At 43.1% G+C, this 144,179-nt stretch overlaps 1 protein-coding gene, 1 long non-coding RNA gene and 1 pseudogene across 7 annotated transcripts; 1 reads left to right on the top strand and 2 right to left on the bottom strand.

Annotated features, from left to right (window-relative positions):
• Positions 1-5,265: 5,265 nt before the first annotated feature.
• LOC134390219 (large ribosomal subunit protein uL15-like) lies at positions 5,266-7,923 on the bottom strand (annotated as a pseudogene).
• Positions 7,924-46,869: 38,946 nt separating this feature from the next.
• Positions 46,870-50,846, bottom strand: LOC134391386 (uncharacterized). Its single transcript, XR_010024946.1, has 3 exons — positions 50,744-50,846; positions 47,700-47,768; positions 46,870-47,196 (listed from the first exon to the last, which is right to left on the bottom strand). It is a non-coding gene; the product is annotated as an uncharacterized LOC134391386 (long non-coding RNA).
• A 5,342-nt stretch (positions 50,847-56,188) lies between these two features.
• ATF3 (activating transcription factor 3) lies at positions 56,189-109,583 on the top strand. Of its 6 annotated transcripts, XM_063114311.1 has the most exons (6): positions 56,189-56,292; positions 72,968-73,185; positions 82,836-82,914; positions 99,375-99,618; positions 104,154-104,261; positions 105,840-107,246. In XM_063114311.1, the coding sequence occupies exons 4-6, from the start codon at positions 99,379-99,381 to the stop codon at positions 106,035-106,037; spliced, it is 546 nt and encodes a 181-aa protein (XP_062970381.1). In that variant the 5' UTR covers positions 56,189-56,292; positions 72,968-73,185; positions 82,836-82,914; positions 99,375-99,378; the 3' UTR covers positions 106,038-107,246. The 6 variants fall into 6 exon arrangements, with proteins under 6 accessions (XP_062970381.1, XP_062970380.1, XP_062970379.1 ...); XM_063114310.1 differs by lacking the exon at positions 82,836-82,914; XM_063114309.1 differs by lacking the exons at positions 72,968-73,185; positions 82,836-82,914.
• The last annotated feature ends 34,596 nt before the right edge of the window (positions 109,584-144,179 follow it).

Below are 144,179 nucleotides of genomic sequence, written 5' to 3'. Positions count from 1 at the left end.
AAATAAACTTCAAGCACCAGCTTTGGGGAGAAAATAACACAAGGTCAGCAGGCGGTCTGTGGAATGGGGAGGGGTAAGGTTAATGGTGACTGGGGAGGGGGGAGGGCTAAAGGATGAATTGTGCGTGTATATGAACTTCTCTCTCACGTGTGGCCGCCTTCTTAGTCCTGCTTCCTCTGTAAAACATGGAGAGCCTGTGGGACACCTGCGACATACAGTGAGTGAGAGTTCTGAGTCTCTATACTGTAGTTTTACTGTACACTTAAAGGAGAAGGAAAAAATGTAAAGCAATCAGGAAGTGCCACATTGTCAATGAAAGTGAGAATTTCCCAGTTTCAGTCTCTGCTTAGGGAATCTAGACTCTACCTGGGGACAGTGGCCAATTTTAACAAAGTGTAACATTCATCTCATTCACAGCAACCTACATACCTGAACCATGAGCCTAGACCTGCCAAAAATAATGGTGCCAAAAGAAATCGTTCTTTGTGTCCATTTCCAGAGTGCTCACCATCATCGCACAATTACACCATTTGTATTTGAGTCTTTGATATAAATTGTTGGTAAGTCTGAAGAAGAGAAACACACACCTAACCAGTCCCTTCTCCAGAGGCCAGTTGAGATGACTATGTTAAGATGCCTAAGAAGACTATGTTGTTTTTGTGTTGTTTTGCCTCCCATGGATTTGTCACCCCTTTTCCCCTAGGTGATGGAGCCGCCAATGATTACTCGAAGCCCATCTCTTCTGAGCAGTGAGAAGCCCCCAAAAGGGGTTAATCTCCTTGAACCCTCAAGAGTGGGGCATTCCTTCCACTTGGGAAATTAACCACGAATTGGGGTTCTCTTCCCACATTTATTCTCCAGACCAGGAAGTTACAGGAAGAGAACATAGGTGGGGTTTTTGCTAAGTATAGTTTAACAAGTTTAACAATAGAAGCTGGTAACATTCAGTAAGGTGACATTCTATACTGCAATTTGCAACAAAAGCTTGATTTTAACAAACATTCTCTTCTTACAGCAATTTCCCAGTATCTTTACATATCAATCAGTAACCTATCTGTCTTTGAGCCAGGAACCTTGCTGTGTTACAATTCTTTATCTTACAACAGAGACTATATAGCCAGGGGAAAATTTCCTGTCGTTTGCAAGGTCAATATTTGAAACTGCAAGGCTTTGGAAAACCAGGCCCTGTGAAGTACATTTGCTTTATACATACTTCACATTTTTGCTCCTGGACATTAGGCCTTTTATTATATCTGTCCCTTTATGTTATAGACTAAAACTCCCAACTAACCCCAGAGAACTTCCCAAAGTTAGTTACCAAGCCAGAGTGAATGGAAATGTCATGTTGTGGATTCTTCACACCTCATCAACCTGGCCTCTTCATTGAAGTGATCATGATTTTCCAGATAGCAGCTGTTATCACATCCATTTCATGAATATTACAGATTGGATGGACGACAGGATTCTTTGCTATTCTTTGGTGAATATCTCATACCAATTCTACAGTTTCCAAGCCCTCAGGACTTTCCTGCAAATTTGTATTTATTAGTAATTTTTAATCAGAGAAGATGTAAAAATACTGCATTAAACTCAAGGATAGTAATTCCAGAATACTGTAAGTAAAAGGAACTCCCATCAGTCCTCTAAATTACTGTCCAGACCAGCAGTTCTCAGAATCAGTGGACATTTTCTCTCTGCTTCCCATTGTTTTATTCTGGGGAAAATAACAGCCCTTTGTAGAACTTTATAAAGCTACTTCCTTAGACATACAAATAGTCAACAGGTACATAAAAAAATGTTCAACATAACTAAGCATCAGGGAAATACAAATTAAAATCACATTGAGATATCATGTCACCCCAGTTAGACTGACTATTTAGACTGACTATTATCAAAAAGACAGAGAATAACAAATGCTGGCAAAGATGCAGAGAAAGGAGAACCCTCTAAACTGTTGGTAGGAATGTAAATTAGTACGACTTTTCTAGAAAACAGTATGGAGGTTTCTCAAACAACTGCAGATAGAACTACCATATGATCCAGCAATCCCACTGCTGGGTATATTGTCAAAGGGATACCTGTGCTCCCATGTTCATCATAGCTCTATTTATGGTAGCCAAGATATGGAACCAACCTAAATGTCCATTGACGAATGACTGGATAAGGAAAATGTGGTATATATACACAATGGAATACTACTCTGCCATGAAAAGAATGAAATTCTGTCATTTGCAGCAACATGGATGAGCTTAGAGAAAATTATGTTTAGTGAAATAAGCCAGGCACAGAAAGAGAAATACTGAATGTCCTCACTCATAAGTGTGAGGAAAGGAAAAAAAAAAAGAAAGGAAGAAAGAACCACAATAGTATGTTAAACTTTCAGAAGGAGAGAACAGACATACGGTTACTAGAGGTGGGAAAGGGAGAGGGGGAAGGGGGTTAGGGAGAAATTGGGTAATGGTCACAAAGAATAATTATGATTTGTAATGATGAACATGTTAATAATTCTGATTTGATCATTACATATTGTACATAAATACCAATAGTCAACACTGTACCCCATAAATATTTCAATTAAAAAATAAATTTAAAATAAAGTAAAATAGACTGGTTAGCAAAATCAATCAATCAATCAATCAATCAATCAAGCCACTTCTTTATAACCATGCTTTCTTTAAGCGTTGGAAGGCTCATTTCCCCAGAATCTTTAGACTTTTCCTAGTGGAGTAAACAAGGTAAGAGTGCCCGCCCTCACCCCCTGCCCCAAGCTCACTAATCAAGCCCACAGCCCTGAAAGTCTTTTAAACTTCAAAGGAATCTTAGGCGTCACTTAGTCTAATCTCAATATTAAAAACAAAGAGGCTCTTAAGAAAAGGGTCTGATATCAAGTGGTATTAAGAAAAATAAAATTCATCCAGCTCCTTTAAAACTACAACTGTGATGATGGAGACTACATGGCAGAAGAAGATCTCAAGTCATATGCATCTTTTAGGGACACTGCCCCTGGTCTCATGACAAAGATGACACAAGATGACAGAGCATCTGAGAAGGCAGTTTTCATCTGCCTTACAGTTTGTGGGTGAAAGAGTGGGTTGACTCTGATGACTATTGTGAGCTCTTCCTCCTACTCTAAAAAGGTGAGTGGCCCAAGCCTTGCCTGGTCTTGAAATGCCCTTTTACATCAATATCATAGACTGTGAAAATTTATTTTTTATTTTGGTGGAAAATGTTTTTCCTAACCAGTGGTGTGATCATGACACAGAAGTATATGAGTATTTCCACTTCCAGCTCAAAGAAATAGCGTGGGAGAAACAAAAAACAAACAGAAAAGAAACACAGGTGTGTCACAAGATTTGTCCTCAACCCAGTTTCTCTTCATTTCCTATACCTCCTTTCTGGTGATCTCAAGTACGCCTACTGTTTTAATTAACACCTCTGTGCAGATGTCTTTTAGATCTTTATCCTCAGTCCAATTTATCTAGAGTTGTAGTTTCATATTTTCAACTGTCTGCTGGATCATTTCATTTCGATAATCCACCTAGTCTTTCAAACGCACTGAACAAATCATCTTATCCGCCAACCCAGCTCCTCCTCCTAATTTTCCTACTAAATGTAAAAGAAAACTTGCCACTAACATTGAAACAAGGTTCAAAACTGAATCTTTACTCCTCCATTTCTCTCAGTTCCATAGCTGATGAGTTGACAAAGTAGAGTCAACAAGCATTTGTTGAATGCCTTGTATATGCTGGACTCTGGGGACGTAGTATGGAAAAAATACAGGAGAGAGAGAGTGAGAGAGGACAAAGGAGAGAGGAGAGAAGAGAGAAAAGGAGAAGGAAACAAGGTCTTAACTCCTGATGAGCTTACCGTCTAATGAGAGAAAGAGACATTCAGCAAACAATTTCACAAAGAAGTTTAAAATCACAACTGTGAACAGTGCTTGAAAGAAATTTACATGGTGGTCTGAAAACTTTCTTTTAAGGGAAGGGCAGAATAACTATTTATTCACTTGATGCATATTTATTGAGTGCTTTTTAAAGACCGAGCACTATTCTAGGTTCCAAAGTCTTTCAATCCCACCTCTACAGTGTCTCTCAAGTATACTCCAGCACAGTTCAGGTTCTTCCTATCTTTCCAGAGCTTTCTCACAGGCTTTCCATCCTCTGTCTCTCCATACTTCAACTTAGATCATATGCCACTATCAGACAAATATTCCTGTAACAGAGCTCTAAAGTTGCTTGTTTTGATATGCTTGAAGATTCCCTAATAACAACTAATATAATAAAAACTCTGCAGTTAGGAATTTAAGACCCCCATCCTGAGGCCTGACCTCCAATCTTTCCTTCTGGCCTTACCTCTGAATCCCCTTTCATGTATACTAGTCTTGCAGCCAAATGAGATTGCTCAGTGTTCACAAACATGTTCCATACTTTCTTACCCAAAGGCATTCCCTCTACTGGGAATATCATGTGGTCTATCTCTATTCACTAAAAACCTTCTTTTCTCTTTCAAAGTTCAGCTTAATTGCTTTATACTTTTAGAGATTTGTGCTTTATTCTGCCTAACAGCTTGCACAGATGGCAAGAACTGAGTTCTACTCATATTTATGGTACGTCCCCCCACCATTCCACATACAACTTGCAAAGGGATCATCTCATTACAGATGCTCAATAAGTACTTACTAAATAAATACTGCCAGAAACAGTTTTCTAGTCATTTCACATGCATACATTATTTCTTTTAAAAGCAGGGATGATGTTTATTTCTTTTGCCTTTGTTTTCTCCATATCTCTTAGTATAAAACTGTAAATGGAGGAGAAGTACGAATGTTAGCAGAATGAACAAGTGTCAAGTTATGCTTTTCAAAGGGAAACACAATATTAAATTAAAATCCATAGCCATTTTCTACAGTTTAAGATTAATACCATGTTTGGACATTAGAAAAAGCTGTAGCTGGTACATTAATATCCATAAAATTCTTTAGCTACTTTTTCTTTCATGTTTTCTAAAGAACTATTGCTACTCCATAAGAAATCCATCACTTTTTATGTGCTTATTTTGTAATTCTACCTTTTTTGAACTTCATTATTTGTTCTTTAAAAAAATTATCTTACGTTTTCCTGGTAGATAATCACTATATGTAAAAATAATTTTGTCTCTACTATTTATTTATTTATTTATTTATAAAGCATTTGTTAGCATTTAATGAAGCTCCCTCCATGTGGCTTCAAGCCACCAGGACACAGCCCCTCCCAACCCCCACCCTCAATACACATACTTAATCTTCTCCTCAGCTGTTCTGCTGAAGAATCTAGCTGTCATGAAGACAGGCTGTTTGGAAGCTTTCCCTTCCTCACAACTTTGTAGTAGCCTGACTGCATCACATCAATGACTGGAGCCACTCCAGTCCTGTTTTTGGCAGCATTTACCTGTGTTTGTTCACTGACCAAAGTCCACAGTTTATCAAAGTTGACAGCTGGCAGAATCTCTGGTTCCTCTTTAAGTGGTAATGCATCATAGAACTTTCCCAAAGTAAGCCAGGTGATATTTGTTGATGTTGATCCTGTGGCGATGCATGCCACCAGCACTACCCCAGCCTCCTAGATGCCTCCAGTGCTTGCTGATGCAGCTGTGGACATGGCTCATGGGGCCCCAAAGTTTCTGGGTTTTCCTAGGTCTAGATGGTATGTCAGTGGCTGGAAGAAAGACTCTACTTTAAAATAGTTATAGTGTTTCTTTCTTTTTCTTATCTTATTGCATTGGTCCGAACTTCCAGATCATTATTTTAAAAATAGGAAGAATAGGCCTCTTGCTTTTGGTGGGTTTTTTTTCCTACCAATAATTATCATGTTAACTATTGGTTTAAAATGGATACTTTTAAGAGATATTTATCTATTCTAAATCACTATGTCTCATCTTTCTTTTTTATATTAAAATATTACTTGTAACTATATCGAATTTTTCTCTCAGACAGAGCTATATTATTTAAGTGAAGAAGAGATTTGCTCACTGTTTAGTGATAAGATCGATAACAGAGTGCCAAGCCAAATAACTTAAATCATGAGTCATTGGGCCTGTCTTTACTGATGAAATTATCAAGAGAATGAATGTACATTAGCCTTTGCACCATTTAGACATGAACTCTCTGGGATAAAGGTGACAAAATATGAAAAGTTTGAATTCTCATGAATTCTTCTATCCTTTCATTCATTTATCATTCATTCATTCAAAAAATACTGAATGTTGCTATGTGCCAGAAAATATTCTGGTGCTGGGTAGAGGAACAAACAAGACCAAGTCCCTATTCTCATACAGCTTTCATTCTAGAGAGGACAAACAAATAACAAGTTAACAAATAAGTGAGCAAGATATTTTTAGAGATTCATAAGTGTTACAAAGATAATAAAATAAGGTGATATATTAGAGAATGACTGATGAAGATGGGCTATTTGGACCAAGGTAGTCAGAGGAGTTTCCTCCAAGTAATGTTATTTGAAGAGAGAGACCTAAGTGACAAGAAGAAGCTAGCTACATAAAGATGACAGGGAAAATACTGCAGGAAGAGGAAACAGCAAACGCAAAGATACTAAGGTGAGAATGATCTTGGCATTTTGTAAGAACAAGAATGCTGTGGAGCAGTGAATGAAAGGAGGACAATAGGATATGAGGTTGGAGTGGTAGGAGGACCAGATGAGAAGAATCTGGAATACATGTACTCATGAAAATCGTTTCTATGGATGAGGAAAGTAATACATTTGCGAAGATGAAATACATTTAGAAGATTTACATTTACAAGATTTACAATGCGAATTATAAACCCTTATAAAATTAACTTAATATTTTAAATAGATGGGCAAAAAGCCTAAATAAAGCAAATAAGCTCTCTACTACATTCTATTCCAAATCAACATTGTCATTTACTTGTGTTTTGTCACCCTGAATGGCAACAAAGATCTTAGATAATATGCATTCCTAGGGGCAAATTTTCTTCCTGAGAGATCATGAGCCAAGATCTTTTCAGAAGTTTAGTCAGTTCAGAGATACATATCATCCCTACCAATTAGCCACGGGCTTTTCAAAGCTGAGTAATCACATCATCTATACTAGTTGCCACCTTCATGGTAAGTTAAACAAAACCACATGACTTAGTTCCTTTCTTTGCACTCTTATTTGGAGAGGAAAACCAGCAAATGAAACACTTTTGGCCACCACAAAAGTTATCCAAAAATAAACTATGTAACAAATGAGCTTGGTGACTCAAGGGTGGTCACTCTCCATGTGTCTTGATTTAGACAATGGAGTTATTTTTGGTTTGTCATAACTCATTGGTTGCTGTGGTCTTAGACCAGGCCCAGAACACTAGTCAAAGCAGTGCTTCGTCACAGCACAGAAACTTGTGGCAAAAAACCTAACAACTTTCTGTCCCTTTGTGAAAGAAGAACAGTGAATTCCACTGTGGTTAGATCCTACTGCAAAGACCTCCAAAGAGCTGCTCAAGCCTTTGTTATACGGAGTTTTAAAATTTCATAAAGTGATTGTGTTTTGGGAAAGAGCAACTCACCAATGTGGTCTTTTGGGTTGTGATGGTTTTCATGGTGAGTACAATTGGAAAAAAGCCTCTCTCAAATACTACCAGGAGTTCACCACTCCTTAGGCAAGCAAAGCACTTAGCATAGGACCTGGAATTAAAATAACCCCTTGTCAAGCTCTTTTACCTGCCTGTAATCTTGCCGACTGGGCCAATTGTCAAGCTAGGGCTGGGTCTGGAGCTTACAGACCCCTCAAGCCCATTCCAGACTGGGTCACAAGCCCTTTACACACAGGTCTATGAGCTAGGTAACCGGCAAAAAGGTCCAAGAGCATGGCCTCACAGGGCGGACACCTGAGGCAGTCAACGCCAGCCAGGTGGGCAGTGCTGTACATGTGCACTAACTCCACCCACACACTACTTGCTTACAAAGAATGCGCTGCACCACCCCCAACTGGACCTAAGGTGAGGGGACCTGATTAAATTATTCTATTTTCCCAACACCCCTCTATAAAAGTCACCTGTTTATTTTTATTTTATACATTTATCTAGCCCCCAAAAAGGATTCTTTAAAAGTCTCTAGAAAGTTCCCAAAGAGTAGTCCACAGATTTAGGCCAGTCTGTTTTCACTGGTCTCCAGCAAAATGAGAAAAAAAGTATTTTTTTTTAATTTAGTAAACACGCAGACATGCATGTGAGACAGGTTCAACGTTATCATTTATCACTTCTTGTGGATCACCTTTACTCTGATATCTTTGTCCTTCCTACCAGATTTTTCATCAAGCTGACATGTTCTTTCTTTATAGTAAAGAATGTTGTTAGTATATGGTAGCAGTTGCTGTCTTAAATGTTTTTACTTAGCAAAATTAAAGGGTGGCATCTCAATGCCAATCCAATTTTTTAAAATTTTACGGAGCCCTGAACCCTAAATCTGGAAAACTCTACTCTTGATGTTTACACCTTCTAGTTGTCTGGCCTTCCTGTTCCCCACTATAGAATATGGGATGGGCAAATGCTCACTCTCAAGTTTCTTCACCAATTTACATCCTTCTTCTAAGAAGTATCTTACAACTGAAAGTTGGAGACCTGAAAGAGAGGGAAGGAGTGTGGTAAGGAAGCAGGAATAACTATTGGCTATTAATACTAATATCACTAGTATTTATATTAGTATGATAGAGGGACCAAAAATAAGGCCAAATAAAACACACAGATTTTCAGTGTGATAAGTATGGAAGATAAGGATATATTTCTAATGAGTATATCAACTTGTGAATAATTTATTTAGTAATAATATGATCATATTTTCAATAGTAAATTATTCTGTTCCTTCAACGTCTGCTGTCCTTACATTGCAAACATAAATGGTGCTTTAAGCATTTAAGAAATATTTAATACCACAGAGCAAATGTACATTTTCCATAATTAAGTCAGTCTACATTACTGCTTAGATTATGCTTCATGATACAATTATAAATAAGAATGTAAAATAACAAAGTAACTATATTTGTCCTAGCAGAACTTCTTGGATGCTGAGATGTAGGACTTGTATTCAGCTAAGCCACTGATTTGCTGTATCTCATTGGGAAATTGCTTAAGCTGCCTCTGTTCCCTGTTTATAAATTTGAGATAGTAAAATTTGTCACTACTGTCCCATTGTCAAGGGTGTTGATGAAAACAGATTATTAGAAACAATGACCTTATACACTGGGGTGGGGGGGTGGGGAGTAGTTACCTGTGTATCTGAAGGCCATACAACTACCATACTATGTCTATAATAAATAGGGAAAGAAAAATTTGGGTTTTCAAATGATAGAATGTATTGTATCAGTTTGTAATGATATTAATAACAGCTTCCACTTATTCAGCATTTATCTAAGTGCCTTATGAACACTGTCTGATATACTACTTATAATAATCTTTTAGAAAGGTACTATTAATACCTTCAACTTACAGTTCAGGAAAATGGGGTTTTTTGAGATAATTCCTCATCAGTAACAAATGCCAGACTCAGAGGCCTCTTGGGAGACAGATGGCTGGGCCCACCTGTTCCAGTGCAGCAGTTTGACACCCTCTGAATTTCTCTATGTGTAGACTTGGGTAGTATGTGTTTCCCCCTCCAATACCTAATAAGGCAATATTTTCCTTTTTATTCCTCTAGTTCCTTATATACAGAATTCATAATTTCCCTTTGTCTTTTGTCATTTGACTTTCATTTCCTGTTTCTGCTTTTCTGGGTTTTCTGCTTTTATCACTTTGGGCCTTTACTTCTGCCCTTCTTCATCCCTCTTCTTGGTGGATTTGACCTAAGTTCCAGTTTTGGTCCCATTTCCTTCATGTTTCAGTTCCTTACATAGTCTGTGTTTAGCAAGAGAAGTTACCTTTTATGGTTTCCATCTTTTTTTTTCACTGAAGATTTTCTAGTTTTCCTATTTCGCTTATGCTTATTTGAAACCATTTTCCTTTGGAGCCCTCTAGGTTAGACATCAAAAAGAATTTTCTCATTTAAGTGCTGTAATATATTAGGACATTTTATTGAAAAGGATTACAAAGTGCCTACAGCTTTTTTGTTCATTTTTTGTTTTCACACACACAAAAAAGGATAACAGGGACAGAAAGAAGAGGGATGGAGGGGTTTGAATGTTATCTTGCTGAGCTGCAGAGAGAGAGAGAGAGAGAGAGAGAGACATTGGTGGCCTCCACTGATGGCCTTCTGGTTGGAGAATTCTGGACTATTTGTATGACTTGGTATAACAGAACTCATAAAATATCTAATGTTGTGATAATAATTTCTGTTTATTAGGTAAATTTCATTTTGTTTTATTTAGAAATAAGGACATTATTCTACCCAGTGTGCTTTTAATCCTTATTATTAGGAATCCGGGTTCTAAATGGCTCGATAAACTGACCATGGCAGCACAGTACATGGAAACAAGTACTGTATTGAGAGCTGGAGACCTATGTCTAGTCCTGATTTTACTAGTTACCAGCTGTGCAACCTCTGGCAAGTTATCTCTCTTCTCTGAGTCTGTTTCCTTACTGGCACAATGAGTTAAAAGGATTAGGTGATCTACCACTAAACTTCCCACACATTACATTCTCAGTACAACACATTTTCCCCCTTTCCTATAAAAACTTGGAAAATTCTCTTTACTGAAAGGAAGCTCTCTGGAACAAAGGAGACCATCAGTAACTCTAGCCTTGCCCTAGTTAGATTTCGGGAACTAATACTTCCAAGTTCATCGCATATGTGCATATCAGCTACTTTCTAGAGAAAGTAAAATTCTGTTGTAATGTCCTGTCATAATTGTGACTATATCAAAATCAAATACCTTGTTTAGAGGTTATCTGAATTAAATTTACAGAAAGAAATGCATTTTGGGCTTTTTGCTGTTAAGCTGCAGTTTTATTGCTTAACTTGAAATATTAGATGCCAAAAGTCTGCTTGTCTCTAAAAGCACGTATGACTCCAAAACTGAGCTCTGTGGCTGAAAAGATTATGCAGATGTTAGGCAAAATGTTCAGAAGAAACTGGGCACCTTACGAGAGATTCTGACTCCACATCTAAAAAGACAGTGTTATTTTCTAAAAGGTGTACCTAAGGAAGAAGACCTGATTGCCCATATTTCTAGGTAACAGTCTTCACAGTATTTTTAAGTTGGAGGGTCTTGATGGTCACGTAGTTTAACCTTCCACTTGGCACAGGAGTTACCTCCCCAACATTTCTGCCAATTAAATTTAATTCCTGCAACTTAATGCACAGGATTTTAAAATACTGTTCTATATTTAAAATACTTTAAAATACAGTTCCAACTTTTAAAATACTGTTGTGTAATGTTCTGTGACAGGGAGCTTATTACCACATAATAAAGATCATACCATTGAAAGACAGCTTTACTCACTGGCAAATTCTTTTGTAAACACCCCTTGGGCTAGGTTTGATTGAAGACATTCTCAGCTACAAATTGTAGCATATATTTACTCTTTGTTGCAGGCCAGCCCCTTACATCTGTGGGGTCCAGAGCAAGAGTACAAATGGAAGACCACATGCCATACGTCGAAATATGTAAAAGTTATAGAACCAGTGAATGAATAAACTGTTAAACAAAGCACGGTCCACATTTCTACCTTGACAAATACACCTTCATAACACCCAAGTTGGAAAACAGATGAAAGCTGTAGTTTTTATATGAGCAAAACATCAAAGACAACAGAATTTCCTTATTATTGGATATATCTGGATATTCTACAGATGAACTGAAAATGTTAGATGAGTAATAAAGACACATATAATTCATAAATACTATATAACTGATTTCATCTCAGTGAAATCATCAGGTATGTTGTTAGCATCAAGATTTTCACATAATTTATGTTCTATTGGTAGTAATGATATTAAGGATTAAAATGGAATGTGATTATACTAAATGAGTACTTATTTTCAAGAAAAAGGTTATTTTCTCTTAAAATATTCAAAATCATTTCTTATACTTTAATATCATTTTCTTCACAGATGAAGAAAACAGTAAAACAACTTGTACTACAAATACTGATTCTCTTAGATCTTCAAAGTCTCTCTTGTTTCCTTTCTCCTAAAAGGGATATAAGAACTAAATTAGAAGAAGCATTCCCAGGGTCCCAGGCAAGAACTGAGGGCAGCCCCCCGCCCCACCTAGAAGCAGGCAAGCATGTTGAAAACACCACTTCTGTGTGGGTGGCCCACCACATCTACCACAACAGCCATGGCTCCCACAAAAGTGGCTCACTGCCACAGCAGTAGCCACAGCTACTGTGTAGGTAGCCTGTAGACACTTGACTGCATTGACACAAGAAGAGTCACCAGGGGAGACCAGAAAAAGAAGAGAAAGTCCCTGTCCTCAAAGCCCACTCCAGAGTAATGGAAGGAGCAACTGCTCTGGATGACCAGATGACCAGACATGAACATAGAGAAAGTAGAAATATGAAAATTCAAGAAAATATGACACCACCAAAATAATACAGTAATTCTCAAATACCAGGCCCTATCAAGCAGGAAAGCCTTGAAATGACTGAAAAGGAATTCTGAACAACAATCTTAAGGAAACTCACTGAGATACAAGAAGATTCAGTTAGACAACATAACGAAATGAAGAAAAAAATTCAGGACATGAAGGAGGAAATTTACAAAGAGATTATTACCTTAAAAAAGAATGTAGCAGAACTCATGGAACTGAAAGATTCACTCAATGAAATAAAAAACACAATCAACAGCTTAAGCAGCAGGCTAGAACAAGCAGAAGAAAATTTCTGATCTTGAGGATAGTCTTTTCAAAATAATCCAGGTGGACAAAAAAAGGAAAAAAGAATTTTTTAAAATGAAGAAAATCTAAGAGAGCTAGCAGACAACCTTAAGTGCACAAACATTCAAATCATGGGTGTTCCAGAAGGGGAGGAGAAAGGAAAAGGCATGGAAAACCTAGTCAATGAAATAATATTGGAAAACTCCCAGGTATAGGGAGAAACACAGACCTTCAGATCCAGGAGGCTCAAAGATCCCCAAACAGATTCAACCCAAAAAGATCCTCTCCAAGACATGTTACACTCAAACTAGCAAAGCTCAAAGACAAAGAGAGAATCCTAAAAGCAGAAAGAGAAAAGCATCAAGTCACCAAGAAGGGAGTGTCTATCAGACTAACAGCAGACTTCTCAACAGAAACTCTAAAGGCCAGAAGAAAATGGGTCAATATATTCAAAATACTATAAGAAAAAAACTGCAGGCCAAGAATACTATACTCAGCAAGTTGATCCTTTGGAAATGAAGGAGAAATAGTGTTTTCCAGACAAACAAAAACTGTAGGAGTTTACCACCACACAACCAGCCCTGCAAGAAACTGTCAAAGGAGTTCTGCATCTGGAATCCGAAAAACAATAGTCACTACAAGAAAGAACAAAACCCACTGGTAGAACAAAAATGCAAACAAGGAAGAGAAAGAAACTAAATCTTATCACCACAAAAAACCATAATGACAATGAAACAAAAGGAAACAAACTCTTAGTCTCTTTGGAAGATTACAGGGAAATAATTCATTTTTTCTAAAACTAGTAAGTAAAAGGAAAGAGTCAAGCATTTATCCTGTCTTTCCTATATGAATTTTTCCTTGGGGTAACCATAAATAACTGAGGAGGGAACATTTCTGTCTAGCGAAGTAACCCAGCTAGTAAATAAAGAGGGAATAAAGTAATTAGAATATGGTATTTTGCAAACATTGGATCTAGCAAATGATCATCAATATCTGCTAACATCACAGAGAGATGGGTCAGACATTATGGGCCTCCTGCAGAAAGAACATATACTTCTGAAGCCAAATCTAACCTGAGTGAGACCAAGCCTCAGGACCCAGCAACCAATCATCAGGAAATGGAAAGGATGGCAGAGCATGTTAAATGACACTACTGGGACAGAGCCAGCAACTCCAGACTTTGGGAAACTTTATGCGGCAAAGGGGAAAAAATTAGATGAAGGGGGAACCTATAGGTTAAAAGAAACAAGAGACAGCAGACATAGCAACCAAAGTGACAAGCAGAACTTGTTTGGATCCTGTTGTAAACAAATCAATTGTAAGAAAGAAAGAGGGAGGGGGAGAGAATTGGAGAAATTTAAACGTGTTTAATGTTTGATTATTTTTTAAAGTACAAAAAAAGACTCTAGGTTATAAATATTTTGTAACTTCCATTTTATTTTTTTTTATAAATAAATTATTCCTTATTTTCTAATAGTTTTTATCATGGAAAAGTGATGACATGTATCTAATGATTTGTCTGACTTTACTGAAATGATCATACCTATTCTCCTTTTAATCTGTCATCAATTTTTTGATGATTTTTTTTTGAAGGAGCCCACCAAGTCCTAATTTTTTTTTTTTTTTTTTTAACAGACTGCTGAATTTGTTTTAGAAATATTTTCATTTGGGACTTTTTGCATTTATGTTCATAAGATTTGTCTATAATTTTCTTTTTCTTGTACATTCCTTATCTGTTAATCAAGGTTAGATTAGACTTATCAGTAGATCAGCCTTATCAGTAGATCTACCTTTTTTATTCTCTGTAGCAATTTGTTTAAGATAGGGCATGACAAAATTTGAAAATATAATAAGACTCACCATTAAAAAAAAAGAAAAGAAAATCAGGGCTCTATAAGCCATGCTAAAGAATTCAAGAATTACCCTGAATAAATGATCCTATATTGAGCAACTTCAAAAAAAAAGGAACTAGGTTAGTATCTGCCCTGGAACTTTTTTTTAAAGTGCACAAGAATATAAGATGAAAAACAAAAAATATTTTTCTTTATTTCTAACCCCCAGTAATACTTACCAGAGTTAACCACTGTAAATATTTTCTATGTAGATGTCAAGAATTTTTGTAGACATATGCAAGGATCTTTCTTTTTTTTTTTTAAACAAAAATATCCCCATAAGGACTGGCCCATGGCTCACTTGGGAGAGTACGGTGCTGGTAACACCAAGGCTATGGGTTCGGATCCTATATAGGGATGGCCAGTTCACTCACTAGCTGAGCGTGGTGCTGACAACACCAAGCCAGGGGTTAAGATCCCGTTACCAGTTATCTTTAAAAAAAAAAAAAAAAAAAAAATCCCCATAAATGGGATTGTGCCATGCATGCTCATCTGTTTCTGTCTTTTTTAAAAAAATGATTTACCATGAAGAATTTCTATGTAGCCACACATAAAACAGGCTTATATCCTGAAGTTCTGAAATTATGTATCATTATTTAGCACCAGATCTGGTGTATATTAGGTTCTCAAAAAATGTTACTTTCCTTCTCTCTTTAACAAAAGAGTCACATAGATTTGTATTGTGATTCTGGAGGATTCTATCACGCACATGTATATGTACATATAGAAAGTCACAGAATCACAGAATTTGAGTGGATGCCTCTTATAGATTGCTTGATTCAAGTGGTAAACCATTTTCCAGTATCAAATCTTTGCTTTTGGTTTGGTGCTCCTTTAATCCTTTTCTGTTTCTATTATAATTCCAATTTTATCTACTGTTTATCTTAAAATTTAAAGTAGAACACGTAATGGTGTTAAATGATAATAATAAATCAGGTTGTAGATACTGCTCAGAAGAGACAAGCTTGTAATTTTTCCTTTAGAGAAGGAAGTTCAAACCAAAGAAAATATGTGGTTTATTTTAAAAATATAAGTTGTGGCAAGAAACTCAAAAGTATGATTTCTGGGAAGGATTCAGGGTCTAGAGTGGGAAGAAGCCTTACTTTTTATGCTGTCTGAATTTGCACATATGTTCATTTTTCAATTTGTAAAACCAGCATGTATGTATGTGTGTGTATATACATACAATGTTTGCAATGTCTGGAGTCCTTGTGTTTACCTGGGGGTCTGTCCCTCAAAGCCTAAAATGCTGGATAAACACCAAGAATCCAGTAGAATGATTTAATATTGAAAAGAAAACAGAAGCTGGGAGTCCCTTGTGGAGGATAAAGGGAATTATGGTAGGAACCTGGAATACCATGAAGCATAGACAGTGATTTTTACATTGCAGTTGTTCTAAAAAACATTGGTTTGTTTGCATATAAGGTAGAGAGGCAGGGAAAAAATACGAAAAGTGAAATTACTCAATATAATCTGGCTGAAAAAGTTAGAGAATAACTGATTGAGCCAAGATGATAGTGATGGAGAATAAGCTCTTTTGTCCTGAAGAGAGTAACTTGTCTTCCAACTAAACATATGATGATCCAAGAAAGCCGCGTAAGATGAGGTTAGACAATTCATCACATGACCCAAAGTCACCCAGCTCAGCCTCTCATTTGAAAAACAGAAATTCTGAAAAACTCATGTTTGCATCATGATTTAGTGAAGCCACAATAGAGCAAGGCAAAAAAAGGCATAAGACTTAAATTTTGGTGATTCAAGAACTCTGTTGTTTAAAAGTCATTCAAAGCTAGAATAATAGAATTGGAAAGAATCTTAAAGGTCACTGAGTCTCCTCATTTTACAGATGAAGAAACAACAGGGACCCAAGCACTAGTCTATGTTTCACAGCTACTCAGAGGAGCATCAGTACTAGAATCCAGGTCTCCCAAATCAGTGCTCGGGTTGTACTAATGCACAGTACTTACTTCTAGTCATCTGATGTTTGTCCCATCCGATGCCAGTGGCCTCTTTTAAAAATGACTATATCAGGCCGGCCCGTGGCTCACTCGGTAGAGTGCGGTGCTGATAACACCAAGGCCACGGGTTCGGATCCTATATAGGGGTGGCCGGTTTGCTCACTGGCTGAGCGTGGTGCTGACAACACCAAGCCAAGGGTTGAGATCCCCTTACCGGTCATCTTTTTTAAAAAAATAATAAAAAAAATAAATAAAAAATAAAAATAAAAATGACTATATTTATCTTTTCCTTCTACTAACTGTATGAAATTGTAAATCCAGTACCAAGGAATCATATATTTTAGCCTGGGAAAAAAATGTTTAATGTCCATTTAAATTATGTAAAGACACTCCCTTTATAAAATGTGTGGGAGAGTTATGGCTGTCTCTCAAATCCTTCTGATCCAAGACGACAGGAGTGGAAGAGAAGGTGGGTGTGGAAAGGCATTATTGCATTGCCACATTCACATCACATACACACACACCAAGCACATAGACAAAAACAGACCATGTCTATTCAAGGGTATGAAATAGAGATTATAGGAGAAAGGATGAGAATAGAGAGCCTCATTTCATTCAGTTCAAAATGAGGCAGGACAGAATAGGGACATGCCCCAAGGAGGCTGCTCATGAATATTTAGGCTGGATGGGCATTATCCACCTTCCTGTTCTGCAGTTAATGAACTCATAATGAGCTGATGACAGCTTAATCACCCTACCAATCAGCAAGCTGTACCTGGAACTTCCGCAGTTTTTGAACATAAACTTAAAACCACAAAAAACCACATGCCTGCATGCTAGGAGGATCTCCTCACTGTGCATGTCCAAAAAACCTAAGAAACTTGGGGGCACATGACAGGAAGCTGATGCAACCTCATATCAGCCTGCTAGGTCTTAATTACCCTAGATCCTCCCCAACAGCTGAATATTCCTTCCCTTAGTTAGGACAGAGGGACACCTCCATCCCAGAACAACATATAAACCCTCCCCTTAAGAACCTACAGTGAGTTCCTCACAAAGACATCCATGTACCTTTCTGAATGTACTTTTGCTTTGCAATAAAGCCCTATTGCTTGAATGTTTCAACAGCCTGTCCTTCTTCCCTTCGCTGAGCAGGTGCTTACTGTGATGTGGACCCCTCTCGGTCTATGAAAGATTTTTCTTCATGGTTTGACCAAGAACTTAGAACTACTGTCCAGTAACAAAAATGCTGGTGATAATAATTCACCTTTTACCGCTACTTGCTAATCATTCAAATTTACTCAACAAGAATTTATTGGGTGCTTTCTGTGTTTCCTTAGCACTAAGGATTCAAACATGAAAAGACAATTTCTCACTTCAGGACTCAGTCTACGGGAGGAAATTTGTAAGTAGAGGCAGCAAGCAGACTTGGTGTCACATCTAACGTTACAGTTAACTGGACAGTTGATTTTTAGGAAACAGAGATTTTAAAAAAGCATTGTACTTAACCAGGTTTCCACTTTCTAAAATGTTTAAGAATATTTTATTTCTATTGTACTCACAAAATGAATTTAACACTGAGAAACTAAAGTCAGTTGAACAAGAAATATTATCAGTTTTTGCCATAACTAGATGACATAAATATTTACAAGAGAGCCTTTAGCTAGTTTAACTGAAATGTTAGTATGTGCTTTTAAATACTGATAGTATTGTGGAAGGCAATGAGTCACAGTTCTTGGCTATTACTATCCTATGGCTATAGATTTATTTTCACATACAAGTTAACTAGCTTCTCTATTGATTTAAGTGTTATTTTTATATAGTACAGAGCTTCAGAACTTCTAGACGCAGAAAATACAAGATTCAAAAAACTTAAAATTACATTATTATTATACAGACTTTTCTAAATTCAAAATAGTTTGCTTAATTTGGAAAAAAATTTATGAAGAAAAAACTCTTCAACATCTGTGACATATTCTCACTTACAAAAACTATTTCTAAATTAATGACAGTTCTATTTACAGGAATACATCAGTCAGTATTTCAGAGATTATTGTTTATAAATCATATCAAGTTTGAGAAAAACATTTTTCTATTTTTAAAAAGAGCTAAAGAATTAACGGTAGTCATGAAAAATAAAAGAACTAGTTATATATATTTTTGCATGAATGCTAAATATAGATTTAATTGTGAAGTAATATTCTTTCATTGAATCTTCATTTAATATATGGCCATCTATTTCAGGTCACAATAAAAATGTTACCATAGACTCTACTAGACTATCATGGCATTTTCTAGTCTTTGATAGCATGTATTTCTAGACTTTATTAAAGACAATAGAAATTCTAGCACAGTAAGAATAGGACAATAACTGGCAGGCAGGCAGTTTATTACTTTGAAAAATAACCCTTTTAATACGGCTCCTGGCAAAGAGCAGTTAATACCGTACAAACAGAAGGTTTTGAATTTTAGGATGTCAAAAAGCCTTAGCTATCTGTGTGTGAATAAACATATTCTTCCAAGCACAAAAGAGCAAATGGCACAAAATTTTATCTTCCTAAAAGTTAGTTCAAAAGATATTTAAGGGCCACAGCAAGGAAGTGCCATCTCTGAAGCACAGCAGCCCTCACCAGACACAGAATCTGCTGGCACCTTGATCTTGGACTTCTCGGCCTCCAGAACTTGAACTGTGAGAAAATTCAAAAATTTTACTGGAAGTGGAGGTCAAGATGGCGGAAGAGGAGAGCTGCCTGCTACTTTTCCGCACGAGTAGAAGCAGCCTGAGGCCCGCGCCAGATGCAGCTGTAGCAGAATCGGCGCAAAGGAACGGCTTTGAAAGGGTGTCTATACCCTGCAGAGAACTGGGAATCTTCCCCCAACCCGTGCGCAACCCGCCGGTGCGCCACGGCCCGCGTCCCAGCCGCAGCTGCAGACGTGGAAACATTGAGGCCTGAGCCGGCGTGTGTCACTCCGGGCTGCAATGGTGACCATGGCTTCTGAGCCCCTGCCCCCACCCGCCGTCCCTGGAGCTGGAAGCGAATCAACCGGCAGCCGAGACAGGGAGACGTCCACCAGGAGAGGCAGAAGCTCCACAGAGACCACACGCCCTGCGGGCCGCCACTGCCTGATCCAACAGGTAGGCTTGCCTCCGCCCGGCTTCATTCCCAGGCTACCCCAGTGCACACAGAGCGGGGAGTCGTCCGGCAGGGGAGGCGGGAACTCCACAGGGTCCACACTGCTGCCGTGCAATCCAGCAGCAGGAAGGCTTCACCGCTGCCACCCGGCTCCATCCCAAGCCCGGTCTAGTGCGCACAGAGCAGGGAGACATCCTGCAGGGGAAGGGGAAGCTCTGCAGAGACCACACGCTCTGCGGTGCCTCAGCGCATCCCAGCAGCCGGGGCCAAAGCACAGGGAACAGGGAGTCACTGAGGTAACCATACCAAATTGGCAACCACAGCAACATCTTAGTCAGTCAATAGTGTCGAACCTGTGGACTGTGACCCCCTGCCACAATGAATAAACATCAAAGAAAAGATACCAGAAATACAAAAAATCAAGAAAGTACACCACCAAAAGATAATAAATCTCAAGCTCTAGATCCTATAGAACAAGAAGCCCTCGAAATGACTGACAAGGAATTTCGAGTGATAATTCTAAGGAAACTGAATGAGATACAAGAAAACTCAGCTAGACATCATGATGAAATGAGGAAAAGTATACAGGATCTGAAAGAGGAAATGTACAAGGAAATCAATGCCCTGAAAAAAAAATGTAGCAGAACTTGCCAAACTGAAGAAGTTATTCAGTGAAATAAAAAACACAACGGAGAGTTTAACCAACAGGCTTGTGGAAGTTGAAGAGAGAACCTCTGAACTTGAAGATGGGCTATTTGAAATAACACAAGCAGACAAAAAAAAAAAAAAAGAAAAAAGAATCAAAGGCATTGAAGAAAATCTGAGAGAGATATCAGACAACCTTAAGCGCTCAAATATCCGAGTCATGGGTATTCCAGAAGGGGAGGAAAAAGGAGATTGCATTGAAAACAAAATAGTGGCAGAAAACTTCCCAGGTATAGGAAAAATCACAGATCTTCAGATCCAGGAAGCTCAACGATCTCCAAATGTATTCAACCCAAAAAGGTCTTCTCCAAGACATGTTATAGTCAAATTGGCAAAACTCAAAGAATCTTAAAAGCTGCAAGAGAGAAGCGTCAAATCACCTATAAGGGAGCCCCAATCAGGCTAACATCAGACTTTTCATCACAAACCCTAAAAGCCAGAAAGGAATGGGATGATATATTCAAAATACTAAAAGACAGAGATTGGCAGCCAAGAATACTCTACCCTGCAAGGCTATCCTTCCGAAATGAAGGGCAAATAGAATATTTCTCAGACAAACAAAAACTGCGGGAGTTCACCACCACACGACCACCCTTACAAGAAATCCTCAAGGGAGTACTGGGTTTGGTTCCTGAAAAATAACTACCACTGCCATAAAAACCTAAGAAAAATCAAAACCCACTAGTATAATAAAAATGGCATTCATGAGAGAAAACAATCAAACAAAAACGCTATCTACAACCTAAGGAACCAACAAACACAGAAAACGAACAGTAAATCAGAAAGCAAGGAACAAAAGACACCTAAGACAACCAAACAACAATCAACAAAATGCTAGGAATAAATCAACACTATTCAATAACAACTCTTAATGTAAAAAGCTTAAATTCCCCAATCAAAAGACACAGACTGGCTGACTGGATCAAAAAGGAGGACCCAACTATATGCTGCCTTCGAGAGACCCACCTCACCCATAAAGACTCACATAGACTAAGAGTGAAAGGATGGAAAAAGATTTACCATGCAGACAGAAAAGAAAAACGAGCTGGAGTAGCTATTCTTATACCTGACAAAATAGACTTTAAACTAAAAACCATAAAAAGAGACAATAAGGGACACTACTTAATGATAAAAGGACTGATCCATCAAGAAGACATAACAATCATAAATATGTACGCACCCAATATTGGAGTAGCCAGATTTATAAAACAAACTCTATTAGACCTAAAGAAGGAAATAGACACTAATACCATAATAGCAGGGGACCTGAACACCCCACTGTCAATATTGGACAGATCAGCTAGGCAAAGAATCAGCAGAGAAACACAAGATCTAAACAACACTTGAGACCAATTGGAATTGGCAGATATCTACAGAACATTCCATCCAACAACCTCAGAATATTCATTCTTCTCATCAGCACATGGATCACTCTCCAGGATAGATCACATATTAGGTCACAAATCAAGTCTTAACAAATTCAAAAAAATTGGAATTATCCCATGTATTATCTCAGACCATAATGGATTAAAACTAGAAATCAATAACAAACGAAATTCTGGAAACTATACAAACACATGGAAATTAAACAGCATTCTACTTAATGACATATGGCCCAAGAAGAAATCAAGCAGGAAATCAAATAATTTATTGAAACTAATGAAAATAATGATACATCATACCAAAACCTGTGGGATACTGCAAAAGCAGTATTAAGGGGGAAATTTATTGCATTAAATGCTCACCTCAGAAGAATGGAAAGATGGCAAGTGAACAACCTAACACTTCACCTTAAAGAACTAGAAAAACAAGAACAATCCAAACCTAAAGTTAGCAGACGGAAAGAAATCATTAAGATCAGAGCAGAACTGAATGAAATTGAAACCCAAAAAACAATACAAAAGATCAATGAATCAAAAAGTTGGTGTTTTGAAAAGATAAATAAAATTGACAAATCATTAGCATGGCTAACAAAAAAAAGAAGAGAGAAGATTCAAATAACAAAAATTAGAAATGAAAAAGGTGATATTACAACTGATTCATCTGAAATCAAGGAATCATTCAAGACTACTATAAATAACTATACGCCAACAAGCTTGAAAATCTGGGGAGGAAATGGATAAATTTCTGGACACACACAAGCTCCCAAAACTGAGCCATGAAGACAGAAAATCTGAACAGACCAGTAACAATAAAGGAGATTGAAGCTGTTATCAGAAAGCTCCCAACAAAGAAAAGCCCAGGACCAGATGGATTCACAGGAGAATTTTACCAAACATTCAAAGAGAAATTGACACCGATTCTTTACAAACTATTCCAAAAGATAGAAACAGACGCAAATCTCCCGAACTCTTTCTATGAAGCAAACATCATCCTGATACCAAAACCAGGTAAAGATATAACCAAAAAAGAAAACTACAGGCCGATATCCTTGATGAATATAGACGCAAAAATCCTCACTAAAATACTATCAAACAGAATACAGCAATACATACGTAAAATTATTCACCACGATCAAGTGGCATTCAACCCAGGGATGCAAGGTTGGTTCAACATACGCAAATCAATAAATGTGATACACCATATTAATAAAGTCAAACACAAGGACCACATGTTCATCTCTATAGATGCTGAAAAAGCATTTGATAAAATTCAGCACTCATTCATGACAAAGACCCTCTATAAGTTAGGTATAGAGGGAAAGTATCTCAACATAATTAAAGCCATATATGACAAACCCACCACCAATATCATCCTGAATGGTGAAAAGCTGAAAGCTTTTCCTTTAAGAATAGGAACTAGACAAGGATGCCCACTCTCACCACTCCTATTCAACATAGTGTTGGAAGTACTAGCCAGAGCAATCAGAGAAGAGAAGGAAATAAAGGGCATCCAGATTGGAAAAGATGAAGTCAAACTGTCCCTGTTTGCGGATGACATGATCCTATATATCGAACAGCCTAAAGCCTCTACAAAAAATCTCTTGGAGGTGATAAATGATTTCAGCACAGTAGCAGGATACAAAATCAACACACAAAAATCAGTAGCATTTCTTTTCTCCAATAGTGAACATGCAAAAAGAGAAATCAAGAAAGCCTGCCCATTTGCAATAGCCACCAAAAAAATAAAATACTTAGGAATTGAGTTAACCAAGGAGGTGAAAAATCTCTATAATGAGAACTACAAACCACTGCTGAGAGAAATCAGAGAGGATACAAGAAGATGGAAAGATATCCCATGCTCTTGGATTGGAAGAATCAACATAGTGAAAATGTCCATACTACCCAAAGTGATATACAAATTCAATGCAATTCCCATCAAAATTCCAATGTCATTTTTCTCAGAAATGGAAAGAACTATCCAGACATTTATATGGAATAACAAAAGACCACGCATAGCCAGGGCAACGCTGAGCAAAAAAAATAAAGCTGGAGGCATAACACTACCTGACTTTAAACTATACTACAAAGCTATAATAACCAAAACAGTATGGTACTGGCATAAAAACAGACACACTGATCAATGGAACAGAATAGAGAACCCAGAAATCAACCCACACACCTACAGCTATCTGATCTTTGACAAAGGCACCAAGCCTATACACTGGGGAAGAGACTGCCTCTTTAGCAAATGGTGCTGGGAGAACTGCATATCAATATGCAGGAGAATGAAACTAGACCCATACCTCTCACCATACACTAAAGTCAACTCAAAATGGATTAAAGAATTAAATATACACCCTGAAACAATAAAACTTCTTAAATAAAACATAGGAGAGACACTTCAGGAAATAGGACTGGACACAGACTTCATGAATACAACCCCAAAAGCACAGGCAACCAAAGGAAAAATAAACAAATGGGATTATATCAAACTAAAGAGCTTCTGCACAGCAAAAGAAACAATTAACAGAGTTAAAAGACAACCAATAGAGTGGGAGAAAATATTTGCAAAATATATATCTGACAAAGGATTAATATCCAGAATATACAAGGAACTCAAACAACTTTACAAGAAAAACACAAGCAACCCAATTAAAAAATGGGCAAAAGAGCTAAGTAGGCATTTCTCTAAGGAAGATATACAAATGGCCAACAGACATATGAAAAAATGCTCAACATCACTCAGCATCCGGGAAATGCAAATCAAAACTACACTGAGATACCATCTCACCCCAGTTAGGATGGCTAAAACCCAAAAGACTCTAATGATAAATGCTGGCGAGGTTGCGGAGAAAAAGGAACTCTTATACATTGTTGGTGGGACTGCAAAATGGTGCATCCTCTATGGAAAATGGTATGGAGGTTCCTCAAACAATTGCAGACAGATCTGCCATATGACCCAGCTATCCCACTGCTGGGAATATACCCAGAGGAATGGAAATCATCAAGTCAAAGGTATACCTGTTCCCCAATGTTCACTGCAGCACTCTTTACAATAGCCAAGAGTTGGAACCAGCCCAAATGTCCATCATCGGATGAGTGGATACGGAAAATGTGGTATATCTACACAATGGAATACTACTCAGCTATAAAAACGAATGAAATACTGCCACTTGCAACAACATGGATGGACCTTGAGAGAATTATATTAAGTGAAACAAGTCAGGCACAGAAAGAGAAATACCACATGTTCTCACTTATTGGTGGGAGCTAAAAATAAATAAATAAATTCACACACACACACACACACACACACACACACACACACACACACACACAAACCGGGGGCAGGCGGGGGAAGAAGACATAACAACTACAATTCCTTGAAGTTGATACAACAAGCAAACAGAAAGGACATTGTCGGGAGGGAGGGGGGAGAGGGAGGAGGGAGGGAGGTATCGGTAATGGGCCACAATAATAAACCACATTGTATATCGATAAAATAAAATTAAGTAAAAAAAAAAAAAAACCCAAACGATATTTAAAAATATATTTCTTTCCAGTGCTTATTCAATAACTAGTGAACTACAGGTTAAACAATGGCGAATACTCAATGGGTTAGAAAAATTACACTTGATTTTCCAAGACTTATTAATGGAAAGTATATCAACTGAAGGATAAGGGGTTGACCTTCCCCGAATTGTACAGTGGATTCTCATCAGTGGTTAGGGGGAAAATATGTGAGAGAATTAAAATTCTGGTTAGTTATTCAAATTTTATAGGGTATAACTAAATGAAATCTTACTTATTAATATAAGTTAATTATTACTTATGAATATAAGCCTGGTTGTAGGAAATAAATGCTATGGAAGATTGTTTGAAGGACATGATATGCTTAATGTTACATATGGAAGGGACAGAATCATCAGAAAGTATTCTATCTAAATTGTACTGAGTTGGATTAACAGGAGGGAAAATTCAGTCTAAAAGTACTAAAACATTATTGGAAATGTAACACATTAGAGGTAATAGTACTTATCAAAATTTCTCTTAGAAGGAATACTCTGATGATCCATTTGGGGTGGGGTGCGGCATAAGACTCCAAATGAACATGCTCCAGTAACCAGACAGCTGCTAAACTGTCTCCTAAGGCAGGCATGTGTAGTTTGGAGCTCTTGTTTTGCTTAGTGGGGGCCAATGTGGGGCAAGAGGTAGGTTTTTTAGGATAACAGAGCACCTAATCTGCTACCAGTCATCCTCCTAGCCTCTCATGAAGCCCAATGAGGATGCGAATTAAAAATAACCTGACCAGCTATTCCCATGCCCTTGGTCAACCTCTGAGATCACTACTTAGTCCTTAGAGAATTACCTTTACTTAATAATGCTTTGGGGCCATAAGAAACACTCTCAGAAACAGTTAAATGAAACACAATATTCTACTGTAGGAATAAAGTTAAGAGCAATGGATCCTTTTCATAAAATCCATGTCTTTTTGAAAACAACTGCTTTGTTTTTATTTAAGAATATTATGCAACCTGCAACCGAGCATATTTTCCCCTTTGTTTTGGATGCTAGGAAACTTGAGAAAGATTTGCCATCCAATTCTTGAAATTGTATAGGCTCAGAATATGCATTTCTCTTCCACTTATCTCTAGCTTCCATTTTCTTACCTAATTGTTTTTCTTTCACCTGTACTTCTTCAACTTTTTATTTCCATCTTCATATTACAAATATTTTTTAGTTGCCTCTATTCTTTTATAGCAGTAGTTGGAGCTCCTGGTTCCAGCATCCCATGCCTTCTTCCTCTTTCTTGGTTTAGTCCCTCATTTTGATAGAGCATCTCCCCCAGTAGCTTCCTGAAAAAAATCAAAGGAGAAATATTTTTTGACACCTTGCTTATTTGAAATTGACTTTATTCTACCTTTACATTTGATAGTTTCACTGTGCATACACAGAAAATTTTTTTTTCTGTGTTAATTGGGCAAGAAAAAGTGGCATTCTTTGTTTCATTATGTTCATAATTTAGCCACTCTAATGCCATAGTTCTGGCCAATTACTTAGCAAATCAGGAAATCAGAGCAGACAAATAACTTCGAACCATTATTTACTGATCCTTACTACTATGTAACATATCCAATTATACTATAAAAGTAAACTTTTATATTCTCACTTTATTTTTTCCAAAAGTTACCTATTTTCTCTATGTTGTTTGTACAACTTCCTTACTCTTCTCCCTTTTTTATTGTGGATGTTTTGACAAAATGATTTTCATTGTAGTTTATGGGACAATATTACTCTTTTTCAGTGGTTTGCTTTCTCAATTTATTCATTTTTTCATCGTTCATTCAATAAACATCTCTCCTTTCCTCAATTTCCCCATCATGTTTCCTTTCTCCTCTTCATCTCCACTCTTCTTTCTTTCCTCCCTCTGAGAAGATTCACTATATGAAAACCTGTATTTACCCAAAAGGTAAATTAGAAGAGTAATTATTGCCCTTGAGCCAACAGGCCAGATCCACCCACCTGCATCTTCATTCTACAAGATAATTCTTCTCTCCTCTACTATGGACAGTTGTGATATTCTATTTTAAGGTAACTTCTGAAGATTTTAAGGGTAAAAAGCAAGTAAAGAAAAAAAAAGCAAGTAAAGAAAAAAGCATTATGAGAATAATGGGAGCAGAGTGTAGTAAGAGTCATTTAATTAACACCTCAAAACACAGGGTGCCTCTCTGCCTCGGGGCCATTGTTGTTCCCTTTTCTTCTCTCTTGACCTGTGTGTAAGTGCTACTTCTCCCTATTTGTTTTGCCTTCTTTCTCCCTTCACCACTTACATGGCCACAACATGGATTTGGAATATTCTATATTTTTATATTTGCTACATTTTCTATTCTTTACTCTTAGTTTTCTAATCTGGTGAATTTAACCATTTATTAATTTCACAACCAAACAAAACCAAAGCATGAAAGTGCTTTTCATTGCTACATGGTTTCACCTTTTCTGTGAAACAGTAGACATGAACAGGAAATGAGTGCTTTAGGATCTGCTTAAAACGGCAAACTCCTCAAGTATAATTTAAATGATTTAATTAAGTGTTAAGTGACTATTTACAAAGGTGAGAGTAGGGCTAAAGGAAAACCACCTAGGGATGGTGAAGAAGCCAGGGAGAAGTTAAAGCAAGAAGGCTTTGCACTCCCAGTTGTGATGAAGCCAGGGGAGAGAGCTATTATCAGAAGCCAGAGAGAGCTACAGCTGTGTAGGTAGGCCTATCCAACAGGAGCTGTGGTCTTAGGTAGAAGAAGATAGCCACTGCCAAACTGAGGTTGATAGGGAGAGAGCTGGGAAATAAAAAACCCTAACCTCTCCTTTTGGAGCAAGTGGGCCCAGGTGTTAAATCCTTAGAGGTCAGACTCCCAGGCCTAGGGCAAGGCAGAATAAGGTGGGGAAGAGTAGATCTGGAGAAGAACCAGTACAGGGTGTTAGGAAAAACTGCAACGTAAGACTACCACCCCCACCATCTGCAGGACAAGATCACCTCCAAATATAAGATCATACAAGATAACTTCATTGTCTCTGGTACTGAGAAGGAGCAGCCAGTGTAACAGAAGAAACACCAGTATAGTGCAGGGTCCTCTTATTATGGCATCACAATTTTTCTTTTTGCCTCTGTTATCTCCCACATCCAATCTAGCCTAAATTTTACTTCCAGACTTATCTTCTAAAACATGTCTTTCATCATTCCACTTCACTCACAAAAGCTACCTGTGGCTACAAATTACCTAAAACTCAACTTAGTGGAACATTAAGGTTTTTCAGAATCTGATTCCAGCATCTATCTTAGACCTATTCTCTCCCAAACATCAATTGATTCATTAATTATGTCAAAAACATTTATGAACCATGCACAGTTCTGTGCATTGGCGATATAGCCGTAAACAAGACAAAGGTCCTGCTTTCATAGCACTTATATTCTAGTGAAGGAAGATGACAAAAACCAAAACCAAATGACTACATAATGTCAGGTAGTGACGCATGCTGTGAAGGCAAGAAAAGCAGTAAAAAAAAAAAAGAGAATGAAAAATGCCAATCATGTGGACAGGGCAATCCTTCCTGAGATTATATGTGAGTTGAGTCTTAAAGTGAGAGTGTCAGTCATACTATATCTGTGGGAAGATCATTCCAGGCAAAGGAAAAAGGAAGTGCAAAGGCTCTGAGATGTGAAGAAGCCTTGCATGTGGTAGGAACACAAGGATAGTATGGTTAGAGCACAGTAAACAAAGAGAAAAGTCACAGGAGATGAGTTCAGACAAACAGGCCATAAAAGACCTTGTGAAGCAGGATAAGGATTTAAGATTTCATTTTTAACTTGATGGGAAGCCAACAGAGAGTTTTGAACAAGAAGTGACATGATTTATACATTTTTTAAAAATCTCTCTAAATGCTGACAACTGACAGAAGCGAGGCGAGATTAGAAGCAGGTTATCACAGAAATCGAGACCAGAGATAATGCTGTCTTGGATTGGGATGGAAGCAGTGGAGATGATGAGAAAAGATAGGATTCTGGATATGTTTTGAAGCAGAATTGATAAGGCTTGCCAATGAATGGCATATGAGGTATGAGGGGAAAAAAGGACTTTAGGATGACGGACTCCTAGATTTTTCATCTAACCAACTGGTGACCACTAGTGCCAATTACTAAGATTGAATTGACTGTGGGGTAGTAGGTTTGTGGGAAGGAATCAAGAGTTCTGTTTTGGACATGTTAAATTTGAGATGTTTATTAAATATCCAAGTGGAGATGCCAAGTAAAAGTCTGGAGCTCATGGAAGAAATGCTAAAGACTTAAATTTGGAAATTACCAATGTAGTAATGGCATTTAAAGCACATGACTAATGAAATCTAAAAAATAAAATTAGGAGAGGTTCAAAGAATCAGTCTTGGCCACATTTTGAGGCCGAGAATAAGTGTCTTAGCAAACAGACTTGAGAAGCAGCTGTCAGTGTGGTAGGAGGAAAATGAGGAGAATACGGTGTTCAGGATGCCTAGTGATGAAACTTCTTCAAAAATGAGTAATCATCTGTATCAAATGCTGTGAGAGATCCAAAAAGATGAAGACTAAGATCAGACCTTTGAATTTGGCAACATGGTTCTGACCTCATCAAGAGCAATTTCAGTGAAGTGATGGGGACAAAAGCCCATTTACAGTGGTTTGATAAGGTATATGAAGGTAAGGAAGTAGGAGACAACTTCACAAGAGAAATGGAAAGACAGGTGGGAGCAATGAGGACCGGAAGTCTAGGGACAGTTTTATTTAAGGTGATATTTAAAACATATTTAAGCTCTCTCTCTGCTCTCTCTCCTCTGCCATTTCACAATGTGATATCCTGCCATCACTGTCACCACCATCGAGATCCTCAGCAGATGTGTACCCTGGACTTTGGACTTCCTAGCCTCTGACACTTTGTTTTGCAGCCAGCCTGAAGCCACGGACTTGCCAGGAGGCACATACTGTCCAGACCCTGAGACAACAGCAAAGATGGGAACAGAAATCAGAAGCAGCCTTTGTGAGAATTTGTACCTGACTCCTTGCACAGAGGCCTCACAGCTCACTTCTCCCTCCCTCCTGCTTTTCATTTCCTACATTTCATTCCCTCGGGACCTTCTTTAAAAACCCCTCAGTAAATGTGAGTCAGAGACATGGATTTGGCCTGTCCATTCTCCTTCAGATTTACCATATGGATGGGTTAGCCTAACATCTCTCCTCAGGTTACTGGTATTCTTGAATAAAACCTGACTTTCATTCTCACCAAAAAACAAACAACAACAAAAAACCTCCCCCAAACCATATTTAAGATATATTAGAATGTCAAGAAAAAAATGAATAATGCAGGAGAGGAGAAAAATATAAAAACAAAGAGCTGGAAGAGTTGATAAGATTCAGTGAGAAAGTGCAAAGTTTGGCCTTAGAGGGAGCCTGCACTGTTCATTCATTACTTTCAGGAAGGAAGGCATAGCTTATGGGTGTAAACACAAGGCAATTATCAGATTTTCTAGTGGGAAGAAGATGTCATATTGTGTCTCCTTAGATGATTAACTATACTTTCTTGTTTCCATTTCTTTTTTTCAGAGCAGTCTAAATTCAACAAATAAAAGAAGTGATGCAAACAGAACTTTTTGGGTTGGGCTTTGGATAAAAACAAAAAACCCACAAAACTTTTAAATTGGGCATTATTATATCTCCCTGTCAAGCCAAATCCAGAGTCTTGTAAAACAGGTATTAGAGTAAGTTTGGGGAAGAAGACATAACAACTACAATTCCTTGAAGTTGATACGACAAGCAAACAGAAACGACATTGTTGGGAGGGAGGGGGGCGAGGGAGGAGGGAGGGAGGTTTCAGTAATGGGCCACAATAATCAACCACATTGTATATCGACAAAATAAAATTAAGAAAAAAAATAAATAAATAAAAAATTTAAAAAATAAAATTGTTAATTCCAAAAAAAATAAAAATAAAAAATAAACTAAGTTTGGCCTGAGAATGCCTTCATGCTTAAGTTCTTACTTAATGACCTGTAATCTAACTTAGTACCTAAACTAACTAAAAGCCTAACTTAGAATATTTTTTTAACAAATAGCTGAGTCTCAGCCAATCACAGTAGCCAAGCTTCAGTTAATTGCATATGACCAACTGATGAAACCAAGTTCAAATAAAGCAAATGCCAAGCGGTAACCAATCAAGCTGTCTCTATCTCACTTCTGTTTTCTGTCCATAAATGCTGTCTAACCATGTTGCAGCCTAAAGTTCTCTGAACCTGCTCTGATTTTGAGGGCTGCCCCATTCATGAGTTGTTCTTTGCTAAAATAAACTGTTAAATTTAATTTGTCTGAAGTTGTTTTTTTGTTTTGTTTTGTTTTGTTTTGTTTTGTGTTAACAGACCGGCATCAGAAGTGGGATTTGAAGTTGACCTCCAGTGACCCCCTTGAGCACTGAATGACCAAGCAAAGGTATCCACCAGGGTTCACTGTGCCCATCAATCTCTCACAGCAATGGGAATCATGGGTGAGTGAATTATCTCTTGGATTCCAAGCTCCATGAACTTGTGTTTTGAGCTCTCCAAGTTTATTTCAGTATTTGTGATCCAGACCAAGTTTGGAAGTTGTGACAGAAGCAGGACTGGGTCCTGTAGGAAACCTCAGGTGTCTGGGTCAGACAGAAACTGGACTGGACTCAGGAGTTAGATAACATTACTAGAAGCCAAGGAATCATGGGTTCATCTGGATCCAAGGAGTCTAGAATTCCTTCATCTGGAACTCCAGCCAATTTCATGTGTAAGAACTATAGACCCAGAGCCTGTGATTTTCTAGAGAAATGGGTGAACCTTACCAAAGGGAACTTAGAGTTACAGTGGCCTCTCTGAAGAAATTCCTTTGGCAAACAGACACGTCTTTATAGCTACAATACATATAGGCACCAAGAGGACCTCCTTGTATATCTTTTAAGCCAAAATTGAGGGATTCCAAGCTAAAGAAACTTGTGCCCTATCTGTTTTTATTGTAAACAGCCAAGCCACTGGAAAAGAAACTGTCCACTTTTACACCAGCCATATGATGGACTCACTCCCTTTGGCCTAGATTGTTTCCCCACTAGAAGCAGCCCCCAGAAGTTTCACTCTAGGACAAGAATCACCAATCTCTCAGAGAGAGAGAGAGAGAGAGAGAAAACATTTTTTTGGTGGGGGTTTCAAATCAAGTCCAAAAGGTCCCCATGTCTAAACCTGTATATATGATTCTTGGACCATTTTCAGGAAAACATTTGCAAGAATTAGTCTTCTCTGATTTTTCTGTTTGATCATGCTTCTCCCTCCCATGGGAGCCTCTCAGTCAACTAGAACCTCTCTTCTCAAACCCCTGCTGACTGTATGCTCTGCCACCTCCGTCTACCTTTCTTGTTATGGTCTTTGTTATACCTCAAAACCCTTGGAAAAAAATAAACAAAACAACTGATTGGTCTGTAATTCAATCTTAAAAACAAACAAACAAAGATGAACCACTCTCTAGTCAGAAATGATTAGATGTATCCATGCTAAGTCCAGGCATACGAAATACACTCAATATTTACCCACTCAGGGGCCGGCCCGTGGCTCACTCGGGAGAGTGTGGTGCTGATAACACCAAGGCCACAGGTTCGGATCCTATATAGGGATGGCCGGTTCCCTCACTGGGTGAGTGTGGTGCTGACAACACCAAGCCAAGGGTTAAGATCCCCTTACCAGTCATCTTTATAAAAAAAAAAAAAAAAATTACCCACTCAGTAATCTAGTTAAAAAACACAAGCTGGGTTAGGAAGCTGCCTGTTTTTAGTTATTTTAAGATCTTTTTGTAAGAAAAATTTACATCTGTAACGGAAATCTCCATTTGTAAGGGTGTCTACCTCTCTGCACTTAGAAGAGAGGCAGAACTAAGTCAATAGAAACTCTTGCAATGGAGAAGACATTGGCTTCAATTTACAAACAAGTCTTAACTTTGTTTAAGGTGCTTTTCCTGATCATCTTGTCTTAACAGAGCTTCCTACTTATGCCTTTCTTTGTCTCAAGAAATAATGGTATTAGTCCTGAAGTCTAAGTTCTGTGGCTTTGAGATGTAAATTTTCTACCTTGTTTTATGTAAAAGCCATCTCTTTGGAAATCCAAGTTTAGGGTAGATAATTTTTTGATGGTTATTAAAAATGGGATGAATAAAATACATTGGTGGGGTTAAAACAAAGGTCTTAATACAACACTATAGAATGTTGGATGGGCCAAAGGGAGCTCCTCCTGGTCCCCCAACATTACAGGGCCTCACACCAGTCTGCTTTATTTACTCCAGTTTGGAGAAATTTAAATAGCTGAAAGGCTATTTAAATAGCTGAAAGATTATAATGAGTAATCTCCCTAAGGATTGCATGGGGCAATAATCAGGCAGGTCAGTCATGAAAAGGACAAGGGTCCCTTGACTCACCTGCTGGAATAACTTAAATGGTCAGGGGGAGAAGAAAACAGATATCTACAGAGTAAATAATTTCCGGAAAAGATGAATGGGCCCTTAAAAGAACAGAGAATGGTTTATGACAAAGTCTGTCTGGGTGTGGTAGAGTTCAGGCCTCCTCTCCTGCGATAGGAGTTAATCTTTAGAGGATTGATGACAATTGAGTTCCTATTGTAGAATCTGTCTTCAGGCAGTTGTACGGGAATTCAGAAAGCTTCTGTGTTTTGCTGTTTTTCAAGTGCCTTCAGCTCAAAATAATCAATATACCAAAAATATGTATGCCAATATATGTATCTGGGGGTGGCATTTCCTGAATTTCTTCAATGGCTAGTTCTGTTTAGTGAGCAATTCAAGCATAATTTTTAAGAATGAGTAAATTAGGTAAATGTAAATGTCATAAAAGTTTATAAATAAACTTGTCATAGTTTCAAAAATCTTTTTCAAATATTAAAATCTTATAATGTTGTGTTAAATTAAGTAATACTTATGAAACATCTGAATCATTTCCAAGTAAGTTAAAATACAGAAACATGAATTGCTGAATGTAAATTTAAAGTATATATACTTCAGCATCTTGTTTTTATATGGTAGAGAGAAGCTAAACATATTTGGGTCTGTTAGTAAACATTAAAAAATTGCACTTTTCTAGAAATTATGAAATGTGCATTCATAAAACTTTGGTATATGACAGATAATTCAAAGTCACTTTACTTCCTGGGTTTTCACTAGAAACTAAGGTTACTGAGAGTTAGAAATTCTAATTAATACATAGTAATTAAAACTAGAAATAGTAAAACAACTCTGTATGCTAGGAAAGTAAGAAATGTTTTTCGTAAGTGCAGCTATGAGGTATTGAAAATGTGTTGATGTGTTTTTAAGGAAAAAAGCATAATTTTTGTCCTAAAGTAGAACTGAGGCAGGGCAGAATAGGGACACACCCTAGGGAAGCTGCTCATAAATATTGGGACTGGATCGGCCAGCCCCTGTGCACTAGAAGGAACAGAAGCAGCAGACAACTGCCACTAGGAGCTTCCGCCCAGGATGGAAAAGGACAAGATCGGGCATGCCTGCGTTTCTCCCTTGCAGAGAAGCCAGTGCACTTCTTTGGCACGTACCATCACTTTATAATAAATAGCCCTATTATGCTGTTTTTCTGTCCCTCTCTTTTCCTTTTGCTGGTCCCGTGAAAGATTTTTCTTTCATGGATAGACCAAGAACGTGGTACTGCTTCCTGGTAACAGAATGTTTGTTCCGAAATGAGAAAAAGTATAGAACAAATAACTGAAGGAATATAAGAAGATGTAGAAAATGTACAAGATTTTTAGAAGATGAATCTTGTGAAAAGAATTTTATGTGGGATCAAGCTGGCTAAGATTAAAAGGGGATTATCTATATGTTTTTCTAAAAATTGAGCGTTAATATCAAAAGTACACTGATGCAAAACTAGAATTTGGTCCTCTGTACATAACAGTTTTCTTGGAGTAATTGGCCTTTCCTCTTAATAGGAAATTTTCTTTACTGTGAGAAACATCCTCACCCGTCCAAGGCCAAAGGATGGACACGGAGATATGACGTACAGCGAAGCAAGACTTTAATTACAGCTTTGTAAGATTTGGGTGTCTGACGGGCAGGCACATGGAAAAGGGCTGTAGCAAGGAATTCATTCCCTACTGTGCAAGTCCCTGCCCCGGCCTCTCCATTGGTCGGGGTGCACAATCTTCCCAGATGATGTCTAAGAGTACACCAATTTACTACCTCCTTGTAGGAAATTTCTTTGTCCAAGGGCTCAGGACAAGTCCGTGAAAAAGGCTCCCCGTGAAAAAGGCTCCCGGAAACCCTGTGAAAGGAGAAACATTAGGAAATGAAGAGAACAATAAAGGGCTATTAACTCATTACCATCCCAAGGAGAACTTTATCCATTTGAAGTAAACAATTAAGGGCTGGTAACTCATTCTGAGGTCAAGGAGAACTTTATCTATTCAGCGACCCCCCAGGAATGGGCTGGACCAGTCAGACAATTTTCGGGCTGGGCCTGAATTATTTCTGAAAAATGAATCACTTAGATTATTTCTTACATTTACCTTTTAGGTAATTTGTCTAGGGAACAAAGAAAACATCTTATCTTATTAGGTTTTTGATCACTTAAGAAAACAGAATTCTCTCTATTAAAAGGTTTTTCTACAACCATGTAACTTTCTGTATTTGCCTTTTTAGTTTTTAATTACCACTCTGCTTAAATGAATGACTATTATTCACAGTGATCCGTGATCCTATTTTGATCAAATGTTTCAAGCCTTTGATATTTTTGACAAACTTCCCAACATCAAATTCTAAATTGTCTTTTACTTAACTTCAAATTAACTTTGGGATTTTCCAGATGGGCCCTTGGAACATCTTAAAAGGATACCTCTCCTTATAAAGACATATTAAATTAATTGGGCTTATTTGATACATTAAATTATATGAGAAACATTGTCAAATTAAGTAATACTAAACCTTCTCTGAGTTATATTTGTATGGATGTGTTATTGTGTTTCAGAAATTGCATGAAATTCATAGAAGATTAATAGTCCCAGTATAATGCTATCAGTCATCATTCTAGTTATCTTAAAATAATAGTACATAACAGAAATAACCACATTTCCTTGTCAATTGCATTATCATTGTAATGACCTCTCATCAGATCTTTAACCATGGCCATTTTAAGTCTTGTCATTTACAGATGGTTTTTTACTTTGGTACTTTCCCAAGCAACTATGAGACTAAAGTGTTTTGTCTTCAAGAAGATTCATGAAAAGGACTCTGACAAATACCAGTTTCTAATAACTTTAAGATCATTCCATTGGACTGAGTAAGAATTCTCAGAACTCTAATGAAGAAACTGGTTCATAAAACTGCTAACCCAACATCAAGCAGAACAAAATTAATTAAATTCCAACAAAATGCTTTGGCATATTTTCATGCTAAGTCAGCCAGTACTGCAATTATTAAGATATGTAATTTGAATGAACTCCTTACGACTGATCCAAGTCAAACAACCTATGGTAACTTATTATGCACCTGAATTGGAGACACAAAATTGGTATTTAAGAGGACGTAAATCCAAAGTTAAGCATTGACTCATGGACAACCCGGATAGCTACATGTTCCTTCCTGAGCCCTTAATGCTTCCATTATTAAAAGTTCTGCACTCCATAACTCATCATGGATTAGACAAAATGATACAAATTATGGAAAACTATTGTGGTGACTGTTCTAAATTCCTTCTGTAACTATTCAAATGGCCCATCAGGTAACGGAAGTATACTGCCTGAAGATTTGATTGTCTTCCCAGGATTATGGGTTTGGAACTGAGTCCTCTCTCCCAGAATTATAGGTTTAGGACCCATAATCATGGTAAGACAATCAAAACTTCAGGTGGTACATGTCTGCTACCTGATGGCCCTTTGAACATTTACGGAAAGATTTCATTCAACTATCACCTTCAATGAAATATGAACATGTTCTTGCAGTATGTCCAATCTATGTTCTCTGGTTGGATAGAAGCTTTTCATAAAGGAAGGCCAATACTGTAACAGTAGCTAAAGGACTGGTAAAAAATGTGTTTCCTTTGTGGGCATTCCTGGAGAAATCTTCAGCTATAGAGGTACCCATTTTACTGAAAAAGTTAGAAAGCAATTAAATAAGGCATTATGAACACAACAACATTACTATTGTCCCTATAACCCTGTCTTCTGGAAAGTTCGAATAGACAAATGGCATCTTGAAACTGGGGCCAGCCCATGGCTCACTTAGGAGAATGTGGTGCTGATAACACCAAGGCCACGGGTTTGGATCCCTATATAGGGATGGCCAGTTAGCTTGCTTGGGAGAGCGTGGTGCCAACACCACCAAGTCAAGGGTTAAGATCCCCTTACCGGTCATCTTTTTAAAAAAACAAACAAACTGAAACTGGCCAAGTTAACAATCAATTGGACTCTCTTGGCTAAAGGCATTAATATTGGCCTTGATGGCAATCAGATCCATCCCCAGTGGAAAATGCAAGTTCTGACATAGTCATTGGAAGGCCTATGCCACTAATAATACAACCTCCTGCTCTCTCAAACTCTGATATAATTAAATGCTGCAAGGCTTCAATGCATTGTGCCAAAGTTTACTTTCACCAGGTAAAGAAAAAATGTTTATAATGCACCAACTGAGGAAAATCAAATCATTCAATATCCAGAACCCAGAGACTGGGTCTTTTGGGAACAACATCAGAGAAAGACTGCCCTTGAACTCCACTGGAAGGGATCATACCAAGGTCTTCTCTGAAGCAAAACTTCAGGGCTTTGAATCTTGAATCTACATCTCTCAACTAAAGAGTTCCTTCAGACTCCCGGAATTGTACTCCTTCTATAGATCTTAAGGATAAATTGCCCAAGGAAGTTTTTTCTCCAGAAACAAGACAGCATCGCAGAGATGACAAAATTTCCCAAGATCACAAATCAAGGCTTCTTTACCATCATGAAAGACTTATCTGTTTCCTTTTTTCCCTATCTCCTACTGTCCTAATCCTTTCCCTTTCCTTGCAGAAAAATCCATGAAACCATAATCTGTGCATGGCTTTAGAGGGCTTATGCTCCACCAAAAAAACAGAGCAATAGTTGGGTTTATGAAGCTAGTTTATACTCAAGAAAAATTCCAATGGGGTTCCTGGTGGCTCACTCTCAGCAGTAATGGGTTATCAGAAGTTCAGAATTTTAATCCGTAAATTGAGAAAAAATCTTGGACTTTGTGGCTAACCAGACCTCCCAGGGGGTCAGATGGGTAGAGGTTACCCTCCAAAAGGCGGATAAAATTTGTGTCCCACAAAAACACTTAATGGAACATTAAATGAGTTACAGAGTACAGATCTCCTTTTTGCTTAAGTTAGGGGCTTGTGTGTGGTATTGAACAAAAATGAATGTTGTACCTCTCCCCTGATTTTGCTACTAAGAAACGTTAACTAAAAAGGTGGCTGTTGGGCCGGCCTGTGGCTCACTCGGGAGAGTGTGGTGCTGGTAACACCAAGGCCACGGGTTCGGATCCCACATAGGGATGGCCAGTTAGCTCACTGGGTGAGCGTGGTGCTGACAACACCAAGTCAAGGGTTAAGATCCCCTTACCGGTCATCTTTTAAAAAATAAAAATAAAAAGGTGGCTGTTACCACTGTTTCTTTAGCCACTGCCACCAAGTACATTAAAGAAATTTCTTAAGGGAAAGGAAGACATAATGTTTATGGGAGTGGCCAGTAGTTGTTTTCCAGGTTTCCTAAGTGTTCTATGGCCAGCTTGGCTTTTCCAAGGCTTTCTAGTCTTTATGTTCTTCTAGTGGGTCTCCAGGTTACTATGACTTGTGTTAATAGGCTGATGACAAAATGGGATACCTCTTTAAATCAGACAGCAAACTATGGCCCTTAACTGCCATCCCACCCCAAACAAGGACTATGACAAATTAGACTCAAATACTGTTGAATGCCTACATTGCCTCAACTTGTGTTGTGTAACAAACTCGACAAGAAAGACCAGACACTCAGGGAGGTCGGAGAGTCAGAAGGTTTATTACATGCGGGACCCAGGTGAACTCTCGTTCTGAAATCCTGGGGCCCCGAACATGAGTTTGACAGGGTCTTCGTAGGCAAGTTTGGTGGGATCCATAAACTTATATATTAGACAAGCAGCTGCAGGCTTCAGCTCCTTCTCACCCACATGACTTCGGCGAGCAGACAAGATTACAGAGACAAGCAGGGCAGGCAAGCAAGATTACAAAAGCAGAAATGCCAGCAGGCAGTTGATTATTAACTAGTCTGAGTTCTGGGGGCCCTGGGAGATAAGCACATTTAGTTACAGAGGCATTTTACAAGTTAGTTAGAATTTAATTTTTGAATTCTCTCATCACTTGGAGTTGGTAGAGTTGGATTGATTTGGTTCAAAGGGGCTCCTGCTAAGGAGCACACTTAGGTCTTCTGGTATCGTCCTTCTGATAATCATGATAAGTCACCCTGGTGCACCATATCCTCTCAAATCTTAAATGTTTGTATGCAGCCATTCATCCAGTGTTAAATGGTAAACATAAAGAATTTTTCAACTGATATGACATTGTGACTTGTGAATTCCACACTGAGACCAAATAAGTCCATTTACAATGGTGACAGATAGTGGCACCGATGCCCAAGGTTTTGGTCAATCTCTCAAAAATTGAGAAGCTGACCAAAAGGAGAGAATTAAATTTAACTAAATTTGGGCTGGCCCGTGGCTCACTCGGGAGAGTGCGGTGCTGATCACACCAAGGCCACGGGTTCAGATCCTATATAGGGATGGCCGGTTCGCTCACTGGCTGAGCGTGGTGCTGACAACACCAAGCCGAGGGTTAAGATCCTCTTACCGGTCATCTTTAAAATAAATAAATAAATAAATAAATAAACTAAATTTGGCCTGAGGATGCCTTCATACTTGAGTCCCTAGGTAAGGAACTGTGCTATAGATTGGATATGCACCCAAGGCTCATTGAGGTTTCACCCCACTGTGACTATTGGAAAGGTGGGAAAGCCTATTATGGTAATTGAAAAATGGGGCCTTGAAGAGTGATTAGATTGCAAGAGTCATGACCTAGTGAATGGATTAATCCATTTATGGTTTAATTGCCGTCATGGGCGTGGTTCTGACCACTTTAAAAAGAGATCATTTGAGACGCTCCCTCTCTCTGATCAAGCCATCCACCATGTGACACCCTGCATCACCAAATAGAGCCACCACCACGAAGGCCCTCACCAGATGTGTTCCCTGGACTTTGGACTTCCCAGCATCCGAAACTGTAAGCAATAAATTTTGTTTCTTTTCTTTATAAATTACCCAGTTTCAGGTATTTATGTTACAAGCAACAGAAATAGATTAATACAAACTGCAACCTAACATAGTACATAAATTAGCTGAAAGCTCAATTTAAGAGTATACTTTTGTAACAAATAGCTGATCTCAGCCAATCACAACAGCTAAGCTTTAGTCAATTGCAGGTGGCCAGCGGATCAGACCATGTTCAAATAAGGCAAATGCCAAGGTGTAACCAATCAAGCTATCTCTATACCCCACTTCTGTTTTCTGTCCATAAATGCTGCCTGACCACACTGCAAGCCATAGTTCTCCGAACCTGTTCTGGTTTTGAGGGCTGCTCAATTCACAAAAATTGTTCTTCACTCAAATAAACTCTGCTAAATTCAATTTGTCCAAAGTTTTTTTTTTTTTTTTTTTTTTAACACAGGTAAGAGGCTCTATAAACTCTAGACACCAGAAGCAACCATTTATTGAATGTTTGCTATGAGCTAGAAACTGTGCCAACCATTTCAATCTCAATCTCTTCCTCATAGCAGTTTTAATGGGACATGCAATTTTTTATTGTAATTTCAGATATAAGCACTGATGTTCAGAGAAATTAATTTGCCTGAAGTTTCACAAATGAATGACCAAGTTAGTATTCAAATTTAGATCCAACTCTAAAATGTAGGTTTTTAACCTAGTTTTAAATTTTAATGTAGTAATGCCTATACTCAAAATGTTTACAGGAGGAAATCCAAGTCATCTGCAGAACCCTTTCTGCTCAGCTTGAAACCATTCCATTTCATTCAATTAACACATATTCAGGCTTCTTTTCTATGGAAGAGATAGGAATAAACAGAAGATGATACGATCCTTGTCCTTAAGCTACTTATTTCAAGAGGGCAGAAACAATATTCCACTTTTAATTGCATAGAAAAGACTAGCAAGAGAAAATGCCGTAAGGACTTAGTCATAGCAGAATATTTGGGGAGATAGGATGTAGGGAGGAGAAAGGTAAATGCACATCAAAAAGATGGAATAAAACAAATAAAATCAATCTTTTAAGTTTTGTTTGTAACACTTCTACTCAATCATTTTAGAGTAATATATTCAAAATCTTAGGTTTGTTCCAGTATATTTTCCTTCCCACTAATTAAAGTTATAATCAAGTCTACAACAATGGCCCAAGGCCAGTGGAAAAGGCAAGTTTTTAAAAAGTTTTTATTTCACTAATTTTATTTAAATTTTTATTTTTAGGAATGGGATTGACTGCAAAGGGGTACAAGGTGACAGAAATGTTTTGTCTTGACTGTGGTAATGGTTATATGACTGTGTTTGTCAGAATTCACAGAACTTTACACCTAAAAGGATGAATTTTACTGAATGTAAATTATGCCCGACTAAACCTGACTTTAAAAAGTCTGAAATTTTAACCACCCAGCTAAAAATTAAATTAAATTAAAAAATATAATTTAGATGTAAAACAAATTTTATTTTCTTGAATGATGGAGGCTTGCAGTTGTTTGTATCTATTTATAAGGTTAATAATCCAATTTATATTTTATAAGCCAATATATCAATATCAATAATTTAAAATAGGATATAAGAAAAGTGTTATGAGATTTTTTTTTAAATAAAAATTTGGACTGAAAAATATTTATTACAAATAGTTTATAAATATGCCTCACAATGTTGCTGAGGTAATGCTATATTTAATGATGTCTCAGACAAAAAAAATAACACCCTAAGGCTGTTAAGAACTGCAATGATTTAAACTTCCAGAATATTACCATAATGCTGCTTATATTATGTGCCAACAACTCTATATTGAATAGTTAAGGACAAATAATTACCAGCTAGCTTCATTACTTGATAGGTTCACTTGCTTCCTAAAACATAACTGTAGTTTAGCTTCTCAAAAGGCAAAAGAAATTATCATTTTCAACCAAACTGGATTTTATTTATTTATTTTTTTAAAAGATGACCGGTAAGGGGATCTCAACCCTTGACTTGGTGTTGTCAGCACCACGCTCAGCCAGTGAGCTAACCTGCCATCCCTACATAGGATCCGAACCTGTGACCTTGGTGTTATCAGCACCACACTCTCCTGAGTGAGCCATGGGCCGGCCTCAAACTGAATTTTAAAAATAAAGACTATTAAGAACACAGGAAGAGGTAATTAAATGATGTCTCCTCTTTATTAAAGTTTCAATAGAAGGAAATACACCTAAGAAATCATTTACAAAGGACTCACCCTCATAACTGTTTTAGAGACCAAAGTCACTTGCCGGCCACTGTAATCTGGCTTGTAAAAACAGTACCAATTTACACATAAAAGTTTTCAACTTAGATTTTTATGCATACCTACTTTACTACCCTCTGTTTTTATTCCACCAGACATACCAAAGACAACCAAGTCAATTTAAATTAGGCGGTGTAATGTAATTCTAAACAAATGTACTACGTAACAGAACGAGCTCTCTATCTGTGGAAGATATCATTTGCCCATCAAAAAATACCTGCATGATTTTTTTTTTTCTAATGTATTAGCGTGCAGTGTATTTTCATTTGTGGCTTTAATACCCCTCAATGTTGTGCTTGGGAAATTAACTTTTAGAAAGATGAAAAATGCCTTAAATGATAATAGGTGACAATTATCTCTAACAATTGCTCTCCCCATAATGAATCCCATCTTCCAAAATCCATCCTAAAATTTGCATTTTTAAAAGTTAGGCTTACCCATATCTTTTGAATATTGATAAAACCTGATTTTAGGGCTGGCCAATTAACTCAGTTGGTTAGAGTGCAGCCTTATAACACCAAGGTCATGGGTTTGGGTTCCCATACAGGCCAGATGCAAAAAAATAATCTGATTTTGTCTATCCATGTGTTTTTTAAATGCTCCCTGATGTTTTTATCTTTATCAATATACAATGGAAAACAGCATTAAAAATCTGAAAGAAAGAGAAAGTATTCAAAGCTTCACTTCATTGGGAATGACTATGTTCTAGATATTAAAGGATAACTTACTAAGAACAAATGCTCTGATGCTCCTTGTGAAAAAAATGCTGAAGAGAGTAGTAGTATGACATTCATGACACCTATATAACATGTTCCAGGCCAATTAGGTAAAAATTGCTCTAAGAATTTTTATTCTTTCCAAAATAAATATATTTAATAATTTCCAAGTGAATACATTTAATAAACAATATTTGTTAAAAGTACATAGATAATGGAAGTATTTTGAAAAAGGCAATCTCTGGGATGTGGATTCACAAGTCTGAACTCAACCAAGTAAAGTCCCTGCAGTGACAGTTACTTCTGCTGATGGGGGAGGGGGTTGAGAGGTTAGAGTTCTAAAATGACAGTGACAGTGAGGCAGGAGTGAGTCTACAGTAGGCAATGAGAAGGACAGTCCTACGGAGGCAGTTGAGAGAACGGAATCCCAGAGGCTGTACTATCAGGGCTCAGGAACCTTCAAAGAAGTCAGCGGAGAACAAGGAATTAGATAAGATTTGCTAGTGTGGAAGGAATGTGTTCAAAGGGTTATGTGAATGAAAAATCAGAACGCCTGGAGTGTAATTAGAAAGCTGGGAAGTTATTCTAAAGAAGGAAATGGCTATGTTGTGTGTGCTACTGGGGAAGGGAATCTGAGTTGGTTACTGATAGATAAATACTTGCACTAATTAACTGTTTTCTTCAGTAGGAGTGGGGTGAGTTTTGACAGACATTCCAGATGAGGGATAAAAGACCCAGGGTTAAAACTACATTGTAAATCCTAAAGTGGATGGGAGAAAAACATTAAGAAATAATTTTAAGACCAAGGGATTAAAAAATCAGATAGATTTGTGTGATGGATAATTTTGTGTCAAACTTCAATGGACCACGAAGTGGCCAGATACTTGGTCAAACACTATTCTGGGTATTTCTGTAAGGATATTTTGGGTTGAAATTAACATTTAAATTAGTAGATTGAGTAAAGCAGGGTGCCCCCTATAATGTAGGTGGGCTTTATCTAATCAGTTGAAGGCCTGGATAGAATGAAAAGTTTGATCCTACCCAGAATAGGAGAGAATTCTTTCTGCCTGACGTCCTTTGAACTGGGACACTGGCTTTGAACTCATACTGGAACTACACCATCAGCTCTCCTGAGTCTCCAGCTTGCCAACTCACCCTGGAGATCTTGGGACTTGCCAGCCTCCATAATTGAGTGAGTTGATTCCTTATATACATCTTATTAGTTCTATTTCTGTGCAGAAGCTTAATACAATCTGGGTTTAAATCATAGCTCTGTTTCTTAATAGCTGTGTGCTCTTAACCAAGTCCCTTAACTTAGCCTATAAAATGGAAATAAATACAGGGTGAGTATACCTTATCCAAAATGCTTGGAACCGGAAGTGTCCCGGATTTTGAATTTTTTTCAGATTTTGGAATATTTGAGCATCTCTAATGCAAATTTCTGGAATCTTTTTGAGTATCATGTAAGTGCTCAAAAAGCTTCAGATTTCAGAGCACTTCAGATTCCAGATTAGGAATGCCCAATTTATATTCCACTCTGCACAGGATTGTAAAAAGGATTAATTGAAACAATTACATAAAGTATTGAGCACAAAGCCTGGCACAAAGTGCTCAATGAATAAACATTGTTATTGTTATTATAGGAGTCTCTATTTTGAGAAAAAAATCTAGGTGAAACAGATGTATTCTTCGTGAGTAGGACGGTAGTATCAGAGTAGGAATTGTCAAAGTTTACTCTTGCCAACAATGAAGCGTCCCTCATTTCCTCTTTCTTTCTAGTCTTCTCTATTTCCAAGAAAGCTACTTTCTGTGTTTTATCACCCTCATGTAACTCTTTGTATGGGAAAATTCACCTGGACTGCTTTCGAAAACCCTAATTAAAATCTTGTGAAAAATCTTCCAAATACACACCATTATGCTCTTGACTAATGAAACATAGTAGATGTAAAAATATGGGCTTTCTGTTTTAGGATTTTGCAGAGGCACTAGGTTATCACTGAAAATATTAGTAATCATTGTGACATACTATATATTTTCAAAACTAAATATGATAGTAACTTATGCTGTCATTAGCCTTTCTTAAAATTGTGTGTAGCGTCAATTCCAGTTTCCTGAGAGTTCTGGCTAGTAAAGCTTCACTGTAAAGTCTCCCTCTCTTTGGCAATGGTAACATCTACAGAAGAGAATAAATACAATCTCTTCATTTTATATGCTTAAATCTCAGGGCAGGCTATGAGATATCGCCATGCTTCTGCATACCAATCCCATTTCAAAGAATTGTAATTTGAAATTCTACTTCAAATAGAAACACTCCATTTAGCAACCAGTCTGAACTATCTATAGAAACAGCAAAGGTACTGAAATTTTTGTTTTTAAATATAAAGTGTAGACTAGCCAACTCCTCTATGACAAGAACCTGACTAATAATGCCAATGTGTGGATTACAGTTCTGACCTATAGAGATGAACAAAGTTTCACCATCTTGCATTTAAAAGTACACTGTACTATTTAGATCCCAAAATAATTCAGAGTTTGGTTATTGGTTTTATTTTCCTTCATTCCTTCCACATGGATGGTGGGGTGCAGGGGGGTATTAGTGTGGGCATTTAAAAGAATGAACCTATGTCCCCTATAGCAGCAAGACAGGTCAGCAATGCAGTTCCTCTCAACTGTAAAATAAACCTCTCTTCCCAAATTTACTCATATTTATTCAATGAAACAAAACCCTACAAAAAAACCGAAGCTCTTACTATATGCTAGCACTATTCCAGATGTGAGAGATTCAAAGATAAAGACACTAGTCCATACTCTCAAAAGTTTAGTCTAATGAGAGAAACAAATATGTAAGCAAACAATCCCGACACAGTGACCAATAAATGAACAACAGATGTATGTCCAAAGAAAGCAGGTACAACATGAGGGCAGGGAAAGCTTTGTAGAAATGCTCACATGCTGCTGATAGGATGCAGGTGGCCACTCCCAAGGTTAAGTATTTTGAAAGCAAAAACTCAGTTTCCAGACTAAAAATTTTAATATCGGAACCTGAGAACTTTTATGTTAAGGTTTTTATACATTATATATACACACAGCAATAACCCACAGAAAGGGAAATTAGCTCAGTTTGAGGATATGAGTCATCATCATTCACACCTGCTCAATTTAAGACCCTCCCAAAATAGGTATTACATTGAGGAAAATGTGGTTACAATCGTACAAAATTAGGACAAAGAGAACTCTGCTGCTGTATGAACAATATAAAACAGTATGCATACTTCTGGCTGTATTTAATTGCTACGAATACTAGTATTAGATTGTAAATGTCAGTCTTTAAAAACTGTTTTAAGGTGGATACTGAATGGGGCATAACCCCCTAAAAAGCTTGAAGATACCATAGTCATTCATTCCAAATTTTCAAAAACTTCCAGTTCACAACAGCCCATGTGGTACCTATGGGGAAAAAATGACAATTATACTTGCAGATTTGTCATTCATTCATGTCGTAATCCCACAAACTACCTTTATTCCACAACTAACTTTCCATTTTTTCCTAAGAAAAGGGCATATAAAAATTTTTTTAAAAGGTTATATAGACTTTAAAAACTTGAAGTAGAAATTTTCAACAACCCAACCATTAGAAAATGTTCTCACAGTACCATTTAACATTTCTCGTTTATCATTATATTTAATATCGTGCAATTTCTAACACCATCTAATGAGATCACAGCCGTTATGAACACCTCTGGAGGCTGTGAAACCTGAAGATGCCACAACAGAAAGCAGGTCACTGTGACATGGCAAACCACTCTGCAAAGTCAAAACTGCAGATCCCTTTACACTGACAGAGCTTCTTTCCAGAAGCCCCATCCCACCTGTATTATGTGTTTGTGTTACTATAACAGAAATACCTGACACTTGGTAACTTATAAAAAACAGAGGTTTATTTGGCTTACGATTCTGGGACAGCTGCATCTGGCACAGGCCTCAGGCTGCTTCTACTCATAGCGGAAAGCGGCAGGCAGCTGGTGAGTACAAGCAGATCACATGGTGAGAGGAAGCAAGAGAGAGAGGGGAGGTGCCAGGGTCTTTTAAACAACCAGCTCTCATGGGAACTAACAGCAGAACTCACTCACCACCCATCTTCCCCCAGGGAAACCATTAATCCATTCATGAGGGATCTGCCCCCACCACTCAAACAGCTTCCAGCACTGCCACATTGGGGATCAGATGTCCACAGGAGTCTTGGTGGGGACAACACATCCAAACTCTATCATTCCACCCATGGCCCCCCAAAACTCATGTCACTCTCATATACAAAATACAATCATTCCACCCGAACAGTCCCAAAAGTCTTTGCTTGTTCCTGCACCAACTTAAAAGTCCAAAGTCTCCCCTGTGACCAAAAGCAAAAGTCTTTCCAGCTGTGAACCTGTAAAAACAAAACCAGATTTATCTACTGCCAAGATACAATGGTGGAACATACAATGGGTACACGTTCCCATTCCAGAAGGGAGAAATAGGCCAGAAGGAAGGAGAAACAGCCCCCAAACAAGTCTGAAACCCAGCCGGGCAGACTTTATGTCTTAAAGCTCCAAAATAATCTTCTTTGACTCCAAGTCCTGCATCCTGGGCACTATGTGGCATCTGGATACCCAAAGCCTTGGGCAGCCTCACTCCCACAGCTCTGTCAGGCACAGCCCAGTGGGCTGCACTGGTGCCTGCAGCTTTTCCGGGCCTGCGTTGCACATTGCCACTGGTCCTGCAGTTCTGTGGTCCTGGCGGCAGCCCCGCTGCCTTGGCTCTACTAGACGTTTCCCTGGTGGGGGCTCTGACCCCACTTTCCCACTCAGCATTGCTCTAGGAGATGGCCTCTGAGGTGCCTCCGCGTGCGGCAGGTCTCGGCCTGGGCCCCCAGGCTTTTCCATACATCCTCTGGAATCTGGGTGGAGGCACCCAAGCCTTCCTAGCTCTGGCATTCTGCGAGCCTGCAGACCTAACACTGCGTGGATTCTGCCAAGGCTGCTAGCTTGTATTTTCCAAAGCTGCACATCCAGCCACACCTGGGACCAATTTACCCACAGCCAAAGCAGACAAAACAGCTGGGGTGCTGTTGCTAGAAGCAGCTTCCCAAGGTGGTCCTGGTCAGTGAGCATGTGGAGGGCTCCTCAAGCCTGTTCCCCAAGACCATTCTGTCTCCCTAGGTCTTTGGGCCTGAAATGGAAGAACTGGCCCCAGAGGCTTCTGCCATGCCTTCAGGGCCTTTTTCTCCTTCTCTTCATAATCCTTTTCTTTTGCACTAATCTTCTTAGCTAATGGTCACAGGGCTGCATCATTCCATGCTCTCTGCTTCTCTACCACATGGCCAGGCTGCAAATTTTCCAAATCTTTACACTCTGCTTCCCTTTTAAATTCTGGCTTTACATCATGCCTTTTCTGCCATAACTCAGCAGAGGCTGTTAAAAGTAACATGCAGCTTCCTTAATGCTTTGCTGCTTAGAAATTTCTTCTTCCAAACATTCTGGTTCACAACTCTTAAGTCCCACCTTCCACTAAGTCCAAGGGCATGGACACAATGTAGCCAAGTTCCTTACTATGGTGTAGCAAGGTTTATCTTTTGTCCAGTTCCCAATAAGTTCCTTGTTTCTGAGACCTCATCATCAGCATGGCCTTTACTGTCCACATTTCTATCAACATTCTGGTCACAACGATTTAACCACTGAACTCTAAAACATTCCAAATATTCTCTCATCTCTTTGTCATCTTCTAAGTCCTCCAAACGTTGATTACCCAGTTCCAAACCTGCTCCCACATTTTTGGGTATCTGTATAGCAACACCCCACTCCTTGGTACCAATTTTCTATATTAGTCCGTTTGTGTTGCTATAACAGAAATACCTGACACTCGGTAATTTATAAAGAACAGAGGTTTATTTGGCTTACGATTCTGGGACAACAGCATCTGGCACAGGCCCCAGGCTGCTTCTACTCATGTGGAAAGCAGCAGGCTACTGGTGGGTACAAGCAGATCACATGGTGAGAGGAAGCAAAAGAGAGAGAGGGGAGGTGCCAGGGTCTTTTAAAGAACCAGCTTTAGTGGGAACTAACCAAGCAGAACTCAACTCACTACCCCTTGTCCCCCAGGGAGAGTATTAATCCATTCATGAGGGATCCACCCCCATGACTCAAACAGCTTCCAGCACTGCAACATTGGGGATTAGATTTCCACATGATTTTTGGCTGGGACAACACATCCAAACTCTAGCACCATCCATGGCAGAGTGTCAATTTCGCAAGCTGTCCAGCACTGCTTCCTTTAAATACGAAGCTTTTATCTGCTTCACTCTGATACTGGTGGGGCTCAGGATGGAACCCCTGGGTTCTGTGGTATCACCGTTTGCTCCTCACACGGTGACCTTAACGCCTCTGTGCTTGACCTGACCCTAGACAGGCCATTGCCTTTAACACCAAGGTGGGCATCGTCCCTCCTACTGCCACCCGACTTCAGACGCAGTGGCTCAGGAAGTCCAGGCCGCCCTCTCCCCAGACCCCCCCCCCCTGCAGAAGCTGAATGACCTCCCCATGGCCAGTCACTGTGGGCTGGGCCCAGCCTCCGACGCCTAGACGGGCTCTGTCCACTCGACCGGCCCTCGCCAAGCCCCACTCCTGTTCTGACTTTCACCCAAACTGCACCCCGTCCACCAGAGAACTTTCCAGAACCCTGCCCCCTTGGGAAAGCCCTGAGCTGCCGTCCAGGAGGGGACTCTGAGTCACTTATCGAGAGCCTACTCTGTGCCGGGCCGAGGGAAGGGCTGGACTTACAGGCTGGGGAGGACCCCCACTTCCCGCCCCGGGAGCGCCCGCGCTCCAGCATCTCCAGTCGCCCCTTGGGCCCCCCCTCCCCTCGGACTGGGCCCCGTCCTCGGGGAAGACCCGAGGCGGGACAGGAAGGGACGAGGAGAACCGCACCCCGCCCCGCCTCGTCCCCGGACCCCCTTTACCTCACACGACCCCACAGAGGCCGCAGGAGCTAAAATTAGAAACGGCGCGGCGCACGCTCACGTGCCCGCCCGGGCAGGGCGGGGGCCAGGGGCGCGGTCCGGGTGAGTCACCGGCCCCGCCCCCGCCCGCCAAAAACGCGCTGACGTCAGCCGCTTCCCCGAAGGGTGACGTAAGCGCGCCGCGGGGAGCCCGTAGGCCGCCGGTAGAATGTTTACAGAGTTTCGATGCCTTAAAGGGACTAGGCCAGGGATTGTGAGAGAAGCGGGGAAACAACTTCACTCACCCACCGGCAGATCAGAACCCATCTTATCCCCTTGGTACCGAACAGTGTTGACTGCTGAGATGGTGATGAGGACAGGGGAGCAACTGAGCCTGCCTGAGGCCCCTTGAAGTCCCAGAATCTCCTCCTGGAAGCTCTCCTTGATTAGCCAGAAGGACGTCTCAATTGCCCTCTGATAGTGACCCAGAAGTCAGGAGGAACGTCCTATGGCCCTTGACTCCCTACCCCTCCTGCAGCCTCTCAGCACATGCTTACGCCTCTGGTGGTAGACAGAGGCTGTGGTTTAAATATTTATGTAATCCATTAACTTGGGCCAGCTAGACTCATTTATCACTGTTTTGACTGGGTCTAAACAGTCATTAGTCATGTGACCTGAAACAAATTACTTAACCTCTCTGGGTGTTAAAGTCGTGGACTGGTGTCTAAAGTCTCCTCCTGTGCTCATAGTGGGTTCCTGAGGGCAGGATCCCTGTCCAACACATGATTGTTCAGCACTGTCACAGCCTCATAGGGAACTAGCAATTTACTGAGGTTTACTTTGTACTTTTCATTATCCTCCCTCCCTCTCTCATTTAATCCTCATATCACCTCTGGGAGGTAGATGTTACTGTCCCCACTTACTGATGAGGGAGGAAATTGAGAAACGTGTGTGTATGTTTCCCTAGGTCACACACTAACGGATGGCAAGCTGGAAGTCGTTTCCAGTCAGTCGGACTCTAAAGTCCGTGTTTTTGGTGATAAATGTGGGCTGTGAAATGTATGTCTTATTCTTGGTATGTGAGTCCCTGAAAACCAGTTTTTTCTCTTTTAACACAATCCCAGTGCCTCTGAACAAGTACCTCACTCCATGACAGAAGATCTCCAGAGGAGGGGGCAGGTCTCAGGACTCGTACGAGGGTAGGGCAAGAGGGGAGGCATCACACTCAGATGCCCACCCTGCATTGCAGGACCCTGGGAATGAGTGCCTCCTTCACTTTTGCACCCTAGCACTTCACCTGGCCCATCCTATTCCCAGCCCTCCCAGGCCTATCCTTGACTCTGTTTCCTTTCTGGAAACTAGAGAATCCCAGTGGCCAGATTTGCCCAAGTGCAAAAGCAATACCCTGTTTCTCCTCTATCATAATCCCCTCTCAACTATAAAACAAAAGAAAATTTCCTATTAGAACAGCATGTTTGCGCCAAAAACAAATTAGAGACAACAATAGCTTCTTGAAGTTTTGAGCAAAATAATGGTTACTGAGTATTGGAAATGGAGCCAAGTGGGTGAGCTGCTGTCACTGTTATCTTCTGATAGCCATTATTAGTCTTTGGCTAGGTATCACAGTCCCATCCTCAGGCTGCACATGCTGGCTGCGCCAGAAGCACCTTCCTCCCCCAGCTTGCCCCCCCCCCCCGGAGACATTTAGAACTGACTTCTCGCCACTCCCTGGTCTCCAGCCACCACCAAGCTCTCCACTTTGTGTCCCGCTGCTGAAGGAAGCACTGCCCACTGCTCTGCCTGTTCTGCCAGGTGTTCTGGTGCCTGTGGCTAAACATCTGTGTGTGCTCCGCAGGAGTTGGAGAAAACCACCTGCAGCCTCAGGAATTGGGGGGTGGGTTTGTGAGGGACAGCAGCTTCTTCCTCTGTATTGGGGCTGGACACACAGATATGGGAGCTTAGAGCAGTATGCTACCTCCAGGCCAACCAGGCAAAAAGACCCTGTTTTATAACTAAGGGAACTGGGGTCCAGGTGAGGTGATCTGCCAGGGGTCCCATGGCCTATTAGTGGTAGAGAGTCTGAGGCACCCAACTTCGAGCTCAGTTCTTTTTCTGTGGATCACCCACACACCCCTGTTATAAGACTCAGGTGGACAATGGCGTGAACATGTGTAAACATGTCATAAATGTGACGGAAGGGAAGACAAATAATGACATGAAGTAAATATAGACGTGAAACCATAGGGAAGAATTGAAGAGCATCATTTCTGAGGCCCTCTGGCTATTCCCTGTTCCCCTTTCTTTCTCTGTCCCGCCCAGTTTCAAGACAGGTGAGGGGGTTGTTCCTCCTCGGATCTGGAAATCATTTCCCAGTGGAATGACACCGTGAGGTGGATTGCCATTTTTAAACCTTCAGTCATAATGACCTGTGTGTCATTTCAGGTTTTGATTTTTTATCTCCCAGCCTTCACTCCCCTATCATTTCCCTATCCTAAAGCCCCATTAAATGTCATTAAGGGCCATAAATGTAACTGGCCACTAATGTGGAAGGATTGTGATCTCTGGCAAACAGCCCCAGCAAGCAGAAGAGCAGGAATCCTGGGCCTATTCCCAACCGTGCCAGTGACTCACTGTGTGACACAAAACAAAGCACTGCTTTTGTGGAGAGAGATTCGTGGAGTGGTGGGACACACAGGGCCTGCTCCCTGACAGGTGGAAGGGTCTGGAAAACACCACTCAACCGGCCCTCAGCATAGTGGAAGCTCAGGGGTCCCTGGTTGAATCCAATTCCATAGTAACCCATCAGCAATGGCCCGTGGGCCAGCCATGTGCTCTGTCCCCTTGAGCTCCTGTGTCCGATGGAGCCACTAAGATGGTTTGGGCTGGATTATGGCACTTGCCCTTCACAGTATCATAGGTTAGGAATGCACCCTGATTATTTCTAACTCTACTTTAATAACTTGTTCTAGATCTGCCCTCCAGGAATTCATTTGAAACTTTCTTTTATCTATTTATATTTTAGCCTGTATGGCCTTTTCAGGCAACAAGTAGATTTACCATTTATTTAAAAGCATGTAAGTGTTAAAACACAGAAAGTGCTACATAAGGGTTTGTTATAATAACAACAACAATAATTTGATGATTATAATATGGTGTATATAATAGATATAATTACATTATAATTTGGTGATAATTATTAGTTCAGATGGCCTCACAGGCTTATTTTCAGTCACTCACTATCTTTCTCTTTATCTCCCCGCACACCTCTCTCCCTCCCCCACTAAAAAATATTTATGAATGGAGTGAGGTGCTGCAATGGGTGTAACTCTACTCAAAAACTTATGTGACAGATTCAGTGTCACCAAGGACTTACCATCTAAGATCAACATATGTTAGGTGCTTGACTTAGCTTGGGCTGCTATAACAAAATACCATACACTGGGTAGTGTAAACAACAGACATTTGTTTCTTGCAGTTTAGAGCCTGCAGATTCAGTGTCTGGTAAGAGACAAGCTCCTGGGGTTGCAGATGGTCTCCTTCTTGCCGTGTCCTTCCATCGCCTTTCCTCAGTGCTTGCCCATGGAGGGAGAGAGCTCTCTTATCTCTTTCTCTTTTTATAAGGGCACTAATCCCATCATGAGGGTACCACCCTCATGACATAATCTAAATAGAATTACCTCCCAAAGGCTGCACCTCCAAATACCATCACACTAGAGGTTAGATCTTCAACATACGATTGGTGGGGAGAAGGGGGCACAAACATTCAGCCCATAACAGTGCTCAGTAAATACTGGATGGATGGATGGATGGATGGATGGATGGATGGATGGATGGAATAAGAAAAGAGAAACCCATGTGGTAATTGGGTAGAAACCACATAGACGTATTAGGAATGGCTACATTGGGGCCTGGAGGGCAAATGTGAGAATATGATTGGCGTGGAGGGAGAAGGAAATGTCCCAACTTTACAGAAGTTGTGTGTATGTGAGCTCTCCTCAGATTGGCCTTGGGGCTCATCCTGGTGGACTAGCTGCTTCCCAGGCTGCTGAATGATGCATAGAGAAGGCACCGCTACCAGGTACTGTGGGGTGGCAGGAGAGGAGGTGAGCATGGGTCCAGAAGAAGACCAGGCCCTGTGGCCATCTTCTTTTTTGATCATAACCACAGTAGAATGAAGTTTTAGAAGCCAAGTGATTCAGTAGGTGAGTGAATAAATACATCCAGACAATTGAATGTTATTCACTGCTATCAAGCTATCAAGCTCATTTCTTTTTTAAAAAAAGACATGGAAGAAGCTTAACTACATATTACTAAGTGAAAGAAGCCAATCTGAAAAGGCTACATACTGTATTATTCCAACTATACGACATTCTGGAAGAGGCAAACTATGGAGACAGTAAAAAGATCAGTGGCTACCAGGGCTTGAGGGGTGGGAGAGATGAATAGGCAGATCACAGAGGATGTTTAGGGCATGAAACTATTCTGTATGATACTATAATGGTGGAGACATGTCATCGAAATTTTGCCCAAACCCATACATCACCAAGAGTGAGCCCCAATGTGAACCATGGACTTTAGGAGACAGTGATGTGTCAATTGGGTTAATTGATTTTAGCAAATGTACCAGTCTGGTAGGGGATGTTGGTAGTGAGGGAGACTATGCAAGTGTGGGGACGGGGGTATGTGGGAAATCTCTGTGTTTTCTTCTCTCCATATTTGCTCTGAATCTAAAATAGCTCTACAAAATAAAGTCTATTGTTAGAAAAAAAAAAAGGTGAGGTGGGTGGTAACACCTGTAGAGTTCATTCCATTGTGGAGTTTCACACAGACTTGGGCTGGAATCTGAGCCCCACTACCAATCAGCTCTGTAACCTTGGAAAAGTTACTTAACCCCCCCTAATCTCAGTTTCTCAACTCCACGGGGTTTGTAATTCCTTCCTTAGAGAGTTTCAAGAATTAAATTCAGAACTCTTATGTAAACAGTCTAACTTAGCACCTGGAATATATGGCATGATAAACATATACAAACCTCTCCCCCATTTCCTCCCTAATGACTGTGACTATTATATACTCTGATGTCTGCTAATTTTAAAGTCAGGCCTGCGGAGGAAATCTTCCTTGGATGAAAGTGCCTCTTCTACTAGGAAGGGTATCTATGGGGGGGGTGTGGGGGTTGAGATGGAGGACAGTGTGTCCTCAGATGCTCAGTCAGAGGCCTAGCCACAGAAGGCCAGATGTGTACTTGAGCCCCAGAGTCGGTGTCAAGCCCCTCACTCAGCTTTCTGCCGTGAAAAGGTCAGGATGATAGAAGGCTGTCATATTTAGATGATGGCTCGCAGGGAAGCCTCGGTGGGTTAGTCACCTATGATATGACATCATATTGCCACTCAATATAGTAACAGCTGTTGGTTGCTTTGGGGGGCGGGGGTGGAGTCAGCTTTAGTTGACCAACCATGCCTTGAGGATAAATTGGATGGGATCAGCTGGGAAGACATGACAAGAGGAGAAATCCTCCTCTAAATAGGATGTTCCACAGTTTCCTAAGGATTTTCAGCACTTCACCCCAAAATGTGAGTGTTGTCTTTTCTTTGTCTTTGGGATCAAGTGTGGGAAATGTCACAGGAGAAAGGTATTTGGTCAGGAAGCCTCTAGCTGGGGGAATACCCACCAGGGCCAGGCTGGGTGATGCCACCCTGAAAAGGGGTGGGAAAGTGAGAAGTTCAGTGCAGATGTCTACATGGCACCCAGAGAAGTGGTCTGAGGACTGGGGACTGAAAAGGCTAGAGTCAGGGTGCTGCAGAATCCTGAGGTTGGATTGGACTTTGTAACTACCCCTCCACAGGTTATGTAACTGTGGGACCAGATGAGCACCCCAATGAGGCAGTTATGTCATCCCAGCCTCATCCTGGTGAAGGCGTGGTTTGAGGATACCAGTGATCAGTGCTGTAATCAATGTGGGGTATTGATTACTCATCTCATAATGGGAAGCCACTGGATCTGGTTAACCCTTTCCTTCCAGAGTGTTCTCCTTCTTGGCATTCCTACTTCCTCTGGGGCCCTCGTGCTTTGGGAACAGAATGCTTTGTATCAGCAGTATCAGGTGGATAGGTGAACTGAATGTGAGCTGGTTATGGGGAGAGAAGACTCTTCTTGTGTCTAAACTGGAATAAGTCCAGAGTGAGGAAGTAAAGAGATTAGAGAGGAAAAGCCCTGGAGCAGGGGTCAGGAGACCTTCTTGGGCTGCTGGTTCTGCTATTTACAAGCTGTGTGACCTTGCTCAAGTCATTGTCTCTCTTTAGATTTTGATTACTTGTCTCATCTATAAAAATAGGTGCACTTGGGGTCCTTCCAAACTCAGCTGGTACTCTCTAGTCCTTTAAGTGTGTATTCGTTGTTCTGTTGTTGGCAGAGTAGAGAAGACATGGGGTTTGTGTCTGGCTCTGCCACTTGCTGTGTGACCTTGGACAAGGACACCCCTTCTCTGAACCTCAGTTTTCCCATTTAAAAAATATGGGGTTTTATGAGACATCAGTGAAATAATATACCTTTGAGCCTTTTCTGAGGCACTGTGTAAATGCATTTAAGTGACATCCTGAGTTTGGACAAGGAAGGTGGGGTAAGGTGAGCTGAGAGGTGGACTGTTGAGGTTACTGGCAGGTTGCACTGTGACCAGGACTGGTGGGGGTGGGGGTCATGAAAACCTCCAGCATCCTGCTCGGTTCCTGTTCCTTTCTCAGCAGCTGAAGAAGGGGAAACAATTGAAAGGTTGTAAATGATGCTGAAAACAGCCCGGGAAGGTGGCAGCAGGATCTGAGGGGTTGAGCCACCCAACTGAGCACGGCGTCAAAGCAAAGAGGGCCATAGGGAGCCCAGCCAGAGTCTGTAGTCCCCCTGCAAATGCACAGCCTCCCACTGCCTGTCGATGCCCAGGGAGAGCAGTCCTGGACTGTGTACCTCCCAGGCTGCTCGGCACCATGTCCTATGCATGTAAAAACACCTCGTGAGGGAGTCCTGAAAATAACAGGTAACAACTGAGTAGTGACCAGAGCAACCTGTCTCAACTTCCCCCTAGGGAAAAATCCCCCTAGATTCTCTATAGAAACTCTTAAAATTACTATTTATTCTTCACATAAATAGGTTAACTTAGGGTTCGTGTTTTTTACTTCAACTGTCCCTTTCACGTTTCAGTGAAAACGAAATTAGCCACTCCTTTGAAGCTGTTCTTGGAGCTATAAGCATGATTTCTTTTCCTTCCTGCTAAGGGGGTTTCTTTTTTTTTTTTTTGAAGCCCCAGTGCTGAGGCACTTCAAGGTTGGCAGGAGGTGCGGCTGCCATAGGAGCAGCACGCTGTCCTCCTGCTGACTCATCTGACATTAACATAATTATGTTTCAGGAGTCAAAGTGATTCTCAAACTATGAGTAATGCATGGTATTAGAGAGAATGTTTACAAGGCAGCGGGCATTTCAGCACACTGAAGTAACCAGCTGCTGCTAACAACTGCAGTGAGTGAAAGAATAAGAAAAAAGCTCTCAGGAAAAACAACACCTCTGTGTCGGCTCTGCTTCTTTGCAAAGGACTCAGGTGTCATGAAAAGCAGGTGAACTCAGAGTTCCCTGAGGACCAATCCAGATCTGACATTGTTGTTATCTGAATACCTTGATGTCTGATCTTTTTATAAGAAGAAATATTCTTACTGTCTTATTTCTCATTTATCCAATTCTAGAGAAAGATGGATTTAAAGACTTCAGAAAATTATTTTTTTATAATATTACTGGTATTAATAATTATAATAGTAGTCTAAGGTTGTGCAGAGAAATGTGCTGCTGCTTCTAATGCAGGAACAAGGATACAAATAATTTCCTCCAATTTTAAAGTGAGTGGCGAATGCCTTCTTAAAACACCTTTGCCTAATCATTAAAAGAAAAGATTTGAGGGCTGTTGAGTGTTGTGTGCCAAGTATTTAGACCTCAGGAGAAAAGAGCTGGCTCCAGTCCTATTCCAGACCTGAGTGCCTTGCCTCCGTTTCCCTGTCTCATATTGGGAACGTAAAGGGGAATATTAATAATACTTTCTCTGCCTGCCTCAGAGGAAGAGCCTTGAGCCCTGGGAGGGAGGGACAGGATCTGCCCACCACTGTAGCCCCAATGTCTAACTTGGAGCCTGCATATAGTAAATGTTCAGTAAATATTTGCAGAATTAATGAATGAGATAAGAGGTATGAATGCCGGAACTCTGTTCTTCTGGTTAGTTCGTCTTCTTGCCTTCAGTCTTCCCTCCGCAGGGCCTAAGGGATCAGCAAGTGGGGTCACACTTAGAGGTATGTCTACTGAAGGCATGAGCATTAATAAGGAAAAATAACTGCTCACATCCTTGGGGACTAACTGCTAAAATCAGATGAAAGTAGAACACTCAACTCAGGAGGCTTCTTTAGAAAAGGCTCATTTAAAAACATGACAGTGACTTTAATTAGCTTGTATTTTGGAGGTAAATCAGGAGAACTGTCAGACTTAACTTCACCTGCTGATTCTCGGCCTGAAATCATCAATGCAGGTGTAATAACAATAAAGTCAACTCGGCATCTGAGCGTTGTGATGGCAGGTGAAGGAGAAGTAGCTGGTTCCACTTTTATACCTTTCAGATGCACATTGAAAGGTATAAAAGAAAAAGAGAAATTAGGAAAAATTAATCCTGCCATTTTTTTCTGGGAAAAACATCCACTCAATTTTATATGTGAGGACATATTTCTAAATTTTGACAAGAGCTTATGAATATAGTTGTAACTTTTTTACAAAATCCTTTTTCTCTCTGCAACAGATAACTATGTTCTCTTGCTCTTTCCTTCCCTGCTTTGGCTTCTCTGCCTTTGTCTCCCTTTCCTCTTTCCCTCTCCCCTCCATCCCAAAGTTTACTCTTCCTTCCGTTCTTGTTCCTATTCTGCTTTCCTCCCAAGCATGCCTTCTCAGCTTGTAAGCTTTGTTCTAGCATCTAGCAAGGTGTCATTTACATGGTGAGCGGTCGATAAGGCTTTTAAAAATGTAAAAAGAAAAAGTCATGAACTAGCTGTAAGTTCACTTCTAAATAAATTATTCATAAATAAATTGATCATTATTTTCAAACTACCAAGCTTAATCACACACAAAAGTATTCCTGTTCACTTAAGAATGTCTTTAATGAAGCAGTAAGAGTTAGTTTTACTAAATCTCATCCCTTGAGTACATGCCCTTTTATGTTCCACATCTGCCTTATGGAAAAGGGAGGGCCCTGGGAAAGAGACACACACTGAGAACGTTGACCAGCCCTCGACTGAGAGGCTCAGGCATGTTTTTGTGGACTACCTGGATTGACTGATCTCTTCCCCTCAACCTACTAATAATATTGTCAGGCTTACTTCAAGCAGTAAATATAAGCCAGTACGTTCATGGCTCATTAATCCAAAACGGTTGTTAAAGAGAGTTGGGATCTGTGATCCCATCCCAAACATCTGAAGATGATGCCTGGAAAAAAAATTTAGTGTGCCCTTTCAGTGACTGTCACGTGGTGTTTCTGTCCTAGGCAGACTCCAGTGGGGTAAATCCAGGCTTGGGGTATCTCTAATGTCTGAACCTCCACTACTCTCTTTATCCCAAGTTGCATGTCCAAGACCGTAGTAATTTCACTCCTCTACCCCGTTGTTCCTATAGGTATGTTAATGTTTGTCAGACGGGGATCCTTAGTTAGTTTTGGATGACACGGTCACTATTCCCTAAGGCATCTCAAGTAAAAAACTCCTCACTTTTAATCCTGGTTTATTTATCTTATAAATATTTATAAATAATTTAATGGTAATTTAATAGTGTTATTAAGTTAGTAGCAGGTTGTTGAAAGATCCAGGTGTTTAACATATATTCTAAAATAAACACCAGAGGGCTGGCCAGTTAGTTCAGTGGGTTAGAATGCGGTGTTATAGCACTAAGTTCGAGGGTTTGGATCCCCATACCAGCCAGCTGCCAAAAAAAAAAAAAAAAAACACAAAATAAGCATCATCTGTGTAGAACCCTCATAAAATAAACTCATTCTATTTTTTTCCCCATAGTACTCTTTTCTTTATTTCCTCCCCCCTTTCTTCCGTCCCTCTTCCCCCCTCTTCCTTTATCTTTCCTTCCCTTCCTTCCTTCTTTTCTCTTTCTTTTTTTTGTGTGTGTATTTCATATTGTTGCTTTTGGTACATGTCTGTCTAAAAGGTACATCTGGGAGGAGATAAAGGAAACTGAGTAAGAAGCCTAGGACTAGAGAGACTTTCTCCACCATAGGCACTTTTTGACTGTTTGAATTTTTAATCATGTCACATATATTGGTTCCCAATTTTTTTTTAAAAAAGTTAACCAAAACAATGTTTTGTACCCTTTTTGTTTTAAAATTTTTTAAAAGTGTTTTATTTTTTCCCAATTCTAATGCCAGCCTGTTTCCTTCTTACCAAGGTGAAAGATAGAAAAGATCGCCAAGGGAAATAGGGAGAAGGGAAGGGAGAAAGTCAGCAGACGCTGAAACCCTGTGTCCACGGCAGGGAGATGCTGAGGGGTTAGCAGTGCTGGATCAAGGAATTTTTTTGGCCTTTATTTTCAAACTCAAGTTATAAACATCTTACCACATCATTAAGTATTCTTCTACAACATCATTTTTAGTGGTTTTACAGGAGTCTTAATTTATTATCTTAGAACTATAATTTATTTAACTAATGCTCTATGTTAGACATTTGGGTACTATCTGATTTGTCAATATTACAAATAGTACTTCAATAAACATTCTCGTAGCTAAATCTTAGTACATAGCCATCCTTATTTACTTTAAATATATTTTTTCAAAGGAGAATAAGTATATTTCTCAAAGGTAAATAAATCAAAGAGTATATGAATCATAGGGCCTCGGTATACATTGCTCTTGATCATTTTAATTTCAATTTCTGTAAACATGAAGAAATTTCCCCCATGTTCATTAACAAGTTTTATTTTCTGTTTATGAATTTTCTGTTCAGAGTCTTTGCCCATACATGTGTTAGTATCTTAATATTTGCAATGATTTAGAATGTTTTATACATACATAAAATAGACAAAGACCTCCTTGCCTGATATTTTTTTCAGTAATAATCATTCTCTGGCTTGATATTTGCACTTTAATGTTGGTTGTACTCATATATTTTTTGACACACAGGTTTCTAAGATTTAAAGTAATCCTATCAATGTTTTCCTTTCTGAAGAATGACCTTTCTCATATAGAACTTTGATAATTATTTCATATTTTCTTCTAATAAAAAAAGCCCTCTAAAGGTAAAATTTACATATTTAACATATTTATAGTGAAATACACAAATCTTAAGTGGATTATTCAGTGAGTTTTGACAAATGACAAGTGCATACACCTATCAAGATATAGAAATTGAGAGAGCATGGGTTTCTTTTTTGAGGTGATAATTGCACATGTGTATGAATATAGTAATAAACACTGAATTGTACACTCTAAATGGGTGAATTGTATGGTGTATGAATTATATCTAAATAAAGCTGTTAAAAAAGACAAATTAATATCACCCCAGAAAGTTCCTTAATGTCTCTTCCCTGTCAAACCTCACTCCCACTCTACCCCAAGGCAACCACAGGTTTTAGTTTTTCGTCATAGATTAGTTTTGCCTGTTTTAGATATTTATATAAATGGCATTATACAGCATCAACTCTTTTGTGTAAGGTTTCTTTCACTCAGCATAATGTTTTTGAAATTCATCTGTGTTGGTGTGCTTCAGGTGTGTTTTTGTTGGTAAAAGAAGGATTTCATTATATGTGAAACATGACAGTTTGTTTACTGATTCCTCTATTGATGAACACTTGGGCTGTTTCTAGTTTTGTCGCCATTATGAATGAAGAAGCTATGTACATTCTTATAAAAGTCCTTTTGTAGACATATGCTTTCATTTCTCTTGGTTAAATATCTATGGGTGGTGTTGGCTAATATACCCTCTGCCAGAAAAGTAAAATGGCATTAAAGACCAAGATACACAAAATGGTGCCTGAGAAAGTTTCCCAGAAAACCCCCACCCAGAAAAATCCCCTAGCTGCCTTATCACCTTCCCGCGCACGCAATTTTTCCCGCCTATGAGAAAGTCCCAGCTCAGCTTAAACCCTGCTCGCTTCCCTCCCCTTCCTTCTTAGCCAATAGGAACAGTCCAGCTCAGCCTAACTGGATATAAAATGCCCACCCCGACTCTCCCTGCTGCTGCTTCCACTTTCCAGAGGGCAGCCCGCTTGTTCATTTTGCCTGCCTAATACACTTTGGTTGAGTCCCTGTCTCCTGGTGTGTCTTATTTTGCACTCGGGCCGAGGTTTTTCCTTTCAGGTGGAATTACTGGGTCACAGGATAGATGTATGTTTAGTTTTGTAAGAAACCATCACATTTTTTTCCAAAATGGTTGCTCCATTTTACACTCCTTCCAACAATGCATGAGAATTCCAGTTGCTCCACATCTTTGCTAACATTTGGTGTTGTCAGTCTTCTTTATTTTAGACATTTTGTTGGATGTTCAGTGGTAGCTTATCGTAGTTTTAATTTGCATTTCCTTAATGATTAAAATTATTGAACATTTTTTCATGTGCTTCTAGTTATTTTTTGTTTGATTTTAATGTTTTTGTATTTTACGTCTAACTACATCTATTTATCCATCTGGAGTTATTTTGATTATGATTTGAGGTAAATCTCTAAATTTATTTTTTTCCAAATAATTAAACCCACCATAATTTGTTAAATAATAATTTTATTCTTTACTGATTTGTGATGCTTTCTTTACAGATTCAGTTCTTGTATATAATGTGCTCTCAGAATATCTATTCTGTGACCTTGATTTATACATTCATATACTTGTTCTTTTGTTAGCTCCACACTGTTTTATTGTTTTGTTTTTTTTAAAAACTGTTTAGTAGCTTGTAGGGCCACTGTCTCACCATCCTCTTCATGTTCAACATTTTCTTTGCTGTTCATACCTAATTATTCTTACAATGAACATTAGGATGATTCTGTGAAATACTGAAAAGAATCCTATTGGGATTTCTATTAAAATTATATTGAGCATACAAATTAATTTGCAAAACACTGAGAACATTGCCATAGAACTTAGTATTCAAATCTTCTACATTTCTCAATAATATAGTTTTTATTATATGATTCTTTCACATTCTCATTAAAGCTATTTCAAGGAATTTAATAGAGGTTTCCAATGTCATTACTGTTGATTTTTTGCTCATGTAATTTAATCTTTTTTAATCACATTTTTTAACTGGGTAGTATTTCTATATAGAAAAGCTAAATAGACATTGCTACATAAAATTTTTTATATAGAAAATTCCTATGTAAAAATTTCTATATGATATAAAAATTATATAGAACATTTCTATATAAAAGAGCTACTAGCTTTTGTGTCTCTTTTTTATATTTAACAGTTTTCTTGAACTCATCCCAATTCTAATAGTTTTTAGTTTCTAATAACTTTTAGTTTTCTTTTGAGTTTCCATGTAATTAATGTAATTAATCATCTATGAATAATTATGAATTTTTTTCTACTTTCCAGTGTTTATGCATCATATTTTTATAATTGCCCTATTTCATCGGTCAGAACTTCCAGATCAAAATTAAATAAGAAATAGCAATAAACTATGTCTCTGTTTTGTTCCTGATTTTAATAATATTGCCTTAATATTTTATTCTGAAGGATGATTTTAACGGTTGGAAATAAGTACTTTTTGTTATGTTAAAAAGTTCTTAAATTTGTAATTATTTTTTAATAAGGACTAGCTGTTGAATATTAATATCATTTCTGCATCTATTGAGAATCTCACTTGGATTTTATCTTTTACTGTGGACGTGATATGTTATACTATCGGATTTTTCAAATATTAAAACATAAAACCTTTTTATGATAGGTTAAAACCTACTCGGGTTAGTCTTTTGGCACTCTTATTTATGTTTGGATTCTCTTTTCTATGTTCATAATTTAGATAGGTTTATTGTTTTCTTTTAATGAGCTCTCTTTGTCAAAGTTTTTCATAAGAGTTGTCTCTGTAAAGTAAGCTTGATAAACTTTCCATATTTTTTCAATGTTTTGAAATAATTATTGAAACATAGTGAATATCTATTCCTTAAGAGTTGAAAGATTTTTTTCCTATAAGGTTTTCTAGGCCTAGACACATTTTCTGGAGGCAAAGCTTTTTCTTTTTTTTTTTTCAGTTTCTTGAGTTGTAATTGGTGTAATTAGGTTTTATACTTCTAATTTTGGTAATATATATGTTTCCAGAATACTATTCATTTTATCTAGGTTTTCAAATTTATAACTTACAATTTTGCTATTACCTTTTATTTAAAATATATCCTCCTTATCTGGTGCTGAATCCCTACATTTTCTTTCTAATTTTATTATCTTCAGGGTTTTTTTTTTCTTTAGTTTCTCTAAACATGTGTTTATTTCATTGCTTTTTTTTTTTAAAAGTAGCTCTTGAATTAATTCTATACTTTTTTATATTATAATTCATTTAGTTTTGTTTTTGCCTTTACTCTTTTCTTGCTCCTGATTTCTTAGGGATTTTATTATTATTGTAATTTTTATAAATCCTTTGGTAGAATATTTTTATTTTTATTTTCCTTGAAAATAATAAAACCATAAGGATGTAACTTTATCTTTCAGTACAGATTTGATCATATTTCATAACTTTTGATGTTGTGGGCTCTTATTTTAATTATCTTCTAATTGCTATGTTCTTCAATTTTTGTTTCGTTTAATTTTTGTTCTGTTCTTATATTTTAATTATTTCCATTTTAATTTCTTTTTTATTGAAACATATTCAGTTATACATATTCGTGGGGTACAGAGTTGAATATCAATACCTGTGTACAATGTATGATGATCAAATCAGGATAATTAGCATAATAATCATTACAGTTTCTATTATTAATAGCTAGTTGCATTGTCCTGTGATCAAAGAGCTAAGGTTATATAATTTCTGCTTCTTAAAATAGCTCCCATTTTTGCTTATATACATTGCAAATACCTTCTTTGGTTCTATAATTTATTTCCATTTTGTTTATAATGTCTTTTTTTGTGTATTGATTTTTTTCTTAATGTAATTAAATATGTTCCTCTTTTTTATTGTTTGTATGATTGTATGTTGTACAAAAAATCTTTCTCTACTTGGTGATAATAAATGTATTTTCCTATATTTTAAAAGTCTCAACATTTTCCTTTTCACATTTAGGTCTTTAATTTTTATGGTTGGTGTGAGTAGGAATCTAGTTTCATTTTTCTCCCACATGGATAGCCTGTTATCCCAGTCTCACAATTCCTCCCCCACTCTTGCTTTGTGATGTTATTTCAGTCATGTATGGAGTTTCCTCATGTGTATAGGTTATTTCTATGCTTCTCTTCTGTCCCATTTATCTATTATCTATTCCCTGTGCCAACACCACCACAATCTTTTTAATAAGTGTAAATATCCAATAAGACAAGTTTTGACACACTCTCTTCTTTTCCTTCAAAATTGTTTTTCCTCTTCTCAGCCCTTTCACATGAGTTAGGAATTAGCTTGTTAAAAATTGCATGCACACACATACACATTTGAGGGATTTTTAATATTAAAATCTCATATCTATAGATAAATATGGAGATTAACATTTTTATGTTTTGAGTACTTTAATCAATGAACATGATATTTCTCTTCATTTATTTAGGTCTTCCTTTATTTTATTTTATTCAGTAATACTTTTATAGTTTTCTTCATATAGATCGTGCATACCTTTTAACAAATTTATCCCTAAGTACCACGTAATTTCTGTTACTATTATGAGTAGGATTCTTTTTCTTTTTCTATTATGTTTTCTAATTGGTTATTACTATTAGAAATGATATTGAGTTTTGTTTAATTTTTGTATCTAGTACTCTTTCTGGACACTTTTTAGTTCTAAGAGTTTCTCTGTAAATTCTCTTGAGTTCTTTATGTAGACAATCACATTTTCTGCAAAAAAGAACAGTTTTATTTCTCTTTCCAATCTCTGTATCTCCATTCTTTTATATTGCATCAGTTAAGACCTTTAGTATAATGCTGAGTAGAGGCTTATAACTGGTATTGTTATGTTATTCCTGACTTTTATGAAAATGTCTCTAAACTATCACCAGGTAGTATAATATTTGCTTGTAGAGTTTTGGTATATAAAAAGAAAGTTTTGTCAGTGAAAGAAAGTTGCTTTCTTTTTTTTTTTTTTTTAATTAATTAATTAAATTTTTTTAAAAATTTTATTTTGTCGATATACATTGTGGCTGATTATTGTGAAAGTTGCTTTCTATACCTAGTTTTGCTAAGATTATTTTTAATGATGAATGAATGCTGCATTCTGTCAAATGTCTTTTCTGCACTTACTGAGATGATACCAAAAACATAAAATATAAAGAAAAAAGGCTTTTCTTTTTAATCTGTTCATTTTGATAGGTCTTCTAATCTTGAGTTATACTTTTATTCTTGAGATTAAATCCTACTTGGTCATGATATCCTCTTTAAAATTTTGTATCTATATGAAAAGTGAAATTAAGTTATAGCTTTCATTACTTATACTGTCCTTGTCTGGCTTTAATATCTCAAAAAATAAGTTGGGTAATCCTTGCCCTCCCTCTTATTCTCTAAAACTGTTTTCTGTTTTTTGAAGATCTGTTAAAACAATTTAGGCCTGGTGTTTTTGGAGATGGAAGAACTTTTGATTAACAATTTTACTTCTGTAGTGGCTAAGGCTTTATTCTGGTTTCATCTAAATAAATTACCAAATTTTTATTGTTTTCTTGAAAGTTATCTATTTCATTTGTTTCTATATTTATTAGGATAAAGATGTTAATAGTATTCTTTTATGTACTTTAAAATCTCCACTGTAGGCCGGCCCGTGGCTCACTCGGGAGAGTGCGGTGCTGATAACACCAAGGCCACGGGTTCGGATCCTATATAGGGATGGCCGGTTCGCTCACTGGCTGAGCGTGGTGCTGACAACACCAAGCCAAGGGTTGAGATCCCCTTACCGGTCATCTTTTTTTAAAAAAAATAAAAAATAAAAAAAATAAAATCTCCACTGTATCTTTTTCTGTCTCTTTCTATTCCTACTTTCTGTCTGTGACTTTCTCCTCTTTCTTGATCAGGTTGTGCTCAGGCTTTATCTTTTTCTATAAATCATTTCAAAAAAAACAACTTTCTGTTTTGTTCATCTTCCCTAAATACAATTTCTTTCATTTTCTCTTGTATTTATTATTTTTCTTATTTCTAGTTTAGGTTTCTCTATTGTTCTTGCCTGTTTCTTAAGCTAAACACTCTACTTATTTATTGTCCTGTTTTTGTTTGGTTTTTCATTTTTTTCTTACCAAGTATATTTTTTTAAAGTAGAACACTATTGTCCTCTTGACCACAACAAGGACCCCAGCATGCTTTAGTTACATGTTGAATCCTGTTTCCCATCTTATTTTTGTTACAGTTGTAGTTTTACCCTTTTTAAATATAAAAAAAAAATTAGTTTTTTACAATCAATATTTAATTATGTCTATCAAAATAAAATATTCTTTAGTAGTTCTTTAAGTGACAGTCTGTGGTTGGTCTTTGGATGTTTGAAATGTCTTTGTCAGTGATATAGGATTTTAGATCAACAATTATTTTTCCTATGCACTTTGAACATATTGCCCTTATTATCTTCTAGAATCTATTGTTGTTTATGAGAAGGCTGTGTCAGACTAATTTTCATTCTTTCGTAGGTAATCCATCTGTTATCTGTCACCTTGTTTTTAATAGACAGATAAAATTGTATGCATTTATTGTGTATAACATGATTTTTGAAGTATATATACATTGTGGAATGACTAAATCTAACTAATTAACATATATATTACCTCACACAGTTATTTTTCTGGTAAGAACACTTAATATCCATTCTCTTAGCATTTTTTGAGAATACTATATATTGTTATTAATTCTAGTCACGTTGTGAATGGATCTCTTGAACTTATTTCTTCTGTCTAACTGAAATTTTGTATCCTTTAACCAATATCTCCCCAACTGCCCCAGCCCCTGATAACCACCATTCTACTCTCTATATGAGATCAACTTTTTTAGATTCCACATATGAATGAGCTCGTGTGATATTTGTCTTTCTGTGCCTGGCTTATTTCACTTCACATAATATCCTCCAGTTCACCCATGTTGTTACAAATGACAGGATTTTCTGCTTTTTTAGGGTTGAATAGTATTTCATAGTGTCTATATACCATATTTTCTTTATCCATTCATCTGTTGCTGGACTCTTGGGTTGATTCCATATCTTGGCTAATGTGAATAATGCTGTAATAAACACTGGAGGGCAAATAGCTCTTCAACATGTTGATTTCATTTCCTTTGGATATATACCCAGTGGTAACATTGCTGGATCATATGGTAGTTCTATTTTTCATCTTTTGAGGAGCCTCCATACTGTTTTCCACAATGGCTGTACTAAAATACATTCCCACCACCAACAAGAGTTCCCTTCTCTTCACATCCTTGCCAAAATTTGTTATCTTTTGTCTTTTTGATAATAGTCTAACAGGTGTTAGGTAATATCTGTTAACTTTTGATTATCTCTTTGTCCTTAGTGTTCTGCAATTTTGCTACAATGTGTCTAGGTATAAATTTAGTCTTCTTTAGATGTTCATTTGGTTTGAAATCCTCAATTCTGGAAAATTCTCAGCAATTATCTCTTTAAATATTGCTTCACTGTCATTCCCTCTTTTCTCTTCTTTCAAAATTCCTATTAGATGACGGTTGGTATCTATCGATTCCATGTATCTTGTACGTCCTCTTCTTTGCCCGTGTTGTGGGTGTGTTCCTTAGCACCCTTCCCACTTCATTTGTGCACTCTTCAACTTTATCCAGGTCAGGAATTTTCTCATCTAGCATATTTTTTATTTTAATGTTTATATAATTCATTTCTGAGCTTTTTAATTGACTCTTATACCACTTGGTCTTATTTCTACCTATTCTGTAATTTCTTATAATTTCTTTTATTCATCTCTTTTGACACCTCAAGTATACTTATGCTAAATTCTTGTTAAGCTGGTCTATAAAATTAGTTTCAATCTGGAATAAAATCCTGTCCTGATCATTTGTTGGCTGTTTTTCTTAGCATGAGATTGCTTCATGTATTTTGGAATTTTGGTTTGCAGGCTCATTTCAAGTGGAAGTCATGTTTGTTTTGTTTTTGTTTTCTTTCTCTCTCTTCCTCACTCTGTGCTCACTCCTCCCTGTTCTCCCACTATTGCAGTGGTCCCACCCAGCCCTCCAGCTCCCCAATCCAGAACTACAGTTTCTAGTAGTATTTCAGGGTTATTGCTGAACGGTGTTGATGGGGACACGGCAGACTCAGTCATGGCTCATTCCCAATCACCAGGCTGTGTCTGTGTCCTCCTGTATCCCTAGACCTGCAGCTTCTAAGAGCTAGAGCCCCAGGCAACTCCCCGGAGCTGCTTTTTCAGCCTCCCTTCCCAAGCTTGGGAAACTCAATTCCATGTACCTCCCCCATCGTAAAACCACAAGCTCCACAAGGAGAGGGACTGTGTATATGAGTATTTTGATCATCATTGTATACCCAGTGCATAAGACAGAGCCAAAACATGGTAAGCTGAATGAATGGATGATGCATGGCTGACATATCAAAAACTGAAGGACTCTGCCATTGCATTTAACCTGGGGCTTTGTTTACTCCCAGTCCCCCTGGAGAGCAGTCAGCCTAGTACATAACACAGCTTGTGTCTATAGAAGGGAAGAAACATTAGTGCAAAAGTTAAAGGACTTTGGTTTTAGCGTTAGCTCCTTCTCTTGCCTAGCTAAGTTACCTAATCATCCTAAACCCAGAATTCCTCTTCTAGAAAATGGACATCCTGTGGTAGGATGGCGATGCTCTATCCAGAAGGCAGCTGCTCTGTCAGCCTGGGTTCCAGAGTGAGAATAACAGAGTAGACCCTCAGCCGATATGTAGTAGTATAAATGAGGAATATACTTTATTGTTTAGGGCACTGAGATTACTAGAGTTATTTGTCACTACAGTGTAATTCAGGCTATCCTGACAAGTACAATTACTTATCTGTATCCTCTCCATAGACTGTGAGCTCTGTTAGGAAAGGAATTCTTTTTCACTACTGTTTCCCAATTTACAGTTTAGTATCTAATATATGATAATCATTCTTCACTCTATTTTCACTACTAAGGACAAACATATTAAAATCTAGTAATTATCTCACATTTGCAGTGTTCCAATTTTCTGAGAAAATTATGGCTTTGTCCAGAATTCTCAATACTACAATAATACATTTTAAAGTGCCATGGTACCCTCTCTGGAGAGGGATGGGAAGACAAAACTTTTGACTTAAATATGATTTAAATTTTTCATGAGCCCGTGCACCGTTATTACACATCTCAGTAATACAGAGCTGCCAACAGGGGCTGACCCCAGTGTAGGGTCCCTAAAGGAAATGTCCCCGAACTGTGACACTTTTCGGGTTCTTTGTTGGGTGTCTCAGTGGAGCTTCTGCTCTTCCTCACACTACTCTCTGCTATTGGTGTGCACGCCTCTAGTGAAAACCCTGGCCACTTTCCCAGTGTGTGCCCCTCTGCTCTTGCAAAGTGGAAAATCCAAAAACCAAGAACTCAGATCAATGACTCGAAAAATTGGTTTTGAGCAGGTATCTAAGGAAAAGCTCAGCACTGCTGAGTATACTGCATGAAACCCGTGGCATCTCTTATGAGTATCATAGGAGTTTTGTTCTCTTGTTGTCGCTGTTGTTTTTGCCAATGGAAGCATGCTTTATTAAATTTAAAATGCAAAGAACATTTGTGGTTTCTTAAATATTCGCACTGCTATAAAGATTATGCTTTGTGGTATAATTATTAATGTTTTGAAGAGAAATAAACAACATAAACAAAATATGGCCTATACTATGAAAATGCAAACCATATAAGTTAAAAGCATAAAGCAATAACTCAGTAGCCAGAGGCATACTTAATATACATGTATGAAATATCTTACACACATATACAATAAAAGTTTGGCAGGATTTTGATATTTGAAGTTGTCAGATACATGATTTCTACATACATATTCTTAAGGAGATACAGTTTTATTATTTTCTAGAACATAGACATTAGAACTCAGCTAATAGAATGTTATTTAGAGTCCTCTTTTTTTTTTTTTTTTGCAGCTGGTCAGTATGTAGAGTCCTCTTTTAATGAGTGTAAAAAAACTATATATGAAAAGCAGTTGGTTTCTGAGTAAAATAGAGCTTCTGAAATGTGTGAAGGATCACTGAAAACAATGTTCTGGGATTTTTTTTTTTTTTTGCCGATGGCCAGTATGGTGCTCTGAACCCTTGACCTTGGTGTTATAACACCGTGCTCTAACCAACTGAGCTCACTGGCCAGCTGTACAAATGTTCTCCTAAGCCAGTGGAACATCTCCCTTTCCCCCACCTATAGAGCTGCCAGTTTTAGCAAATTAAAATACATGATGCCCAGGTAAATGTGAATGTCAGACAAAACCAAGAAATTTTTAATATAAGTATATCCCAAATATTGCATGGGGACATATTTATGCTAAAAATTATTTGTCGTTTATCTGAAATTCACATTTACCTGGGCATCGTATTCTTTATCTGGCAAACCTTCCCGCCTAATATGATTTGGGGAGGGGCGATGGCTGGCCAGTATGGGGATCCAAAACCTTGACCTTGTGATTTCCTGCCTAATATGTTAACCTTTATTTTGTACCATCACTTAGAAGAAACCTGGCCAGCTTCTGCTCAAATTCCCATGAATTCTGTATTAGTGAGCTTGTATTAATGCCTTTTCACTTACACATTGTGAGGCATGTAAAGAGACTGGGTTTACCAATGCACCCTTGCAAAGCACTGTGGCCTTTAGAACTTCTCCAAGAGGAGAGCTGTATGGGCTCTTCCCCACAAAGCACTATTTTAGTCACAGTCATTAGCACTAGAGAAAAAACATGCTGGTCATGAGATTCACCCGTTTCCATGTCACAAGAGAGTCAGTAAATGAAATGCCTGAAAGAGGCTTAGGAAAAAAGATCTGTCCCCTTAGCTGAGGACTCTGGAAATCTCCTGAAACATGCCTACTTTTTTTTTTTTCTTTTAAAGTAATTAAAGCCCCTGACTTCTCTTTCTGCAGAGAGATTGAGAAGCATTTTTTAACCTGAGACTGAGTGACTTCAGGCAAGTATTCAGGCATTGCCACAAGACCTGAACCTGAGAAGGGGGAAGGAATGAACGAATGAATGGCTATATCAGTATGAGTTTGCCATCTCAGATGATATTCCTGCCCAGAATAACCTTGGAGAAAGTGCCAAAGAACTCAATTTGGTGACAGTTTAAAATCTCCACCACAAAGTGAGTGCATCCTCTGTAAGCCAGACCTGAATATAAGAGAATAGACATGTGAAGTGCTGAGCTGGCAACATGCTCTAATCACCTTTAAATTTTATGGAAGGCAAAAAATATGCAACAGGTCTTAAAGAGCAGCTTTTTGTTCATGTCAGTGCTAAGCCTTAGGAATCCAAAAGATAAGGGAGGAAGATCTAATTCCCAATTTCACCCATGTCATTGCAGTGCCCTGGGGAAAGCGCAATGAGCAACTTTTCATGGTGACCCTGGGCTGGACCCTCCACAGGGAACAGGGGACCTTTGGGTGGAGTGAGGCCTCTGACGGATGAACATTTTCAGTGACTCTGACACAAGCTTTGCTTTTTTTCTCTTAAGGTGGGACAAGTGAGTTAAGGGGAAGGAAGGAAGAAGGGGGATTATGTTTGGGGAATGAGGTGAACATTTGGGAGTTAAAGACAATGGAAGCTAAAAATTGAGGAAGGTGACCTATGTAAAAGATTATGTTTGATAGGATCTTATGTTGAAAATATAATGCTCGTATTACACATAGTTGATGTTCAATAAATGTTTGGAGATAAATACGTTAACAAATAAAGAATATTTGTAACTATGAGCTTTATCTGTGTTAAACAAACTGTTGAAAGATGACCTGGGAACTGAAACACTCCTTTATTCTTTTGTTTCTATGGGAAAATATGTTTTGCATTCCAAACAACTGATTTGCAAATGGACTTTTGCAGAAGTTGGGGTTGCTGTCGTGGGGTGGTTTACATGACATAAACCACAGTCTCCAGCCTGGACCTCTTGTGACCAACCTGCATTGCGACCCACAAGAAGCCTACAGGCTGGGCTCAGGGAAGCAGCCATTGGCCAAGGGACAAAGTATTGCTAACAGGGAAATACTGTGGAATGTGAACTCACAACAGGGAACAGAAAATGGTAAATAAAATCTAGTCTTTCCATTTTAAAGTTGGTTGCAACTTCAGTTAAAATGAAGCATTAACCATTCATTCATTCATCCATACGTATATGTATTGCTCCTCTCCTTCTCCCCAAGTCCCTCAAAAATAACACTGAAAGGATAGGGAAAAAAAAGTATTAATTTGTAAAGACAGAAAGGACAGAGGACAGATAATAGCAGACAGAGATGTCAATGGAATTATAGAGATGGAAAGCGTGGGGTTGGGCACAGGTAATTAACATAGCAAAGCAGGAGTCCAAGCGAGCTGCCTGCTGGAGGCGTGGGGGTGGGTGGGGGCTGGCCCATCTGCAGACCCCTGTGAGGCTCAGCACAGGGGGCCCAGTTACTGCGGAATGTGAGGCTGAAACCAGGGAGACTAGTTCTGAGTCTAAATCAAGAGGGGGCAACACCCTCAGTAGCTTCCACTGTGCTTCTTTTAAGGAGAGATTGAAACCTGAGAGGCTTCTGCTAGAAGATTCCAGGTGCGGTGTGGACTTGCATGGAGATGAGGGGTTAAGTAAAGCTGCAGGTTCTGAACTCCCACCCTGCCTACAGACAACCCCACCAGGCACATTCCCACCGGCCCCACCGTGGGAAGTCAGAAACAGGTCCAGGAGGAAAGACTCATAATGTTCAGGTCTACCAGCAAAGAATCACATCACCACTAGGTGACAAGACTCACCCCCACACAAAGAGCCTCAGAGCCTCTTGTCATAGCTTCACTCATCTGTCAGATTGGGTCACAGTGATTACCTTGCAGTGGGATGAGGAGGACATTTGCTTTCTTTTGAAATTTAATTGTGCTTTGTACCAAAGTAATATATGTACAAAGTTTTAAAAGGGAAACCACACTGCAAGGCTCGCAATGAAAAGACAAGTCTCCCAGCCCAGGCAACCCCACTTCTGACTGCCGCTCCTGTAGGCAATGGCTTTCCATTTTTTTGGCTGTTTCTTCTCTAAACTTATACATAATGTGCGTATACTGGTCATTTCCGATTTTTCCATTTTGGACATTATCTACTGACTTCTAACGCTGGACGCCTTGGATTTTGCTGTCTTCCTACACCATCCATATAATCCCTCCTTCAAATGCTCACGACAATGCCACATGTTAGTTGCCTTCATACATGGGCAATAACTTCCTTTTCAAAAATATAAGTAATACATGTATATGATTTTATTCTGTGAATATGCCGATATATTTATATTTTTAAAAAGAAAATTATCGTCTCAATTTGAAGCCAACTAAAATATAGCATCATTTTGAGCATTTGAGCTGTGTCATAAGACAGAATGCATTTGGCTGCTTTTGCTAGGCACATTGTTCTTTAAGTGGCACATGAGTGGTGAGTTTGGCCAGGTAGAGAAGGAAGAATGGTCCTAGTACACCCCTGGGCATCCCAATAATACAAATCTACATAGTCTTGATAATGTAAACTGTGTCTCTTAGCTCTCCACCCTTAAAGTCAATTTACCCACAAAGCAAGGAAGACTTGACTTGATGACAGAGATGATTGTAAATGTTTTCATTCTTGATGCAAAATTAAATGTATAAATAGCAGATAATGGGGGCAGGTGAGAGATGGAAGGAGGGAGCTATGCGAATGTTCTCAACTGATGTAGTGGAGAGTTAAAAGGTGCTTCGTAGATGGAGGGAGAGATAGAGGGTTATGTACATCATATAAGTGTACAGAGGGAACCAATAGAAGAACCAAATTATAAATCAAAAAGGTGGGGAGAGGGAATCAGGAATCTAAATCCTCCTATATTATAGAGGGCAGTTAATAAAGAATGTGTTAAACTAAGAAATTGTTTTTTTAAATTCACGTAAGCATATTACTTAGAATTAGGAAATTCACCATCCAAATAATTTTTACAAGAGGCAGTTGAAGGTAGTGGCCTCTGGAAAGTGGCATGAAGGTGGGGTAAGCACTGTTGATTTTCATTATAAACACTTCCATACTATTTGATTTATTTTATCTTATGAGTGTATTACTTTGATTTAAAAAATGTAATAGGGGAATATGCATTTTAAAAGCACAGATGTCTAAAAGTTGGATTCAATGGGAATACAGAAGCCATAACTGTAGATGTTCATTTCACAGAGGCAATATGTACGATTATTTGTTCAAAATTGCACATTTCCCGGGCACTTCTTTAAATGGTAATATAAGCCTAATGGGTCTCTTGTTGAAAGACTTAGGAAGTTAGCGTTGGATATGGGCAGCATTAGAAGACAGGAGAATGTATTTTCATTGCTCTTATGGTTGGCTATAAGGTAAATGCCCTAACCACTTAGATAATGAGGAGAGACTGCACAGAAGTGAGAAATATCTTTTTTATGGTGGACCTGGTTTCTTGTTTAAAGCCCTAATTTTAGTCTGGGATCTTCTTTTACCTAAGCAGTTCTCTCTTACTTTCTCTGGTCCTATCCACATCTGTAAAGTTGGATTTAAAGGAGGATTTGAGATTCAGGATGTAACACATGGCTTTGGACCCCATAGCTAGATGTCCCAGGTTGTGCAGTGGTTAACACATTTCCATTCATCATCTCTACTCCTGGTCAAACTTCTTAGTCAGAGGGGAAAGGGGCAGTGTCCATCTTTGCAGAGAATGTGGCCTTTAGTAGGCTGTGCATTTGTCCAGAGGATGAAATTCATAGCAAGACATACAAGACTGTCCACAATCTGACCCCAGCTAACTCTCCCAGCCTCATCTTCCCTTATGCGTCCCTGTACCACAGATATGTGGCTACTGTCCCTTTCTGGATGGGGGCATACTTCCTTTTGCTCCCATGCCTTTGCATGTCTTAATTGCTCTACTTGGAATGCTTTTCCCCATCTTCTTCGGGGATGTCTTTGAACCCCATTTTCTTTAAAGAAGCCTCCTTAGTGCAGTCTCCCAGGCTCCTTAGACAGAGAGGACCCCTCGTATGGGTTCCCAGCAGCCTGTGTGTTCCTGTTGCTCAATAGAGGCTTCTTAACTGTATTCAGCAATTCTCACCAGGACACTATTGCAAGAAAAAAAAAAAAATCTAAAGTACTATCGTGGCTTATGCCTGTGGGAAACATATAATCCAGAAGCTCATTAAACTGGTTGAGAAGGACACTGTGTGTTCCAGCAAGGTTAGGATGCAGTTTTGAAAAAGTAAGCACTCTTTGGACACCAGTGGCCCCTGGATTAGTTGTGGAGAATTCAGCAGGTAGGAGAGCCTCTCCACAGCCCTGCCCTCAGTCCGTTGTTTGTGCTGTTCCAGTTAGCTGGGCTCAATTATGTTTGTGGACAGATTTGCACTGTATTCATGAATCCTTGATAGTAGGGCATTTGTAGTCATTTTTAAAACTTTTTAATTGTGGGAATTTTCAAACATACACATATAAATCTCCATATACCCATCACCCAGCTTTCACAGTTATCAATATTTTGCCAGTCTTATTTCATCTATCCTTCCACATTCCTTTTTCTGGGAAGCGGGGTAGGATGGAAGTATTTTAAAGCAAATCACAGGCATGTCAGGGCCTATCTCTAACAGATAAGAAATTCTTCTAAAGGTATGATACAGAATACATAACATAATATTTGCCACCTTAACCATTTTTAAGTGTACAATTCAGTGGCACTAAGTACCTTTATATTGTTGTGCAAAGATCACTACCGTCCTTCTCCAGCACATTTGCATCAGCCTAAACCAAAACTCTGTACCCATTAAACAATAATTCCCCATTTCCCCTCAAACCAGCCTCTAGCAACCACTATTCTACTTTCTGTCTCTGAATTTGACTATTCTAGATACCTCATATAAGTGGAATCATACGATATGTGTCCTCTTGTGTCTCATTTATTTCACTTAGCATAATTTTTTCAAGGTTTATCCATGTTGTAGCATGTGTCAGAATTTCCTTCCTTTTTAAGACTAGGGGCTTTTAATAATCACAGCACACCTAATAAACATAACAATAATTTCCTAATATCATCTCATTAGCCAGTCTATGTTCAGATTTCCAAAATTGTCTCTTTAAATGTCATTTTACAGTTAGTTTGACTGAATCAAGATCCAAATAATGTTCACAAATTATATTTGGCTGTATGTCTCTTAAGTCTCCTTCAGTCTATGATAATTCTTCTTCCTTTTTTTATGCCATTTATTTTTTGAAGAAGTGAGGTAATTTGTCCTGTAGAATTTCCCTTATTTTGGATTTGGCTGATTGCATCCTGATAGTGTTCTTTAACCATTTCCTCTGTCCCCTACATTTTCTGGAAACCAGTGGCCAGATCTAGGGACTTGATTAAATTCAGGTTCAATTCCCTTGGTGGGCTGTGTGCTTCCTATTACTTCACAGAAAAAGGCCCATGGTGTCTGGTAGTCCCACTTCTAGGGGTATTAAGAGAGATCAGTGGGTTCGGGTGCTGCCAACCTGATCCATCAATTGATAACATAGTATTTAAAAATAAGTGTTCTTAAGCTTTTGTAAGTGATCATAAGCATACCTATGTATCTGTGTCTCTCTACACAAGTATTTGTATAAGTCACATTCTCAGTTCTAGAGCAGTCCTCTATCTATTCTGTGGCTCCTCAAAACTGCCCCCAAAGACCCTGCTCAATCTGTGATGCTGAATAGCCACTTCCAGAGGTCTTGAGCTCTCAGATTCTACCCAAGACAGCTCCCTATTTCCAGCTAGTCCTTGAATTGCCTACAAATGAGTGCCCACTCAGAGACACACAGATCTACCCGAAAGGAATCCTCACCCATATGCGTTGGAAGCCTGTTCTAAATTCTAAGCTCTCACAGAAAGTGTGTCTTCCTTCTGCCTATTCTTGCCCTCTTCCTGAAGTTCAATTCTATTTCCTCTAGTTTAAGGCTTGGTAGGGCTAAAGAGCCGTTGGCCAGCAGACCCTGCCGATGGAGGCTGGGAAAATAATGCACGCGGCTAAGACACATCCCAGACAGCCTACATGCTTCATGAATTTGATGAAAGATTGACAAGAACTAGAATATAGTCTATTGTAACTTCCCAGCTAGCGTTTGTTATTTTTCTTTTGAAATTAAATACAGATAACTTATTTTGAAAAAGTAAATATTCAGAGAATATGAACAACAACAATAGAAAAAACCTGACAATTTTCCGAAGTTTAGAGTTGGTGTTGTGCTTATTCTGTGCACTGATAAATTAGCAGAGGCCTGCCTATAAGTGGCAGATTTAAAAAATCACTCTGCCTCTTATACATTTTGCCTTATTAGGGAGGAAGGACCAAGGAGCAAAGAGGGAGAAGACAGAGCAGAGACAATGTGGTAGAAGAGTCTCAGATGAGGGTGGCAGGACGGGAGAGGAGAGCTTGAGTCTATAGATAGTAACAGAGCAGGAGCCAGGATGCTGGAAACTCCAGAACAGCTAGCCAATGGAAATAAAATGTGAGCCACAAATGTGAACCTAGTAGCCACATTAATAAAAGTAAATGTTTAATGTTCTAGTAGCCACATTAATAAAAGTAAAAATAAACAGGTGAGATTTATTTTGATAATATATTTTATTTAAATAAACATATTCAAAATTTTATTTCGACATGTAATTAATGTAAAAACTATTACGGTGGTGATTTTACATCCTTTTCTTTTCATATTAAGACTTTAAAATCCAGTGTGTCTTTTCCAGGACAGCACATCTCAATTTGAATTAGCCACATTTTAAGTGCTGTACGGCAACACGTGGCAGTGAGTGGCTGTGGTATCCGACAGCCCCACTCTAGTCGTGCCGAAACTGCTCAGACTCTTGTCTCAATTTCGTATGTAAATCGGAGACAACCCTCCTTGCCCTGATCCCTTCTTAGGGTTGTAGGAGAAGCGTAGGAGCTAAGGGGTGCGAATATGCCCTCCCGGCTGAAGCTATTGGGCCCCCCACAGGCGCCCACCTAAGGGAAAAGAAGAGAGGGTTGCCAGCACCGGTGAGCTGCCCGGACACCTGGACTTTGCATGTGTTCAGCTAAATGGGAGGGTGGCAGGGCCATCTCGATTCTACAGACCAGTGAAATTTCACGACAAAAACTGGGGCAATGGAGATGAAGTTATCCGCTCTTGTTTTGCCATCTACTGTCACAATCACCCTATCTTTTCTTTCTTCTTCTTCTTCTTCTTCTTCTTCTTTTTCTTCTTCTTTTTTTTTTAATGAAAGGATATTTTAATAATATTCCACTCACTGGGGATGGTAAAATGAGCAAAACAGGCTTCCTGTCCCCAGGGAGCTCACAGAACAGTAGCACACACATACACATAAAAATGTGTATATAGAGACCGAATAGATGCGTATCCCCTAGGACTCTTTTGCTTGCAAGTGTCAAGAAAACCAGTTCGAAACGCCTTAAACGTTACTGGCTCACATAACTGAAAATTTCATGCCGAAGTGGCTGGCGGCCCAGCCTGATGCAGAGCTTCTCATCTCTTGGCTCTGCTCTTTTTCTATGCTACTTGCGGCGACCCCGGAAACCCCAGAGGCCCCGACGCCTGCGACTGACCACGGAGCTGTCTGCAGCAGCCCCAGCCCAGTGCTCCCGCAGCTCCTTGGCTCTGATTGGGTCCCAAGCCTCTTCCCGGACCAATCACGGTGGCCCCTGGCGTGGGTTTGCTCTGCCGGGTCACCCAATGCACATGGATCCGGCATGTGAGGGGCGTGGCTTTCCCAGAGGAAAACTGGGCAACCTCTGTCTGAATTGGGAGGGTAAATGTTGAATGGCCAAGAAACAAGATCCGCTAAGCATTATGGGAACACAGAAAAGGTGTGACCGGGGCTGGCTTCATGAGCGTGAGACCTGTGCAGTCCCACCCTTAAAATGTCTTATGCTTGGCTTAATGTTCTGCTATCACCAGCTTGAAATTAATAATTTCTGAACATTTTCATTTTGTAATGAGCCAATTACATAACCAATCCAGGATGTGACCAACATTACATTTACCTACACGAGGAAGTGACTTTGGGACTGGATTTTGAAAAATGAAATAAAATAAAATAGCAACTTTCCAAGTGGATAGGGTTGGGTGGTGGAAAGAAGACGGAAATTCTATGCGGAGGACCAGCATGGGCCAAAACGTAGGTTGTGAAAGGTTTGAGAAACTGAAACCATTAGGGCCCCCACTGGTTGGGACTTAAAGTGCCTGTCGGGTGTGGCCCCGGTGAGTTGGAAGGACAGGGGCAGAGAAGCACTCAATAAATGTTTCTTGAAGGAATTAATGAACACAAACCAAGTGAGTTACATTAGAAAAAGAGCATACATATTTTAAACCTAGATTATTCCAAATGACTATTGCAAGGTAACTGCTCAATTTTCCACCCCACTTTTCCACTGCAGACTAAGGCTAGCTTTTCACTGTGTAATGTGTGTCTACTGAACTTTATTACCAGCATGTTAGCAAGGTTAGCATTCCACCACTGTGACTTCACCATCCAAATATTTATGAATCAGAGAGATGTTTCTAAGAACATGTTTTCCAATTGTTTACTTTAACAATAATAGTGTGCTTTAATTACAAAGATGACGTTTCAAAACTTAAATAGAACAAGCCTCAATCGTGTGGGAGTTCATTGCTTTGGTGATGAAGGAGAAACACAGACAGTGACTCAGTTGGAACGTTTGTTTCATTTTCATTTTGTGTTTCCTTTGGTTCTACATGTCAGGACATGTAACGGAGCCAGTGCAGAAGTGTGCCGTGGGGAACATGGAAGTTAAGACTGAGGCTTTGTATGTCAGAGAGAAAGTGCATTGTCCCCTCTCCCTCAGCCTCTCCCTTTTCAAGGCCAGCATGAAGGGAGGAAAGGATGGTGGCTTCTCTCCAGCACATGGACAATGAGCTAGTAACAGTCAATGTTTCATTCAAAATTCTTTAAAGGAACGTTGAAGAGACAACACTGGTTCTTCTGAAGTGAGAATCTCTTTGAATTGCCATCACAACCTTATTTCAATTAAATTAAACACAAGTGGAGAAATCAATGTTCATGTGTCTGCTGAGTGCCAGGTGTGGGGCCTTTGTTTTCCTTCTCCATCCTTGTATTCCCAGCACCTTGAACAATACCTGGCATGTAGCACTCAATAAATATTTGATGAATAAGTGAATGAATTTATTCCTCACAGCAATCCATATGGTTGTGGCAACGTTTCTGGTCAGAATAGACACTAAGACTAAGTGTTGGAAATTGAGAGAAAGAGATGATATGTGCAGCCAGATATGTCCAACACAGACAGGGACAACATGGGGCCTCCTTGGAGACTAACTTTTATGTGACCAGGTCCGTGTCTCTTCTGTAGGATCCATGGTCAATAGGGAGTGATGACAAGAGAAAGGGGCTGTTAAAGTGTAGCATTGCCACCTTTTTTTTTTTTTTAAAGATGACCAGTAAGGGGATCTTAACTCTTGACTTGGTGTTGTCAGCACCACGCTCTCCCAAGTGAGCCATGGGCCAGCCCCTAACATTGCCATCTTGATCATCGTCTTCATCACTGTCATTGACTGCAGTCACAGAACTTAAAATATAGAACTGAAGAACTGTAAAGAATTTCAGAATTTATGATAATAGAAGCTTCCACTTACTGATAAGTTGTTATTTTATTCCAGGTTATTCTTTCCATCCATCTATCTATCTTTCCACCCCACACTCCAATATCAGCCCTGCAAGGTAGATCTTACTAGCTCCATTTTCAATATCCCAGGTCAGCAAGTGGCGGAAGCTGGGACTGTTGTTGCCTTCTGGAGTCATCCCCTTAGCACAGCCTCCTTGATTGACACAGGGTGAGTCTGACCTCAGAGAGGTACCCAAGGGTATTCTATTGGTGCAGCACCAGCACTTGAACCTCAGCCCTACTTTATTTCCACTTACCACTGTGTTCCCAATCTTGATGAGTACACTTTGAATTTCTTTCTGTTTTGTTGATGTTTAAGTCACCGCTAGGTTTAGCAGGAGAAAACAGAGTTTATTGAGGATTAATTAGTCATTCCATTCCTCACCTTAGAAACTATTTTATTCTTTCCTGTTTTCCATCTCAGTCCCTGCTACATGGTAAGCATTCAACAAGTGCTTGTTACATTTAATTAAATCAGGATTTAATTTGGATGGAATCCCAGTCCTCAGTATCCTTTAATGGCAGAACTGGAAAAAAAGGCACATGATAATACTAGTTTTTACCTTCGTTATGATATACAGTTTATACTTTTATCTTTTAAGAATTAACGTGTTCTCACCATAAAAACAATTGGAAAACTCAGAAATGGATACGTAGAAGAGAAAAAAAATCACCAACCCCTATTTCCACCAAACAAAGTTAAACACTGTTAATATTTTATGGAAATCTCTTTTTTTCCTCTATTAATGTATTTTGTTGTTTAATTACCTTTTTATTGAGTTGTTTGTTCGGTGTTTACAATACTGTATATATATCTTGCTTTTTTAAACTTAACATTATATCTACATCGTTCTCTAAGTTATAAGCTCTTTGTAAACCTCTTTTTAAATAATGGCTTAGTATTGAAAAATAGACTCTTATTTAAGTGTCTACTTTGTCAATTCTCAATTATTTTAGGCTGAGGATCATTGACTTCTCCTGGTTCCTTGGTGACCACTCCATTGCTCATTAACCACTTTATCAGAAAGCTGGTTGGGATTAATATTATTCTCCAAAGCCTGAGGGAAAACACAGATTCCAGTTGTGAATTAGTGGGGTAGATTTATTTGGAACTTAGTAATTAACAGTAAATTTCCAATAACGCAGAGGGTTGCACTGACCCCTACGTTGAGCCCTAGGGCTCAGTCTGGCCACCCTTTCTCTCTCTCTCCCCTCCCTTTTCTGAGTGTTTCTGTTACTTTGATGTCCTCAAAATGCTGATGCCCAGAGACCATTCCCTTCTTTGAGATCACACTGCTAAGTACTGTGTTCATCCCAAAATGAACCCATTAGTCTCTTCCCACTCATACTTCCTACAGCACCCAATCAGCTTCCTGCCCCCAACTCTATGCCATATATCACCTGAGGTAGAGGACTTCTCTCCTCTCTGTCTGTGCTAACACCAAACTGGTGCCAAAATCCAAAAGTGTTGGCCTAGAAGTTTCCCCAAATCGTCCCCTCCTGTTTTCCTCACCAGCCCTTACTCAGTACAAGCATCACTCCTTCACTCCCAAGACTTACCAGACACCTGCTAAGGATACCAGTAAAGTTGGGGGTGTCCCATTTTAAAGGTGAAAAAACCCAGCTTTAGTGAAAGAATCCTGAATTTTGCAATGAAAACATCCAAAATAAAGCTATTTTGATTTTAGCACACATAAGAGCATTGTGTTCTGTGGATAATTGTTATGTCGAATGAGAGACATACGAGAGTGGGGATACCACCGTCTTGTCACTTCATTTGGCCTTCGATTGCCTCACCTGACCAGTCTGCAGCTTTCTGATGCCTCCTCGGCATTTTCCTCTCCCATCCAGTCCACCTTCAGCCATGCACCAGCAACCTTCCTGAAAAACATCTGCTTATGCCCATCTGTCATGAACGACCCTGTGACGCTCCCTTCCCGGGGGCACACTCCATACTATCACAGCCTTCAAAGCCCATCATGGTCTGTGTGTGTTCTGCCCCCTACTTGCCCCCAACCCCCCCCCACCCTTCTGTGCATACTTCTGCTCAGCAACTGCATCATCATTCTCCAAACATGTTACATGTCTTCACAATTTTTTATTTTCATTCAACACATATGCATTTACTGTGGGCTTTGCATGTACCTGGAATTGTGGAAGAGCTGGGAGTAAGCATAGAGATGAGCAGGGCACAGCCCATCTTCCTGGCACTCACAGCCTCCGCGTATGCCCTTCTTGATGCCTGGAATGCTTTCCCTCCTCCCCTGCCTAGAAAATGCTCAGCTCAGTATCCAGCTCAAAAGTCATCTCATCCATCAGCCGTTGCCAGCTCTCCTGGGCAGAGCCTTCCTGCCCCACTTTAGCCCTTATCACATCGGGCTGTAACTATCTGTTGTCAAGTCTGTCTCCCCATGAGCTGTGAGCACCTGGACAGCAGGGATTATCACTGTGTCCCTGCAGCTCCTGACTCAGCACTCAGCACACAGTAGGTGCTCGTTAAAGTGTCTGCTAACTATGTATATGGAATAGCTACTATATTCTGGACACTGCTTCATATGTGTTAATTTGCCACCTGAGCAAGTTTTTAAATTCCTCAAGGTCAAGGAATGCTCTTATACTGCCCTTGTAACCCCAAAGTATCTAAGTCTCTGCTGCTGAGAGCAGTGTCTGGCAACAGGACATGATTTGATGAATTGACTAATAGGTATAAACTCCCTGGAGTGACTCACTTCACCCTCAGCCACTCCAGTTTCAAGTACAAGTTCATCATCAGATGATTTCAGTTCATCATATTTTGGGAAACAGAATAAAAAGTCCAAAAAGCCCTACTCACTTTACTCAGTCAATAGCAGGACTTATGTTTGTGGCTAAAGAAAATCATGGAATAATTGCAAATTTGGCAGAAGAGACAGTATCACAGAGGGCACAGGGATTTGTCAAGCGGGAATCTTTGGAGATTTCAGGAGTAAAAAATTTCTGTAAGGTCGACCCTAGAGGCACCTACATATTCAGCAAGACTTTGGTAAGGGGTGCCCATTTTTAACAAGGGAGGCAAGGCTCAAGAAAAACACACACAAAGCTCTCTATGATTTGGAGGACAGTATAGCTTAATATCAGTTTTGAAGTAAACCAGATCTGTGTTTGAATCAAGTGCCCATGAGCAATTTTCCTAACCTATCTGGGCTTTGGTTTCCTCATCTTTGAAACTGTGATAGTAATACCTACCTCACAGGGTTATTATAAGGATGAAATAAAATACTGGATATTTTAAAAAGTGCTTACCACTGTGCCTGGCATGTAGTATGTGCTCAGTAAATAGTAACTACTAAATATGACCTGGCCACACATTGATTTTTTTTTAATTTGTTTTCAAGTCAGTCAGTTAGTGAGCCTAAGAGATGGAATTTTCCACAGAGATCAAGACACTTCTGATATCAGGGTTCTATGTGACTTGGTAGCTTCAAGAGGAGAGCAGGAAGAGGGAAAAAAGTAACATTGACTGAATGTCTCCTGTGTGGAAACCTTGAAGATACATGTTCTTTAATCCCCAATATCACCTCATAAGGTAGATAATATTATCTTCATTTTACAGGAGAAACTGAAGTTTCAGAACCCACGCTGTTCTGAGTGCAGTTTCTTTCTGCTATCCCTGGCTCCTTCCGCTCTGCCACCCCCTTTTCAGTCCCAAGGATGGTGTGCATGGCCAGCTGCTAGCTAAGGATGCCCCTGAAATGTTGTAAGGTGCTCTTCTTACAATCAGCCTTTCTTCACCTTGGCCCCAATCTGGGCAAATGGAACATCTCCCCAGGTGGAGGGCAAAAAAAGGGGCTCAGTAGTCCAGATGGCTGTTAAGATTCCTTTTAGTGTGAGGATTTACAATTCTGAGATCGTGGAGAACCGCTGTTCCTCTCAATTTCCTCATCCATCTTATGAGGGCACTGAACCTCATCAGAGCATCCCAAGTCTCCCTGTGAGCACTTGCCAACAGGCGGTATGTGTCGTAGTTAAGCACCAAGATCCGGGAGCCAGACTGCCTGGCTTGACTCCTGCTCTGCTGCTCACTAGCTATGTGACTCCGGCAAGTTTTTACCCTCTCTGTGCCTCAGCTCCCTCCTTTGTAAAATGGAGATGTTTACAGTACTTACCTCAAAGGGTTGTTACGAGGATCAAAGCCATCCATTGTATGTAAAGGGCTTAGCTCATAGCCTGGAACACAGTGAGTGCTACAGAATAGCATTTGCCAATATTATTTTACACTTAAAGGAAGAAGAGAGAGCACTAACCCCCCCAGGATCAACTTAACTAGGAGAATAACTTTCCATGACCCATCCCAAGCCCAGAATATCTTTGTTATCTTCTCTCTTTCCTTAAAAATCCTCGTGGTAACAAGAAAAATGCACAGGTAGTCACAATCTTTGGGGGTACTTCCATCTTCCACTATGCCCCGTGAAGCACTGGAAGACAGAAATCAAGATCCTTTCTATATGAGGAGGCTTTGCTTGAGCTGACATCTTTGTCAGTCACCTTCATTGCATTCATTTTTGTCATACAGACCTTAAGTGTACAGCAGGACAATTCTCCCATATGTACACACCTGTTTACACACCACTCAGATCAAGATGTAGAACTTTCTAGTTCTAAGGATGCTCTCTTTTGGCTTGTCCCAGTCAATTCTCACTCAGCCCCCCATTTTCACCCCACCCCTGCCACCCAGGGGTGACCTCTATTCTGACCTCCATCATGGTACTGAGTTTTGCTTGTTCTTGAATGTTGTATAAATGAAATCAGACTCTCAGGTATTCTTTTATGTTGGCTGTGAGATTCATCCTAGTGATTGAATTTAGCAATGGTTTATTTTTTTTTTCATTGTTTTGTGATACTTTATTGTATTGTTATACCACAGTTGGTTTACCCAGTTGATTGGCATTTGGGCTGTTTCCACTCTGACATTTGTGGTTACTATTACTAATGCTACTATTAAGTTTTTTTTAAAAAAAATCAAGACCCCTTCTCTCACCCCAATTAAGCAACCTGAGCAATGATGGTATTTGATGCTCCTCTTCCATAAAAAATATTTAAATGTGTATAGCACTCTAACAAAGTATTAGTAACACTCTAAATGATAAAAGTAGGGAAATGACTAAGTCATACAACATCCATTGGCCAATACAAATTATGGCAATAAGAGTCAGGATAGTGGTTTCCTCTGGGAGGCAGGGAGAGGCAGATGTGATCAGAAATGAACACATGTGAGCTTCTAAGCACTGGAGGTGGTGATCTGCTTCTTAACCTGGGTAGTGGGTTCTCAAGTGTGCATTTTATTATTAAAATGTATATACATTTGTTCTATGTAATCATCTGTATGTATGCTACATTTCACAATAAAATGAACATCATATTTTTAAGAAGAAAAAATAGTAATAAAGACCACATAGTGTTCAGAATAATAAGCAAAAGAGCAAATTTCAAAGTTGCATGCAATCCAAAATCATAACTATATATTTTTTAAATCATATGCATGAGAAAAAAGACTGGAAGGAAACACACCAAAATACTAATAATGTTGAGATTATAAGTGATTTTTTTTTCTTTTGCTCATTTGCCAAATTTTCAAAATGACAAAAGTTTATATTAAGAAAATTTTCCCCAAAGAAATCTTTAAACCTTTTAATTATTTTTAAATCACTTTCACATCTATTATCTCATTTGATTCTTAGACAACCCTCTGGGGGGAGTCAATGTTAAGTAGTTCCATTCTATAGACTGAAAAACTGAGACAATGTGTTTATGACTTGCACTACCTCACTCAGTTGGCTGGAGTAAACTGATGGGTGGGTCCCAAGTCTTCCGAGTCCTGCTAATCCCCTGGACTCCAGGACTTCACCTTATATTCTAGGGGATCTGGGATCTGCCCTCTTAACTGGGAGGAGTTGCTACTTGGGTTTTGGCACTGTGGTCCAAGGTGGGTGTCTACGGCTTTCGATGATGGGCTGCATACAATAAGTCTCCAAAGATACAATCCCTACCCTGCCACCTTCCTCTCTGTCAAGGCACCAAGTCCATGGGGTAAAAATTCTTGGATATTTTGAGAGAGAGAGAGAGAGAGAACAGGCTGAGTTTGAGAATTAAGTCAAACAACTTTTCTTAACTCTAGTTTTTGTAGAGGAAGGGAGATTACAGAAATGGGTCTGTCCTTGTGCTATTCAACGCCTGCTTTCTGACACTCTCTCTCTCCCCAGCTCTCTTCGGAGAAATCACCAGCGACTCACAGGGTGGCTTCTGCAGAGTTCCCATTCAGGACCCCCAGTGCTCAGACCAGGGTCCCTCACTTCAGAAAAGGTGGGAGCCTTAGAAAGGGGAATGCCTTGCTTGAGAATACCAAAGGCAGAAACAAACCAGAACTCAAATCCTCTGTTCCCAGCCCAGGGAACTTTGTGGGGCTATCAGGTCCATCCAGCACTGAAGAGAGCCCCAGGCATGCATCAGAGTTGCTGGGGTCGAGAATGAAGATAGTTCACATCGCTTCCTGTCTGGAGTCTTATCCCTGCTCCCCTCATGATTGTCTTTCCCGGATATTACTGGACTTTATCCACAACTGTTTGCCATTGATGAGGGGGACAGAGTGAGCTCTGGGAGATATTCAGGGGTGCCCCAGAAAGCCCTCTCAATTCATAATTAATGATAGCGCTACTGAGGGCCAACTGTATGTCCCATCCTCAGTGAATCCTCACAACAACCTTACGCATTAGGTGCTATAATTAGTGTCATTTTTCAGTTGAGGAAACTTAAGCCCAGAGAGTGAAATGACTTAACTACAGTGACACAGCTGCTAAGGGCTGAATCCGGAGACAAAGTGCCTTCCACCCTTCAGAGCCCATTGTGTGAGGCTGTCTCTATTTCCTGATGATGTCCATTTTGGATACTCTTAAATTAGTAATTCCCGCAATCAAACTGACTTTATAGGAAGTATGGGCTTTGGAAAGCAGAATAGAGAAGAAAAACCACCCTGCTCCCTTTCTGAGGTGAACAAGTGAGTAGAGCCAGGCAAACGGGGTTGCTAGTACCCTGCTGCTTCGCTGGCTGATTTTAACTTGTGTTTAATCTGTGTTTCTAGAGCTTTGGGAGCAAGTACAATCTTGGGGTTTGGAGAACAGAGTAATGTGGCAGAGGAATGTGGGAAGGGACAGTGTACTGAACTAAGAAACTGCTAAAACCTTTAAATATCTCTTGAACTTTTTTCCTTTCTTTTTTGTTTTGGCTCCCTGCAATGTTTTTGTGTTTAGATGTGGTTGCCACGAGTGGGCTGTTTTTAGCTGCCTAGTTCCCACCACCACCACCACTACCCGCCTTTTAATTTTTTTCCCTTCCTTTTGCACATGCCCCAGCACGAAGTCTACAGTTCTTATCTCACTCAGCAAAACATACCAACGCTCATCTGAATGTGGATTCCCCAGGCGGTTCTCTAGAGTAAAACCTCAGCAATATTCAAGTCTCTGCTTAACCCTCTTTCATTGAGGATTAACCCCTGAAATAACCCTAGCCAGGGCTTCCTTTTAAGGTGGGAGAGGCATTCTTTGCTTTTGTGTGGAGAAGCATTTTGGTGGGATGATTTTTTCTTGTCCCTCCTCTGCATGGTACCGCCTGTGTGTGTGGTAAGATTGTGCACACTAGACATTGGTGGCATTAACTTAAATCAGGATAAAATGAGGCCACGCAGGACTCAAATATTGATCACCCTCCTGTGTGATATTGATCACAGACCTTGGGGCTCATCCCTTCCACAACTTTTTCCCAGTCTCTCTCTAATTCAGCAGGCATTTCACAGCTCTCCTGGGGGCTTAGGGGAGGGAGGCAGACAGGAGTAGTTTTTGTTTGCCTTGGAAAAGAGTTTCATTCAAGTGGGAGTAGACTTACTTCTCTGTCTAGATTCTTATCGCTTTTAGGGTTTCAGGAGGAGAGCGAGGCAGAGAATGCCAGTCTCAGACTTCTGCAAATAGCTGACAGCATTTCTATTCAGTGGGACTCGGAGACTCAAAACTAAGGATTATTAGAATGAAACAAGATTAATAAGAGGAACTTGAAGCACGATAGCAATAAAAATAAACCCACAGCGGTGTGGACTTCTGTCTTAATTACGGTTCTCCTGCATGGTGTTTCGGAGGCTGGTTTGGCTGTTTACAGTATGCCCTAAGTTGAATTTCCCCTTAAGGACAGGACCAAACCTCTACAGATCTGGCTTGGGTGTAGTAATGGAATCATAGTTTAACCTGTAAACTAGTTAAAGATTTATGTATTGTGTGTCACAGCGGGGGTAGCGGTCGGGGGGGGGGGGGATAAGAATGAAAAGCTTCACGCGTTCTCCCGCATCTCCTTGTTTCACTTTACAATGGTGCTATTTATTCCAGCGCAGTCTGTAAGCAGATACAATAGATAAGCAGTGATAGCTTTCATTTAAATGCACAGACACTGTTCCACCTGGTCTTGCGTTCTACGCGCTGTGCGGACTCGCCCGGGGCTCACCTGCCCGCACGTCGGTGAGAGGGCGGGGTGTGGGGAGGTGTGGGCGTGGGGGGTGGAGAGCGGGGCCGGGAGGGCCGTTACCGGGGCGAAAGGTAAAGCAAGAACACCTTCCCCGCGCTTCCCGCGCGACGCCGCTGGAAATCAGGTCAGGTCCAGGGCAGGAGTCCCCAGGGTTCCTAGACCCACCGGGGCGGGGGGGACTGCCGATGCCGCCGTCCGCGTTGTCCCGAGCCAGAAGCTGGAGGAAACGGGAGTGTTCCGGGCGAGGCTCGGGCTCGGGGGCGAGAACCCCGGGTGCGGGGATTTTCTCCGCAGCTCTGAGGGTGTCCGCCCCAGGCTGCTTCGCAAACAGCGGCGCTGGGGAGAGGGTCGCTGATTTCTCGGGGTGCGGTACCGTGGGGAGAGTGGGGGAGAGACGAGACAGAGACAGAGACTGTCTGGATCCTCCGTTAGACCTCCACAGCCCAGGCTGCAGGTGCTCTGGGGCGGGCGCTGTCGGTGAGACCCGGGCTCCGGGCACCTCTAGTTCTCACCCCAAATTACCATACCGTGCCTCTCCATCGCCCCTCTCCGAGGAGGCAGGTAGAAGCAGGTATTTCTGCCCTGGCCGCGCCCCCACAGCCCGCGGGCGCGCGCGGGTCCCCCTCTTGGGCAGGTGCGAAAGTCCACACACTCGTACAGTCGCTCGCGGGCACTTAAGGTCTCTGCTTCTGTCACTCTCTTAGCCGACACGGTTGGGGTCGCGGAATCGGAACCGGGAGATCGTTCTGACAATTCGAATCCAGTTCTGCCGAGGCCTCGGCTCGAATCTCGGGCCGCAGGACCCCGCCTTCTCCGCCACCCGGCTTGAGGGCAGAGGGGATTCCTGCTGCGGGACCCCACAGCAGCTGTGGCGAGTGGCGCCCCAGCCCGGGCCGTCCCGCCCCAGCCCAGTCCGCTCTGGGCGCAGAAAAACACGTGGAAGCTGAAGATGGGTTTTCCCTCAATATTGCCAAAGCGGGCGACGCCCCGCTGGACCCAGCTCGTGGGGACGAAAGCACCTTCACTTTCCCCTGTCCCGGCCGCTCGGCTTCGGCCCCCTCCTAGCGCGCCCCCCGTCCCCCCACTCGCCTCTGATTTCTCTCCGTCTCTCATCTTTCCACGCTCTTGTTGGTTTCACTGAAAATCTCCCTGTCACTTTCAAACGCGTAGTAGTTGTCAAAAACTCCGAACCCGCACCGTGCTAGCACTCGCCCTCGCCTCCGAGTGGGGTCCCCTGCGCGCGCGCTCGAGTGGGGTGCGCCGGGTGCCCGCCCAGCGCGGCCCTCCGTGTTTGGGTTAACGGGCCGGCTTCTCGCGGTGTGACCTCCGTGGCGGGTAACGGTGTGGATTCACAGTAGGGTGACTCTGGGCACCCCGCCCACAACGGAGACGAACGCTTCTCGACCTACCCCGCCATCTCCTTGACAAGGAGGCGGCTGGCGGGGGAGGGGGCATTTTCCTGAAGCTCCAGAAAATGACCACGCATTTTAGAGAAAGGTCGTGGCCGCTTCCCAGCCTCACCTAGCCTGGGCCGCGGCCGGGACGTCCCTCCCCTTGCTCCCCTCCCAACTTAGCGGAGGGAGAGATGCCAGCGCGGTGGAGTCATGCCGCTGGCTTGGGCACCATTGGTCATGCCTGGAACACGCAGCGGCGAGTACGCACATCTGGCGGCCCGCCCGGGCGGCTCCGATCCTGATATGGAGAGAGAGGGCGGGCGGCGTGTGCCAGAGCCTACGAGGCCGGGAGAACGCGCCTCGCAGGCTCCTCCCCGAGCTTGCATCACCGGCGCCCCCTGCACCCGGCCCCCGCCCCGCCTCGGCCCCTCCTCCACCCCTCCCCGCTTCGCTCGCTCGGCTGGGCCGGTTCTCCCGGGAAGCTATTAATAGCATTACGTCAGCCCGGGACTGGTAACCCGGAGTCTGCGAGCTCGCTGCCAGCCCGAGGGCTATAAAAGGGGTGATGCAACGCGCTCCGAGCCAGTCGTACTGAGCGAAGCGCGCCGCGCACAGCGCTCTCCCCGCGCCACCGCCGGAGCCGGCTGAGAGTCCTCGGGCTCGCCCGCCGGCCGGACAGACAGACAGACAGACAGACGGACAGACAGCACGCCCCCGCCCCGACCCTGCCGGCTGTCCGGACCCTGGCCGCCCCGAGCGGAGACTGGAGGTGAGCGCGGCGCGGGCGGCTCGCTCTCATCCCCTCTGCGCCCCTCCGTCACCAGGCGCCCCGACCCCTGCGCCCCCAGCTTGCGGCTTCGAACTAACTCCGGCTGAACTTCTTCCCGCCACCGCTGCTCCTCAGCGCTGAGCGAAGTTTCCCGCAAAGCGAAAGAACTTTCTCTTTTGACTTGGGGCGCGAAAGGTTCCTGGTGACGGAGGAGGTCGGCGTCGGCTCCGCAGCGGACTTCGGCGCGCCGCTTTCTCCGCCGTCGTCGCCTACTACCCGGCAGGGACAGGGCGTGAAGTGGGTGGGTGGCGGTGCGCGGGGGTGCCCGAGGCTGTCCCGCCCGACGCCTGGCTGCATCCCTCGCTTCGTGTCCGGGCGCAGCCACTCCCGAGCCGAGCCTTCCCGAGGCGAGCAGAGGGGCGCGAAGCCCGGGGGCTGGCGGAACGAATGGGGAAGGGGCCGGGGAGCAGGGATCGCGAAAGCGACCGCTGGGGTCGCGCCGTGCACCCCGCAGCGCTCGGCTGCAGGACGGAGCCCAGAGCGAAAGTTAGTTGGGAGAAGTTTAGAGGTGGCGAGCGTTGGTGTCGCGCTGTCCCGGGGCGGAAGGTGGAGAGGGCTCCCGGCACACGCTGGTGTCCGGCTCCTGGGCCCGGGACTTCCTGTCCCAGTATCTCACCTGCTTTGCTCTCGCACCTGTGCTTCTCACTCCAGCTTTTCCTTTGGTGGGTCTGCGGATTCTCTACTTTGCACCCACAGAGACCCACGAGGGACGGGGGGGCGGGGGCGAGGAAGCGAGGGTGTGGAGCCAGCTGTGCAGATATTTGAGCGAATGCCCTGGTGGTCTGGTGCTAGGACCCTGCGAGCTCAATGTTCGGAGCACTTGATGTTCCAGCCTCAGAATCCCCAGCTGTGGGCACATAGGCACCACCGGACCCCTCCGCATGTTTGAGAGCACGATGTGGTGGTTGGACCAGATGATCAATAAGGTCCTTTCTGGATGAGGATTTTCAGATTTGAGAGTGGTGTAATTGAATGAAAAGGTGCCAGAGAGGGGACTTGAATGAGGGGGGTCTCTATCTAATGTCACCGACCAGTCTCAGAGATAGTGGGGTCCTCTCTATGGGGCATCCCTTTCCTCCCCAGCTTTCTTTCCATCAGAGTGGTTCTCCTTCAATGCTTTCCTCCCCATTTTCATCTCTCATCTACTTACTTCCTTTCCTCCTAACCATTTCGTTATGTAGATAACATATGCTTTTTTAAAGTTAAAGGAGTTGCTAAATCCTTGATGGAGCCAGAAAAAAAATTGGGAGCTAGAAAATCTGGATGTTCTGCCAATGTACCCATTTCAATGTGGGTGACAGTCACATCTTTTGTTTGGGGCTCTGTCTCCCCAACTTAAAATAAAGGAGAAATTGGTATTACTCCCCCCCACACCACCACCCAGTTTTGCATGTAGCATTTGTTGTAGAATAATTCTACAACATAGAGGCTCTTGCTTTGAGGATATCCTGGACAAAGACAAGGTGAGAGGGTGGGGGTTGTGGTTGTTATTACTGGATGGTTACAGAGACAGCAAAGAAGGCAGCACCCCAAGCCCACAGTGCGGATAAGATACAGCGCCCAGCACGTGTGGCAGCTAGGGAGCCTTCCAACCCTTCCTGCCATTACCTGAGTCTCTGGTCCCTCTCTGAGGGACCTCTGCCTCTCTGAGTCCCTCTTTGCCCTTTAACCATTATCTAATTCCTTTCTCTCTATCGCCCTTTCTTCTACAACCCCTCCCTGGCTTAGTCCTGTCAAATTCCCCTCTGTTGTGGGTAGCAGGTTACGAGAACTGTTGAACCCTCATCTACCTGGCCAATGGCTCTGGCCCATACCTGTGCTTTCCAGTTGCCTTGTAATGAATCCCTATTGGTGATGGAGGGAAACGAGCAGTGGGTGGGTGGCGAGCAGCTTGGCATGGGCTGGCCCACTCACCAGATTTGTGACCTTGGGCAAGTCAGTTTACCTCCCAGGACCTCAGTTTACTCGGTTACAAGATGGGGGTCTGACCTAGGTAACTCTAACATTGGGTGTTCTGTGGTTCCCCTTAGATAGAATCCATGACTCCATCCTTTTAAAAATTGGCTGGACATGAAGCAGGGTCAGTGGCTTTAAGTGTTACCCCACCAGAGGAAGAGGAAGGACATAGCAACAGAAACTTTTCAAGGGAGAAATGGTTTCATGTGTGAAAACTGGTTATCTTTCAAGTAATACCAGTGGGGAAACGCCTGTGTTGGCAAATATTGGGGTAGAATTTACTTGGTGTGTCAGGAACCCAGGTGTCAATCAAAGTGCAAAAGAGCCTCTGACTGACCTGGATTTCTTGAGGTTTCCATGTAATTCCTGTCTAATAAGTCTAAATTGAATTGACAACAACATAATGAGTTCCCCTGAAAAGGGGAAAGTGGAGTCACAGTAATAATGGCTACCCAGTGTGTGTGTAAATCTTGTATGTTCTTCGCAACAGCCCCATGAGGGAATTGGGACAGGCAGTCTTGATCTCATTTTACAGACTGGGAGACTGAGGCCCAGAAAGCCTAAGTCCATGGGTGCTCAGCTTGCGAGTGGTAGTGACAGGTCCAGAAGTGTCGTCTGGCCCTGGAGCCCAGCCTTACAACTACAACCTTCAAGCTGGGAGAAAGATCAAGATATGAAGAGTTAATGAAAGGCCGATATAGACTTCCTAGTACCATAAGATGTTTAGTGAGCAGCGCTTAGTGGAAAGAGATGAAAACTAAAAGTGGAAATTAAATGTAATTGTAGTTACTAGACAGTAAAAATCTGGGAGTTGAATTTCCAGTTAAAGAAATACATGAGTAAGTTTCACTTTCCTGAAAATGATGAAACTATCAATGATATGGCATGACTTCTGACTGGAAATAATACAACAAAAGCAAAATGCAAGTTCTCTCTAGCAGATCTGAACAGATTTATGATCATTGCAGAAAGGCAGCTCAGATCATCTGAGACCCCCAGAACATTTTTTTTTTCCTTCGATGAAGGGGATGTTAAAGGATCTCAACTTTCTGAAACATTGTCTGAAGATGTAACTTCATTTTCCTTGTGGGGACACAGCCTGAGTCTAGGCTGAGATCATTCCTTAGGAGTAGCTAGGAAGTATCCCAAGAGGCTACGCTTTAGCCTAGTGCAGAGAAAACCCAAATCTCTACAGATAAAGCTGCTTTATTTTCTGAAAGACTTTTAACATTTTTTCAACCCATTTCTGTCCCCAAGTAAGCCCACCCGATGTTTTTCATAAAAACATTCCATACCACGGACATTCTTCAGTTTATTTCATCAGGACTGATGACTTTACACTAAGCGGGGTGGGATGGGAGGGGGAGTTCCTAACAGCGGATCCCAGACCCTGAGAACTCATTAATAAACTTAGTTGGGTGGTGAAATAGAACTACACTCAACGGCAGTGGAATTAAACCGCTCGTGTAGAAGAGAGCCATGCCGTCCTCCAAACAAAGGCCAGCCCAGTGGTCGCTTGGAATTCCATCTCCGAACTACTAGGTTTTTAATCAAGTTGGAAAGGGAGGGGAAACATTAAAGCATGGGAGGATATTAACCTCTGGCTTTAGAAGGCTAGTTTCTCAGAGTTTATCACCTGACAGAGAGAAGTCTCCTCCTGCATCCTAAGATTATAGGATTAAGTTGAGAGAAGGGCTTCAGTTCTGACACAGGGCTTTGGGAATAAAACTGCATACACTTCTTGAATTTCTCTGACTGGTCAAGGGCAGCATTCATTGGTCCGGCATTGTTGCCTCCATCAGTGTATCTCAGATCTCCAGGGGGTGTTAGAGGTCAGGGTGTTCTGTTTGAGATGAAGGAGGGTGACCAGTCACTACCTGGACCCCACAGAGCCTCTATCAGAGGGCCAGCCCTGGGCTGGAGAGATCCCTGGGAGGCCTGGAAATAACATAGCTCCCAGTTGCAGAAGTTTTCCAGGACATATTCATGTATTACTTCCTCAACTCCTCACGTGACTTTGTGGGCAAACAGGGCTGCTGTTATTTGCTCTCTTTTACAGAGGAGAAAGAAGCCACTGGGAGGTACAGTGATAACACGTAACCCGGTAAGCGGGCTTCAAATCTTGATCTGATCCCAGTCTGGGGATTTTGTGCATAAAAGACCCACTTAAACATACTCCCGGAGCGCAGGCAGCAGTCTGAGTATGCACCCTGATATATAAAGGTCTGCAGTTCATTAAACAGAGTTCAGGTTTTCCCCGTGATCTTGGCTTGGTCTGCCCTCCATCATTTCAGTTCCAGACCCACCACCTACCCCCCTGCTAACAATCCCCCCCCCCATTTTGCTCTGGGTTTTTTTTTGTTTGTATGTTTGTTTTTGCAATGTAAAATAATATTTATTTGCTTTTGCAATGTGTTAAATTAAGGGCATGAGTTCTGGAGCCAAGTAAACCTAATTCCAAATTCTGACGCTGACCCATATTAATTCTATGACTTTGGACAAATTACTAAGTTTGTCTAAACCTCATTACCTCATGCATAAAAACCTGGGTCCTAACTCATTGGATTCTTGTGACGATTATATGAGATAATGCACATAGGTTTCTCATATGAAGGAGGCATTCCTTAAATGTTAGAGTTGTGAGAGGGCTTCCTGTCTGTCTGGACTTGGCTAATGACAACAGGTCCCCTGATTGAGAGGGACACTCCAGTGGACCACCTGTCCAGACAGTCCCTACACTCATCGCCCCCTGAGGACTGACTGCAGGGATGAGGGAATGGTTACTGCTGGAGGGTGTACATGGCAGGGAGGTTTATGAGGGACGGTTCCAAACTGGAACCATGAAACTGTTACAATTTGTATCCTTTGTTTTCCTTTTATTGTTTGGTTCTCAGAGCTATAGAATAAGACCTCAGAGTCCGTTTGATTTGACCACCCTGTCCCCACTTAATCTATTCAGATGGGCAGTAGAACTGGTCAGCAGACATTGTGAGCCATGTGCTGGGCCAGGCTCTGGAATAAAGTGATGGCAGAAACTCAGTTCCTGCCCTGAGGAGCTCTCAGCCATTTACCAGATGAAGACTTGAGTCTCGGAGAGTTGATGTGACAGGCCCAGTTATACTGCTCTATAGTGCCCAGGCCAGTCCCAGGGACCCCCTGTATCCCAAGCCCAAGCCTCTCCCTACATCACAAGGCTGAACAACACCCCCCCAAAATGTCCAAATCCCAGCTCCTCACTTGTCCTTATTCTGAGATCTTTTGCTTCACCAACATTAACCTTAAGAAGGGGTTACTTGTCTCCTTGTGACTTGAACACCCCCCCCGCCCCCACCTCCATCCCCTGCCGAGGACTGGGGTGAAGAAACACACCTGGCTACGGTTACCTTCCTCATTCTGATCACTTGGATCCAACTTCCTGGGGAGAAGCTTCGGAGATTTGTTCGCTAAATTCGAAGTTCCCCTCCCCACCCTTCCTAGCTTTTACTTTCAGTCACTGATAGATTCAATTTGATTTCAGGTAACTTCCAAGTTTCTTTTTGAAAAAAGAAACTGAAAATGGGGTTACAGAATGGTCTCAGTGATTTTTTTAAGAATGCTCTTCCTCTTTCAGCACTGTTTGAGGCAACATTTGCATATATGTACACCAGCCAAATCTAATAGCTCTTGTGAGTTCAGAATAGCCTGCATTTTATAAATTTCACTTAGGCATTTTATCCATATCACTGAGCTGTGTAAAGAACCCCTTTTACTCAAGACAGGATGGCGAGAAATGAAAACAAAAAAGAAGCCAAAGTGCATATGGGACTCTCCTCTGGGGATGGGGCTCTGACATTGGAGGTGGCAGGTGGGAGGACTTGATCCCATGCCCCAGAACCCCTGAAGCAGTTTGGGTTTCAATGTGTCTTTCAGCAAAATGATGCTTCAACACCCAGGCCAGGTCTCTGCCTCGGAAGTGAGTGCCTCTGCCATCGTCCCCTGCCTGTCCCCTCCTGGGTCACTGGTATTTGAAGATTTTGCTAACCTGACACCCTTTGTCAAGGAAGAGCTGAGGTTTGCCATCCAGAACAAGCACCTCTGCAACCGGATGTCCTCTGCACTGGAGTCGGTCACTGTCAGCAACAGACCTTTCGAGATGTCAGTCACGAAAGCCGAGGTGGGTTCTACCACAGATGTTCATTTATTCAGCACATATTTATCCCACACCCACCACAGGCCAGCCATGTTCTAGGCAGGGATCTACAGGTGGGAGTCAAACAAACAAAAGTCCTGCCCTCAGGTAGCTTAACTTCTACTGGGAGGAGACAGACAATACACAGTGGAGGGAGATGCATAATATGAGAGACAGGTGCACAGGAGGAAAATAAAGCAGGGAAGGCACAGGGAGAGTGTGGGGTGGGGTTGCTGTTTTAAATTAGGAGGTCAGGGAAACCCTCACTGATAGAGACCTTTGAGTAGAGACTTGCAAGAGGAGAGGGAGGGAGCCATGTGAGTATCTGGCAAAAGAGAATAAGATCACTGAGGTGGGAGTATGGTTGGTGTGGAGGTTGAGGGGGCATGTGGGTGGTGTGATGGGAGTGAAATAGCAGTAGATCATGTTGGGTCTTACAGACTATCTTGTAGACATGGCCATGCGCTCAGAGTGAGAAGGGAAGCCATTGGAGAGTTTTTGAGCAGAGGAGTGATGTGGTCCAACTTATATTTTTAAATGATCCCCCTGGCCATCATGTTGAGAATGGGCAGTAGGGGCAAGACAGAAGCAGAGTATACATAAATGAGACAGTGGCAGTCATCCAGGTCTGGGTCAGGATGGGAGTGGTGCAGGTGCTGAGAAGCACTTGGCTTCTGCATCTGACTCAGAGGTAAAGCTGACTTCCTGATAGATTGGATGTGGGTATAAGAGAAAGAGAAGACTCAAGGGTGACTCTGAATTTTCTGGCCTGCACAGCTGTAAGAGAAGAGTGTCCATTTGCTGCTGAGATTGGGACGATAGGAGTTTGGGTGGGGGCAAGAGCAGGAGTTCCATCCTGTTCTACACCCCAGTGGAGATGTTGAACAGGCAGTTGGATCTGTAGGTCTGGAATTCAGAGGAGAGTCAGGGCTCAAGATATAGGGTTGGAATCCATAGTGTACAGATGGTATCAAAAGTCGGGATGCAGTCACCTTCTGTGTCAAGTCGTTCTGAAAAAGCACAGAGTGTGGTGGTGATTTTCATCACTACTGGGACCCAAGCACCCAGACAGCGGAGCAAGAACCAGGCAGCCAGCCCCGCCCTTCCCTGTAGCAATGCTCAGAGCCTTGGTACCAGATGTCTGCTCCAAGTTCACTTCTGTCTGGGACACTTGCACTGTTCTGCACTTGGCAACCTTTTATAAGACACCTGGAATAATAGACTTCATGAGAAATTGGGTTGCTGGTGATGCTGGAGTGGCTCAAAGATGTCAGAGCTGAGGTCTCGCTGTTTTGTTGGCCTTTCCCTTGTGGTTGCAGGCCTACTTAACTGGCATGATTGCAGCCTTTGGACAAGGGGTAGTGGAGCTGGCCCCCAAAAACTGAGTTTAAAAGGCGGTTGGTTAAGGTCGGCCCATGGCTCACTTGGGAGAGTGTGGTACTGATAACACCAAGGCCACAGGTTCAGATCCCTATATAGGGATGGCTGGTTAGCTTACTTGGGAGAGCGTGGTGCTGACAACACCAAATCAAGGGTTAAGATCCCCTTACCAGTCATCTTTTACAAAAAAAAAAAAAAAAAAGAAAGGAGGTTGGCTAAGGGCTGGCGGGTTAGCTTTGTTGGTTAGAGCATGGTGCTGATAACACCTAGGTCAAGAGTTCACATCCCTGTACCAGCCAGCCACTAAAAACAAACAAAAAACCCCAAATCAAATATAGCTTTTTCATATCCCTCTACTGGCCAGCTGCCAAAAAGAAAATACAGTTTGATTAAGAATCCTTATAGTTCTGTAATGACTCCTGCCTAGGGCTGATCCAGGGGTTAAATGAGATGACATTTGTTAAGGGTTTAGCAGAGGGCCTGGCTGAGAGTTAGCACTCAGTGAATGACAGCTGGGACTACTTATGATGCTAATCATTAAGGGCATTAGCTGTGCCCCCAATTAACCTCAGAGGAGGTCACAGAGGGAGGCAGCATTTCCCACAAAATGTTCTTCAGTGTCCAGTCCAATATTGGACAGTGCAGGGTGGACCATGGGACACTCCAAGATTTTTTTTTTTTTTTTTGTCTTTTTTTTTTTTCGTGACCGGCACTCAGCCAGTGAGTGCACCGGCCATTCCTATATAGGATCTGAACCCACGGCGGGAGCGTCGCCGCGCTCCCAGCGCTGCACTCTCCTGAGTGCGCCACGGGCTTGGCCCCAAGATTTTTTTTTCTAATTAAATATCTTGAGATAACAGGATGCAATGGAAGTAGTAGGATCCCATAGAAAGAAGGCAAGCATTTGGGGAGGATATTTGGAGGGTTCTCAGAAGAAGATTCATGGAAATGCTCCTGAGAGCCATCCAACTCATCTGCTCTGATTCTGGCTTCACCAAGTGACCTTCTGATCTTAGGTCAGTTTAACTAGCAGATTTACCTACTGGGAAGATAATGCACCCGTGGACCTAGTTGAATATTCTGATCCCTTTCATTGTCATAATTCTTCTCTTAAGACACTGAGGCTGTGAAAGCCACAGGCATCCTGTGTATCTGGGCAGTGTGTGCCTGTTTCCCAGATCCCAAGTCCCCTCTGGGAGGGTGACAAGGTGGAACAAGGCAGCTGTGGCTGGGAAACGATGCAGGAAGGGGAGCCGGAGGCCTGGGTTTGCATCGAGGTTTTGTAGTCTTCTGGTCTGGTGACCGTGAGCTGGTGATTCCTTGGGCCTCCCTGGGCACTTTTCTACTGGCCACTCTGTGCCTCCATTTCCTCATCAGTAAAATGAGGGAGTTGAACTAAATGGTCTTTAGAAAGCCTTTTCCATCTGAGACAGTCTGTGACTCTGAGATTTGCTCTACTTTTACGTACTACCTCATATGAGCAAACCCTGTTTCCTCTCCCACCTATCCAACATATCTATAAGATTGCAAAGGAAATGCTAGCATTGCTGAGTTCTTGAGGAAGATATAATAACAACTAAAGTTTATATGACATTTACTATAAGCTAAACACTGTGCAGAGCATTTTACATGTATTAACTAATTTGGTCCTCATAATGACCATAGTAGGTAGGTTATGTTATTGATCCCATATTACAAATGAAGAAACTAAGGCTCGGAAGAGTTTGAAAACTGGCCCAAGGTCTCACAGCTAATAAGTGGTGATGCTGGGACTTAAAACCAGTTTAGTCTAAAGCCTAAATGTATGCCTGTACAGCTCTGTGATCCAAGATGCAAAAAGTGGGGTTATCTCTCACCATATTTCCCCCTTGGGCTTTGTTTCTGTAAATTGCAAGGCCTTCCATCACAGTCCAAGCAAAGTCAGTGTCATCTAATTCCAGAGAACAGTGAAAAGTCAGATGTGAGGTGATTGATTGTGGCATCCCAGGAGCTCTTCAGTTTGAGGTGTGGCTCACACCCTCTTTTCCTCTGTGTCACTCCAGAGCAGTGACAAGTGACATGACAGGGTGTGACACTGGCAGTCTAAAGCCACACAGTCCACCATGAGGGCTTCATTCCAGCTATACTCTGGTTTCCAAGCCAAGTCCAGTGGCTGGATGTGGTTGATTCCCCATGAGTCCACACATGAAGTCAGGATCGGAGTGAACTTCTGTGGAGGACCAGATCCCAAAGCAGACAGGGTTTCGTTCTGCAAAGATCCCCAGGGCTGGCTTAGGGTGAAATACAGAGGGGAGTCCAGTATTGTCGGCTGGATCAATGGATGGTTCTAGTTCACCACCCATAGGTGGCACCCTAGCCATGGGCCGATTAATGTCTCTTTAGTTGGGAATGGGCTCAGGTCCCTGTCCTCCAGGATCTCCATGGGCTTCTCCCAAATTCGGGAAGGTGGTGCTATGATGTTCCAGGTGAAGATAGAGATGAATGGGGTCACCATTGGACCCTGAATCGAAGAAGAGGCAAGAGGAGAGTGTGGCTAGGTGACGAACCTGAGGTCATTCCTGGTTCTGAGGAAAAGGACGTATTTGCCAAACAGAATCCATTTCCTGCTATAAATGATTATTTATTAATTTAAATATCAGGTTCTTATTTCAAAATCTAAGTGTATTTTTAAAGTAGGTTAAGTTTTAATTTACTTATATTGCCAATATAATTTTATTTCAACTAAAAGATTTTTTTTTTTTTTTTTTTAAAGATGACCGGTAAGGGGATCTTAACCCTTGACCTGGTGTGGTCAGCACCACGCTCACCCAGTGAGCGAACCGGCCATCCGTATATGGGATCCGAACCCGGGGCCTTGGTGTTATCAGCACCGCACTCTCCCGAGTGAGCCACGGGCCGGCCCTCAACTAAAAGATTTTTGATTTTCATTACTCATTCTCAAGTGTGTGTGTCTGTGTGTGTGTGTGCGCCTGTGAGTGTGTGTCAGGGTTTCATGCAAAAGTCTAGGGCTTTGTTTTCTCTGGGACCCTTAGCATTAGGGCTGCCTAAATTTGCCAGTGTTTGCTGGCAGTAAAAGACTGTATCTGAGGTGGGTGGTATTTCTTGGCTTCCATTAAACATGCACCTTTTGGATTTTATAGGTAGCCCCTGAAGAAGATGAAAGGAAGAAGAGGCGACGGGAAAGGAATAAGATTGCAGCCGCCAAGTGCCGGAACAAGAAGAAGGAGAAGACGGAATGCCTGCAGAAAGTGAGTGCCTTCCACCCGCCCCTGCGTCCTGCTCGTGCCTGTCCCCATCAGCCTCACCAGCAGAAGGGGAGTTAGAAACCCCCCTGTCTGGTCATGTTTTCCCGAGAAGAGCCTTGTAGTTGGTAGCAGAAATGCCAGTTGTACGATGAGGAGGAAGGGAAGCTGTTAGCACAATGGACAAGACTCTGGATGTGTGAAAAGCAGGTGTGTGGATTAAAAACTGCAGGATTGTCTGGTGCCCAGGCTCCCAGCAGCCTTGCCAGTCCATAAATGTCCAGAAGCTACCAGGCTGCAGGACAGACCAGCCCAGTTAAAGAGGCTTCACTTGCCCTTTTTCCCTTTTTGCAGCTCTCATTTGGCTTGCTGTGAATAGCCTTTAATTAATCCCTTCAAACAAGTTATTTCCTAATCTGCAAGCCATGGTTACACTTTCCTTGCATTCCCGCCTGCAGCCCCTCTCCCTGGCCAGTGTGTGAGCTGCTGGCTGCCTGCAGGCGCCCCCACTGAGAAACACCAGGGGCAACAGCATTTGTGGGCGAGCAGGGCAGACCATGGTGCCAGTAGCCTTTACAATGGCTGTGTCCGTTCCCCAACATGTAGACAGATGGGGGCGGAGTCTTGACCCACGTGCCACAAGTCCCTAAGGGTTCTGTCCATTGCTTCAGGGGGTCAGTGAAAATTAGGAAATTCTGTATGTTGCCATATGTGTTAATCTGTTTCTGTTGCTTATAACAAAATACCCGGAACTGGGTGATTTATAAGAAAATGAAATTTATTGCTTATACTTCCGGAGGCTGGGAAGTGCAAAGTCCAGGGAACACATCTGGTGAGGTGACTCTACAGCAGTGCAGGGTGTCACGTGGTGAGAATGCAGGAACAGAGAAAGACTGACCTCCTCGTGTGCTCTCCTCCTAAAGCCCTCAGAACCATGACCTGACCACCACTATTAACCCATTCACTACTGCAGTGTCCTACAATCTAATCACCCCTTCAAGGCCTCACCTTTCCATGACTGTAATAGGATTTCCCACCCTCAACAGTTACAGTGGAAATTTAGCTTCCAATACATGAATCCTGGGGGACACAATTCAGTCAATCCTCAGCATCATGTACATTTTTTCTGGGGACATGAGCTTCTCAGTGAGATCAGTGACTCACAAAAGACTAAGCACCATGAGTCTGGACTTCTCCCCAGCTCCTAAGGCCTTTCCAGGTCCAGAGAGGACCTGCACAGAGGCCGTTGGGCTCAGGCAAAGGAGATCTCTGGAATGTTCTATTGCAGCGTCAGTACTAGCAGAGCCATAGCCTACCTCCGAGGCTCCTCTAGGGCTTCTCTAAAAAAGCCCCCAAGTTCAAAGCCTTCTCCAGGGTCTGCTTTCTCCCAGACCTAGTGTGGCCGTCCCATCCCTGTGGCGCACTGTAACAGGGAGCCCGTACATTCCCTCTGCAGGTCTCTCCCAGCTTGATGAGCCCCAGGGTGTCCCAGGTGCTCCTCTGCCATCCAGGCAGCACCCCCAGACCACCCCCTCCCCACTGGCCCTTGGCTCCATTGCGATGGCCTCTGTTGCTTGTCCCCAGGAGTCGGAGAAGCTGGAGAGTGTGAACGCCGAACTGAAGGCCCAAATCGAGGAGCTCAAGAATGAGAAGCAGCATTTGATATACATGCTCAACCTTCACCGGCCCACGTGCATCGTCCGGGCTCAGAACAGGCGGACTCCAGAAGATGAGAGAAACCTCTTTATCCAACAGATAAAAGAAGGGACATTGCAGAGCTAAGCGGCCTGGTTTGGGGGCAACTGGGGAGTCCTTATCGAATCCTCCTTTTACACCCAAAACCCTGAAGCCATTGGAGAGCTGACTTCCTGTGCACCTCTAGAATCCCAGCAGGAGAGAGCTATCAAGGCGAGAGGGCTGCGGTGACTCAGCGGGGCCTTTCCACTCTGCCCAGGGTAGACTCTGGCCTATGGCAAGCGCATCTTTTGCCTCAAGTCCAGGATTCAGGCCTTAACATCCTGGCCATTCTCAGATGTTCCAGATGGCTCCTGGTTAGGGTCCCGCCCAGCTTTCATCTGGATTCTACAAAAGCCACGATGTCCACCATTAGGATTCATGCAGAAGTGTGTACACCTCGGGTGGATGGGGTGGGTCGTCTCCTCCACTGTGGCTGCCACTGTCACTTGTAGGAGTTGTGGAGTGAGGACGGCATTTAGCCAAGTTGTGCAGTGGCCAGGGTTGCGCTTTCTAGCAAATAGGCTGTTCTGTCTGGGAATGACTGTGTGCAAGGCATTCATTTCAAAACTAGGCACTGTGCTCTTTTGATGTCTGTTTCGCACAGCACTGGTGTGACATTTACGTGGTTTTCCTCAGATCTGGTTTCTGAGAGTTTGGCGGGCTGTCACCATGTGCAGTGACTCACAGAATGTTCAAGTGGCCAGAAAAGCATGTCAGCCCCTGGAGAACATAATTCTGCTGGCATTAACGCAAAACCCATGGGCATGACAGCAGGTCCTCTGTTGCAAACTCAGTTGCAATGTCACAGGAAGAAAGTAGAAAGTAAGTCCAACTTCCAAAGGGTTAGGACTCTCCACTCAGTGACTTAGGTCAGGAGTCATTTCTAGGCTGGAAGAGCCAAAGTATATTCCATTTCCCTTTCCTCGTGGATGAAAACCACAGTCAGCAGAGACATGTTTGAAGCCAGGTGATGCCTGGGCTTTTGCATTATTGGATGTCAATGGCATTGTGTTTGTCATGAAGCTGTTTTAACAAATCTGGCTCAGAGCATTTGTAGCTGTGGGATGTCACTCACACTGGCCACAAGGATTCTGGCTACTGTCTATAAAATTCTGATGTTTCTGTGAAATCCTCAGAGTGTTGAATCCTATTCAATAGTATCATTACAATTTTCTGTAAGAGAGACTATCACTTATTTATCCGAGTATTCCTGTCAATATAATAAATACTGGAAACAAGACGTGGTAAACGTAAGTGTGGTGCTGGTTTCTGTTCTTTCAAGTCTGTTGGTTGCTGAGATCCGGTCATTGCCACCCTCCCCTCTCCATTACAGGAGGCGTTTAGCTGGAAATATTCCCCGGTGTTCTTTGGGGCACCACTGGGTGGGATGGTTGACTTTCAAACTTATTCCTCAGTCTTTGGCACCTGATGCTCAGTTTCTCACTGACAAACCCTGAACACCACACCGAGCACGTGCTTTACATCAACTGTTTGGTGTTAAGATAGAGTTTTGATGTCAAATCCAAATTACTAAGTATCTCAACTATCATCTTCTCTGCATGTACAAATGCCTGAAACTTACACCTGTTGTTCAGCCTGAGCCTTGGACACCTTACGTTCTGCTACAGAACCCCTCTTAAAGAACTGTTCACTCAAATCACATCTGTGCTAAGATCCAGATGTGTGCCTCATAGTGGCAAATGTGTATTTCAGATATTGGAAAGAAATGGGAAGGTGGATGGGGAGGAAGAAAGAGTAATTTTAGACAGGATGGGTGTGATAATTAAAAGAAAGGTATTCCACCGAGTTTTCTGGACTCTCCAGAGCATATGATTCCTTAGGCCTGGAAAAGAACCAGGTTTCCTTCTCTTTGCCTGTGCACATATATATATAACACTCACAGGCTAGAAATAAAAAATTGGCATCTCTGCTACCAACGCCTTTGATCAGAGAAGGACTGGCTTCATTAAATGTTAGATTCAGCCACACGAATGGCGTGCCTGCTTCTTTGAACTAGCACTTGTGACACGGGTGTTTTAATTTTGCTGCTTTAATTGCACATCAGGAGTTGTTCCTAATCTGTAAAGAGTCATCAGGAGTTAGTACCATACACCATTGTAGGAGATAATCTACGTCCTTACATTGGTGGAGGGAGAAACATACTTGGCATTTACCCTGTGGTTATGGGTAGAGGTACCACCCACCAGCCCTCAGGAAACTCAAGACAGTTCGTTAGCTGCCATGGACAACACTGGATTAGAGAGGAAGGAAGGGGGGTGCCTGTGGCAAGAGAAATTGATCTGAGAAATGCACTGTGTATGGCTAGTGGAACTAAGTTTTTTCAACAAATGCTTAAAAAATAGTTTTGCTTTCTGTAGCCAAGTTTATGTTTTGATACTTTAATAAAGAAAAGTATGAATACATATGTACTGTCAAGTCATTTAGTTTATCTTGTTTCACATTCCAAGCAGAGGAAAGGTTGGGGGGTCTGAGAGAATAAATGTACATGGGGCCACTACCGGAATCAAACACCCAGTTTAACAATGTCTTTGCGTGGAGCTGCCTCCTGCTGCAGACAGTGACATCACAATGGCAGGGCATGAAAGCTACTCCTCCCCTCTCTTGCCTCCCTCCTGCCCCCTGGCCATTCCCTGAGATCTGGCCTGATACCGGTATCAGAGTAAAGAGCTTTAAAGGGTTCTGGCCCAGGACAAGTTATTCTGGAATTGAACCCTTTCTCTTCCTGTCAAAAGCTAAAATGCTGATTTTTTTTCCATCTTTATCCTAATTGCCCCCATGAGCTTTGAATAAAGCCTTGACACCCAAAGCCACACCAAGCCTTCTTCTCTGTCCGCAGCCCTGTGCCCTCTGGTTGGGATCCAGTCCTGTCTCTCTGCAGAGAGCGGCGTCTTCAGTCAGGATCTGCCTGAAAGGCCACGATTGCGTGTTGAGCGTCCGTCTGTCCTCACAGCGGCTCAACCCCAGGAGCTTTCCAGGTCTCCTCAGAAACTGCTCTCAGGAAGGAATTCACACAAGTTCAACGGACCATTGAGGACTCATGCTGGTGATAGCTGACACTGAGTAGGGCCACATGCTCGACAGTGTCCCATGCACGATGGCATTTAACCCTCACGACAGCCGTGATCCCCATTCTACAGATGAGGAGTGGACAGTTCGGTAACTTGTCCCGTCAGACAGTCCATCTTTCTAAAGCTGAAGCCTGTGTTTTTAACCACAATGGTTTCGAACAACAGTGTGTATATTTTCTTCCTGTGTGCGCGTGTATGTGTGTCTGAGGTGAAATATATACATGACATAAAATTTACCATTGTGACCATTTTAAAGTGTACCACTCAGTGACATTAAGTGACCATTTTAAAGTGTACCACTCAGTGACATTAAGTGCATTCACAAGGCCGTGTAATCCCCACTATGTAGGACTTTTTCATCCCCCAAAGGGAATCCTGTGCCCATTAAGCTGTCACTTCTCATTCACTCCTCCCTCCAGCCCCAGGAAACCGCTGATCTGCTTTCTGTCGCTATGGCTTTGCCTGCTCTGGGTATTTCCTATAAATGGAATCGTGTGATGTATGGTCTTTCGTGTCTGGCTTCTTTCCTTTAGCGTAACGTCTTCAAACTTCAGCCATGTGACAGCATGTAATAGCACTTTGTTCCTTTTTGTGGCTAAATAATATTCCACTGTATGGGTGCTCTGCATTTTGGGCATCCATCCATCCATTGACGGTGTGTACTTACCAGAGAGATGGGCTTTATCCTCAAGGGATGAATCTCTAAGGTGGGATTTCAGGCATAACTTCCAACTGGGAGAAAAGAGAGTTGGGAGTGCAGGGTCCTTCTCAGAACTTTCAAGTACCGTTGGGAAATCCCTTGTTCTGTGGCTAGCTCCGTGGGAATGGTGACAAGACGGGAGGCACAGTGGCACGTGCTCCCCAGACGTGCAAGTGACTTCTCAACCACCTGCGTGTGGTACCGAGGTCAGTACAGGAAGGCGTCTGATCGGATCCTGGAATCTAAGCCTCCACCTCCAGTGCTGCCCCCTCCCCTGCCCTCCCACCCCACCCCTAGCATTTCACTGGGCAGGGGGTGCGGAGGAAAACCTGGGAGCCTCAAGAGGATGGCTGGCCTCCCACACCGGGTTTCTGTAAAAGCCTGATGGAGGGGAGGAACCGAGGTGGACCCTGGATAGTTGAATCTCCAGCTCAGCCCTGCCACTGTCTGAAGTGGTTGTCCTGGGTTCTCTAAAGTGTACACACACACACATGCACACACACACACATACACATGCACACAGAGGGGGGATTAATTATGCAACTTCCCATAATGCACCAGATTGGTCTTCTTGAAGGCAGTGAAATCAGTTCAGCTTGAAAACATGGGCTGGCCCAAGCTTTACTGGAGTGGTTCAGAAGCAAAACTAGAATCAGCTCGCCCTGGATTCACATAATGCCTCCACTGCCCGTGAGTTCTGTGAGTGTAGGTAAGTGACACATGTCAATTTCTTTACCTGTAAAGTGGGGACAGTAGCAGTACTATCAAACTCAAGGACAGTATGTGTACAGTATAGTGCAGTGCCTGGGAGAAGCAATCTTTAATGTTATTATTGAAGGTTAAGGTTACCATGAAAAATCTTCGTCAACAGCTACTGAGATTTAATGGAAGGAAGAGCTAAGCATCAGGACTGCCAATTCTAGGTTATTCGATAAAATTAAACCATGATCTCAAATGGCTCAAATTTTCCCATCATCTTGGATACCTATAGACTGTCTCGTGCTGAACCTTGTACATTTGGCATGAGGAAAGCATCCGCACAAGATGTTCCCATTTGAAAAAAATGTTATCTTGGCCCCCACCTGAGTGGACAGGGTGGGGCTGTCCTTTGTGAGGACAGTGGGGTGTTTAGAGGGCGGATGGTGGCCCTGCCTGGAGGGGACAGAGGGAAGGATGAGAACAAAGGGGTTTGTGACAGTGACGAGGTCACAGAGGGCAGCAGAGTATAAATAGGGCTGCGCAGGGCTATAGGCTCAGAGTGTGCTCACTTCTCTGGCTAGGAGGAGGGTTTGGACACTCACATAGATAAAAACTTAGAGGTGCAGGCCAGGGAGTTAGACCGAGATGAAGATTTCTCTGGAGCTGTCTCTGCGTCTGCCCATCTCTGAAAAGATTCTGTCTGCGATCCAGGACCCTCCAGAATCCCCACAGCCACCATCCCCAACCCAGCCTCTGGGAGGGACCCTCGAGGCAAGACCTGCTGCACGGCCGCCCGGTATACGACATATAGCCAGCCACCTGGTGTACGACAGGTAACCTGCCACCCTACCAAGTGGCAGGTTACCTGTCGTACACCAGGTGGCTGGCTATATGTCGTATACCGGGCGGCCGTGCAGCAGGCCTTGCCTATACAACATACATATGCCACTGCTCATCTGCCACCAAGGCTGAGGAAGACCTCGGGACCCTCCTCGCCAGCCTTGCCTGTGATCAAAGCCAGTAGTGGACTGTGATGAGCATGCCGAGCATGGCCAGGCCAAGCAGAGAAACCGCAAGGCAGCGATGACCCTGGAGCTCACCAGACTCATTCCTTTGAAGACTGGAAGGATCCCTGTTCATTGCTATTAAAACCAACAGCTGGGTCTGAAGTTTGCCACTGGCTATTCTTGCTACCTGCAGCTGTGTCCTCTTCAAGCCCAGGGAGACTTGTTCCTCTACTGGGAACAGGTCATTTCCCTACTGTGACCACCGGTGGACAGTAACAGTGGTACCTATGCCGTTCCAGCTGAGGACAGGACATGCACGCCTGCCTTTGAAGACAGAACGAGTCTGGGCACAGCAGATTCCCAAGACCAGGTCAGCCACAGGGTCTCTGAGGTATCTGGGGCCACCTCCGCTGCTTATGCTGGGGGGAGGGAATCCCACGTGACTCCCACAAGCCCACAACTGTGCCCGATGTATCCACCCCCATAGAGTCCGCGGCAGGGGCGACAGCACAGGTGGCTGTAGCAGGAGCTTTTAGCTGGACCACACAGCAGACATGGACATCGTGACCAAGACATTAGTCCTCACACCATGAAGGCCGTCGTGCAGGCAACGGAGAGTGGCTGCTTGGTTCTGCAATGTCAGAAAGCAGAGACTAACCTTTAATGCCCATTAAATATGCTCAGGGAGCCTATTTTGCCTTTACTGCAGTTTAAATAAAGAGCCATTAAATCTGAGAATGGCTTGCTGTGTTCTGTCTGAAGTTCCATGGCCCACAGCCCGGTAGTGACCTCACACTGGATTCTGTGACAGCTGTGCTGCAGCCTGAGACCCCGGGATCAAGACCAGGGGGTTGCTCAGCAGAGCCTATGAGGCTCCATCTCAACCCCTTCCTAGCTTCGGCTCCCCAGGGCTATGGCTGAATGTCCCAGACTGGGCTGGGAAGCTCTACCTCCCCCATCTCTCTATCCTTTTTATAAACTTTTCTTTCCCCTGCAGGTCTGTAGACAAGTGGACTGTCACACCCCCAGACTACTTAGGGGAGGGGGCAGGGAGCAGCAGCATTTGCTGGTGATCAGAACAGGGAGGGCTATTGTCTAGACGTAGCAATTCCAGTCCTAGGTACGTGCCCAGGAGAAGCACACACACGTGTCCTAGGACATAGCTATGAGGATGTTTATGGCAAAATATTTCCAAATTTCCATCAATAGATGAATTAATACAGTGGAATATGAATGGAGGGGGATATTCAATAGTGAAAAATGAATGACAGCTTCACTAGTAGCATAGGTAAAATTTGCTCATAATGTTTTTTTAAAAGAGCAAGTCACAGAATAGGATATAATTCCACTTATAGAGCAGTTCAAAAACAGAATCAAATAATACATTGCATACATGCTTGGTAAAACTGAAGACAAAAACAAGGGTTCAGTGAACACAAAATTCAGGGCAGTGGCTTTCTCCAGGGTGGAAAGACAAGAGATGGGATCAGGGAGGCAGACCCCAGCTTCCAGTGGTGCTGGGAATTGTTTTGTTGAGCAAGGAGGCAGGTACAAGGGTGTTTAATGTTTTTTTCCACACTTTAACATCTCTGATGTCAGGATGGTCCTGCAATCGCCATGGCCATTGTGAGGAAGTGATTGTCCCAGACATACCTTAATCTTTCCTCCCCTCATGCTTTCACTTTTATGTGTACACAAAAGTAATATAAGTCTGAAAGGCCTGTTGTTAAGACTCAAATTGTGAATGACACTATTACAAGAAGCCTTGGTTCGCTAGTCAAAAAAGAGGAGTATCCCCATTTTACAGATGGGGACACTGAGGCTCAAGAATGTCACTTGCCCCAGTCACCCAGTGGGACCTTTGCAGAATAATGATCCACCAGTCCACTTCTTTATGCAAAGCCCTGTCTGAGGCATGGGAAGCAGGCAAAACGAGCAAGTCCAAGGAGACTGGGGCACCACAAGAACCTGAGACTTGCCGGGTTCTTATTGCCAAGGTCCAAAACGCTACAGAGATGAGCACCAAACTTACGGGATTGGGAGGAAGTAGAGGTGGGGTCTGGGGAGACCCCTGGTAGTGACCCCTGCGAGCTGGTTTCCAGCTTCTGTGCACGCTCAGCCCTTAGCTGTTCTTATCTAAAGAGCTGTGTCTGGCTCCCAGGCTTCCGTCCCCAGCCTCTGCCACGGCTCTACAGCTATAAACAGACCTGCCACCTGGAATCCCAGCCTTGCTCCCCACCAGGGACCATTCCTGACGACGCTGCATCTCTCTGCAGCCCACCCTCCCCAACTGCTAATTCAACTCTTAAAAGCCGGGTCCAGAATAATTTCTCCGTACCACATCTTCAGGAACTTTCTTTTACTGGGTTTCCAAAAACAAATCCTTACACCTCATGTGAGGGAGGTTAAGAGTTAGGGCCCAGCATCCTTGTTGCTTGGACCACAGTTAATTCCTAGAGCTACTTCTGAGGAAGTTCTGAGGGTAGGGAGCAGACTCTGCTGCTGGGAGAGGAAATTGCGGGCATGAGGTGGGGCACTGTAGAGAAAGGAAGAGGGCCCCAGACCTACAACATCCACCATTTCCTCCTGCAAAACAAAGTTCCTGACCCCAGGATGAGGAATTATGGGAGTCAAGTTAGTCTTAAGGAAGGAGGGAACATGCCAAAGACTAGGTACAAATTGGCCCTGTGAGGAAACAACCTCAGAATCATTAACCCAGAGCTCCTGAGAAGATTGGGGGCCTTCAGGGAGATGAATTAATGGTTTACTCTTGACCAGCTTTTCCCTTGACGCAAGGTAGGAACATTACAAAACGATCGTATCATATTCCTTTAATCTTATGGTTTCCTCACAGCAAGTAAGACTAGGCAAGCTCTAGTCTGGAAGAAGAACATGCAATAAAGACGTTTGCATAGCACTCAGCCGTCCACAGAGCTCTGCAGTGGACGTGCTGTCTTCTGAGTCTCCCACCTCTCCATTTTGCAGATCAGGAAGCCACAGCTCAGAGCATTTAAAGGACTTTCTCAAAGGGGAAGGTGACAGGGAGACAGGGAGCAACTCCAGCGCATCACCCTGCGAGCCGCACCCAGTGTGGGCCAGCCCTGGGTCCCACACGGAGGCACAGAGCCAGTGGAAGAGGTGGCAGGTGTATGAGTAGTTATTACAGCTCCGAGGTACAGATGCGATGAGAGACGCGTGTTTGGGAACAGGATCTGTTCAGAAGAGGGATTCTGGGGCGTGGGAGGGAGCTGTGGGTCAGGCTTCACCAGGGCATTGGCGGTTTTGAGGGACGAACAGGTCTCCGGGGTGAAGGAAGAACAGGGAGCAAGAGCAAGGGTGGAGGAGGTGTCGGGGAAGGGGTGGGGACAGAGGACCAGGCCATGGAAAAGAATGTGGTCAAAGTACAAGGGCTGGAAACACCTCGGCCTGTTGGGCGATGACAAGTATTTCAGTCTCGCTGGTTGCTGGGCAAGGGGAGAGGAGGGACGTGAGGCTGGGGAACCGGGCTGCTGGATCTCGGGGAGCCTGGCTGCGGTGTGAATGTACAGGCTTTTGAGAGCCACTGAGGGCCAGTGACTGATGGCAGCGAGGTCTCTCTGGCTCCAGGGTGGGAGTTGACGAGCAGGGGCTTTCTGGTGGGAGGGGGTTCCTCCTGGCCAGAGATGGGGACAGTTGTCCTTCCCATGACCCAAGAGACAGGGAGCTCATGGTTTAGGCCTGGCACTCCTCTAAAGGAGATGGAGCTAACAAAAGAACTAACGTTCCCCCTGTGGTGACAGTTCCTCTGTAAAGGGGACTTCAAGGAGAGGGGCTCTCCAGAAAGCCAGGAGGAAGGTTCTAGACAGCTAAGGGTCAAACACAGCAGAAGGCGGCCAACGGGGACTGTGGGGCTTCAGCGTGGAAGATGAGAGAGGAGAGACCCCTGAGTGTGTCCTTGTTCTTTTGGGGGGACCCGGCCGGGCGCTGTCCCCCTCCGCCCCCTCCTCTGTCCTGAGACGCCCAGTAGCGCCCCGTGTGGCCACGTGCTGTTACTGCAGGTGGACTCTGGAACAAGGGGAGCCTAGACTGAGGCTGAGTCGCTGTCACCTGTTCCCTTCGTCACACCAAAATTAGCCTAATGCTGACTCGCTGGTTATCAGCCCAGTCCCTCGGGGGCATCCAGCCCTGGGGCAGGTAGCGGCTAGAGGTGCCCGCTGGTGAAGAGCATGAGTCTCATCCAGGCTGCGTGGCTCTAGTCCCCTGGGAGTGGGGTGGCGAGTGGAATGGCCACAGACAGGTCCCCTGAGAGGCCTGGGATTCAGAACCAAGGGGACAATGAGTGACCACCAAGAATAGGGGTGGAGGTGGAGTTAGTGCCAGGTTCCCTCTGCAGCCTGGGAGTCAATTGAGAAACAATGTGGAGCATCTATTACGAACACGGATACACACAAACGTGCACACACAAGTGTGCACACACAATGCACACACACGTGCACACTCACACGCGTGCACACACGCACACAGCGTGTAGAAGGACGCTTCACAGAAGGGGCGGTCCCAGCACTCCTGGCAGAGGCCCCGCATGAGGGAAAGAAGGGCTTGGGAGCTTTGGGCTGGTCACAGACGACAGGCAGGTGCAGCGTGCCCGGGGTGCGACCTAGAGGTGCTGGGGACAGTGGGTGTGAGCGGTGGGCAGGGGTGAGGATGGGCTGAAAGTGAGGCCGGAGGGAGAGATGAGGCCGGGAAAGCAGGTGGGACTAACAGAAGTGGAGGCGTCTTCCCCTGTGGTGGCTGTTGGTCTGTGAAGGGGGCGGCAGGAAGAGAGGCTCTCGGGAAAGTGAGGAGGAAGCGGTGGAATCCAGTCTGCACAGAGGAGAGACCCCGAACACCACATAACTCCCCTGAGCCCCCGATCTTCATTACTCCGAATGGGACCTGCGATGCAGGGTGAGGGGCGTGCACAGCTGGGCTCTCCAGAAGCAGAAGGGCAAAGGACGCCTGGCCTGCCCTTGCCAGTGTAGTGAACTTGCCATGTGTCGTGGAGGCCCCTGTCTTCCCAGACTCTCCTAGGGTATGGATACTCTTCATCCCGGGGGCGCTGGAGCGTGGCTGGGGAGCCCCATCCCGATGTCATTTTCTTTGTGTGTGCAGTGGTCTGTAGGAGGCTGGAGGCACCTTTCGAGATCGGCACACACGGGGCATGGGAACATGTGGCAGCAGGGAGCAGCTGGGGACACCTTCCGTGGTCAGCCGGCCTGCCCCTTGCAGCCTCAGCTGACGCCCACGGTGTCACCCCTGTTTTCTTTTCCCTCGGACGTTGTCACAGCCCCAGAACCCTGCCAGAAAGCCACTTACCCTGGTTCAAGGAGAAATGAGGAAAATATGGACAAATACGGATAGTACATTCTTCATAAAACTTTTCATAAGGCTGGATTGGTTTTTTAAAGACCTGTTGTTTGCTTTGAGACCATGTCCTTCCTCCTGTTTTTTTTTTGTTTTTTTTTTTAAGGGCTCTTCAAAAAGATCGTGGAAAAATGGACTGAAAATATGAATCTTCCCACGAACTTTTTGAAGTACGCTCATACTTAGGAATGGAATCGAGTATACAGTTGGCCCTCTGTGTCTATGGGTTCCGCATCCACAGATTCAATCAACTGCTCATCAAACATATGCAAAAAAAATTTTTTAATAAAAATACAAATAAGAAACAATATGGTGTAACAACCATTTACATGGCATTTGCATTATATTAGGTGTTATAAGTCATCTAGAGATGATTTAAAGTGTGCGGGAGGGTCCCGGAGGTTATATGCAAATACTACATATGCCATTTTCTATACGGGGCTTGAGCATCCATGGATTTTAGTATCCGTGGGGGTCCTAGAACCGATCTGTGTGCACACTTTTCACTTTAGTGGGTACTGCCGAGCGGTTTTCCGAAGAGCCTGTGCCGCTCTGCATCCCACCAGCAGCGCACCCTGCCAGCACTTGGTATTGCCGATCTCCTCCATTGTAGCCATTCTGGTAGGATGTAGTATCTTTCTCCCTTTATCATCATAAACTAAACTTTTAAAAAATATAAGGTGACCTATAGAAGATGGTAGTTTCATTGCAATGTCTTTAATGGGCAAAATTAAAAGTTGGCTTCCAAATTAGTTTTAAGATTTCACACATCTCTGAAATCTTGAAGTCTTGTTTATACATTTTGAAGGGTTTTCAGAACTATGTGAGATGAGGGGGCTTTTTAAAAAAAATCCCTCCTACCCATCCTGTTTCAATACCTTTCATTTTATAACAAACTGTCACAAAACTTTGTGACTTAAAACAACAGTCATTTCCTTTTATCTCATAGATCCCCCTACAGCAGGAATTTGGGCAGAGCTCAGCTGGGTGATTCTCCTGCTCCCTGTGGTATAAAATGAGGTCGATCAGTAGTACGCAGCTGGAGCGTGGGCTGGTCTCGAGGGTCCAATGCAGCTTCAGCACGAGTCTGCATCTTGAGGGAAACGGCTGGAAGGCAGGACTTAGCTGGAATTGTCAACAGGAATGCACACAGGTGGCCTCTTCAGCATGATGGCCTTAGGCAGTCAGATTGGCCTCCCTCAGAACAAATGTCCCCAAGGTAACTGAGTAGAAGCTGCTTCTGACTGAGTCTCAGAAGTCACTCAGAATAACTTCCGTCACACTGTATTGGTTGCACAAGTCACAGGCCAGCTCCGATTTAAAGGGAGAGGAACTAGACTGCATTCCTCCGGATAGGGAAATGGCAAGATGACATTGTGAAAGAGCACGTGGGGTCACGATATCATTGTGACTCTTTGGAAAATACAGTGTGCCACACGGCCACTACTGAACCCATCCCTGACAAAAGTACCCGAGGCAGGAGGCACGTCAGGAGTGCTGAGGTGACTGTGGTGGCCGCCTCTGTCTTCTGTGCTTTCCCTGTCCTTATCCTTCTCTCATACGTCCTTCTCTCTTCCACCTTCTCACCGTATTTTCCTACTGCCCTCTCCTTCCCCCACCCTTCCAGGTAACTAAACTCAGAAGGACACACACCCACTGGACATTTCTTAGTCCCCTCCTTCCCATCTCGCCCCACATATCTGCAAATCTTTGATGCCTGGATGATGGATTATTGGGACACCTAGACCAGAGCATGTCAGGCCTGGAAGGGTCTTCACTAGTCCCAGATGCACTTGACATGTGAGGAAGTTGAGGCCTAGAGAAGGGACTTTCCCAAGGCCCCACTGCAAGTAAGTAGCAGAGTTCTGGCTGGCAGGGCATAAACATAGCCTGTGCTGGGTCTCCAAGAACGTCAGTAGCTTCCTCTGCATTCTCACTGCCTGAACTACAGCTGCTTATCTCTGCCCCACATCCATTGCCTCACGTTTCAATGTCCTTAGGCCTCTTGATCAAGGAGCAAAACCAATGCTGACAGGTTTCTGTATGCAGAGAGGTTGTCCCAACCCCGGCCCCAGTCCCAGCCTTCAGAGATGGGGTTTGGGGGGCACTTGTGGGTGGAGCAATTTGAGATCAGAGCAACCAGCCCCTCCAACCGCCCCCACTGCAGCCCAGAAGCAGCTACTGCTCCTTTCTGATCCTAGGTCTGTGGATTCTCTGCTCTAACATCAACTACAGCCTGTTTTTGAAATTTTCTGGAAACCCAAGGATGGTGAATTTAGCTGGTGATGACTGAAGTCGGGCTGAGGATAAATCTGAAGTGACACAGACCAAGAAGACACAAGTCTATGGCCAGGCCCAGGAGACAGCAACTGTGTTATGTTCAAGTCTGTTTCCTCTAGTAACAACTCCCAACAGGCAGAAGCTAGGACCCAGAGTGCGGACCCCAAGCTGGGCCACCAGACATCCCACAGCATGTAGCATCAGCTGCAGGATCTTGAGGCAAGAGAAGGTCTGGAGTAAACATGGGCGTGGGGATGGCTCACAGCTCTGGGATCTGAACACTTAATGATGTGGAGAGTGACCTGCTAAGAAGCCTCTCAGGACTTTTTAATCCACCAGCTGATTGCGTTCAGCTATAACACAGCAGATCTGTAAATTGCTGATAAGCTGAGAATGCAGCCTGGGCGTGCTGTCTGTCAAGAAGGTCACCTCGGGACCACAGTGTGCCAGGGGCAGGGGGAGAAACTCTTTGTGGCTTTCTGTGGAGCACGGTCGATAAGGACTGAAATAATCATTTTAATCGGTATGGCCTGGAACCTCCTTTAGGAGAGTGGCCATGTCTATCTTTTCTGAGTGTCCAGGTCTAGCGCAGAGCTTGCACATATTGGGGGCTCCATAAATGCTTGTTAGAAAGACCTACTCGTCGTGCACCAGGCACGACAGTGGCCAAGGCACTTCATCATCCGTCCACACGTCCCTCCTCCCTGCCCCCTTCCAGCAGCCCTCCGCTGGCTCTAACTGAGGTGGGGAGACCCGCTAATGATTTGTAGTCCCTCCTGCCCACAGATGCCACCAACAGGCCCTGCCCAGGGCCCTGCATTAGGAGAGGCAGAAACAAGTCCTGGAGGGTCCCATGACTTTCTTCTTGCCGGATCCCCCCCTCCAGCCCATGTGTTCCTTCCTGCCAAACAAAGAAAAGGGCAATTTCTTTTCCTTATGCTCCCCTCCAGGATAAAACAAAAAAGGAAAGGAAAATTTTTAAAAGGAAAAAAAATTACTAAGCCAATGAACATCATTAGCCAACAGTGATGTTTCCCAGCCTGCGGCTGGCCAGAGCCGGGGCCTGGCGCTCACCCGCTCAGCCTGCTGCTGTGACTGCAGCAACTCGAGTTGAGACCATAAGAGCCACTGCCACCTGGGCACAGAGCCAAGAAACTGGGAGCCCATCCCGTGTTTCTCCCCAAGCTCTGCAACCTCCATTGCATCTTGTTTGGGGCTGACACATGTAATAACAGCAGCATCTATGGAGCGCTTCCTCTCTGCCAGCCACCATCCTAAGAACTCCCGAGGGATTACTGTCCTGAGGAATTACTGTGTTTAGTTCTTTCCACAAGTCTGTGAAGGAGGCAGTATTCTTCCCGTCTTACAGATGAGGAGACTGAGGCACAGAAGAGTTAAAAGAACTGACCCAAGGCTTCCAGTGGCGGAGCCAGGATTAAATCCCAAGGGGCTGGCACTGGAGCCCACACTCCTGACCTCTCTACGGGCTGCCTCCAGGGAGTGCAAGGCCTTGAAGGTGTCTGACCCACACTGGCGAGTGGCCTGTCAACTGCAGCAGTCGGTAAACTCCATGGGGTGGAGCACCAGGTACCACACTGGGTTGCTTTGATTCAGAGTCCAGGACTTGGTGGCATGCTAATTTACGCAAACCGAGTGCAAATGCATATAGAAAATTACTTGACCATGGATTTACTGGAAATCAGAGGCTCCCCTGACTGGAGGACCTAAGGGAAATTTTGGAATCTACTTCCCAACGTAATTAAAAATCGAGTGGCTTTTGGTTGGGAGTGGGGGAGGGATGTGGGTGAAAGTCATTTGGAAGAAAGAGCTCGGTCTGGGTTCCAGGTCCGTCTCTAAGCCACCCAACAGAAGGCAGAGGAAGAAAAAGCATCTGGCTGCCAAGCCTTTTCTCCGTTCTCCTCTCCTGGCTCTGAGCTCTGGTTCAGCTCCATGCCCTGTCAAAACCACCCACGGTGCACACCGCCCATTACTGCCTCTGTGGAAACAGAGCATTTATTTCCATCCCACTTCCCGTGACGACACTCCACTGTTCTCTCCCCTCACATCTCCTACACTGACCCTCTCATACTTGGCCCTCATTGGATATGGCTGGTCAAGTGAACAGAATGTTCTAGAACCAGGCCAGAGGGACTAAGCGGCCTGGGTGTTTCTGTGAAGAAAGCCTCAGAAGACAGCCCTAAGGAAGGTCAACTCAGACACAAGTCTCAGGCTCCTGATTTCCTGCAGGAGAGAGCAAGGAAAGGAGAGGGGAAGGTGGTCCCAAAGCCACAGCCCATCCTTCTGACCCTACATGAGGGTGTGTTCAGTAACTCGGAAAGGTAGAAACTGGTCTTTTCTTAAAGATTTCAGGAGAAGGAAAGAGTCTTCCAAAACCTTTTCAACTGTCTATTTAAATCAACATTAATCTTTTACGAATATTAACATAAATGCTTGGTGCTACCATGGAAGTTTTCTTCCAGCACTTTCCTCCAGGTAACTAGAGAACAGCTGCTCCTGCCTTGAAGATGATACCCAGCGCCCTTAGCACATGCTGTGAAAAGCCCCTAAGACAGACTCCCCCGAGACTCAGGGACCACCTCACTGCCTCCCTGAGAGATCACCCAGGCTGCACCCTCCACCCCCGGGTAATGGGAGCTGCGTGTGCTCATCCGGGTTCCCCTAACTAGACAGAAAGTTTACAAGGACCAACTTCAACCAGTCAATATTTGGAGTTGCCCAGAGGAAGGAGAAAATGCTCATCTGTGTCTTTAAAATGGGAAGGACACGCTGTATATAAAGCATGTCACGTGTATTATTTCCTTCATGTCTCACGATGGTCTTACGAGGTACGTATTGCTCCCATTGTACAAATGAGGACACTAAGGCTAAGAGAGTTAGTCATTTGCCCAAAGTCACTAAACTGATGAGTGATTGTGGCAGAACCTTCTAATGCCCATTAGTATCTATTTTCTTCTTTTCTTTCTAGGCACCTGCTAAACTACATTTCCTGGCCCTCTTGCAGTTAGACAGTCCACGTGACTGAGTTCTGGCCAAAGAAATGGGGACAGAATAATGTTTGCCACTTCCAGGTCTGGCCCATCAAGAGTTTGGGAGGAGCTTGGGTCCCTGAATGGCTCCATGGAGCAGAGCACCCTCCACCCCGCCTCTGCTGCCTGCAGAGATGAAACAAACCTTCACTGTGTTAAGCCGCTGAGAGTTTATCCTCACTAATAGCACGGTGGAGGCAAGATCGGAAACCAAGTTTGTCACACTCCTAAGACATCCTCTCTCATTAAGCCATATTGTCAACCAAGACAGCAGATATATAAAAGTTGAACTATGAAATATTATCTAACCCCACAGTCCACCCCTCCACCCACCCCTGTGTCTCTCCCACAACCAAGAACTAGATTCCTAAAGATTTTAGAGAAATTGAAGAAACAAAAATATAAAATCAAGCAAGCAACTGACAAATATTTGTTGACCGCATACCCCTGCTGAACACCATGGTAGACAAAACTACTCTTGTTGCTAAATATCTGGGGAAACCCTTTCGCATTCATGCCAAGAAGGGTCGTCTCCCCGCCTTCCACTGAGAACCATCTCCACCTGAGGCTGTAGCCTGTGGGTGTGGGCTTGTGAATTTGGAGGACACAGAGCACAGCCATGGTCATCATGAGAGCCTGCCAAAGCCATTATCAGTGACCTACAGCTCCCGCTGCACTCTGTCAACCCTGCCCCAACCCAATGAGAGCTGAAAAAAATATCATTCAAGGGCCACACTATGGTCAAGACAAAAGAAACATCCTTAATCAATCGACCTCTCCTCCATAGGCTGCCATTCTACAAATATAAGCTAAGATTAACCAGTAGTTTTGACATAATAGAATCAGCCCAATCTGATTTTTAAAAGAGTGGGGAGGGAAAGGGTTATCGGCAGGAAGGAAAAAGGAAGGAATAAAGGCTTTTAATTTTTTCTATCGAGATAGGAAATTCTGCAAGAATGTTTTTCAGGGGCTACGAAGTCCACTCCTATTCCCCCCAAACATTTCCACCAAGGTTCTGTGCTAGAGAATTAGTTCTTGTTCTTAACATTTTGTCCCTCCTTCTTTAAATGCTGATCTCTCTGGAAGAGTAACCCCCAACCATCTTATTAGTCAATTGGACTTTACTGTGATGAAACACTTGGTGGGAACTAATATTCATTGAGTACATTTCATCTGTTAATTATGGTTCCAAGATTTTTGAATATATAATCGTATTAGTCCATTTTTGTTGTTTATAACAAAATACCCGGAACTGGGTACTTTGTAAGAAAACTAAATTTATTGCTTACAGTTTCTGAGGCTGGGAAGTCCAAAGTCCATCTGGTGCTGGTGACAGTGACCTAGGGTTCTCACATTGCAAGATGGTGCAAGCAGAGAGAGCAGAGAGGAAAACAGACTCTCCTCTTCTTTTAAAGCCCTCAGAACCACACCCCTGACAACCATTTTTAATCCATTCATTACATGGTCCTACAATCCAATCATCTCTTCAAAGCTCCACCTTTCAGTTGCCATAATAGGATTTCCCAATCTCTTAACAGGCACAGTGGAGGCCAAATTTCTAATACATAAAACTTGGGAGACAATTCAAGCTTCAATAGTTTTGGGGGGACATAATTCAATCCACTACAATAACTGTATTCAACTTTCACATTTTACAGATGGGCGAACTGAGACTCAGGGAAGCTTCGTAATGGCCCATGGCCATTTGAACTCAGTTTTGTCTGATTCCAAAGCTCTGAGTCATTGCACTATGCCGATTGCCTTGGGTTGACTATCCCCCCAAATCTTAATCCCCACTGTAACTGTTGTGGGTGGGAAATCCTATTATGGTAATTGAAAGGTGAGGCCTTGGAGAGGTGATTAGATTGTAGGACCGTGCACTAGTGAATGGATTAATAATGGTGGACATGGATGTGGTTCTGAGGGCTTTAAAAGGAGAGTAAATGATGAGGTTAGTCCCTCTCTGCTTCCACCATCTTACAATGTGATACCCTATGTCACTGAAGTCACCACCAAAGAAAGCCTTCACCAGATATGTTTCCTGGACTCTGGACTTCCAACCTCTGAAACTGTATGCAACAAATTTTGTTTTCTTTACAAATCATCCAGTTCCATGTATTTTGTTTTAAGCAACAGAAACGGACTAATACACCAGTGTTTCTTACACTGATGCTCTTCAGAATCACCAAGGGACAGTTAAAAATACAGATCCCCAGGCAGGCCCCAGATTCTTCAGTCACTCTCCCAGGGCAGGGCTCAGCAATCTGTGTTTCCATGCACACCCCTCTGCACATGAAGATGGGCCAAATTGGGGAAATACTACGCTGTGCTTTGACGTGGAAAGAGGAAGAGGCTAAGTGAAGCAGCGTTGCTGAGGGAAAGAAGGGGCAGAGAACAGAAAGGAGCCTTCTACAGTGTTGCTCAGGGCGGGCCCTGCTCAGACAAACACGGAACCTCCAATCGAGGAAGAACCTCAGATCAAGAAAAGGCCTTTCCAGTCAGCTGTTTTTCTTACATCTCTACTATGGAAAGGGGCTATGGTGCATGTGGAATTCAACTGCAAAGAATCATCTCCAGACTGTTTATAAGTTCACCATAAATAAAGTAAAGCCTGTCAAAGTTCAGAATGTGCTAGTCATTTTCCTGCTTCAGAAGAACAGCCTTGATTGAGCGCTCACTGCTTCAAAACCTGTGATCACATAGAGACAGGATGAAGCCGGCTGCCACGCTGTCTTGGAAGCCAATTTATGAAGGATGGAGTCAAAATGGGGATGAGGTACTATTTAGCCATGAGGAACTGAATGGCTCCTTGAAAAAACATTTGAGCATATTGGTACATAAGTAGGCGCTACAAGAGCTCTATTTGGAAATGGTAATAACTGGCATTTATTGGGAGCTTTTTTTTTCTGTATAGGTTCACAGTCCCTTATCCACAGGTTGACCATATAATTTATCATTATTGTAATTTATCATTGTCATAGTATCCAAACTGGGCAATTTTGAAAGTGAAAGAGAGGCAGGGGACCTATTAATAATTTCACCAGGGCAAGTGTAAACCAGGGGTGTCCTAAGCAAATTAGGATGTATGACCACCCTACTTATCCAAAACCCTGGAGCCAAATGTGTTTCAAGTTCAGACTGTTTTAGATTTTATAAAGGTAATACTGTATATATATATATATACGTGTGTGTGTGTACAAACACCCTAAAGGGATCTGGGGCAGCATCTCATAATCAAACACATTATATTTCTGTAGCAAATGTATGAATATTCACAACAATGGAATAGACACTGCAGTTCAGATTCTGCCATCTAATGATTTATGAAAAATACTTGTTTTCAAAGAAATTTGGAAAATTCTTTTTCAAATTGTGGAGAGGACTTGTGGAACTGTACCAAGAACTCTGCTGAATGCTCTTGTCAGCATGGCAGGGACACTAGCTGTTCCAGTGTAACCACCTTCTCTTTCTCCCTTTGTAATATGAATGTGGGGAAAATAGGATAATTTAGTCAGGCTCCCTCAGCTCAGGTCTGGTTGGGGGTCGAGCAGCACATTTCTTGTAAAAAAATTGTGTGTGGGTGGAGTTAGTGCACATGTGTACCAATGTATCTTTTTAGTTTTGTTGCTATTGTGTGTTCTTCAATTCATGAAGCAGGTTGGCTGCAGAGCTTGTGTCTAAAAATAGAGCATGTTTACTCTGCTGGCAGCTGCTCAGTTTTTCTTTGGATTTTGCCAGTAGCAGTTTAGTTTTTGAGTTTCTCTGTGGACTGCTTAACTCATTGTGTTGTGTGTGCTGAATAAAGACTATTCCTACTTCAACCAAGGACCTTTTTGCCAGTTACCTAGCTCATAGACCAGAATGTGAAGGGTTTGTGAATGGGCTCAAGGGGTCTGTGAGCTCCAGACCCAACTCTAGCTCTACAATGAGTTGTACTTCAAAAAGTTCATGAGAAGATTCCCATTATCTTTTAATTCTATTTTTCTGCAAACTTTTTGAAATACATTCTTAGAACCTCTACTTTGATCTACCCCCACAACCAGGCACACTGCCAGTACCTTGGGGCCTACCTGGGGACCCAAGGAATGGAGCCAGGGACCAGAACCCCAACCAAGCACACTGCTAGAGCCTCAGGGCCTGCCCAGGGACCCAAGGTATGGAGCCAAGGACTGGACCCCCCCCCAACAGCCAGGCACACCACCAGTGCCTTGGGGCCCTCCTAAGACCCAAGGCATGGATCTGGGGACCAGACCCCCCCAACCAGGCACACTGCCAGAGCCTCGGGACCCACCCAGAGACCTGAGGTATGGAGCCAGGGACCCGATCCCCCCTCCCACAAACAGGCATACTGCCAGTGCCTCGGGGCCCGACCAGGATCCTGAGGCATAGAGCTGGGGACTGGACCCCCCCCACACTCACAACCAGCACACCGCCAGCACCAAGGAGCATGCCAAAAACATCACCTCCATGTGGGTGGCCCACCACAACCACCACAGTAACCATGGCTGCTGCAAAAGTGGCTAGACACCACAACCACCATGCAGATGGTCTGCCAGCCACTGGAGTGCATGGGCACAAGGAGAGTCACCAGCAGAGACCAAAGAAAAGAAGAGGATGTCTCTCTCCACAAAGCCCATTCCAGAGAGACAGAAGAAGCATCTGCTCTATGATAATACTGGGGGATCTGAACACACCTCTAAGCATTGGACAGATCATCTAGGCAACAAATCAACAGAGTAACCATTACTCTTTCAGAAGGAGAGAAGAAATCTAGGGTTATCAGTGGTGGGAGGGGGGAGGGAGAGGGGGATGGGGAGAGATTGGACAAGGAGCATGAAGAGTAAGTACAATATATATGCTAGTAATATTGATTTGATCAACACATGTCAACATTGAACCCCCACAATATGTATAATCAATTATGATTCGATAAAGAAAAGAACCTCTACTTTGTATTTTGACCCTTCGCTGTCTGGAATAAAGACTGTTTCCAGCCTTCTTTGTAGCTAGGTGTGGTCTTGTGACTAAGATCTGGCCCATGAGATTCTTAAGTAGAAAGATGTGGTCAGGGCTGACAGTTACCCACATGCACAGGTACAAATGTACTGCTGTTTACAGTTGGCCTCCATTCTGATTCATTGAAAACCATACCATACTGACCATTCAATATTTTGAAAATCAGTCCTGGCGTGAAACTTCTAGGAGGTCTCCTCAAAGGAACGGGTGTCCTCTGCTCCCCTCCCTGGGTCCTCCCTCCTGTGGCTGCAATGTGGATGTGATGATTAGACCCTGAGCACCCACCCGACTTTGCACCATGATGATGAGGGCGACAGCCTGAAAACGACAAATCTGGCAGTTGGAAGGATGTCAGGACTCGATGACCCCTGCATAGCCTATCTCTGGACTTTATACATGAGAGAATAAATCCTTTTTGTTTTAAGTCACTGTTCATTTGTGTTTTCTGCCACTCTCAAAAGAACCTGTATGCTAGGATTTGCTCTGACCAGGCTGCTTAACAAACAACCCCAAAATCTCAGATGGCAATGGCATTCACTTCTCACTCAAAGGCCTGCAGGTCGGGCTCGGGGGTCCTGCTTCAGGCTGTGAGTCGTGTTCACGTCTGCATGTGTCTTTCATTCTGGGACTAAGGAATACTCAAGTCACATTCTCCTTGTCTGGTGTTTTAGTCCGTTTTGTGTTGCTATAACAGAATACCTGAGACTGGGTAATTTATAAAGAAGAGAGGTTTATTTGGCTTACGATTCTGGGACAGTTGCATCGGTGGCATATGGCATGGGCCTCAGGCTGCTTCTACTCAGGGCAGAAAGTGGCAGGCTGCAGGTGGGTACGAGCAGATCACATGGCAAGAGGAAGAGAGAGAGAGAGGGGGAGAGAGAGAGAGAAAGAGAGAGAGAGGGTGCCAGGGTCCTTTAAACAATCAGCTCTTGAGGGAACTAACAGAGCGAGAACTCACTCATTACTCCCCCTCCCCCAGGGAGAGCATTAATCCATTCATAAGGGATCCGCCCCCATGACTCGATCAGTTTCCGACACTGCCACATTAGGGATCAAATTTCCACATAAGTTTTGGAGGGGACAACACATCCAAAGTCCATCATCTGGGGTGAAGCTTGGAGACCAAGTCAGACCACATGGTCACATTTAAAGCTTCTGTCAGTGTTATTCTCACATTCCATTGGTCAAAACAAGTCATGGGACAACCAAGGGGTGGGGAGGTGGAGGAGGGAAGTATAGTCATCCACGGAGGGGAGGACGAAGCAAACACCTGCTGCAGATGATACACAGACTTGAAACCCATGCCACCTATTCTACAGCTGCACATGCACCCAGGGCGTCCTAGGCTCGTTCATCGCTCCCAGCATCACTGTGGTCCGCGTCTTCCTGATCATAGCCTTAAATTCCATGTTGCTGCCTCCCACCCACATGCCACAGGCACTACCAAGTGGGTGGAACAGGACAAGTTTCCCTTTTGTTTACTGCCCTGTCTCTGTGGTCACCCAAGACCACACACGGGACTGTACAGGTGTATCTGGCATTCTTTCCCAAAGAGGCAAGGGGAAAGTTTAAAGCTGGGAGCTCTCCTGCCTTACATTTGGTCTGTCTCTGAAGACCTCCTTCTTCCAAACTTCCTTTGAGAGTTTCTCCCCAAACTCTCCATGTGCAGACCCCACCTGCACACCCAGGAGAGCCAGGGCGCTCAGAACAGCCAGGAGCTGCATTTCCTACAGTTTCCCAACCAACCCCTCCTCAGGCCTCACTGTCCCACTGCCAGGGCCCACCCCCGACACATCTGCTGTAAGGTCTGGGGAGGGGATCAGGTAAATTATCCTGAGCCACACCCAAACTCCCAAAGGAAAAAAACCGAGAACAGTTGGGGGACAGGGTGGATGTTGGGGGTTCTGCCAATAGACAGCTGGGTCTGAGGGAAAAGCAGACCTGGTAGATTTTGCCACCTACTAATATGACCTCCGGCAAACCAATCCCATTTCTGGGACTTTGTTTTGTATTCATGTTGTTTTATTTGTTAAAAGAGGGGGTAGCGCTTGATGGCATATAAGGTGTCTTCCAGTTCTGACAACTGTGATCTAAGGGGAGGGAACAAGAAGAGAAGGACTGGAGGGTGGGTGCTCGGAAGGGCACAGCATGGTGGGGCCAGTCCCCTGCGGGAGCAGGAGGCCAAGCGAGAGTTCTCTAGGCCTCAGCAAATCGTAGCCCTTGTCTTCCAGCCCAGCCCTTGCCTGCCCATCACTCAGGGCCAGTCTAAGTGCACAGTAGGGCTCCATTTACACTGACTGTAGTGTGGATGCCTCCCCTGGAGCCAGAGGCATCGCCCCTCACCACTGTCTGCCTCAAACTTCAGTTCCGGCAACTCCAAACTACCTGTCGTTCCAAGCACACGTCCCTGTGACTTTTGGCCTCCAGACTAACTCATGAGCTCCCCTGTCCCTGTGACGATACCAGCATTCCTTGATCTTCCTCCCCCCATGTCCCCCGGCTATCGCCTCCTCACCCTTTGACATTGAGCTGAGTCCTCTTCCCCACCAGCATCTGTGCAGCTCTGCATTGCTCCCGCGATGCTTTATCACCGCACTGGACACACTGTGTGGAAGCCAACTGCCGTGAACCTGTAACCACCGTCCCACTAGACTGAGCTGTCTGAGGGTTGGGAGGGAGGGACCGTGTCTTATCCATCTTCCTTTATGTCCAGTATATTTCATAGAACCTGACAAATGATAAATGAGCAGCATATGTTCAATGAATGAATGAAGAAAGGAAGGAAGGAACAAAGGAATTGGGAAAGAAAACGGGAGGGAACGACACAGGCGGGTGGTATGAGCCGCCTTTGTTTTCCTACCCCCTCCATTTGCCACACACATCACATCTGTAGTCCAGTGAAATCATGTAAATAAACACCAAGGGAAAGCAACCGCCCAGGGGAGAAGCACAGTTTCTGGCTGGCGGGAAGGAAAGGCAGCCTGCACATGGGTGGGGACAGCGCGAGCGCGGGTCTGGGGGCGCAGGTCTGGGGGCGCAGGATTGGCAGGAAAAGAGCGTTGAGAAGAGCAGGGCTCTGCAGGGCCAGTGAGCAGCCTGGGCTTGGCGGGCAGACGGAAACTGAGCTGTCACACACCTGTGGCTGCCCTTGGGCCAGGAAGAGCCTGCGGCCTGGCCAGGGTGGAAGAAAGAGGATCGGAGTGGGAAATCTGGGTGCGAGGTGTACGTATGAGAGCAGTGGGGGGACTTCAGCTGAAGGAGACTGAGACATGGAGGAAGCCAGATGGTAGAAGGGGGTGGTGCCCCCCCACTCCCCTTTGACTCAGCAGTGTGTCCCGAGCCACCTCAAGCCTGCTGGCCTGAGCACCAGCGGTCAATCCCTCCTCTGGAGGTCCCGGCAGGAGACTTTGTGACACCCCCTCAGGGCCTGGCTTCAGGAGGTTATTAAGTGGGCCTAATAATGGGGGGAGGCAACGGGGGGGGGGGGGGGCTGATTTGTTGTGCTTTAAAGGGGATGACTAAAGTTGCACAGTGATTGGATCTGCATATTCAAGGATGAGTTTAATTGATAAGCCAATGTTTCTTTTAGATGATGTAGTAACCTCCACTCTTGGGCTTCTTTGCTGAAGCTGAGCACGCACGGAGGGGAAGACTGGACTGTCTGAAATGTCTGAACTGTAGCGGTTGTAGGAGAGGACATTTGACATGTCCCAAGATGACAGTCCCTCCGAGAGCCCAGGTGGGAGCTCCTCTGCCACCAGGTGTAAGGATTGAACCCTGCCCTGAAACCTTCATCAAAGAAGATAAACCAGCTAAGATGCAGGCCGTCACCTCAACAGACGCTGTGGCTTTGCCCTGTCCAGAGCTGGGAGCAGCTGGCTTAGGACTCTCACAGCCCGCTGGCTGGGCTCCAGGCTCGGGTCTCACCTCACTTCGCACCACAGGCCGCCGGCCCCTGTGCCATGCATGCACGGGCCAGTGTGTGCACATCGTGGCTGTGAGCTGTGTCCCCTCCTTACCAACACCACCCCTCCCCACCTCCACCACCACCCACCACCCCCCGCTCCAGCCTGCCTCCCAGGGCTCAGGAAGGGCAGAACTAATGCTGTGTGAACACGTGTTCGACTTACTTTAATTGGAGGTGGTGAGGACTACCAGAAGTTTTGCTTCAATACAATAGAACTTGAAAAATCTGAGACCACCTGCTTCTCTCTGCCTAACAAATACAACCCATCCCCAAATCACTGGAGGTGTAATCAGTGCCCCTGAGAAGTCTCTGCTCCCATCAATGTCTTCCCTGGGGGAAAAAATTGCAAATTGATACCAAGCATAGAGTCCTTACTTTGCTTCCTGGTAATTAATCACAGTGGACATAAATAAGCCCAAGCACTGCCTTTCCAAGTTCTGCCTTTTCCAGTTCTGCCTTTCCCAAGCCACAGGCTCCATAGGGGCCCTTCGTATTCCTGGACATTAGCTGGGCTGTCTGCCTTTGTTTGTGCTGTGAGGATCCAACTCCTCTTTCCTGTTGGAAGGGAATCTCCCATTGTATAATGTCTTGGTTGGTGGCTACTTTGGAGTTCCTCCTTTTTTTCTGCACCCAGGTATCCAGGTTGTAGGCCTGAATTCCAGCCAATACTACATTTCTGCCAAGATGTCAATATCTTGAAGGAGTAGCACTAGAATTCTTCCACAGCTATGAGGAATCTATACCAGGCCATTCTGGATAAAAGGCATTTGTTATGCTTCCTGCTTATTTCCTGCCTGTTTCCTACAGACTCACCCTACACCTTCCTTCCAATAAATTCCCTTTCTGGTTAACATAACCAGACTCATTGTCTTAGTCCATTTTGTGATGCTAAAACAGAACACCTGAGACTGGGGCAATTTATAAGGAACAGAAATTTATTTCTTCCTATCCCGCAGGCTGGGAAGTTCAAGATCAAAGCACCAGCAGGTTTGGTGTCTGGTAAGAGACTGGTCTCCCTTTCCAAGACGACACCTTGAACAGAGCACCCTCTGGAGGGGAGGACACTGTTCCTCACATGGAAGCAGAGTGGAAGAGCACAGAGTGGGTAAAAGAGAGCTGAATGTGCCCTTTTATAACAGCACCAATCCCACTGGTGAGGGTGCAGCCCTCATGGTCTAATCACCTCTTAAAGGTCCCACCTCTTAATATTCTTACAATGGCAATTAAATTTTAACAAGAGTTTTGGAGGTGACATTAGCATTCAGTCTCTGTTTTTTGATCTTGCAAGCGTTCCTCCTGGTTATGACAGGCACTGTTGGTAACCTACCAACAGCTGGTCCCCCCTTTCTTGCTAACAGAGCCCCAAGTTTTCATTTGTTTATACATTTAAGTGTGTGGCCCAAATCGGTGGATCAGGGTTGGTCTGTCGCATCTCCTTGTTCAGGGATTGGTCTGAGGCTAGATATGTGGCCCAGTTCCAGCCAAAGACACTGGAGAGGAAGCTGCTGGGAGCTTCTGGTAAACACTTTCCACGCTGACTGTGTGCCCCTGCTCCCTTTCTTCCTGCTTGAGAAGCTGCCACATGAGAAGGGAAACCTGGGGCCACTGCTGCCATCTTGCCATGCGAGGGGAGACAGTAGCAGCCCTGAAGAAGGCAGAAGAGGCCGGGTCCTCCATGACTTCTCAGAGCCACGACACCAACCCTGGCATCTCCTCCCTCTGACCTGTGGGTTTTCTGTGATGAATCAGCCCCTATCACTTAGTTCTCTCATAGCAAGTGTTTTGTTATTCGTAGCTGATACCAAATTTCACTGTTTTCCAAAGTAATTAACCACACATTGTTGGAGCAGGAAGAGATGTGGGAGATTGACAGGCTCTGAGCCTCTTTGTAACAGAAGAATCTGGGGCAACTGTGGAGGCAGAAGCAAAGGGAGAACCCAGGCATCCTGAGCCTTAACCCATGGGTCCAACCCCATGGCAGTTTCCCCAGCACCTTGAGGAGACCCAATGCCCAGGGTAGGGGCACTGGTGGGGTAACACAGGGACAGAGCCTGGATCCTGGCCTCAGAGAGTGACAAGCACAGGGGAAAATAAGGCATAGAGCAGGCCTCCACTGGGCTCAGGCAGAGCTGTGGCCAGAGACACCTGAGATGCCAGAGCCCAAGGAAGGACAGGGTGTGTCCTCAGCTCTTTCTGTCAAGGGTCCCATTGTGCCCGTGAATGCACGTGTGCGTGCACGCCTGCACACATGCACACACATGCACCTTTGCCCTGGGCTTCACTTCCCAGCCTCCCTGAGTCTCTGGGATCTCCTGTGTCCCTGCTAGCCTGGCAGTGAGGTCCTTTTCCTCTCATGGATGAGTACTTTTTGTGGTTTCTGATTGGTTTCAGGCCCTTTACTTTTTTCATGCTACTTGGCAATTTTTCTTGCGGCTGTGCCTGGGCCAAAGAGAGTTCGAGGAGAGGCGAGAAATTAACTTTTGTGCTTTGCAAGCTTCTAAAGAGTGAACCAAAGCTAGCGGGAGCATTGGTCATGGACAGCCGCTAGCTGGCAGAGGTGCTGGTGTGCTGTGATTTCTTGAGAGGCTCCAGAAAGGCTTTCCGTGCCCGAATCACACTTCCTCTGCCTGAGAAGTCAGTGCCTGAAATCCTACCATTAGAGATATCAATGTAAATATTCCTGGGAGACAAAACTCCTCATATACTCCTTAAGGTGAGTTTTTAAGACCCTTTCAAGAGGGCCGACATTGAGAGGAATCAGAGTAGAGAAAAGACCAGGTATATCGGTGGGTTGAGGGTGGCACCAAAAGATTCCCTTTTTTACCCAGAATAGGCCCTGTATGTTTGTTCTGCTAAGAAATCACACACTGGAGAGCAAGAAGGTGGTGGGGACAGTTATGCTGACTTCCAGGGAGAAAAGTTGGGTGAGGGAAAGGGCAGGGAGGAGGGTGGTCAGGATCTCACAGTATGATAAGAGTCAGAAGAGTGTGAGAAGTCCGTAGTTACTCCAGTGGTGGCCACAAGGGAGCCACTGAAGGTTCTTGAGGAGGAAAGTGACATAATCCAAAAGCGAAATCTGGCGGCCACGTGGAGAGGACCAAATGGAGGGGCTGACATCACAGAGCCCAGGGAAGACATAATAAAGGGCTGACCATGGGCGTGGGGGGGGTGGCAGAAGGGTCATGAGAAAGCAACAAAGTAGAATCCAGGTGACCTGGTCCCCAGGGTCATGGAGGAGGAAAGCTGACTCCTTTAGAAGGAATTAGAAAGTGCAGTAGGGGAGCTGGTTTGCAGGGAAGAAACACCGAGAGTAAAGCCCCTGTAGGTCATCTGAGTGGAGATGTTCCTGCTGTAATCATTACCGGCTGGCACATTTTGAGAACTTACTCTCTCCTGGGCACCACGTTAAACCCTCCCATTATCCAGTTTAATCCTCACAGCATCCCAAAGGGTAGATATTATTGTTACCCCCTGTATTAGTGCTTTCTGTTGCTTATAACAGAATACCCAAACCGGGTCATTTATAAAGAAGTGGAACTTATTCTTACAGTGTGGGAGGCTGGGAAGTCCAAAGTCCAGGGAACACATCTGGTGAGGGCCTTGCTCTCGGAGGTGACTCTCCACAGCAACGTAGGATGTCACGTGACAAACAGGCAGAGCAAGAGAGAGCTAACCTTCTCCCTCGCTCTCCTTTTAAAGCCATTGGAACTATGCCCATGACCACCCATTAAACCATCAATGGATCAATCCATTCACAAGGGTCCTTACAATCTAATCACCTCTTAAAGGCCCCACCTTTCAGTTACCAAGGATTTCCCACCCTCTTAACACTGTTACAGTAGGGATTAAGTTTTAGTGAGTTTTGGAGGGACATTCAATCCACAGCATCCCCACTTTACAGATGAGGAAACCGATGCTTTGAGGGGTCAAGTTCTTGTCCAGGAACCCCAAAGCTCCTGAACACCAAAAGCTCTGGCACTCGGGTAAGGGGCCAGAAGCCAGTCTGTGGCCACAGAGAACGGCCAGGACCTCCACCCCCAGGGAAATTTGGAGAAGCAAGAAGGGGAGGGAAGAACTAATCTTTACGGAGTATCCTAAGACATGCCCCTGACCTGTCACCATCCATCAGTTAATCTTTAATCAGACCTTCAAGAGGAATTTCCCTATTCCGCGGGATTTGAGTCAGTGTTGACAACCCACTAACAACAGCTCCCTCTCCACCCCACAGAGCAGCCCTTCACGGAGTGTGAAGGAGGCCGCTGCTCCCCCCACCCTCTAACTCAAGTGTCAGCTCTTTTTTTCTAACTGGGGCTTCTTTTCTGCTTGTGAGTTGTGGGGCAGATCTTTGAAGCAAAATCTGGAGTGGACGCAGAGGTGGGCCCTCGGGTGGGAGAGCAGGTTGGGGTTATTCCTTGGGAGCTTTGGACATAGCCTGGGATGGGGAGGCACTGACAAGGTAAGAGAGCAGAGAGGAGGCAGGGGAGGAAGGGAGGTGTGGAGACAGAGGAATAGGGAAGGAGGGCTGGAGGCAGAGATCCTTGGACGCCTTTGTGCCCTCTCCATTCTCTTCGACCCACCAATCCTCCCCCTTGAGCTGCTTGACTCTCTTTTCATTCCCTAAAAGAAAAGAAACTCAAGAAAACACTTCAACTGAAACCAAATTAGCCCCTTCCCCTCTGAGCCAACTGTCGGTGGCCCCCCTCTCGGTCCCCAGGCTCCATGCCTCCTTCCGCATCCCACACCCTTCAGTGTCACATCCAGCCCAGTTCATCTCAGAGACTTCTCCTTCATCAGGCCTTCCCTGCGACCCTGTGAGAAGAGGGGTCAGCCTTAGGAACCTGGAGGAAGCCTTCTACTCCCGACCCGCACCCCACCTAGGGCCAGGTGCAGAGAGGTGCGATGGGCAGGGGCAATCCACCTTCAGTCCTCCCCTTCAACTCTGTCTGCTTCACTCCAGGCCTGGATTCCCAGGGCCCAGCACACCCTAGGTTCCTGACAAGTGTCTGTGGAATGAATGAATGAATGAATGAATGAATATGTAGTAAAAGGTGCCAAGAGCAGAGGCTGCTGGATGCAGGAGGCTCCAGTCCCCCAGCCTGGCCCAGCGGTGAGTCACGGGGCTCTCCACACCTCCCAGGCAGAGCTCTGATTCAAGCCCAGCTGGCTGGAGGAGGCGGCAGAGTTTGCACACTGGGCGTCCATCCCTTGGGCCAGCAGCCTCACCTTCTGTACCAAGTCCCCCAGCCAGATTCAGTCCCAGGCTTTCCACCATTGTCCAGATGGGGCAAGAGCCCCACTGTGTACCTCCAGGACAGGGTCACAGTAAGCAGCTAGTAAATGTCAAAGGAAGGAAAATGAACTTATTAACTGTTTGTTATAGTTTGCGTCTCCCCAAAATTCATATGTGGAAATCCTAATTCAAAGGGGATGGCATTAGATGGGGCCTTTGGGAGGTGGTTAGGGTGGAACCTCTTGAATGAGATTATCATGAAAGAGGCCCAAGACAGACTGCTCACCCCTTTCTCCACGTAAGGACCCAGGCAGAAGGCAGCCCTCGCTAGACACGGAATCTGGGGCACCGTGATCTTGGACTCCTCAGCCTGGAGAACTGCTGGAAATAAATTTCTGCTGTTTAATCCCCCAGCCTGTGGTATTTTGTTCTAGCGGCCCGAATGGATTAAGACACTGCTCATTAGGTGCCAGCATTTTAACACAGAGATGTCACTCAAGATGAACGGCAGTTCTGGGAGGCGGGCACTCCTTTGCCTATTTTTGCGAATGAGGAAAACAACACAAGGAAATTTTGAGGCCCACGGGGAAGAGCGCCCGGGTAGCTCTGAGCCTGCGGAGGCCAAGACAGACCCGCCAGCGGCCACAAGATGGCGCTGTGATCCAGGCGACTCCGGGTTCTGCAGACGCCCTCTCCGAGGACCGAGGACCAGGACCTGGGACCCGCAAGGACCTATTTGCCTCGCGAAGGACCCGAGACCGAAGGCGCGGAAAGTCGTTGTGGAGGACGCTGTCCCGCTCAGAGGAACACCTGACCCCTCCCGCCCCGTCTCTCGCCCCGGGGCCCTGCGGAGGGCGGAGACGGGAGGTCGCCGCAGGGAGCGCTGGACCTCGCGGAGGGCGGGGACAAGCCGGCGACTCCCAGGCAGCCCAGGACAGCTCCCCCCTCCCCGGCCGCCCTCCCTCTGCCCCGGCACGGTACGAGTGAAGCACGCTCACAGTTGCGGGCTTTAGATATTGCACAACTAAACAGCAAAAATGAGCTCTTGGCTGCAAGGCACGCTCCTGATTGAGAACCCAGCCTTCGTATCAAAAATAAGTTACAAATAGGGGGCAGAGTCCTGTGCCTGCTGTCACTCACCTCTCTTTCCCAACGTCCTTTCCATTACTTGAGAAAACCATGCAGAGGGGCGTGTGTTTGTGTGTGTGTGCACTGGGAGAAGAATTCCGAGTTCTAATTCTGGACCTACCCTTAAAAATTGTGTGACCCCGAGCAAGTTCTTTAACCTCCTTGAGCTGCACTTTTCTCATCCGTGAAATTGGAATAATACTAGTACCCACCGTCGGGTTGTTGGAAATATTAAATACATATAAACCACTTATAATAGTGCTTTGACACATAGTAAGTGCTCAATAAATATTACCATTACTGTTTCTTTTCCTCTGACGTGCGTGCACCAGTTACATGGCGTTCAATACAGGCGTAGGAGATCCCAGTCCGAGAGCGTGTCTGTAGCTCTGTGCTCAGAAGCACCCGAACAGGCCCTCGCCTGGTGCATGGTCATTAGAGCGGCTGCAGTGGCTACAAACCATGGCCTCTGGCTACATTCCACCTCCGTCTTGTCTTTCTTCCGGTGGTGGCTTCTTGAGTAGACCTGCTAGTGCAATTGCTGAGTGCCCCTCCCCCAGTTCTCTGCTTCTGGGCAGCTGCAGGAGCTCTTTCTGCTGCGGGGGCGGGTTGGGGGCGGGGGACGTTAGGGTGAACAGGGGATGGAGCCAAAGCTCGTTTTGTTTCCATCAGGATCGGAGAGACTGTGTGCCCTGTGTAATGGCCTTCTTGGGCAGAGAAGAACCTGGCTCTAGAACCTTAGCCTTGACCCAGATTAACACAGTGTGGAACTCTCGCCTCTGCTGTGCACAGCCCCATGAGTTAACAAGTCAGTTTGTAGATGTCTGTGTCTGGAGCTCTTCTGGGTTTTTATTTCTGTCTTTCCTGATTTTTCCATCTCTGAGTCAGGTCTTCCCTCAACATCTGTCTCTGTCTTGCGCTACCCAATGGCAAAGCGCCTTGCTCACCGTGCACAATTACTCCACGTGTGTTGACTGACTGCCTGATACACTGGCTCTGGGGGCCTTACCATGTCGGATTTCAATCAGATCTTTAAAGAAGCTGTGATCCAACTCACTCATTCCTTTGGAGGACGCCCACTGAACTGCTTACCGATTTTACTTGATCACTGGGATATCATCAAAAAGTTAACCACATATGCAAATGAGAGTGCTGGAGGTGTGAGAATGACGTGGAGTAGAAAGTGCTTCTGGTTAGTCTAGGAAGGCTTCCTGGTGGAGGAGGGGTGGGGGGCTGAAGCTGTCACTGAAACGGATGCAGTTTGACAGAGAGAGAGGAGGCTGTGGTTTTAGGCCATAACCCACCCTTTCCTGGTTCAGGTCTTCTGTTGAGTCATTCCAGAGTTCCCCTGCCAGACACTGGGAGCATTCCAGTGACATCTCTCAGGAAATAAGCTGAGTTCCTGGAAGACATCATCCACGGAGAGCAAACCCACCACCTCCACCTCCAAATCTTTCTTAGAAATCCTGCCTGTCTGCAGCTGAGAATGAATGGACTGGAGGTCAAGGATTAAGCTATACCCAAATATTGGGTTGGTCCCTTGGGGACGTCTACTCTCTGGGGAAGGACATAGTTCAATGAGAAATGTGAGTCAAGCCTGGGGAGAGGATCATCTGGGAGATGTCAGAGGAGCTCTAGGACATCCTAATCTCCTGCTTAGCTGGCAGAACGGGGCTTCTGCTCTCTGAAGTCCTCAGCCTTCTTGTTTCCTTCTCAGGACTTTGAGAGGGGAATCTAAACCTTATGTCTTTGATTCACTTACTGTGAACTTATGACGTTTGTGTTTGGCAAGAGTCCTTGGATGTCTCAGAAGAGCTCTTGGTTCAGTTTCATTTGTGTTTTGTAGTGCTTTTCCTTTGAAATAGGAAGTCTGTTTTTGTCAATCGTAAATCGAAAAACTAGATTTGATGTTGGATCAGAGCACAAGGAAAAATAAAGATTTCATCCTTTGTATTTTCCTGTTTTTAACTTTGCAATACAAACAAGTAATTGCTGACACTTAATCCTGCAAATTGGGCCCCATTATTATCCCCATTTTACAAATGAGAAAACTAAACCCACAGAAGTTAAATTGCCCAAGTCCACACAGCTAGTGAAGTGGTAGCCTTATACGCATGCACGGTGCCAAGGGCCCATGATACTTACAGGAGCTTATGTAAATAATTTATTTTAAGATCAGAAGAAAATGAATTTTAGGTCAAAGAAAATGTTTTAATATATAATATTAATATATATGTCTTTCTACCAACACAGCCATATAAATTTTAGAATTCTTAGAAGCAAGCACTATCTTAGATACCAGGGAGAATTAGAATCGCAGTAGCAGATACTGGGTGCCACTGCCCTAGAGGAGGCTGACCACTGTGTGCAAAGTGGCTCAGATGCCACGTCACCCCTCACTGAGGGAGCCTGACCACATCCCAATACAGAGCAGACTGTGTTGAATAAAGTGCTACAGGTTTGGACTAGATGGAGCACGCGAGCCCTCAGGAAGGAGCTGGGACTTGAGGAGAAGGTTAAACATGAAAGGAGAGAGATGGGAAAGCAGAAATCGAGGAATAGAGTACTCCCTGTACTGGGGGGAGACTGAGGTAGCTGATGTAGAGATTGTGCTGATTATGAGTTACAACTCAGTTTCAAAACTACTTTGGAATTTTATTCTTTTGCATTTTACCTCAAAGACCCACACTTAACTATTACTTCTGTTTTTATTTCACAGTAGTAATTAAGGACCCATGTTTCTTTTTCCTTTTTTTTTTTTTTAAAAAAAAGATGACCAGTAAGGGGATCTTAACCCTTGACTTGGTGTTGTCAGCACCACACTCAGCCAGTGAGCCAACCGGCCATCCCTATATAGGATCCAAACCCGTGGCCTTGGTGTTATCAGCACCGCACTCTCCTGAGTGAGCCACAGGCCGGCCCAGGATACATGTTTCTTAAACTCACAAACAATTGTCTTTATAATACAAGCGTAAACAAGTCTTTGTTTGTGTTCATTGCTCTTTTCTGTTAGAGGTTAACTCACATTCATTCTTTAGTAGCAGTTAATGTCCACCACTAATTAGCAAATTGTCCAAAAGGTTCTAAGAAACCATCTCACTTCCCTATTTTTGCATGAAAATAATACACCAGGCATTTCAGTGTGGTTTCCATGGAGTGGGCTGGTGGTTTACAAACAGGGCTCCTCAGAGCCAGGGTGTGGTACATACAAATGTCTCAGGAGACAAGGGGATGGCTGAGGTGTGAGCTTGGAGTCCTTCTCCCTACTTTAACCTGAACGAGCTATTTATATATATGTACAGGTTCTATGAAAGATTTCATTTTTTAAAAAGAGGATCCTCTGAAAAAAGTAAATTTGAAACTCACTGCTGTAAAACTTCAAGAAAGGTAAATAAGGATTTTAGGAACTGGTTTATTTATTTACTCTCAGCCTATTGCAGGAATGACCTAAAGTGGCTTACAAAGTGACAAATAATGCAGCAAGGTATTTTATTTAAGTGAAGCAGGAAGTGGAAAGAAGGAAACACAGTGGCAGGAAAAGTGAGACGTGGCCAGGGCAAGGTTCACGCTTGGTGCATGCTGAGGAGCGGCCGGTGCACAGGCTGCAGCTGGTGGCGCGGCTCTCACAGGGTCGTGTACACATGTCCATCCTCCAAGTGCAGAATGAGGAGATGACATCCCGGGAAAGGCCCTGAGCTCTCTCTGGATGCTCCTAGAAAAGTAGTGAGAATCTCGGAGGATTTGTGTTGACTTTGGGTAAGCATGTCTGCCTCCATCCTGGCCACCATCGTTGTCCCTCCCTCTCTAAAGACTCACAGACCATGGTGATCAGAGGTCTCTGCCTGCCACGCCTGGCCATCCTTGTCCTCTGGCTGCACACCCCTCTCACATTACCCTACACACTCCAGTCACCCCTCATCAAAATTATCAAAGAGTGACAAAAACCCCAGATTTCAAACCGAAGGATGTCTACTATATAAGAATAGCTAACATTTGCATCATGTTCACTCTGTGCCAGGCACTGTGCCAAGTACTTATAGGTGCTAACTCCTTTGATTCTCACAACAGCCCAGTTGACAGATTAAGAAGTGGAGAGAGGTCATTAACACAGAGAGGTGAGATACCTTGCTCAAGGTCACATGACTGGTTTCAGAGCCAAGATTTGAACCCAGTGTGGCTCTGGGCTCTGTCTACCCTGCCATGAAGCCTGTCAATCTGCCAACACTTTGTGGCCTGCTAGCCACACAGGGCATGGGAAGTTATGCTGTTCCTGAGGCTAAAGTCCCAGGTTTTACTCTCAAGTGGGCCACTCAGTCGCATCCAGCCCGTCCTGTTTGGGGGCTGCAGGTGGCACCTTGTGGTATGCCCAGCCAAATGGTGATTGATGTTGTAGACCCCAAAGAAAAGCCAAGGTGTGATGGAGTGAGGGAGCTCAGGGCAGCCTTTCTTGCAGTGTACTGGCATCAGGAAAGCTGAATATGTGAGACAGTATCTTGGGTGGTCCGTAGTCTCATCTTGCTAACAATAATAATTGTTATGACAGACACTATTTAGAGCCAGACACTGTTCTGGGCATTTTACATTCACTTAATCCTCAAAGCAACCGAGCATGGTAGGTACTATTAGTCTCACTCTACTGGGAGGAAATGGAGACTTTTCCTCCATGCCATAGCACCTCTACAAGGTCACCACCCTGTGCGCCCCTAAACCCATTTGTACAGAAGCTCTTTCATGAGGGTTCTCGGGATCTTTCTTTGCTACTGCTCCTGCCTCAGACCATCTGTTCCTCAAAAGCCAAGGCTATGTTTTCCAGTTCAACATCCTCCCTTTACAATGCCAAGGGCTCCACAGAAGTTCTTCATAAAGTGATGTCCCAGCTCCACAGCTATGACTACATTAGCAGCTGGCATCTATGGTGGAAATGCAGAAATGAGGAAACAGCTGAAAACATAGCTCCCTGATCCTTCATCACTCCCAGTAACTCCTTATTTGCATACATATGCATAAAGTACAGACTTGCAGTCATCGTGCAGATGAGGTGGCAGCTGTGGGGCTGGTTGCCAGAGCCATTTGCATCCTCTCACACCCAAAGAGAGCCCAAATACAGGCAGCAAAACCCTGCTGCTCTAACCTCATCCCTTTCCTGATGACTCAGGGAGAAACCATGCAGTAATTTATCCAGCAGCCTCCAAAAGCAGCCTCTTCACTTCCCTGCCAACCCTCCTGCCCCCGGGGTGGGAGAGGTGATCATAAACAGGCTGTTTCCAGCTGCCTTTGCAGGACAGCAAAAATGACCACTCAGCCCTGCTCAGGAAAGCACACTACCCCAACCCTGAATCTGCAGCTGTGCAGGGGCATGGAAAGAAAACTGGTGCCAGGCCTGGCCCATGTCTTGGGAAAGTGTCATTCATCTCGGGACAGTGCACAGACTTTGTAACAATTCAGTGATGGGACCAAAGTTTACTTTTGTACAATCTAGGAGGGAACTAACTTACCAGCAAATGAATTCAATTATGTGCTCATTTATTCAATGTATATATGAGAACGCACTAAAGGAGAGCTAGAAGAAAAACATAAAAATGACCCTTGTTATCAACAAAAAATGAACAATGAAATAAGGTGTAGCACCTTAGCCTGTGGGAGAGAATTGAGCATTTTCAAGTTGTTTTGAGGCCCTCGAATTTAGTAGAAAAACAGACGGGGAAATCTCAAATCATGCTTACTGCTTCCCTGAAGCAGATCGATGAGACCCTCTTCTTGTCAACCCACTGTCACACTACACAGTGATAATACATATGCTTGAAAGAAAAGCCCTTGTGCTTTATGATATTTAAACAAATTTCTTTTTCAAAAATTCAGACTGCCCTCCCTACCTCAATTATTCTGAATTAATGAGATGACCCAAAAGAACAACTTTTTAAAAATGACTTTGGCTTTGGAAACCAGCAGCACTGGCATCACCTGGGTGCTTGACAAAAACACAGACTCTTCAGCCCCCACATCTCCTGGGCCAGGATCTGCAGCTGAGCAAGATTTCCAGGTGTTTCCAATGCACATTCAAGTTGGAGAATCACCGTGTTGGAGATTGTCTTCACTGGCGGTGACTTTCCTTTCAGAGTTTTGCTTTGCTCCCAGTGATGCAACAGAGGCTGATTCTCTGTAAGTGTATGGTTGTGTTCTGGGGACAGCCAGACCTGGACCTTGCTGGATCTGTGAACAGAGAAGGGACAACCTGAGGCCCACAAGGACAGATTGAGTGGGTGGGTGCACCCTCCATGACCTTGGCATCTGGCCTCAGATTGGGTCAAATTCCTCTTTCTTGACTTTAGAGGAAGGAGGAAGCCTTCACAAATCCTTTCAAAATCTATTCTGTCTCCACTCTTTTTATACTCAGTGTAGCTGAGGGGTTTCAACAGTCATGTAATCAGCAGGCAGTAAATTTTGCATCCAGTCCAGCACTTCTTTTGGAATGTAGCTTCTATTGTAACTTGGTAGCTGAGTCAAAGTTTCGACATTACATCTTGTGGCATGTGTAATAGCAAAAGAAAGTGGGAAAACCTAAGTACTTATCAGTATTAATTCAATAAATTACAGAACATTCATACTGTGGAATATTATGCAGTAGTTAATGAGAATGAAGTC

This window comes from Cynocephalus volans, chromosome 11 (genome assembly GCF_027409185.1).
Source record: "Cynocephalus volans isolate mCynVol1 chromosome 11, mCynVol1.pri, whole genome shotgun sequence".
Classification (NCBI taxonomy): Eukaryota; Metazoa; Chordata; class Mammalia; order Dermoptera; family Cynocephalidae; genus Cynocephalus; species Cynocephalus volans.
The sequence above is the reverse complement of the archived record's forward strand: the minus strand, read 5'-3'. Positions and strand labels throughout refer to the sequence as shown.

Coding starts and splice junctions, on each gene's coding strand:
- ATF3 (XM_063114309.1), top strand. CDS start 99,379: ATGATGCTTCAACACCCAGGCCAGGTCTCTGCCTCGGAAGTGAGTGCC. Junction 99,619..104,153: donor TGTCAGTCACGAAAGCCGAG/GTGGGTTCTACC, acceptor TGGATTTTATAG/GTAGCCCCTGAAGAAGATGA. Junction 104,262..105,839: donor AGACGGAATGCCTGCAGAAA/GTGAGTGCCTTC, acceptor GCTTGTCCCCAG/GAGTCGGAGAAGCTGGAGAG.